Genomic DNA, 121,393 nt, shown 5'->3' on the forward strand with positions numbered 1-121,393 from the left:
GAAAAGAAAAGAAAAGAAAAGGAAAGAAAAGAAAAGAAAAGAAAAGAAAAGAAAAGAAAAGAAAAGGAAAGGAAAATAGAAAAGAAAAGAGAAGAAAAGTAAAGTAAAGGAAAATAGAAAAGAAAAGAGAAGAAGAGAAGAGAAAAGAAAAGGAAAGGAAAGGAAAGGAAAGGAAAATAGAAAAGAGAAGAAAAGGAAAGGAAAGGAAAATAGAAAAGAAAAGAGAAGAAGAGAAGAGAAAAGAAAAGAAAAGAAAAGAAAAGAAAAGAAAAGAAGTCAGAACCCCCCAACTCTTTCCTATTCACACTGTCCAGGGCAGGAACAGAACACAGAGCTACCACAGTTAAGGGCTCCATCTCCAAGTCAGTTGCAGTCTTGTCACTACTCTAACACAGGAAGACAGTGAAGTGGAGGGGTGGGTCAGCAGACCCTGTAGAAAATGACAATTTGTAAATGATTTGAAATGTTAGCCTTGAGCTAGAGAGATGACTTAGAGGTTAAGAGCACTGTCTGCTCTTCCAGAGGTCCTGAGTTCAATTCCCAGCAACCACATGGTGGCTCACAACCAACTATAATGATATCTGGTACCCTCCTCTGGTGTGTAGGCATACATGCAGACAGAACATTATATACATAATAAATAAATAAATCTTTTTTTTTTTTAAATGTTAGCCTTTTGTTGGTTTGGGTATTTTTTTTTTCATTTTTAATTCTCACAATGAATTTAAAAATTGGAAGGAAAATATACAATTGTCAGCAAGTAGCCAAAGGCTTGAATTTGACAAAAGATAAAAGCTGTTGGTCCTGAGATTCACAAGAGAAAAAAAAAAAAAAAAAAAACCCAAAACCAAAAAACCAGTCCCACCATCTGAGACAAATTTGAAGCAAACTTTATTAAATTCTGACCAAGATGGACTTTGGTCAGGACCACTCCCAGGAATTTCCAGTTCAGAGACCCCAAGACACTGTGTTACAGGGGTTTATAAATATAAACCAACAGGCCACTGAACTTTTCCCATGAAGCTTTTGTTATTTTCCAAGAACTACAACTCCCAGCATTCCAGGAAGTTAACTGGTCCCTGGGCAGTGTGGTGCTTACAGGTTAATTGTGGGTACTGCAAAGGACTTGAGTAAAGACAATAGGGTTTAAGTTCTTTCTGTCTCCTTGTTTCTTCTTTCTGTGGTACTGAGAATTGCACCCAGGGCCTCTGAAATGGATAGGCAAGTACTCTATCACTGAACTGTATTCCCAGCCACCACCACCTCTTTTTCTTTCTTTTTGAGATCAAGTTCACTAAGTTAGCTGTCTTTGAACTTGCTCTCTCTGTAGTCCAGTGACACCTTGAACTTATGATCCTCCTGCCTTGGCTTCCCAAGAGGATGGTGGGATTGTACGGATGTTAGAGAGTTCTAAGATTTGGCTGTTTAAAGTGGGGTCCCAGTCGTTGGATTTCAGAGGCAGAGTAAAGAGACACAAGACAGAAAGAAACTAGAGTCTGACCTCCAATACACTGCTTATTATTGTATACTGCAAGGAACAGCCTCTCTCCTGAATGAAATGGAGGAGTCTGCCAGGGGGATTAGCTGGCTGTAACCCTTTATAGGAGTGGGGTGATGTTGAAGGCAAAAAGGCGTTGTGCACACAGATAAGCACTGGAGAAGCAGGAAGGTTAAACACACAGCTTATCTCTTCAGTGGAATGAGGTGCATAGCAGCTCTTCCCAGAATGCCAGGAATGATGGAGGTTTACAACCTGGCCATCCTTTGCTGGCAGATGAGAAGGGCTCTGCCCATATCGCCCAGAATTGACTTATCTCAGATCCTTCCCTTCTAAATCTTGAGCGTTGCTGTTAGACCGTAAAATTCAGTTTTATGCATGAGGTCACTTGTCCTTTACAACAGCCTAAGTGAGGTCTATGTTATCTTAGGGCCAGGCCCTAATCCTGACTCCCACAGGCATTGTGTGACCTCAGACATTTCCCCTAGACCCTCTTCTTGAGCATGGTTTCTGAGTCAACAAGTATGGCTTTATCTTAGAAATAAAGCCATGGGCACTTTGTGAAGAACTTCAGTGTAGGCTTATCATGTCTTAGGCTTAGTTGCACCCTGGAGCTGAGGTAATTAAAATGATCTGGGTCAGACTCTAGAAGTCCTCGTTCATCCCTTGATGATTACAATAAAATCACTCTCAGTTTCACTCTTCCCTCTTTCTGGATTGTTTTTCCCTGCTGCAGTGAAGCCTGCAGACAATCACCATAGGGTAAGAGGCTTGGGAGCGAGGAAATCATTGCAGTTTTAGGGGGCTAAAAGGGCCCAACATCTTCAGACTTGTGGACAGGTGCCCACTGAAACATCTTGCTCGACCTTATTTTGTGTTTTAGAGACAATCTCTCATAGCCCAGGCTGGACTTGAACTCCTTGTAGCTGAGTTCCTGTCTTCTAGTCTCTATCTTACACATGCTTGGATTGTAAGTGTAAGATACATCCAAACATCTTGTAATGTTACATGGCATCATGTCCACTAATCACGAACTCTGCAGAGCCTTTTGTGGATGTGATAACTCTGTTTTATACCGTTCAAGTTCACATGTCTAGAGAATGCCAGAGACCCAGGGCCTGTATTGCCTGGAGATTGCCTGCTCTTGCCATGACACCTTCACTGAAAATAAATGCCATATCTTTGTAATGGCAACAGGGTCTATCTAACCCTAGACACTGTGGAAACGGGGATAGACTTTCAAGTGTTCATCCCACTATTTTATGTATTCAGTTGTTCCGAGTACAGAGCCTAAAACACCACACATGCTGGACTAGTACTCTGCTACTGAGCTGTATTCCAAGCCCTGTCTGTTGTGTTTTATAAAAAAAGAAAGAAAACGCTAGGATATGTTTGGGAGAGCGCGGTATGGTGAGGTGTGACGGGTTGCCTCAGCATGGGCTTGCAGAGGTAACTGTGGGGCAGAGTCTGGAAGGAATACTAACATCACCCTACTCCCCACTTTTGCTTTTTTGTTTTAGAATTATCTTCTTTCTTTTTTAAGAGCGTAGGCATTTTGCTCATGTGTGTGTGTGTGTGTGTGTGTGTGTGTGTGTGTATCTGTGTAGCACATGTCTGCCTGGCTTCATGGAGGCAGTTACAGATGACTGTGAGATGCTATGTGTGTGCTGGGCGTCAAACCCAGGTCCTCTGAAAGAGCAGACAGTGCTTTTTAACTGTGTAATCATCTACCTAGCCCCATACTTTTTATTTTGAAACAGAGTCTCACTAAGTTTCCCAGGCTTGCCAAACTTTTGATCCTAATCCCTCAGTCTTCCAAATAATTGGGATCCCAGGCCTATGTCACCAAGACAGGCTCACTCCATCACAGGTGGTGTCATGGACTCAGAAACTCTAGGGAATTGGAGACCTGAGACTCACTATCTGCTTTGAAGTTTTATTGCTGTTTGCATACCATCCTAAGCCCTTGACCTGTGGACTTGGCAGACAGAGCAAAGCCAGGTTCCACAGTGTAAGCAAATATGAGCGATAGTTGAGATCAAAGCAATTTGAACAGCTCCCATAAAGCCCATCTACACAGCTTATTACTGGGCAACCACAGAGACACTCTCCCCCAGATACCTCACAGGGCAAATCATTTGACCACGACTCATTAAGCAAAACGATGCATCCATAAGTAAAACGTGATTTTCCAGATGACGTCCCATTACTCCCCCAGGACAGAGTCCATGCCACCTATGATGATATGCATGTGAGGATTTGGACTCTGTGTCCCCCTTCCCACCAAGCCTTGTGATCCTCAGCCCTTTATTTCTCCAGACACTATCTGACTGTAATTCACTTCTGAATCTTTGCTCCTGCTACCTAGGCATGAATGTAAGTGGCACTGTCTCTTGGGTGGGGCTTAGATGGGATAAACAGGGGGAGGGAAGTGCAATCCAATTATCAGCATCCACCTCTGTTTCTTGACTACTGAAGGGCATAGCCAGCTGCTACCTGTTGTGATCATATAAAGAAAAAGAGCTGTAAGAATATGTTCTGGTGGGGTGTGGGGGGAGGGGGTGCCCCGATAGGCCCATGCAGAGGCATCCCTTCCCCCTGAGGGACCAGACACACACCAGTATAGTATAGAATAGAGTTTATTTAGGGCATGTGGAGGGGAGTTAAGAGAGTAGCAGAGGCAGAAAAAGGCAGAGAAAAGGAGAGAGTAGAGATGTAGAGGCCGGCCATGGCCACGTGGAAAGAGGGGGAAGCAAGGGGGGAAAGAGGCAAGGGAGTAAGAGAGAGAGGAGAGACCAAACACCCCCTTTTATACTGAGCCAAGCCTACCTGGTTGTTGCCAGGTGTACTGGCTAGTTTTGTGTCAACTTGACACAGCTGGAGTTATCACAGAGAAAGGAGCTTCAGTTGAGGAAGTGCCTCCATGAGATCCAACTGTAAGGCATTTTCTCAATTAGTGATCAAGGGGGAAAAGCCCCTTGTGGGTGGGACCATCTCTGGTCTGGTAGTCCTGGTTCTATAAGAAAGCAAGCTGAGCAAGCCAGGGTAAGCAAGCCAGTAAAGAACATCCCTCCATGGCCTCTGCATCAGCTCCTGCTTCCTGACCTGCTTGAGTTCCAGTCCTGACTTCCTTTGGTGATGAACAGCAGGATGGAAGTGTAAGCCGAATAAACCCTTTCCTCCCCAACTTGCTTCTTGGTCATGATGTTTGCGCAGGAATAGAAACCGTGACTAGGACAGCAGGTAACTGTGGGGAGGAGCATACTGGGATGCTGTCAGGAACTGTGGGGGTGGAGTTTAGACAGAATACCAACACTACCTGTTCCTGACAACACAGTACCACCCACTCCCAGGCCTTCCCAACCATAGTAATCTGTGTCCCTCAATATGCTTTAGTCATTGGAAAGGTTTGTTTTGTTTTGTTTGAAACAGGGTTTCACTATGTGGTCCTGGCTGTCCTGAAACTCGCTGTGTAAACCAAGCTGGGATCTTGGACTGCATAAAAAGGAGAAAGCTAATACACAAGTATGCATTACTCTCTGCTTCTTCTTTTTAAAAATTATTTATTTCACTTATTTATTTTTATTGGTATGTGTATGTATCTGCTACATGTGTGCCCAAAGAGGCCAGAAGAGGGCATCATCAGATCTAGAGCGCAAATGACTGTGAGCCACCATGTGGGTGCTGGGGATAGAACCTGAGTCCTCTGGAAGAGCTGCCAGTGCTCTTAACTGCTGAGCCATCTCCCTAGCCTCCATGGACCCAATGTGACCAGTTGCTCCCAGGTCCACGCCTTCCCTGTATTGATGGAACATAACCTCAATCTCGAGTCAAAATAAACCTTTATTTTCTTAAGCTGCTTCAGTGAGGTGCTTTGTCACACATAACTGATCCAGTCTATGTCCCCCCCCCAATTTTTATTAAAAATAAAGAAAACCCTACAATGAGTATTTTGATGGTTTCTCCTTCTGAAGTTTTGCAAGAGATGAATGCCCAGGAGTAGCTCTAACTAGGAGAAAGGGTGAGAATGTGTATGGACTCTGGAGACATAATGCTAAACTGTTGTCTCAAAGAAGCTTGTGGCAAGGCCTCAAGGTCAGCCACAAATTTGGGCGTCACAGTTTCACCATCAGTTGGAATAATGTATGACCCCAGAGTCCTAAGTCCTCCCCTAGGAATAAAGAGGTTAAAAAGTTTCCATGGGTTTCTTGCTAGGCATGCACATGAGCACAGTAAGGTTGGGTATGGTTTAAGCTTCTATCTGTGTCGTTGGCTCTGAACTGGTTGCTCAGATCCTTTGTCTGCCTGTTTGTGCTGCTGTACTTAACATCTTTCTTCTAATTTGTTAGATTTCCCCGCTAAAACTGAGATGGTAGTTGTGCCAGATAGTTTTATGTCAACTTGAAACAAGCTAGAATTATCTGAGGGGAGGGAACCTTAACTGAGAAAATGCCTCCATGAGATTGGGCTGTAGGCAAGTCTATAGGGCATTTTCTTAATTAGTGATTGATGGGGGGAGGTCCTGCCCTGTTTGAGTTCCTGCCCTGACTTCTTTTGATGATAAACAGTGATGAGGAAGTATAATTCAAATAAAAGTTTCCCCATCAAGTTGCTCCAGATCATGGAGTTTTAGCACATCAATAGCTAGAAGTCCCAACTAGGACAGGGATGCATGCTTCATGATGTTCTTATTCTTATTTTATGTGTATGGGTATTTTGTATACTGAGATTACAAACATGAGTGACCACATCAGACTTTAGTAAAGATATTTAAAGTAAACTAGGAAATTTTTGTTAAAGTGAGTTTGTATGCTTCTTCTGAAAAGGGGACCAGTGAACTTGTGCAGTGAGTAAGGTACTCACCCTGTAAGCTTAATGCTAGTTCAATGCCTAGAACCATGAGTCATGATTCAATGGACCTTGGATCCATGTCATGTACTCAGAGGCCAATGTCAAGTGCTCTCCCCAGCCATTCTTCACCTTATTTTTTGAGATGGATCACTCACGGTCTTAGTCACTGTTCTATTTCTGAGAAGAGGCACCATGACCAAGGCATAGTGTCTTTTATAAATAAAAGAAAGCATTTAGCTGAGACTCACTTATGGTTCTAGAGGGATAGTCCATCATTATCATGTTGGGGAACATGGCAACAGGCATGGTATTGGAGTTGTCCCTAAAAGCCCACCCTCAGTGACATACTTCTTCCAACAAGGCCATACCCCCTAACCCTTCTAATCCTATCAAAGAGTTCCTCTCCCTGGTGACTAAACATTGAGATATAAGAACTTATTGCAATCATGGTGCAACAAATACCTTGGTGCAGCAGTCTACGCTTGAGAAATAGTGTGGTAAGTAAGAGGTGGTCTTGGGATTGATGGTATACACAGTGGCAAAGAAGGTGGTAAATTTCTCAGGCTGGGAGTCACGTGTTTGGTGTCCTGAGTAGAAGAGACACTGGACAGATCATGGAGGCATCCCAAAGGAACCAACATCAGAGCTGAGTTTTGATAAGTGGCTGAGACTTCAGCAGTTGAGAATGGGGCAGAAGGACACAAGGGCACAGGGGACAGAAAGGCAAGAGCCTAAGTGCAGAGGGTGGCACTTGGGAGACACTTGGGGAGCAGCCAGCATGTGTACTTGGCTGGTACTTCCTGTCTTTGACCCTGGAGTGAGTGATGGAAAATAAGCTGACAAAATACACCGGTGACAGGAGAATGTAAGGGAGACTCACTCTCCAAAGGCGTTGGGAACTGCAGTAAGAGCTGAAGAGATAACTCAGTAGGTAAAGTGCTTGTCTTGTAATCATGAGGACCTGAGTTCTAGCCCAGAACCTATACAAGGAAGTAAGGAAGGAATGAAGAGATGGCTCAGCTGTAAGAGCACTAGTTGGTCTTCCAGAGTTCCTGGGTTCAGTTCTTAGCACCCACAGGGTGGATGACAACTGTGTCTTAATCAGGGTTTCTATTCCTGCACAAACATCATGACCAAGAAGCAAGTTGGGGAGGAAAGGGTTTATTCGGCTTACACTTCCATGCTGCTGTTCATCACCAAAGGAAGTCAGGACTGGAACTCAGACAGGTCAGGGAGCAGGAGCTGATACAGAGGCCATGGAGGGATGTTCTTTACTGGCTTGCCTCCCCTGGCTTGCTCAGCCTACTCTCTTATAGAACCCAAGACTACCAGCCCAGGGATGGTCCCACCCACAAGGGGCCTTTCCCCCTTGATCACTAATTGAGAAAATGCCTTACAGTTGGATCTCATGGAGGCATTTCCTCAACTGAAGCTCCTTTCTCTGTGATAACTCCAGCTGTGTCAAGTTGACACACAAAACCAGCCAGTACAATTGACCCCTTGTCAACTTGACACACAAACACATCACTAGTAAGCCTCAACCCTTACATTCTTATTCATCCCCAAGATCTAAATAACTTTAAAAGTCCCACAGTCTTTACATATTCTTAAAATTTCAATCTCTTTAAAATATCCATCTCTTTTAAAATCCAAAGTCTTTTTACAATTAAAAGTCTCTTAACTGTGGGCTCCACTAAAACAGTTTCTTCCTTCAAGAGGGAAAATATCAGGGCACAGTCACAATCAAAGCAAAAATCAATCTCCAACCGTCCAATGTCTGGGATCCAACTCACGATCTTCTGGGCTCCTCCAAGGGCTTGGGTCACTTCTCCAGCCATGCCCTTTGTAGCACACACGTCGTCCTCTGGGCTCCAGATGCCTGTACTCCACTGCTGCTGCTGCTCTTGGTGGTCATCTCGTGGTACTGGCATCTCCAAAACACTGCATGACCCCTTCAGTCCTGGGCCTTCAATTACAACTGGGGCTGCACCTTCACCAATGGCCTTCCATGGCCTCTCACAGTGCCGAGCCTGAGCTGCTGTGTGACCCCTTCATGCCTTCAAAACCAGTACCACCTGGGTGACCCTTACACATTACCAAGTCCCACTGCAGAAGGAGTACAACCTTGCCTATCTCTGGAACACAGCCTCTTTGTGCTTTCAGAAAACACTTCCCAGAAGATGTCACCTCAACGATGCTGGTCTCTTCTTAATCACCGCTAATTTCTTAGCTCCAGCTAACCAGCATCAATAGTCCCAGTAATGCAAAGTTTTTGCTTTAGTAGTTCTGGTATCTTGTTAATCACAGCTGATTCTTCAGCCCCAGCTAACCAGAACTACAAAATCTTCACAATCAAAACAGCAATGGCCCTGAAAAGAGTCTTTAATTTTCCCTCTGAAATTTCACAAACCAGACCTCCATCTTCTGCACTGTTCTCAACATTATCTTCCAAGCTCCTACACAACATCTGACAGAGCTCTTAACAACGAATGGATCTTCAAGCCCAAAGTTCCAAAGTCCTTCCACAGTCCTCCCCAAAACATGGTCAGGTTGTCACAGGAATACCCCACTCCTGGTACCAATTTGTTTTAGTCAGGGTTTCTATTCCTGCACAAACATCATGACCAAGAAGCAAGTTGGGGAGGAAAGGGTTTATTCGGCTTACACTTCCATGCTGCTGTTCATCACCAAAGGAAGTCAGGACTGGAACTCAGACAGGTCAGGGAGCAGGAGCTGATACAGAGGCCATGGAGGGATGTTCTTTACTGGCTTGCCTCCCCTGGCTTGCTCAGCCTACTCTCTTATAGAACCCAAGACTACCAGCCCAGGGATGGTCCCACCCACAAGGGGCCTTTCCCCCTTGATCACTAATTGAGAAAATGCCTTACAGTTGGATCTCATGGAGGCATTTCCTCAACTGAAGCTCCTTTCTCTGTGATAACTCCAGCTGTGTCAAGTTGACACACAAAACCAGCCAGTACAAACTGTAACTCCAATCCCAGGGAATTCAATGCCATTTTTTGGCCTTCATGGACACCAGATATGATATATATATATATATATATATATATATGAATTAATTAATACATAGAAAAAGAATAAAGAATAAACCTGGAAGAGGGGGAAGGCCAGCAACCAAAATAAAGGGGTCTTATAAGGGGCTGGAGTGATGGCTCAAGATGGATGGCTCAGTGGTTAAGAACATTGGCTGTTTTTCCAAAGGACTTGATTCAATTCCCAGCATCCACATGACAACATGGCAGCTCACAACTGTCTGTAATTCCAGTTCCACTGGATCTAAAACTCTTGCACAGACATATTTGCAAGTAGAACACCAATGTACATAAAATAAAAACAAACTATTTTTAAAATCTTGTAGTATAAATCTGATCAGCTGAGATTAACAACTCAGTGGAAGGAATTCACTGCGTTGTTCTCTGACCTTACATATAAACCCCCACGCTACACATAATAATAAATGAAGTTTTTAAAGCTGGGCATGGCGTCACATGCCTTTAATCTCAGCTCTTGGGAAGTAGAGGCAGGTGGATCTCTGTGAGTTCAAGGCCAGCTTGGTCTACATAACTAGTTCTAGGCCAGCCAGGGCAATTGAAACTGAAAAACAAAACAAAACAAAACCTGTAATTCCAGCTGACAGACAAAAGGAGACAAATATCCTTGAGGCTACAGTTGAGTCGCTGTAGCCTACTAGATGCGTTCCAGGCCTGTTGGGAAGCCTGCCTAAAAATAAATGTGGACAGTTATTGTGGTTTAAGTATAAATGGTCCCTATAGGCTCATATATTTGAGCCTATATTATGTTCCCAGTTGGTGGCCTGCCCAGGGCCTGCCTCAGCTTGGTCAGGGGTCCTGAGAGAAAGGGTGTCTGGAAGCTGTGAAACAAACAACTCAAAGTCGAATCGTGAGTCCAAGCTGATGGCCTGTGTTCTGCTAGACATGGCTCTCTATACAACTATGTAGATAGATAGCTCTTGGCTCTGTAGTCTGATCGAGACAGCTTTTACTTGAGACAGCTCTCTCTGATGAAGACAGCTAGCTTTCTGCTCCAGACATCTCTCTGTGATTGAGACAGCTCTCTCTGCTACGAAAAATTCTAAAAAACTCTCTGGATAGCTCCTGGGTTTTCTGAACAGAATCAGAAAAGCTGCTATAAAAATCTTTGGATTTTCTAGAAAAAAAAATTCTAAAAAAGCTATGTTTGCTCTCCAAGCAGTTCTCTCTGAATAGCTGCTAGAAAAAAAAAAGAATCTACAAGAGATGTTTTAGCTCTCTAAGTAATTCTTGAGATTTCCAATCAAGGTCAGAAATTCTGTTAGACAAAGTTCTAAAAGAGCCATGTTTACTCTCCATGGATTTTCTGACCAAAATCAGAAATCCTGCTAGAAAAAAAAAATTCTTGAAGAGCTGTGCTAGTTCTCCAGAGATCTCCAGACAGCTCAGCTCTCTAGAAAATATTCTAAACAACAAAAACAACAAATGCTGTTGCTGTCTGCTCACCCATTGAAAGCCCAGTTTTTTTATTTATGTATAAAGTTAGCCATTTACTCCAGGTTCCTCTTGAACATCCCACAGTCAGCATTCCATGACCTTAGTTTGACCTGTCCAGCAGGTCCAGTTATTCAAGGGTCTCGAGGGGACCTTCTCCTAATAACCAAATGGGGGGTAGAGAGAGACGAGGGCCTTGTGCGAATAATGACACGGAACCGTTCTGGATTGCATCAAAGCCCCGAATGTATTAGCCAGGCCCGAGGTTTAAATGTACAAGCAAAAGGGGAAGTGCCTTTCAGCAGGAGGAATGGGGCAGAGAAAATGCACCTCAGCAGGCGGGATGGGGCAGTGGAAATTTTTCTTTTGGCGACTACACGGGGAAGCAAGAACTTGGTGGTATCAGGGTACATCTTGAGGTCAGGACATCCGGCGCTGACTTAGGGCTGGAACGATCTGTGGTTGTTCTCTGAGCAGTGCGTCTGGTGGCCCGCTTTTGACCCTCTTTCTTCTCTGGGGGAGAAGCCCAATTCAGAGATCAGGACAATAGCGTTGCCTTAATAGCTCCCAACATTAGTTAACCCCTTGACTCTTAGGAAAAGGACAGAGAGTACATTTATTTTAAAGAATTGCAAAAGAATTCAGAGATCTGCCTGCCTTTGTAAATTTCTGTCAAGCTGGCTCATAGTGCAGTTGCCTCTACTTTTCTAGGTCCATGAAGCCCCTCATATAACTCATATTGCATCCTTATATCTTGCATAGTTGAGAAATTATATATTTTTGAACTCATGTTTTTCAAAGTTTTTCCCCACAGCCTTAAGAGCTGTTCTGCAGGTCACAGCATTCCACCATTTTGCTGAGACATTAGACATACCCTCAACTCCCAGACTCAGGCTGTCTCTGATTAACATGAAGTCATTAACCTTGGCAGAGAGGACACTCCTCAGAGGAGAAGCATGAAAATATGTACATTATTATACAAACAAGCTTTATGCCCACAGCAACCATCATCACTCCTGGAGGCCCATGCCCTGCTGGCTCTGCTCCAGGAGCAGGATCCATGATTCCATCCCTTACATGGCCAAGAAGGACTAGGCAGTGACCTATTTAGAAAGGATTAGAAGGTATGGCTCTGTTGGAGGAGGTGTGTCTTTTGGGGTAGGCTTTAGTGTTTTACAAGGTTTGAAGTTTCTCTCTGCCTCCTGTCTTTGGATTAGTATGTAAGGTCTCAGCTACTTCTCCAGCACCATGCCTATCTTGCCTGCAGCCATACTCCCTGCCATAATGATAATGGACTAACGCTCTGAAACTATAAGTAAGCATCCAATTGAATGCTTTCTTTTTAAGTTGCTATGGTCATGGTGTTTCATCATAGCAATAGAACAGTAAGTAAGACAACAGTGCTTGAGAAATGGCACCTGAGGTTATTTTTTGACCTTCACGTGTACACACACACACACATACACACACATACACTAGTGTGCACTCATGAGCACAAATAATGTTGGAAGAAAGTACTAGAAGGGAACCATCTGGCCACAAGCCAGTCAGACATGAGAGCATCGGCGAGAGAACACTTTAGGATGGATCTGCTTCGGGGAGGAGGTTGATTGCAGGGAAGGGCACAGGATGGAGGTGATGAGACCCTGGCCCCTTGACAAGGCCATAGATTTAGCTGGAGTTCAATTTATCTCAGGACAGTTGCTGTTATTTCTTCTCCACTTGGATTCATCACTCTTCCGGGGAGTGGTGGATGGCTTTTGTGGGGATAGAACCCTTTCTAGAGGGGCTTCCAGGACACCTGGTATAAATTACCCTGGCTTCCAGCTAGGAGCCCTGGAATAATGAGTGTGGGTTTTATCTCCTTGAAGAAGCCTATCTATGTTTAGTATTAGGTCTGAGTTACCTGATCTTACCAAGATCCTATTGAAATCAGGACAGACCAGGAAGAAGAAAGAAGCCAAAGAGAAGACTTAGAATCATTGTCAAGAAAAAAAAGTGAAACATTGATCAATCAGACAACCCCCAAGGGCTTAAACTATTTAAACTGTATACTATCTAGGCATGAGTCAATAATCATCAAACCGGGCTTTGTGTGGGAAGAAAAAGAAATTGTCTGCAGACACCATGTGTCACCGTCTCACTGGAATCAATCAATCTTTTCAAGTCACTATAATGGCTGGTAGGATCTAGAATTAGTTACCTAGCAGACAAGCCTCTGGCTATCCCTGTGAAGGGTTATCTAGGTCAGATTAATCGATGTGAAAAAGCCCCTAACTGCTGGACTGACTAAAAAGGAGAAAGAGCTAAGCACCAGCATCCATCACCATCTGCTTCCTGATGGACACCATGTGACAAGCTTCCTGAGCTCCAGCCATCATGACTTCCCTGACCCTGGAACCCGGATCCAAAATGAACCTTCCTTCCTTAGTTTGCTTTTGTCAGTGTATTTTATTATAGCAAAGAGGCTGGAGCCAGTATAGTAACCTTTGTTGAAACTAACCTACGTAAGCTTGTATGTCCTCCAGGTTTAAGATATACTTTATGACCACTGAGAAAATCCTGGAAAGGTGATTCCAAGAAACCAGATATCTCCCTCTTGGGGGGTCATGAAACTATCTCCTAATTCCTTATTGTACCTCCTCTCATTCTTTTTGCTCTAAGGGAGACAAGATCCTGGAAACCCTGGAGAGCTGTCTCTATGTGATCTATCTTTGAGACTGTCATAGCCTCCACTACCATGGAGAGCTATCTCTATGTGGTCTATCTCTGAGACTGTCATAGCCTTCTCTATCTGCCATACTTTTGCTTCCTGTCACTTACACCTTAATTACGTATCTGTTCCAGACTTGAATGCCTTTCCCACTAGACATATAAGCTCCAGTACTACGCACCTCTGATCACCAGTACACACACTCACCAAGATGTACCTACAAGATGAGTCCATACCTAGAAGGTGGGGCCTGACCTGCCAGGGAACTCTGGTGGAGCCAGCTTATGAGGCAGAAATGCCAAAAATCTGCTCATGAGAAATGAATTTCTAGGACTCTCCTCCTGGAAGTCTGACGAAAGTCAGCTCTCCAGTTTGGGTCAGTTTGACAGGCGTAAAGCCTGAAATCTGATCACCAGTACATACACTCACCAAGATGTACCTACAAGATGAGTCCATACCTAGAAGGTGGGGCCTGACCTTCACGTGACACTGAACTGTGTTTGTAGAAGCTAGGTCTAGTGGCTCAGGCCTATAATCCTAGCTTCTCTGAAGGCTGAAGCAAGAGGATAGAAAGTTCAAGCTGGGTAATGGTAGCATACTACTTTAATCTCAGCACTCGGGAGGCAGAGGCAGGCAGATCTCTGAGTTTGAGGCCAGCCTGGTCTACAGAGTGAGTTCCAGGACAGCCAGAGCTACACAGGAAAACCCTGTCTTAAAAAAAAAAATAGTTCAAGGTCTGCTTAGACTATAGAATGTGGTTAAGGGCAGTAGGGGTAACTTAGTGAGACTCTGTCTCAAAAAAATGAAAAAAATTAAGAGGGCCGGTATACAGCTCATTAGTAGCACTCTTGTGTAGTTTTTTGCCAGGGCCTAGTTTCCCCAGAACTAAATACATCAAATGTTTGTGGAGATGTGAAGATAAAAAGATAGATCAGGGCAGGATAGACAGATGGTTCAGTGAATTATGGTACTTGTTACCAAGCCTAATAACCTGGGTTTGATGCCCAGAACCCACATGGTGGAAAGAGAGGTTCTCTGACCACTACATGTGGGCGGTGGTACCTGTGTGATCTGCCCCACAACCTGCCATAAATAAATAAATATTGGGGGAAAGATGATCAACAGTTTCTAGGGATGGAGATCTGGAGCAGGAATTGACTGTAAATGGGCCTGAGAAAGAAATCTGTATGTTAAGAATGGATCATGGAGGCTGGAGAGATGGTTCAGCTCATTGAGAGCACTGGCTGCTCTTCCAGAGGTCCTGGGTTCAATTCCCAGCAACCACATGGGAGCTCAATATCTGGTGCCCTATTCTGGAATGCAGATATACATGCAGTGCATGCCCTTTAGTCCCAGCACTGTGAGGCAGCAGCATGTGGATCTCTGTGAATTCAAGACTAGCCTGGTCTAGCCTACTCTACAGAGTGAGTTCCAGGACAGCAAGAGCTACACAGAGAAATTCTGTCTCAAAAAACAAAACAACAACAACAACAACAACAAACTGAACAACACTGTTTTGTGGTGATGGTTTTTGTGAACTACTTAAATTCCCAGGGAAAAAAGCCACATGGACCTTAAATACTCCACAAGACCGACTGGCTGAATGTTGGGGGTCCAGACCCAAGTTATCTTGACTATCTTATCCCCTAACTAGGCACCTGTTGTCCACCCCTGTGTTTTCACCAATATCCTTGGGACTATTAAGTAAATCCTCTTAGAATGCTCTTGCTCCTAACTTTCCCTAGCCCAAAGACTGAATATATCATCGGATAACACCAGAGGCCTATAGACAGGGAGTTCCTGGCTTTGCTATAAGCTGCCTACCTGATGTTCTCAATATATTTGAAAGTGATGATTTTTCTTATTTTGCTATTGTAAAGGATTTCATGAAACCGTTGCTATGGTGGATGTTGTGTGTGTGGGGGCGGGTGTCTCTCAGCTCTTGTCTTCTTGAAGGAATGCATTCATTCAAGACACACATACAGTTTGACTAACAGTTTACTTAGCAAAGCTGCAGTTTAGTCAGTGATGCTGAGTAGAGCATTCCCTGGGGAGTGGAATGGACTGCCCCAAGTTGGGACTACAGCTCAGTAGGTAAAGCAAGCTCTCCAAAGAGAGATAGAGTACTTTCCCTGGGGCAAGGTGCTCCATAATGGGTTATGCATTGTGGATTTGAAAGAAGTTGCTATGACAAAGAATTTTAAAAAAGAAGTTACTATGAATACTGTCTTAGGGTTTTACTGCTGTGAACAGGTACCATGACCAAGGCAAGTCTTATAAAGGACAACATTTAATTGGGGCTGGCTTACAGGTTCAGAGGTTCAGTCCTTTACCATCAAGGCAGAAGTATGGCAGTGTCTAGGCAAGCACGGTGCAGGAGGAGCTAAGAGTTCTACATCTTCATCTGAAGGCTGCTAGCAGAATACTGACTTCCAGGCAGCTAGGGTGAGGGTCTTAAGCCCATGTCCACAGTGACATACCTACTCCAACAAGGCCACATGTCCTAATAGTGCCTAATAGTGCTCCCTGGGCCAAGAATGTACAAACCATCACAAATACCTTTCCATCTCAAATCATGAGCAGGATCTTCCATTTTGTATATCTCTTTCCATGATGTCAAACTCTAGCAATCTGTTCTAATCTTCTGGCTCCTTCTCATTTTCTGGCTTGTTCTATCTCTGCCTGTGTCTATCTTCTACTCTTCTCAACCTCAAACTTTCTGGGTAAAACTGTCTCCTCTCTCTCTCTCTGCACTGTCCCCCGCACCCCCATAGCTTCCCTTTCTTCTCTATTCTCGTATTCTCGTGAGAGTTGGGAAGATCCTATTCTGTCAAATCTTTCTCTGATTCAGCACTTTGCCACTCAGTAGACATCACTTTCAATCATGGGTGCTTCCTTCTGCAAACTAACTTTATCTTCATTCATTATTTGGAATTAAAGGAGGTACTAAGTCATTTCTGTATTCCAGTTTGAGGGATTAAAGGTGTGTGCTAAGGCTGAGCCACACCACAACTAGAAAATGGTGTTCCCAGTAAACAACACAGTCTTAGAGTTCACAGTGTGATCAAATATCCTGCAACAAAGTTTCTTTGTGTAGCCCTGGCTGTCCTGAAACTAGCTTTGTAGGTCAGGTTGGTCTCTAACTCAGATCCAACTGCCTCTGCCTCCTGAGAGATGGGATTAAAGGCATGGGCCACCACTGCCAGTCTGCAAACTCTGATTTGTCCTCAGCATGGTTTTTGTTTTTGTTTTGTAAACTGGGGTAATCTAAACCTGTGTTTCCTTGCCGTAGTTACTTATATTTGGTCAGACTAAACCCCCTCTTACTCTTTTTGAAGTAAGAGTTATAGTGTGTGAATGGTGAATGTGAGTGTGGTGTGTGCGTGTGTGTGTGTGTGTGTGTGTGTGTGTGTGTGTGCGCGCGCGCGCGTGCGCGAGCGCGTGGGAGAGAGGGGGGAGGGAGGGAGAGAGAGAAAGAGAGGGGGGAGGGGAGGGGGGAGGAGGGAGAGAGAGAGAGAGAGAGAGAGAGCGCACTTGAGTGCTTCATGGCTTCATGGCTTCATGGTAGATATCCTTACTTAGCTTTTGAGACAGGTCTCCCACTCACTAAACAACCTGGGGCTCATCATATCAGCTATGCTGTCTGGCAATGGCAGCGGAATTCACCTAGCTCTGGATTTTCATTGCTGGGGTTACAGATGCTCACTCTTTCCTGACTCTTTACATGGGTACTGGGTATTGAATTCAGGTCCTCATGCTTTTGAAACAAGCACCTAACCCACTGGGCCATCTCCCCAGCCCAAGAGCTGTGTTTTCTGAATTTACTTTATGAAAACACTTACATTTGCTAAAAACTTCAGATTGTACATTTACATCAAGTACTTTTTAAAAGATTTGTCTATTTTATGTATATGAGTGTTTTGTCTGCATGTAGGTGCCTGTGCCATATTGGTATCTGGTGCCCTGTGAGGCCTGAAGAGGGTACTGGATCCTCTACATCTGGAGTTACAGACAATTGTGAGCCATCATGAGGGTGCTGGGAACTGAATCCGGGTCCTCTGCAGACTAATACATGCTTTTTATTCAGTAAAGCTATTAAAAAATAAAAATTTGCCAGATGATGGTGGAACACGCCTTTAATCCCAGAACTCGGAGGCAGAGGCCAGATCTCTGTAGGTTTGAGGCCAGCCTGGTCTAGAGAGTGAGTTTCAGGATAGCCGAGGCTATGCAGAAGAACCCTGTCTCGAAAAAAAATAAAAAGTAAGAATCAAGTTAGGCGAGATGGTGCATGCCAACAGTCCCTGTACCTGGGAGATAGAGGCAAGAAAAGAGGAACCCCCGGCAGTCCGGGGTTCAAACCCAGCCTCAGCTACATAATCAGTTTGAAGCTCCATGATACTGTCTCAAGAAATGAAACAAAACAAAACAATGTTTGAAAATAAGCAAAATATTTGTCCCAGTGGGACTGCAAAGTTTTAAGGGGCGCACAATCAGCCAAATAAAGAAGGCTGATTGGTCCCCTAATAGGTCGGAAACAAAACACTCATCCAAACAGCTTTTCAATGAATGAAGCGGGAGGAAGGGGAGGAGGCTTCCGGGTCGCAGCTGGGCCCGCTCCGCGCGTCATCAAAAGATGAAGGCGGTGATTGGTCAGCTAGCGGCAGCTGTGCAGCGGGGTCGGGAGCCAGGCGGTGAGCGACCAGGAGACCCGAGCTAGGGGCGGGGCCACGCGGAGCCTCGGGGCGGGGCCGTGAGGGGCGGGCTTGGGGAGAGGGCTATGCGCATGCGCCCTGGTGTTGCCGCTGTCGCCGCGGTGAGGGAAGTGGACGCGATGGCCGGGTCCGCGTGGGTGTCCAAGGTGAGCGCTACAGGGCAGCAAGCTCGAGGGCGAGCAGGGAGAGTAGGCTGTGATCCCGCCTGATGGATGGCGGAGGCGAGCGCGCGGAGGAGGCTCATGGCCCGCGGGCAGTGTTTCGGGGAATGTGGCCGGCACGCCGTGCGTGGCTAGCCCTGAGCCGGGACAGCCGCGCCGGGCGGGGACGGCGTCAAGGTCAAGGCGGCCAGGACTGCTCCGGGTGTCCCCACCAGTCTCCTCCAGGATAGGAGCACAGGCCTCCCCCGGAGCCCTTGAGGGTCACAGACAGGCCGCCTAGGCCCCGCGGCCCTGTCACCTGCGGGTCTCCGGGCAGCAAGCCCAGGTCGCCCCTCCCTGATCCCTCAGCCTTTGACCGGGTAAACGCTGGGCGCAAGAGGGTTTTCGAGGTGAGGGAATCCCGGGCCGTCAGGTCAGCCAGATTTTTCTCCCTCTTGGAACTCTTCCTAGTCTGATGCCTGGTGCCCTGGTAGATATTCCTCCTTCAGAGGACGCAGGGCATCGTGCTCCTTGGAATTATACTCTGAACTTTCAGGGAGATCGCATCATCGTCCTTTCACCTTCAGTTGTTGGGAACCCAGCGATCTGGGACTCTCTAGTTCTCCCTGATAGTTCAGGTACTAGAGCTGGAAGGCGCTTCAGGTTACATATGCAGTCTTTTCGTTTCCTGGTGGAGCTGACCTGTCCTCGAAGACAAATTTGCTCAAGGTCATACAGGAGGTCATTGTCATCTTTGAGAGAAATCCGAGTATTTTGATTTTCTGTCTCTCCGGTGGCCAAGGTCACTTAGCTAATTATGGATATAGTACTGACCAGGCCGTAGGTCATCTGATGCCATCGTGGCATCAGGTGCCATTGCTTATAGCAGACTTCTACTCCCTAGAAGTCTGCTATAAGCAATGCAAATTTTTTAATGAAATTTATATTGCCCTCCTTCTTTAAAGAGAGGTTTGGAGATGCACTATTGTTTATTAATAATTCAATTTAGGGGGTTTTAGTTTTAAATCCTGACAAAGCCATTGGCCAGTTGTGTATCCTGTGCAAACTATTTAACATCTGCGAGCCCACCTGTAAGATACATGTGTTTGTTCACAGGTATTTCTGCATAAAAGCACCTATTCTATGTAGAAGGACACGAAAGCCTGAAGCTTTCCTAGCTATCGATGTATCTGTCTTGGCAGTGATCAAGCAGACAGTGATTCTGGGACATTAGTCACTAGGCTTTTTTGTTCAGTGACTAGAATCTACGTTGTCACTATGTTCAGACCCACTTTTGTTTGAGATGCTGTTAGGTCACATTTGGTTTTAAAGGTGTAGCAACAAGTCCTTTAATGTCTGGGCTTACACACTCTACCTGATTCATGTTGCTAGGTGTAGTTAGCCTTGGGGGACTAAATAAGGCTAAGTAGTAAAGAGCGTGCTGGGAAATTGCTTTTTCCTTTAGCCCTGTAAGAAAAATCCACAAGAGTTCAGAACTTACTGGCCATAGGGTCAGAAGATGCTCCCCTGGGACTTGATTGCCTGTGTGACCTTTGGCAGAGTGGCCCAGGCTTTGGTTCAGTCTCTCTCAAGGGATTAGGGCTTAAGAAGGGGCTCCCGAGGTTAACTGCTGAAGTACCAAATGGTATTTGGATTTTTATAGTACTGGGCTTCCTTTCAGGCAGGGCTTTGTTTTGTTTGAAGACAGTATCTCCACTAGTCTAGCTGAGGCTGTAGGTAAGGCTGACCTGATCTTCCTATTTCCACCACCTTCCAAGTTCTGGAATTAGAGTTATGAGCCACCACACCCAGTGTCCGTTAAAGTTTTATTTGTTTCTTTAAAAAAAAAAAAAAAAAAGGTCATTTGCAGATCATAGGTGCTTTCCCACTGAGAAAGTGAAGGTTTTAGAGGTTTTCCAGGCTCCAAAGACTGATGAGCCTGGCTTACTTCCTACACAGTATCTCTTGGTTTGGGTTGGAATATGAAGGTAAAAAGGAAGTGAGGAGCCACAGGGTTAAGGTGATCCAGGGCCTGAAATCAAGGTCGGGAAGCTAAGGCTAGGTCCTCTTGCCTGAAAACGCATCTCCTTGGGTTTTATAGGAGTAAAATGATTCACAAGTATATTATAAAGTGAAAGACAGTGTGTCATGTGAACTTCTCTCTGGATGGACTTTGTCAGTGCATTATTTCAGTCCAAGAACATAGAGGAGAGATGAAAATGTGGGAAATCCCAGCTGTTAGAAGACAGCCATTGCAGCCACGGAAGCTGGGATGGGAACCCTCAGCTACACGCAGGATTGAGGATGGCCTGGGTTGTACCAGGCACTGTAGACACAGTAGCAGACAAATCATAAATGGCTTGCATGTCTTGGGATGCTTAATTACTGTTGTAGTGCTGGGCCTTAAGCCCGGTGACAGGGGTACTCTACCACTGAGCTACCTCCTCAGCACCTTTCTTTCCCTCCGTTTTTAATTGTAAGATCTAATCTCAATAAATTACCCAGGTTGACCTTAAACTCACTCTGAAGACCAGTACAGCAGGCGTGAGATTTTTTTTTTTTTTTTTTTAAAGATGGTTTCGCTGTGTAGCCTTGGCTGGCCTAGAACTCAGAGAATTCCCTGCTATACTACCACACCAGGCTCTCCTCTGTTCAGATTGTACACTGGCTTCCCTGGAACTTGAGAAACCATGCATTGGTTTATAAGCTCATTTGCACTCCCCGTTTTGTTACCCCAAAACAAAAAGCATAGACTCTGTTCACAGATCTTCCATACATAAACTCAATTTCAAAAATATCAAAAGATTTCACAATCTTTATTGCTGAGATTGGGGAATTGGCTCAGTCTGTAAAGTGCTTGTCCTGCAAGTGTGATGCCCTGAATTCACACTTCCTGCACCTACAAAAAAGTGGGTGGTGGCACATGCCTGCAATTCCAGCATCAATGAGGCTGAGGCAGGAGGCTCCTTGGAGTTCCCTGGCCACATCTTCTTAAATTGGTGAGCTCCCCTGTCTCCAAAACTAAGAGATGAGGAGGACACCGGGTGTGGACTTCTGACTTTCACATGCATACACATACTAATTACCACACGTGCCCACACAAACAGCCAAAGACAGAAAACACACAGAATATCAGTCCAGGGTTTCAAGTCTGAGCAGGTCAGCCAGTTGAGCTAATAATATTTGAGACGGTATTCCTGGAACCTCTCCAAGTTAAAAACAAAACCAAAAAACCCTCCAGTTTTTCCAACTCCCCCAAGCAAAACTATCAGAAATGACTCAAGTATTGAGCTGTGAGTTCTGTGTGTAACATTTCTCTGTTGATATTAATGTAGGTCTCTCGGCTGCTGGGTGCATTCCACAACACAAAACAGGTGACAAGAGGTTTTGCTGGTGGTGTGAGTATAATTACATCTTTTATTTTTTTCCTTTTAGAAGTTTCTCAAGAAAGATGCTCAAATACGTTTATTACTTAGCATTCCATCTCTATTTACTTAAAACTAAAGGGAATTGGCCACACGTCTAATGTATACTAAAATTATTGGCAGACAAATACACAAATCTCTTATCATTTTCCTATTTAAAAGGAGTCTGTTACATCTGGCTATGTAAGCTTGTCCCATTAATATCTTCAAGGAGCCATGATTAAAAATAGAAGTTACCCGGAGCCTGTTACCTTATTTTATAATCTCATTAGTGTCTTAAGACACCTAGGGGTTTTATTTTTTCAAAAACAAGTACAAATTGAAAGAAATTGTTGAGAAGCTTCAAACCCTGCTCTGCATTTTTGTTTTCTGAGCTTCCCTAAGAACCGTAGATTGGTCACCAGCTATGAACACCTTGTGCTTCTGTGGGCCCTGCAGGCTTACACTTTCCTTGTGCAGCCTGCAGACCCCACTTTAGCAGATCACCTCGTGCTTAATAAATCTGCTGTTTTGGGAACTCCTGGCTATAGAGTCCTGTGCTTGGAAAGCTGATGCCACATTTTTGGAGCATTCCAAGACTGTGTGTCAGTGACTTCCTATTTATTTTTGTATCCCCTTTTATAGAATCTGATTTGGATTTTATAATTCCTTCATTCCTATACTCCCACATGATGTTTTATGCCATGAGGAATTGAAGAGACCATAGTATATTTCCCCCTCTGTTTGCTGTCTATTCTGGAGAAGAATAGCTTCCCAGATGAGATCACCTGTGGGAGAACAGGAAGAGGAACCCTGCTTATGCCAGAATGCAGATACGAACTCAGAGCAGTTGAATGTATGAGCAAGACCCATGCAAGCCCAAACCAGACTAAATCCCAGCATGGAAGGGGGTATTGGGCCCATGGGAATGATTGGCTAGTATTAGCTATTGGGAGAGGGAGAGTCTGGTTTCTCTAATTAGAGTGTAGGCCCTGGTCAAATGACCATGGGCCATTGGAAATCCACATGTTCAAGAATATTTGAGCATTACAAATTGGTCTTGAAAAGAGAAAAAGGACACAAAGTTAGGTGGGCGGGGAAGGAGGAGGTGAGTCTGGGGAGAGTTGGAGGGAGGTGACTGTGATCAAGACACGCTGTATGGAATTCTCAAAGAACTAATAACATTTTTTAAAAAAATACAGAATAAGGCTTGCACTTGAAGCTCAAGAGTAGCCATGCCAACATTTCAAACCCATTCTGAAGCTGGACCTGATGGTACAGCTGTGATCTCAGCTGCTCAGGAGGCTGAGGCAGGAGGTACAACAGAAGTACAGGGCCCCTGAGCTCCTTAGCCTGGTCAGTGAGGCCATTTCGAAAGAAATAATGAAGATCTATATTTTCAAAAGGGCTGATTCAGCCATATATAAAACTCGAGAAATAATTAGTCATCCTGTCCCGGTGTCATTATAAGGCAGAGGACCAGGGAAAGTTGAATTAGTGATTAAAACAAATAAGTTTATGATTTAAAAAAATATTTTATTAATTCTTTGAGAATGTCATACATGTACTCAGTATATTTTAATTATATTTATCTTACTCTTCCCCTTCAATTAATGAAGTTTTTAAAATATACTTGAAGCAACTAGAACTATATGCCAAGTAAAATGTAGTTCCCTCAAAGAGGGGTCTGAGTGAGTCTTCAAATCCTCTCATCTTTTCTTCTGACATATTTTATTTCCTCAGTGTTTGAAATGCTAGCTTACCGTTGTTCAGAGCAGTTGGAACAAGTAATTGATGTTACACCACAGACACATTGACTGTTCGCTGGCCCTTGCAGGTCTGACCACATCACTGGTTGCTGTTGACCCCATACTCACTTAGCTCTCAAGATGGAGCCAGTTTTATAGAGGAACTGGGGGGACGTGGAAGCCCTCAAAAATGAAATCTGATTTTTCTTAGAGGGTCAAAACAGATCTCCAAAATTCTGGAAACATGTTGGAGTTTTATGCACCTGGCTGTTTGCTAAGAACCCCCCCAGGCTTCCACAGACCAGGAAGCTGGGGCTTTGGTGCAGAGCTGCAGTGCTGAGCTGTTTGTTGTCTTGGGATTTACAGATGTGAATCAGCAGGTCGTTGAAGTTTGTCTGAAAAGAAATGCAAGTCAGGAAGTATACTTGGTAGTTTACTTTTGTTTTATTGAAGGGCATCGTTTGCATTACTATTTAAATTTCCAAACTCAGTTGAGAGCAGAGATGTGGAGTATCATGGAGTTGGATTCTGCCTCTGTCAAGATCAAAGTGGGAGATTTGCTGTCTTTCAAGCATTTGGGTCTTTCAGACATACACTGGGGAAGTGAGTTTCTCTGTGAGAGATACTCTCTTTATATATAAAAAAAATTAAAACCAATTCTTACTGTTTTCCTCAATGATTTCTCATATTCAGGTTCAGACAGTAACTTTAATTCCTGGAGATGGAATTGGCCCAGAAATTTCAGCCTCAGTCATGAAGATTTTTGATGCTGCCAAAGTAAGTGTTGTTAAAATTCTTTTAAGGGTATTCCATAGACACTTTATAATCTGTAGGTGCTGTTATTAATCTCCACAGATTTTCTGCTTTAAAAAAAAAAAAATCAAGGGCTGGTAAGTTGGCTCACTGAGTATAGGCCCTTGCCCAGCCTAATGATCTGAGTTTGATTGCCAGCTCCCACATGGTGCAGAGAAAACCTATTCCCCACTGTCTTCTGACCTCCACAAACACTGTGGCGCCTGCGACCGCACACGATCTGTATGCACAGAAATGAATAAATGCAATGAAATTATTAAAAAGCTGAGTGTGGTTGTCTAGACCTTAATCACACCACTTGGAAAACAGAGACAGGCAAATCTCTGTGAGTTCAAGGCCAGCTTTGGCTACATAGTAAGTTTCAGACCAGCTTGGTGATACCGCCTCCAAAAACCAGGATTGTTGTTTTGTCTACTTACTTTTTTTTTTTAACTTATTTTGTTGTGTGTGTATGTGTGTTTTGCCTGATGTATGTATGTATGTACACTACATGCATGGCTGGTGCCTTTGAAGGCCAGAAGGTGTCAAATCCCCTATAACTGAAGTTACAGATGGTTGTGAGCTTACACATGGTGCAGAAAACTAAACCGTGGATCCTCTATAAGAGCAACAAATGATCTAAATCCCCTAACCATTTCCCTGGTCCCTATTTATTTTTAAGACACAGTCTAACTCCGAAACCTGGGCTAGTCTCAGTCTAGAACTTAATGTTGCGGGAAATATTTTTTAAAAAAGAATCCGAAACTCTGCCCTGGGACCTAGTGGGCCATGCACTGGCAGGCAATGGGCCACCTGCCTTTATCTTGTGGAGACTCTAACTCAGTGCTCCAAAATCTCTCTACCCATCTTGCTTAGTTCCTACTGGCAGATTGTTACCACGCCACCCCATGCTTTAAAACCCCCATGGCCTTTTTGGTACACCTCAGGCAAACCCGTGTTTTCTCTCTTGAACCCAGACAAGCCACCGTGTGAAGGGAAACAACACAAACTTAGTTTAAAAACAACGGTAACTCAATCGCTGGGTGCAACAACTAAAATCCTAATCTTATAAGCCTTATTAAATATAAATCCTCCGGTGACAAATCCCAATGGATCTGCCATTGAAATTGCAATACACTCGTACTTACATCTTGTCCTCATGCTATCCCTGTCCAAAAGGCCTAACTCTCTCCTGCTTCCTCTCTTCCTCTGTCCAACCTGGAAGTCCCTCCTACTCACCCAGTGATTGGTTCCTTTGTTCATTAGGGGATTGGTTCACAAGAAGTCATCTGAGTACGTGTGACTCACTCCTTGTCTGAAGCCCCTCCCAGGAGAGCAGAATTAGCATCAAAATACAAACAGCACCAGGCCCAGCCACAACAACTTACTGTGCAGCTCAGGCTGGCCTTGAGTTTGTAGTGTTCTTGTGTCAGCAGTCTGAGAGCTGGATGACTGGCCCACTGCTGTCTGTCACTGCCAGTGTGGGTAGTTGGTGTGTGTTATTTATTACATAATCAAAATAGCACTGCAGTACTTGTGGTGCTTTTTAAACTCCGCATGGGATTAAGGTGTTTAAATCTTCCTACTCACTTACCTGCCTTATTGTGACTTCCTGAAAAAAATGCTTCAGCATTTATATAGGTGATTTTGAAAGAAAGAATTGCGAACAAGGTCCACATCATCTTCTCTGTCCTCCGTCCAGTTCTGCGCAGTTCTGCTGGCTATCAAATGTCAGTTCTCATCCGAATGGTGGAGTGAGAAAGGAAGGAACACTAGTCACCAGTACCTTCATAGGCGTTTCTTGTTCCTTAGACAGCTTTACTCAGATACAGTACATGCTATTCAAATCACTCCTTAAAACTGTACAGTCGAGGGCTGGGGAGAAGGCTCAGTGGATAAAGTGCTTGCTGTGCAGGTGTGAGGACCTGAGTTCAGATCCCAGCATCCTGCGGGATTGTGTCTGTAATCCCAGTGCTCCTGTTGCCAGATAGGAGGCAGAGGTAGAGAACCTCTGGGAGGCTGCAGGCCGGTTAGCCTAGCATATACAGCAGCAAACAGCAAGAGACCCTGTCTTTAACAAGGCAGAAGGTGAGAACCAACAGCAAAGTTGAAAGGTATCTGAAAATGAGCGTACATGTAGTCCAGTGATTTTTAGTATATTCAGAGTTGTGCAGCCATCCATATAGTCTTAATTCAGAGCAATTTTATCACCAAAAAAGATAGCCCATAACCCATAGCGGTCACTCCAAGTTCTTCTCCCCCTGCTCACCCACCCCCAGCCCCCCAACTCCTAGCCCAGGCAATCGTTTGCCTTCCCTTTATAGATTTGCTAACTTGTTCATAGCAGTGGTCTTTTCTGGTGGACTTTTTGCTCTTAGCACTTTCTTTTCAAGGCTCATCCCTGTATTCCTTTGAACCTTTTATCTCCACTTCTTATGCTAATCTAATTATAGCCACCATAAGAGTCCTGGTGGAGAAAATAAATGAGCAGGTGGCAGCTGGGTGTGATGACTAGCCAGGGTAATGCAGAGTCCCTTTGGGCACTAGTGAGTATCACTTACAGCATGCCAGGAACTTTTGGGACCTTAAGGGACATATCTTTACTATGTGTGGACACTAGTCGTTCTGTAGTCTCAGCATCAGTAGTTCAGTCTGTCCAGCTCACTGTGCTGCTGTGTGGCTTCTAGGCACCTATTCAGTGGGAGGAGCGCAATGTCACAGCGATTCAAGGACCAGGAGGAAAGTGGATGATCCCTCCAGAAGCCAAGGAGTCCATGGATAAGAACAAGATGGGCTTGAAAGGTACAGTGGGGAGGCTCTGGCTGAGTCTAGGCGTCATAGTTTGAATGCATGCAGCCAAATACAGCCTGGTGGTCTGTCAAAAGTGAGGACCTCCTTTTAGGAAGTATCCATTGTGTTAAGGTACTTAATTTATTTACTAAGTGTTTATGTTTTTGAAACTGAGTCTCACAGTATAGTCCAGCTGACCTAGAACTTTGTTTTAACTTGAGATTCTGAGTGCTGGAATTAGAGGCATTCTTCTCTAGATTCATTCTTTCTTTCTTTCTTTCCCTACTTATTTATTTGCTTATTGTAGAGCTATATTCTTGGCCTGAGAATGTTGTTTCTTATTTGGGAAATGTGTTTGAAAACTCTAGTAAAAACATTGAAGTATCTCTGACTAATCCCAACTTTACCATGTCTGTTATCTCCAGCTCCATTTACCTCTCATTCAATTTTTAATGTTTTTGTTATTTTAATACATGCTTAAGGCTATGATTTGACATAGGCCTTAAAACCATGTTCAGATCCAAGTTTGAATCTCATCTTTAGAAAGCCACTGGCTGGTAAACTAAGGCCAAGTTCCTACACTAGGATGAAGAGGGATGAAGCTGAAGGCAGAACACAGACTACAGGAGGCGCATAGGTTAGTAGGTTCCCTGTGAGACCGTATACCCTGTTGTCACCTGATTCTTCTTTCCTACAGGCCCACTAAAGACCCCAATAGCCGCTGGCCATCCATCCATGAATCTGTTGCTTCGTAAGACATTTGACCTTTATGCCAATGTCCGGCCATGTGTCTCAATTGAAGGTTATAAAACCCCTTACACGGATGTAAATATCGTCACCATCCGAGAGAACACGGAAGGAGAATACAGTGGAATTGAGCATGTGGTATGTTCATCTCAGAGAATTTTATTTTGGCTTGTTTGTTTCTTTCTTTGCTGGGGAGAGATTTTGTAGTTGATGATGTTTTGGGAGGTGCTTTTTTGTTTTTCGTGTTTTGAGACAGGGTCTCTAAGCCCTGGCTGTTCTGGAACTCACTATGTAGAACAGGCTGGCCCCAAATTCATAGGATCTGCCTGCTTTGCTTCCCTGGTGCTGGGATTAAAGACACGTGCCTCCTTCCTCACCTGGTCAGAGATGGTTTTTATTCCCTATGAGATCTCTTTCTGTACATTTTAGGCACTTGTTCAAATTCTCAGTTGAAAATATCTCTCAACGACAGACCAGTGTCCCGTCCCCTCTGTGAGGAGTTGGTGGGTGTTTTTTGGGGGCTGTGGGTCTCTGGCTGACCACTCAGATAAATGGGAGGAAGAACCTGGCCTATCCTTGGGGTATAGGCCTGGTATAAACCTGGGAATTTGCCCTCTACAGTTGAACTCCCACTCCACAGATGTGCCCTTGACTGGTGACTCCACAGGTGTGTCTCTGTCGGTCCCTGTATAGCAAGGCTTGTTATCACTGACTGTGCAGGCTGCCACACTAATGTGCTCTATACTCTGAGGCTGGTTGGTACCAAAGTGTTGCTGTGCCCCTTCCAGTGAGCCCAGCTTCCTCTCTTGCAGATCGTTGATGGGGTTGTGCAGAGCATCAAGCTCATCACCGAAGAAGCAAGCAAGCGCATTGCAGAGTTTGCCTTCGAGTACGCTCGGAACAACCACCGGAGCAACGTCACAGCTGTGCACAAAGCTAACATCATGTGAGTCCCAGGTGGCCGGGGCTGACCTGCTTCGCTGTGGGGAGAGAGCTCCCAGGACTTAGTCGCTAGTTGGCTCTCTGAGTCCCAGAATTTGGAAAAGAACCACGTACCAGCCAGAATGGCATTTTCTCCTTTGAGACCTCACTGGGGAGATGATAGGGACAAATGAAGGGGCCAGGAGTTCAAGTCCTGGGAGTTAAGGGGGCTGAGCTGGCAGAAGGAAGCTGGAGAAACATGGTTGGGCTGGCAGAGGCCACACAGTTCATATTTCCCAAGTGGGAGAGCAAGGGTGTTTTCTCAAGTGCCATCCATGTACTCCAGGGCTTAAAATAGAGCAGATATGGTCAGAAGTGTCTCTGACATTTCAGGTCCTCAAGCCCAGTCTATTAAAGGCTCCTCTGACTAGACAAAGACAGAGCTTCCCTAACCTAAGAAAGGACTGAACCTGCACAGTAGTAAACAATTTTCATATGAACCCGGGCACGGTCCCTATGTGCCTACACTCCCAGCACTTGGTGTTTAAGGCCAGCCTTAGCTACATAGCAAGTTCAAGGCCATCCTGGGTTGTTTGAGACTCTGTCTCAAAAGAAAAAAAATTAAGTATTTCTTAGTTCTTGATGGATAATGCTTCAAAAATCTGGTCTTCTCTGTGGTGAGCAAACTGTCTCATGCCTTTATGCTACTGTTTTCAGACAGGGTTTCTCTGCATAGCCCTAGTTCTGAAATTCTGTAGACCTGGCTGGCCTTGAACTCAGATCTGCCTTCCTCTGCCTCCTGAGTGCTGGGGTCAAAGGCATGTGCCAACCACACCCAGCATATCTTTACACTTTTGTACATCTATAATTACCTGAAAACTTTTCAACTCCCAATGTATTAGCTGTCCAAGAAGTAATTATACTATAATTGAAACCAGGTGTTTGGATTCTGGAACTTAATGGTTCATTTTGATTTGTTTTTGAGATGGGGTCTCACTCTGTAGCCCTGTCTGGCTTAGAACCCGTGAACATCACCTGCTTCTGCCTCCTAGTGCTGGGATGAAAGGCGTATGCTACTGTGCTCCCATGCTGCCACACCAGGCTTTTCTTTCTTTAAACAAACAACTGTGTGTGTTTGCGGGGGGGAGGTACAAGTATGTGTGCTTGTGTATGGTGGACAGCTATAGGTGTCATCGTTAGAAACAGTGTCTATCTTTTGTGAGGCAGGGTTTCTCAGTGGCCTGGAGTTCACTGCTTGGCTCCATGGCTGTCATCGCTCTTGTCTGCATGCCACATCCTTTCCCTGGGTGCTAGGGATCTGAACCCTGGCCTTGAAGCATTTCAGTGAGCCCCTTGGAACTTAACTTTCTTAAACTTAATTTTCTTTGATATGATTCTGTGCTTTCTTTTTAACAATCCATCTATTTGTATTAAATACAGGAGGATGTCAGATGGGCTCTTTCTGCAAAAATGCAGGGAAGTTGCGGAGAACTGTAAAGACATTAAATTTAATGAGATGTACCTTGATACTGTATGTTTAAATGTAAGTATGCGTCAGTGCTTCCTGGCTGTTTCTCACGGTGTGTCCGTAGAGCCGCGGTATGCAGACTTTGATTGCTAAATGCACGCCTATTACTCCTTGTAGATGGTACAAGACCCATCCCAGTTCGATGTTCTCGTCATGCCAAATTTATATGGAGACATCCTTAGGTAAGTCTCACTGTGCCCTTTTTAGTTTTGGCCTATAGTTTATACATAAACATCGCGGCTCAGTGTTTTCAGTAGCATAGCATAGGCTATTGTACCCGCTGTAAAAGATGAGTTACATCATCCAGTGTCACTGCAGGGCACTCTTACCTGCACAGCTAGCTGGATTGGTGCTCATTCCATAATGTCCTCTCTCTTCCTCCCACCCCTGTGTGCTGAGGTGTGTGCTGAGCTATTGTGTGCTCCACATCCCGGCCCAGTCACTGCTGATGTAATCTCAGACTGATGAAAACCTTACAGTAATGGCCCAGGGAACCCGTGTGCCCAGCCTCAGTCCTCAGATGGGGCGTTTGCCACCTTTTCCTCTACCAGTTCTTCCCTTTTTGGATCCTTCCCTCCTACCCCCATGGGATGCTGGGAAGTGCTGACTTTCTGAGCCCACCCTTCCTTCTGCCTTTTTTTGTGGTGTTCTGTTGAGAAGTGAAAGCTTTTCCTCCTCGGAGTCTATACGTAGGCTTTTACTGTGGAGCTTTACGCATTATCTGAGGGAAGTAGCTGGTTTGTTTTGTTAATTTTATTTGTTTTCATTTTTGAGGCAGAGTCTTAACTGTGTAGTCAGTTTTCTATACCAGTGTGTGTACCCCTGGTTTTCTGCTTTATCTGTTGGTGAGCTCTTCACTGGCTCAGGTTGTCTTGACTGGGCTTGGTGCCTCTGTCTATGGCTTCTTTATCCCTAGGACTTGGCCTGTCTTTTGAGCCCTGCCTAACACCCTGGCACAGTAGCTGTTCCAGGTCACCTCCACTTCTGACCCTGAAGCCTGGGACGAGCCATGTCTCCAAGGAACTCTGCTTTTCCCTGGGGTTGGAGTGAGGGGAGGGTATAATATTTAAATACTAAAATCTAAGTGCTAGGTGAATTGCTTTCTTTTTCAAAATGTCCTTTTCTGCCCTCAGTGATCTGTGTGCAGGACTGATTGGAGGTCTTGGCGTGACTCCAAGTGGCAATATTGGAGCCAACGGTGTTGCCATCTTTGAATCGGTAAGGACCCTGACACCCACACAGAATGTCCCCTTTTATACATAGCCCATGCTGGCATCAAGCTCACGATCCTTCGTCCTCTGCCTCTGGCCTGGGGATTGATTAGAGGTGTGTGCTTTTTCAGTTTTTCAGGTGTCTCCTCTCAGGCCACCCCTTCCTGTCAGTTCCCTGTCTGTAGGAAGGAGCTCTCTTCATGGAGCGCTCTGCCCATATCTGCACCTTTGCAGCTGAGAGCAGCACTCAGCCTTATCGTTGGGTTTAACTCTGCAGCTTTGCACATTGCCTGGGAAATTAGACTTTATTTTTTATTGTATTTGTTTTAATTTTTGTGACCTGGTCTCAAAATCCTAAGCCTGACATAGAAATTTGCTATGTGGACTAGACTGGCCTCAAATTCAGAGATCTACCTACCTCTGCTTCTCTCAGTGGTCGCATCAAAGCCATGCATCACCATGTCCAGCATATATACACACACACACATATATATATATATATATATATATATATATATATCTCAAACTGGACATCCTCTGACCTCATGTCTGGCCAGATATTTTTTTATGTGCTTTCCTTCACTTTAAAGTGTTTAATCAAAGTTTACTGAAAACTATCATTAACCCACAATTTTTTATGTGTATGATGAGCTTGTATGGGGTCTGTGTGTGTGTGTGTGTGTGCCGCGCGTGCGCATGTGTGTGTGTAAGAGTAAGAGACAGATACACACACACACACTGGGGGCATGTGTGTGTCCTGCTTAGCTTATTTATGTGGGGATCAGAGTGTTGCTTCTTTCTTCCCACCTTGAGATACGATCTCTGTGTTTTCTGCTGCAAACCCCAGGCCTGCTGGCCCACGTGCTCCCCGGGACTCCACCCCTGGCCTCCCTATCCGGGCATTGGATCACAGCTGCCTCTGCTGCACGTCCAGCTCTTACATGGGAGATTCAAACCTGTGCAGCCACTGTGGTGTCCTCACCCGGCCACCGCTCTAATTTGGGCCCATATTTTTGCACTTAAAATTAGCTCTTCATTTCTTCACAGCTTTATGTATTTCTAAGATCTGTGTCAATGATTGCACACAGCAGCTTTCAGTAGATTGTTTTTTATTGGCAGAGAGGATGGAGACCTCAGCTTTTCCAGAAGGCTGCTTTGCCCTTTCATTTTTGTTGGTGTAGGGGATTAAACCCAGAACTCGGTGCATGCTGGGTAAATGCTAAGACCAAGGTTGCCCGTTCCTGCCTCCCTCCTGCTCACCGTGTCTTCTGATGCCATCACAGGTTCATGGAACAGCCCCGGACATTGCAGGCAAGGACATGGCCAACCCCACGGCCCTCCTGCTTAGCGCTGTGATGATGCTTCGCCACATGGGACTTTTTGACCATGCAGCAAAAATCGAGGCTGCATGTTTTGCTACAATTAAGGATGGAAAGGTATCTGTAAATCTACACAACTTCAAGCTGGTTGAAATGTGTTTCTTCTGTGGAAAGAGAACAGAGCCCAGAAAGATCTGATGCTAAACAGGGGTTTTTGTTTTGTTTTGTTTTTAATTTGTTTTTGAGACAAGAGTTTCTTTGTGTAGGCTTAGGTTGTCCTATAACTCGCTCTGTAGACCAGGCTGGTCTCAAACTCACAGGGATCTACCTGCCTCTGCCTCCCAGATCCTGAAATAGAGATTCTTAGTGTGCACTCCTGATTGAACCAGAGGAAGGCTAATGTGCACCTGTGCATTGGGGGGGGGGGGGGGGTGACATAATCCAAATATTTCCTCTGAAAGAATGAAGAGACACTAACAGGCATCAGAACACAGCAGAAAGAGTGTGAGAGCCAGAGGCAGGCACAGGCCCACTCAGCTGGACTGGTGTTAGCTCTACAGTCTGGTCAGTTATTCTTAAAGTAGTGCCTCAAAGCCGGTCCTTTCTGAAAGTTACAGCTTTTGATTACTTCTTATGGCCAAAATACAAGAAATGAAAACATGTTTTTAGCAGCCAGACATCACTTTTGAGGGCATGAGCTCTTGTTATTATCCCAAGCCTGTGTTGGGAAGTAAGTCTAGAGCTGAGCCGGGAGATGCTTGACTTACACGGGGGTCTCCTGGTTCTGCAGGACATAGCTGCAAGAGGGAATTTAACATACTGATGTCTGTTTGTAGTAAAGAGAACACGAGTTGTTAGAAAACAGATTGGTCATCCTAGAGACTTCTCTTAAAGAGGAAAGTTAGGATTAACTGTGTAAATGTTGTCATGCTGCTTGCCTCCAAATACCAAAATAGACCCAATAGGCCTTATGATCTTTTTTCTTAGCTTTAAATTTTCCCCACAGATTTTATGCTTAGATTTGCTTTCATGTAACTATCCATAACCAATCAGTATTTTCTTGGTCAGTAGTCTGAACAGAGGGGAGAGTTTGGACTACCATCCTGCTCTCTTCTTATTCTTGAGAGGCGTTTCTTAGGTCTGTATATCCAGGCAGCAATGAGTCCAAGGAAGGATTTTTGGTGGTTAGATAAAAGCCAGCATTCATTCTTCAAGCGCTTGCAAAGTACGTGGCTCCCCACTGACTCACTCCTGTAGTTACATCTCAGAGTCCCTCAGCCCACTCACAAGTTCCTGTTCTACATCTCAAAGCCCTCACAGAGCATCCCGCCTCTTCACTTCCTGGCCTCCTTCCTCCCAGATACCATTTCCCTGTTTCCCTGCCTCTGCCTGCCACCCTTATTGCACTTCTCACTCCCCCCTTCCCCCATCTCTTACTATTTCCACTGTTCTCTCTTACTTCTCTCAAAGATAGCCCTGGCCATGACCACAACGTTTCCTTTTTCCCTCTGCTCTGAACTCTTCCAGGTGCCTCTGGAAACTTCTCTTTCTTATTTACAATAAGAGCCTTCCCCTTAAGGGAGTGGCCATTTCAGTGGTTTCTTTAACTGCCTTGTTTTAAGACAGGCAAGGTCTTGCTGTCTAGCTCTGGATGGCCTGGAATTCTATGTATAGACCAGGCTGGCTTTGAGTGTGCAAGAATCTTTGTGCCTCAGCCCCTCAGTGCTGGGGTTGTAGCAGTGCACCATCATGCCTGACTTGGGAGTGTTTCTCGGTACACACCTCATGGGATTTCCCCAGGCCTCGCAGGGTAGGTAGATGGTATGTGATCGAACCTCTGTTTGAAATCAGTAGACTGATTAGTATCTTGCTCAGTTCCTATTTCACTGAGTGTTTAAATGTCCTTGCTTTAATTTAGTGTAGTGATGAATGTTTATTTTTCTCTTTCTATTCTCAGAGCTTAACAAAAGATCTGGGAGGCAACGCGAAGTGCTCTGACTTCACAGAAGAAATCTGTCGTAGAGTAAAAGACTTAGATTAGCACTCGCGGTGGTGGATTTGCTGCAGTCAGTCAATCACTCCAAAAGGATACCCTGTAATCCTCCTTGAGGGCGCCCACCATTGGTTTGCTTGCTTCTTGACAGAGTACGTTTTTGAATCTGGCCTTTTCTTAACCAAACCCTTGCAATGGATGCACATGATGGCCCCAGGCCTTCATTCAAAGGGTTTTCCCAAGTGCTGGTTGTATTTATTGTCCGTCTGTAAACCTTATTTTGTAAACTGTAAGTGAACTGTATCATTTATCATTGTTAACCCATTTTACACTTCAGGCAAAATCATTTTTCCTCAACTGTAAATATTCTGATACAGAATTAATAAGAGAAGATATTTAACTTTTTAACAAAAGCCCTGGATTTTTGGTTTATGAAAAACAAACTGGGAATAAAACAGGGTTTTAACAATCGCACAAGATAACATTATTCTAATACTAGTGGGTACAAAAGAAATTTACTGGGAAAGTTCACAGCAAAAAATGGTATATTTCTTAAAAATATGGAAATAAAGATATTTGTCCTATACATGAATTACTATTAATAAAAATGTAAGCTCCAAGAAATCCATAATGAATGATGTAATTTTGTTACTACATCGGTAATCCTTGTCAAAGCCCCTGATGCTCTCTGTGTATTTGATTCTTTTGTTACCTTGAGATTCACTATTTTGGGGGAAGAGCTCTCAGATAAGGGAGATCACTCCTCCTCACTAGACAGATCCTCAGCATTTCGAGCTGTCAGCCATGGGAGCCAGCCACTGCAGATCCCCTCCCACGTGGCCACATTCCAGCCAGTGCTGCAGGTGACCCTGGAAAGGCCTGGCTGCCCCTTGACTTTCCCTAAAGCAACCAGTCACTGCCTTCTGCTCCAGTAGCACCCATTACAGACTTAATTGCAGAGGTGGAACTGACTCAGCCCAAGCTCATACAAATCAGGCCAAGCTGGGGCCTGTGTTACCAGCTGCTGACCATCAGGTTCTGCCCCTCATCTCTTCCCACAGCCTCTGCTCCACAGCATGAAGCTAGCCTTTGGCCCACACCAAAGCCAAGCCGTCTTCCCTTAGCCCTTGCACTAGTTTGCAAACTCGTGGCTTTGCATAATGTACCCTGGTCACAAGGGATTTCTTAACAGATGTCCCTGTCTGGGTCATTTTTTTAAAGCTTTTATTTGGACTTAAAATCTTCTGTGTATTTTACTTTAAAACTGCTGCTTTCCCTGTCTTACTGGATTGTTCTGGTTAGCAGTGGCTTTGGGTTCACAGTAATAAAGAACTTAAGAACTGACTGAGGTGTTTGCATTCTCTGCGTATTTCCTGGTCAGGTACCTTAGGGCATTTTAGCTTAGCTTGTTGAAATAGGTGGTAATAGAGTTGGCTGCTTCCACCAGACCCCATCCTTCACCCCTGTAGGCCGCTGATGATGTACTAAAGGATACTAAAGTTCTGTGAGTTAACTGTGTATGTTCTGTCCCACCTGCCCATTGACAAAAGACATCCGGTACTTGTTGCAGATCTGTTAAAAGGTTTAATACTGAAAATTACATATTAAATACAGTCACATAGGCAGCAGCAGTTTATTACGCATCAAGCCTCTTGTGTGTGAGGTGGCAGAGTGTGGTACTAGTTTCCAAGAAGCCAGAATTAAGTCAGGCGAGCTGTGACTGCTGTCTCTGCAGCACACATTAGTAATGGGATTGCCATCCCTTTCCCTCTCCAACAGCGCCCCCTGGGAGACCTGTGAACTAGAACCTTGTAGATCTGCCTGGACCTGAAGCCAAAGTGAGCGAGCGGTCCTTCTCTTTTGATAGGAGAATGGTCTCGCTTGACACCTGAACAGGAGCAGTGGTTAGAATTGAAACTACTTGCACGTGAAGGGATTGGAGATGTCAGTGCCCTGCCCTGAACTAAAGGGTGGAAGCAGCTTGTCACAGGTTCCTGTGCCCACTGGAGACACCTGGCGCTCAGGAAGATGCTTGCCAGGCTGGTCTCCAGCAGAAGCCACAAGCATGGCTCCTGACTACTGTTTCTGCTCTTGATAAAAGGAATCGATGATATCTTTGTACTTCTCCAGAACCGTGAGCCGTTTCAATTTCATGGTGGGTCCTAAAAGAAAAATTGGAAGAAATGAGTGTGGCCTGGGTTTGGTTCCATGAGAAGGTATCGTTTGGAAGAGAATGACTCCTGTAGGGTCATGTGTTTGAATAACTGGTTTCCCAGTTGGTGGAACTGTTTGGGAAGGATTAGGTTACACAGCCTTAGAGGAGGTGTATCAGTAGGGTGGGCTTGAAGTTTCAAAAGATTTCTTCCATTTTCTATCTCTGCTACTGTGGACTCAACTATCTGGAACTATAAGCCCATTGGACATTTTCTTTTATAGGTTGGCTTGGTCGTGGTGTTTTATCACAGAAATAGAAAAGTAACTTAGACAGATGTCATGTGAGATCCAGAAGTCAGGTACTAAGCCAGAGAAGCAGGATACACTGTACAGCCTCTAAGGCAAGAGTCCTTTAGCATTATCCCACATCAGCCCCTCTGTGTCACAGTGAACTAGGGTTAGTCTGCAGTCAGGTTACAGAGGACATGATGGGTGTCACTTCCAGGAGCAGAAGTGACTTGTTTCTCTCCATTACATAATGAAATACAGCCTTGACCTGTCCCCATTATGATCCTCCCTTGAATGAACATACCCTGTCTCAGAATACAGGGGGTATGGGACATCCAGAAACCTTTTCAGATACCATCTTAGAGTTTTATTGCTGTAAAGAGACACCATGACCAAGGCAACTCCTATAAAGGAAAACATGTAATTGGGGCTGGCTTACAGTTTCAGAAGTGTAACCCATTATCATCATGGTGGGGAGCATGGCAGAGTCCAGGCAGACATGGTGCTGGAGAAGGCCACACCTTCTAATAGTGCCACTCCCCATGGGCCATAAATTCAAACACGTGAATCTATGGAGGCCAAACCCATTCAAACCACAGATAACTAAGCTAAAAAATGCCCGAAGTCTTTCATAAAACTGTGTGGTATTTGCACAAAACCATGAAAATCCATATTCTTTAAGCCTTCTCTATACTACCCAGAATCTCAAATGCAGTATAAATGCTACATAAATAAACTAGCGTTTAGTAATAGTGAAAACGTTTGCATAGTCAGGTCTTCATGGCCTGTAATCCCAGCTCCTCAGGGGGCTGAGACAGGAGGATCACAAATTTGGGGCCTATCTGAGTTACACTGAGTTCAAGGCCAACCTGGGGAATTTAGTAAGATCTTTTCTCAAAATTTAAAAAGAGAACCAGGGAGATTGCTCAGTGATAGAGCTCTTGCCTGGTGTTCTGGAGGCCCCAAGAGTCAATTCCAGTACTGAGGAGAAAGGGGGAGTGGGGGGCTCTACACAGTCCCATGAATTTTCTAAGTTTTTGGTCTGATGTTGGTTAGATCCACAGGCGTGAGACCTGTGGTTGCAGAGTATCAGCTGCAAGTGATTGTAGCAATTGAACACAGTTTCTGTTGGGAGGACTCTCAGATCATTCCTTACAGGGTAGGCTAGCTGCCATGCTAGCATATGCAAGCAGCCTGTGGGGAACTGAAGCCTCTGGCCCCCGCCAAGCCAGTTCAAGTGATCAATTACATGAGTGTGCAGTCAGGTGCCTGCCACCTGGTCTGCTCTGACTAGCATTATGGGAAACTCCCAGTCTGGCCACTCAGATAAACTGCCCATGATTCTTGGCCCATCAAAATGAAGATAATGCTTATTGTCTTCTCGTTTGTTATTTAATTGGGACAAGGTCTTGTGTAGCCTAGGCTGGCCCCAAACTCACTATGTAGCAGAGGCTAGCCTTAAACTCCTGATCTTCCTACCTTCACCTCTTGAGTGCTGGGACAACAGGCACATCCTACCACACTAGACTCCACGTCTAATGTTTAAGTTTCTCCACTTGGGAGTAGCTATCTCATAACAATGGCTTATACACAAAGCTCCACGTGTTTTAGAGACAGTTCATAATGGTGGACTTGGCTTTAATGTGTTGGGATGCTTAAAGTTCCAGACAATATTATGATGTCTAAAATATTTTCCTCAAGTCACTTTTCTTAGCCTTTGTTTCTTCCTTTAATACAAGGGTGAAAGGGCTTCAACTTGAGGTCCTGGGTAACTTAAGGGTTTTTTGTACATAACTCAGCCCCTAACTAGAGACATTAAGGTTAGGGTCTTTATAAACTGCCTAAAGAAGACATCTTTGATTTGATTGCCCTTGCATTTAATTTGAACAAATCTGGTTATACATTTTTGGGTTTCAGACCCAGGACAAGCTGCTGCTGTGGTTATTTAACATATCAAAGTGAGGGCCTCCCAAGGACCCTCAGTCCCTACCTGTTATAGGGTATGGCTGGCATGCCCTCTACCCTTAACTTTCCAGCCCAGAGGCTGGACTTTCCCTCCTGCAGAGGCTCTTCTGGATTATACATAATCCAGACATTTTGCTCCTTGCTCTCTCTTGCGCACTCTCTCTCTCCCTCTCTCTCTCTCTCTCTCTCTTCCTCTTTCCCTCTTTCTTTCTCCCTTCTCCTCTCCCCCTCTCTTTCCCTCTTCCTCCCCCTCTCTAACCCCTCATGCTCCCCCTCCTGCATTTCTCTCTCCCTGCATGCTTGACACCCTCTCCCTACTGTCTCCATGGCAATTTCTCTGGCCCCATTCCTTGGAACAGGTGAACCTGCCCAAGAGCTACTCCTCCCCAAAACCTATTTTATATTTTTAATTTGGCTTGAATTGGCTTATTTCATCAGTGGAGAAAATCTATTAACACTCTCTCAGCACCTCCAATACATCAGAGCAGCGCTGCAGATAGCGTGGCTCCTTTCAGTGTGAGTGGATTTGAAAGCCTCACCAAGGAGCCATGTTCAGTGTTCTGTGCCATGAGCACCCGAGATGCCCCAGCTAGGAGACTCCTCTGGCCGGCCGGGTGAGGCTGCTGCACAACAGGCTTTTTCTGGGCTTGGACTGTGGTCCAGACAGTTCGGTCCTTTAACAGCCACAGCAGCAGCGGGGCTGTGATGTGTACCTGATGGGTGTGTGCACTGTAACTCAGCAGAGACGAGAGTCTCGTGGTCACAGCAGAGCTAAACACTCCGTGTCCATGCTGATAAGCTCTGGCACACTGGTAACACACTCATCGCTGTCGTCACAGGTTTCGGGAGCTCCCTCCCTCAGCACCAAAGCCCAGTGTTCTATGTATGTGAAATGACATGTATCTGCACATGACCAACACATGCTTTCCTGTGTGCTTCCAAGACATCTCTACATGATGTTTGAAACCAAAGACACTGTAAATACTTTGTGAGGAGTTACTCGCTATTACTTAAAGGATGGGGGCGGAGGGAGGAAACCAGCTGCATGTGTTCAGGACAGATGCACCTTTTCCTCTTAGTCATTCTAATCCAAGGTGGCCACATCCAGTGGATCTGGAGGTGCCTGCTTATATTTCAGGTTGATTAGAATCAGAGGTTTATGAACCCAGCACAGATGCTGTCCAAAACCCTATCTGACACCTTCTGCTAGCATGGCTACTTCCTAACAGACTCCTGCCTGTCACCACCACCATGGGCTTTGCCCTCCCATACAGCCCCAGGGACAGTGAAAAGGAAAACTTACCCAGTTCTCCACCTGAAATGGAGAAGTCACGTTGGAGAATGGCCCACTTCTGGATGTGGTAGGGCCGGGCTGCTGCGTTCGCGTTCACCCTCTGGATCCCTTCGTGAATGGCCTGGTACACAGCCTCGTCTCTCTGCCCCACGATCTCGGAGACGGTGCTGGCCTTGCTGCCCACCCGCTGGCAGAACTCCATAGCTTGCTCGGTCAGGCTGTCTGTAGGCTCAGACGTCTCTGGGTCCAGTGTGCACTGAAAAGAGGACGGATGAGGGTCCACCCCTCCCCCGCAGAGCCACGCTCTGGTCTGCGAGGATGTCACAGACAAGAAGATGGGAATTCTGTGGACTCGGTTTCAGAGTGATGCTTTTAAGGTGGGTGAGTCCCAGGAAGCAGAGGAAGGAACAGTGGACTGAGCCAGACTGTAGTTGATGACGTTAGCTTCTGTTCAACAAGGGACATCCCCCTGCCTGGCTGTGATGCTGGGGCCTGAGCATGTGACCAAAGGGCAGCCAGGCCTTTGCAAGCTGGGATGTACTGGTAAGTGGGAAGGATCATCCCAGGAGCCCAGTGTGGCAGAGGAATCTCCACCTTCATGGCACTGGCTGAATGGCGCCAGGATAAAGTTGTGCATACCAGACGTACCTCGGGCTACACCACAGACCACCCTCCCGCTACAGCTCCAGAGCTAGAGCCCACGACGCACCTTCAGGGTTAGCAGCATGGACAGGAACTTCCTCTGGTCCCCAATCAGCATGGCACTGCTGATGATGGGCAGCTCCATCTTCACGGCCTCCTCGATAGGCACTGGGGGCACGTTCTCCCCGCCCGCAGTGATGATTAATTCTGGGGAGGCAAGGTAGGCCCCCCGGCTGAACCATACTCCAAGACCACAGTCGGGAGAGGCCCGAGCAGTAAGTACAGAACTGGAAATGACCTCTTAGGAGCCAAGCAGCAGGGGCTGGCCCTCTGGCAGCCTTAGGGCTCAAGCTGCTCCTCCCATGGTGATCGTTAGCTTCTGCCTCTGTCCCCATCCAGCGTTTCTCCTCCTTGTTTTAACCTCCTGTTACTTTGAAGGTAGTCATCACACCCAGGTGACACAGCAGTTTAGGTTTGCAGAGAGGGAACTGAGGCCAGAGGTTTAGGGACTCACCCACTGCAACATGGTGCTAAGTAATAAACCTAAGGTTTACACCCAGTTCAGTTCTGGGCCCCAGCCCTTAACACCCTCCCTCCCCTGCTATGGGGTCCTTCCTTGTGCCTTCCATTCCCTAGGGGCAGACCTTTCCTCTCCTTTCCACATGGCCACACCCACTTGTTCTTCCAGGTAGGGCTCAGTTACCCCTTTTCTTTTTTTTTTTTTTAAGATTTATTTATTTATCTATTTATTTATTATATGTAAGTACACTGTAGCTGTCTTCAGACACTCTAGAAGAGGGCATCAGATCTTGTTACAGATAGTTGTGAGCCACCATGTGGTTTCTGGGATTTGAACTCAGGACCTCCGGAAGAGCAGTCAGTGCTCTTAACCTCTGAGCCATCTCTCCAGCCCCCCAGTGGCCTCTTTCAAGGAGCTTTTCTCAGCTCCCTAACCCGTTCCGACGGCTTCCTTCTGCGCTGTTCTCATGCATCTCTTTGCCTACCCAGAGCACATGTTCACTATTCATCCTGTCTCTGTGGGAGGCCAAGGCACACCACTCCTGGTTACAGGCTTCTGTTCTGAATGAGGATAGATTTCCAAGCTAGATAGCAATAAACTCAATAACACAAAACACAACATTTTTTCCAGTGAATTCTGTGCTGGGTGTGAGAGCAGCCGGATGTCAGGTTTCAAACTGGGGCAAGCAGCTGAGGTGCTTACTTAACCCATCCAAGTGCTTACTTAACCCATCTGTACTGGCTATTTTTGTGTCAACTTGACACAGCTGAGTTATCACAGAGAAAGGAGCTTCAGTTGAGGGAATGCCTCCATGAGATCCAATTGTAAGGCATTTTCTCAATTAGTGATCAAGGGGGAAAGGCCCCTTGTGGGTGGGACCATCCCTGGGCTGGTAGTCTTGGGTTCTATAAGAGAGTAGGCTGAGCAAGCCAGGATAGGCAAGCCAGTAAAGAACATCCCTCCATGGCCTCTGCATCAGCTCCTGCTTTCTGACCTGCTTGAGTTCCAGTCCTGACTTCCTTTGGTGATGAACAGCAGTATGGAAGTGTAAGCCGAATAAACCCTTTCCTCCCCAACTTGCTTCTTGGTCATGATGTTTGTGCAGGAATAGAAACCCTGACTAAAACAAATTGGTACCAGGAGTGGGGTATTCCTGTGACAACCTGACCATGTTTTGGGGAGGACTGTGGAAGGACTTTGGAACTTTGGGCTTGAAGATCCATTCGTTGTTAAGAGCTCTGTCAGATGTTGTGTAGGAGCTTGGAAGATAATGTTGAGAACAGTGCAGAAGATGGAGGTCTGGTTTGTGAAATTTCAGAGGGAAAATTAAAGACTCTTTTCAGGGCCATTGCTGTTTTGATTGTGAAGATTTTGTAGTTCTGGTTAGCTGGGGCTGAAGAATCAGCTGTGATTAACAAGATACCAGAACTACTAAAGCAAAAACTTTGCATTACTGGGACTATTGATGCTGGTTAGCTGGAGCTAAGAAATTAGCGGTGATTAAGAAGAGACCAGCATCGTTGAGGTGACATCTTCTGGGAAGTGTTTTCTGAAAGCACAAAGAGGCTGTGTTCCAGAGATAGGCAAGGTTGTACTCCTTCTGCAGCGGGACTTGGTAATGTGTAAGGGTCACCCAGGTGGTACTGGTTTTGAAGGCATGAAGGGGTCATGCAGAGCAGCTGAGGCTCAGCACTGTGAGAGGCCATGGAAGGCCATTGGTGAAGGTGCAGTCTCAGTTGTAATTGAAGGCCCAGGACTGAAGGGGTCATGCAGTGTTTTGGAGATGCCAGTACCATGAGATGACCACCAAGAGCAGCAGCAGCAGTGGAGTACAGGCATCTGGAGCCCAGAGGACGACGTGTGTGCTACAAAGGGCATGGCTGGAGAAGTGACCCAAGCCCTTGGAGGAGCCCAGAAGATCGTGAGTTGGATCCCAGACATTGGACAGTTGGAGATTGATTTTTGCTTTGATTGTGACTGTGCCCTGATATTTTTCCTCTTGAAGGAAGAAACTGTTTTAGTGGAGCCCACAGTTAAGAGACTTTTAACTGTAAAAAGGCTTTGGATTTTAAAAGAGATGGATATTTTAAAGAGATTGAAATTTTAAGAATATGTAAAGACTGTGGGACTTTTAAAGTTATTTAGATCTTGGGGATGAATAAGAATGTAAGGGTTGAGGCTTACTAGTGATGTGTTTGTGTGTCAAGTTGACAAGGGGTCAATTGTACTGGCTATTTTTGTGTCAACTTGACACAGCTGAGTTATCACAAAGAAAGGAGCTTCAGTTGAGGGAATGCCTCCATGAGATCCAACTGTAAGGCATTTTCTCAATTAGTGATCAAGGGGAAAGGCCCCTTGTGGGTGGGACCATCCCTGGGCTGGTAGTCTTGGGTTCTATAAGAGAGTAGGCTGAGCAAGCCAGGATAGGCAAGCCAGTAAAGAACATCCCTCCATGGCCTCTGCATCAGCTCCTGCTTTCTGACCTGCTTGAGTTCCAGTCCTGACTTCCTTTGGTGATGAACAGCAGTATGGAAGTGTAAGCCGAATAAACCCTTTCCTCCCCAACTTGTTTCTTGGTCATGATGTTTGTGCAGGAATAGAAACCCTGACTAAAACACCATCCAAGTGCTTACTTAACCCATCCAAGTGGTCCTGGACAGACCCTCCCTGCATCCCACAGTCCCTGTCCATTACAGGGCCCTCCTAGCTGGCATACACCACCCCTACCCTGTGCTTTCTGGCCAGGGGCTGGGCATGCTCTTCCCTATATAATCTGACCATTTTGGTCCCTGCTCTCTTGGTACCTCTGGGCCACCTGGCTGCTGTTCCTGGTTCATCTCTCCCCCCTCCCTCTTGCTTTCCCCCCTCTCCTCATATGGCACAGCTCAGTCTGGGTTTCTCCACTCTAGCTCTGCCCTCTCTCATATCTACAATAAACTATCTCCTGCAGGTACCCAGGAGCAAGCAGTCATCTCTCTCTCTCCATTCATTTGGTGCTGAAACCTGAGACCAGTCATGTCCTTTCATTCCTTTCATCCATCTTTCCTTCTTTCTTTCTTTCTTTCTTTCTTTCTTTCTTTCTTTCTTTCTTTCTTTCTTTCTTTCTTTCCCTTCCTCCCTCCCTCCCCCCCTCTCTCTCTTTACTTCCTTCCCTCCCTCCCTCCCTCCCTCTTTCCCTCCCTCCCTCCCTCTCTCTCTCTCTCTCTCTCTCTCTCTCTCTCTCTTTCTTTCTTTCTTTCTTTCTTTCTTTCTTTCTTTCTTTCTTTCTTTTTCTTTTTTTCCCATTCCGAGGAAGAGCCACCTCCCAGGACAAGATTCTGACAGATTTTCGTTCCTTGTAGACCCAAATACCCTGCATTTCCACAATCTGTAGCAGTGCGCTGCAAGCGAGGCACAGAGGAGCTCAAAAGTTTCACCTTCCCCCTAGCTCCAGCCAAACTGTGAACAAACCCATTACTTTTTAAGGAAAAAAAAGTAATGAGATAAAATTATATAAAATAAATTCACTAAATTTGAACTTTGACCCATTTGTGAGAGTGTCTCCTCTCTTGGTTATCTAATTCAAAAAGGTCACTGGCCACATTCTATGCCCAGGTCCAGCCTGATGTCAGGCCCAGAACAGAGCAAGGCAGTGCCTAGTTGTGACGAGTTCACAGAGCAGGAGCTGATGGGAACCGCAGGGTTACAGAGACAGGAAACTGTAGCCCCAGATGAGAAGCTTGTAGAGAGGTCTGACAGGCAGCGCCCAGGATGGGACAGAAGCACAGAGGCTTTGGTGACTGAGGGTGAATCAGAGTGGAGAAGGCTCAGGAGAGTCACACAAGGCCTCCCTTAAGTGGGAAGCCCCGGGTGCTCTACAGCAATGTTTTAGAATATTCAAGTGATGGAGGGCAAGCGAGTTATTGAGGGGATGAGCTGGGCAGAGGTGGAATGGAGTTCAAATGGTCAGGGTTTGTCTGGAACAGCAGAGGGCAGAGAAAAATTCCCAGAAATTCTGGGAACATGAAGAGGCAGCTCTAGCCTGGCTCATAATTCCTCTTACATGCCTCACTCTTGCCTTTCTCTGTCTGTCCCACCAACGCCTTCTATATGTGGACATGGTTAAAACCCTTTGGAAAACTAATGCGGAATGGAATTTCCTAAATCTAATCAAGAATGTCTGTAGCAAATCTATATAAAACATACTTAGCAATTAGGTAGGGAGGACAGGCCCTGGGATAGGCACGGCAGGGGAAAGTTCTCGCAGAGCAAGCCTGACGACCCAAGTTCAATTCCCCAGCCCGTGTGAAAAGCCCATGTGTAATCCAATGATCCCACAGTGAGATGGGCGGTAGAGGGAAGCATCGTCCAGAAGCTCATTGGTAGTTAGCCTAGAGTACTAGAGAGGTGAAGCAAAACCAAGAAGGTGGAAGGTGGAAACTGACTCCTGAGAGCTGCCCTCAGACCTCCACACATGGGGCATGGCTCTCATGCACTGGGGCATGCACATGCAAACAAATGGTTAAAAATTTAAGATGTTTTTTAAGACAGGCTATGCTTGGCACATGCCTTTAGTCCCAGCAGTCAATAATCCAGGGCAGGTGGGTCTCTCTCTCTGTGAGTTTGAGGCCAGCCTGGTCTATAAAGTGAGTCCCAGGACAGCCAGGGCTATACAGAGAAAAACAAAACAAAACAAAACAAAACAAAAAACAGTTGTTATTGTTGTTTTGTTTGTTCGTTCATTTGTTTTTAAATGTTGAAGATACTGCACTGAGATCAGAAAACAAAACAGGAATTGGCTCCACTACACACTGTTTTTCTTCTTTTTGTGGTTGGTGCTTGTGGTCAAACCTGGCCTATTACCATTTCTGTTCAACACTGTGAAAGAACAGGTTCTAACCTGAGCAAGAAGGCGTAGTCATGATAATGCCATATGCAGATGACATAATTTTGTCCATAGGACATTCAAAAGCACACACATGCTAGAACTTGCAGAGTGTTGGAGAGGCAGCTCAGCTCCTTGCACTCTGTGGGCAATGGCCTGGTTTCATTCCACAGAACTTCAAAAAAAATCAATAGCATCTATGCATGTGGCACAGAAACTGTGATCCAGGCACCCAGGAGGCTGAAGCAGGACTACTATGACTTATAGGGCAGCTTGGACTACCTACAAAACCCTGTTTAATAAGTGAGCAAGCAAAGACAACAGAACAAACACAAGACTCCAAGACAACCACTCTGTGAGCTCGTTAAGATCATTTGAAGCAGGGCCTGCTGGGTAATCCCAGCTATTTGGCAGGCCTAAGGCACGAGGATTCAAAATTCGAGACCAGCCTAGGCAACAGAGCATGACCCTGTCTCAAGCAAAAAGTACGTCTGGCCTATCCACCGGCCAGTGGTAGAAAGCTCGCCTAGCTGGCTCAAAGACCTATATTTAATCCTTAGAACAACAAACAAGTCATTTGACTCAAGACCAAGATATAAAAAACAAGTAATTACATTTTATATCTCAGGAATGAATAGTAAAAATTTAAATGCCATTATTGACCATAGCACATAAATAAAATTCTTAAAATGAATGGATGCAAAAACCCCACACTGAAAACTACAACACTAGTTCTGGAATGAAAAGTCAAAGACCTAAGTAAATGGAGGGGGGATGTTAGGGGGGGAGAAACTGTACTTAGGAATTGACAGACTTAACTTTGAAGGATGTACAACCTCACAAGACTGATCTATAGACTCAGCGAGATGAAAACCACCATGTAAGCCATCCTATTGCAGACACCAATACAGTGAGTCTAAATTCAAACGGGAATGCAAATGAAAGGAACGTCCAAGGTACCATGGAGGGGATGATCAGGCCACAGAATCCACAGAACCAGACACCAGCCCAGTCTAAAGCTACTCAAGGGGATACTGGTGCCTTGGGACAGAACAGTCTCAACGTTGACCGTATAGGACCACGAGAAAGGGTGTCTTTTTGGTGGGCAGCACTGCTGTGTTTTTTGAAGAAACGGGGTATCTGGATTCTTACCTTTCACCATACCATCTAAACAATACCTTCCTAAATGCTGTGACCCTTTAATACATGTTGTAGTGACTCCTGACCATAAATTACTTCCATTGTTACTTCGTAGATGTAATTTTGTTATATAAGGTACATAGATGTAATTATGTAATAAATCATAATTTAAATACCTCATATGCAGGATATTGGGACTCCAGTGAAAGGGTGGTCCTGACCCCCAAGTTGAGAACCCACTGACCTAAAAACAGGGCCTTTCCTCTCAGGGCTGGAACGCAGGCTTCTTCGTTTGTCATTATAAAAGTGAACACTAGGTGGTGGAAGAGAGCACAGTTCCCCTAGCAGCTGCCTTCTGCTCTAGAGCCTGAGTTTTACTGCTGGGCTTACTGACTAGTACAGCCCAATCCGTGGGACCGGGACCTTCTGCATTTCCGAAGGACCAGAACCTCCTTTGGCTGGAACTAGGTTGAGCAGTACCTCTGGCTATGTAAGTTCCAGAAAGGAAGTGGCACTGCCTCCTGGGGGCTGTTATCTCGGTGACCCTGAACTAGTTATCTAATCTCTCCGATCATCCTTGTTTATTTGTGACAGTACTTGCCCTGAGCTGATACTGATAGAGACATGTAGCACTCAGTGAAGGCTCAGGGTGCAGCACCGATGAACCGTGTTGGAATCAGGACTTACTTCTGCACCGATTGCTCCTCTAGTTCCCATGTGCCCCGGGACAGGGATGCTCACCTTTGAGGCGCCCGGTGATGTAGAGGAAGCCGTCAGCATCCAGGCGGCCCATGTCACCTGTATGCAGCCAGCCTTCCGAATCAATGGCCTCACAGGTTTTGTCCTCCATGTTCAGATAACCCATGAAGATAGTGCGGCCCCACAGGCAGATCTCACCGATGCCATCTTCATCCTGATTCACCAGCTTCACCCGGCAGCCGGGTACCACCCTGCCGGAGCTGGTGATAAAAGAGAGGAGGCCAGGTAAAGTCCTGAGTCAGCTCCTGAGTCTGCAAAGTCTTCACTGGTGGTTGGGGGTCCCCCCTCTCAGGATTGCTTTTCCCCGCCCTTCCTTTCTGAGTCCCGATCACTCTGGGCCCCACTCGCTCCAGTCCCTGCTCAATCCGGACCCCACCCATAGGTTTTTTTTTATTTGTTTCTCAATACAGATGGTTGTGAGCCACCATGTGGTTGCTGGGATTTGAACTCATGACTTCTGGAAGAGCAGTCAGTGCTCTTAATCACTGAGCCATCTCTCCAGCCCTCAGAACTGCTTTTTAAGACTTAAAAATAATTATATGTGTGCTCATGCATGCACACAGACACATGCAGCATCCAAAGGAGAACACTGGATTCCCTGGATCTAGAAATCCATGCAGTTAAAGAACAACCAAATATGGGTTCTGGGGATGGAACTAGAAACTCTGCGAGGGCAGTACATGCTCTTAACTGCTTAGCTATTTCTCCAGGCCGTCTTTTTCAGATTTTGGTACTACTACATATTATTATTTTAGTATCACTACTACTGCTACTACTACTACTATTATTGTTAGCATTATTATTTGTTTTGGTGTGTAAATATGCATGTGTATATGTTTGCTTGTATTATGCACACAAGTGTATGCAAGTGCACTCATGTGTGTGTGTTACTCCCACGTTTGGTGCTGCTCATGTGTGTGTGCATGTCGCTGTGGCAAAGACTGCCCCTCTAGATGTATCAGGACAAGCAAGGGGCCCAAGATGGCAGTTGACACTTGAGGCGAGGGATTCAGTGTGAAGGGGAGAGCGAGAGGAACACGTTCCCCAAGGCACCAAAGGGTGTCATCAAGGACATCTGAGCCCTCGGTGTGTCCCAACTTCAAGCCTTACCTGTAAAGCCGATAGTTGTAGGGGCTGGACATGAAGTGGGGGCCTGTGCTCTCACTGAGGCCATAGCCTGCATACAGGCGGATGTTGAGGCCCAGGAAGAAGCGCTGCGTCTCTGCTGTCATCGGAGCTGCTCCATAGAAGTTTTTCTGACACTTGGCAAAGCCCAGAGCCTGGCGGACCCTGGCTAACACTAGGTAATCCGCCAGTCTGCTGGTGAAGGGCTTCAGGTCACTGTGAGAGGGGCGTGGAGAAGAATGATCCACAGGAGGAAGAACAAAGACACTCTCGTGAGTATGCACCCAGCATGGCCGTCCAAGCTGTCCGTTTGGATGAATTGTTGTTCACGCTGAACCCTTTGTAAACATTTTGGATATTGGCCTTGTATGTAACATGAATTTGTGCAAATGTGAGTGCTCCTGATTGCATGTGGATATGTCATGAATCATGAAGTCAAACAAGCTGAGCCATCTCTCCAGACCCCTTTTTATTTATTTATTATGAGACAGTCTCATGAATTTACTTGGGCCTTGAACTTGCTCCATAGCATAAGCAGACAGACCTTAACTCTTGATTCTCCGGCCTCAGCCTCCTGAATGCTGGGATTACAAAGCAACACTCCCATGGTCACTTTTCATGTGTGTTAATGAAGCTATAGATGAACAGATATGTCCACCTCTCTCAGAGAGCTGGCACTACTATATTAGAACACCCTCCCCCATCCCTCCCCTCTTTGAAGTCACAGGTTCCGAGCCTAGAGCTTTGAGCTTGTAGGCAAGTGCTCTAACTCCAAGCTGAATCTTCGACTTGAAAGGCATTTTTATGTTGAAACGAGGCCAGATCACTACTGTGGATATCTGCGCAGCACCGTGTGGGAACTTGGAAAGGAGTCGTGAGCTGGATGTGACGGTCTATACCTATAATTCCAACACTTGGAAGGCCGTGGAAGGAGGAGCCAGATCCTTAAAGTAGCCCGGGCTACACATTAAGACTGTCTCAGAAAATAAAAAGTAGTGATAATAGGCACTCAGAAGGGACTGGAGAGAGGTCTGAGGAGTCCAATGGGCTGCTGGGAAAGCTGGAATGGCTGAGCCTGTGTCACTGAAGCCCCTTGTGCTGGTTTGAATAGGAATGGCCCCTGTTGGGCTGGAGAGATGGCTCAGCGGTTAAGAGCACTGACTGCCCTTCCAGAGGTCCTGAGTTCAATTCCCAGCAACCACATGGTAGCTCACAACCATCTGTAATGAGATCTGATGCCTTCTTCTGGTGTGTTTGAAGACAGCTACAGTGTACATGTATAAATAAAAATAAATACATAATACTTAAAAAAAAAAAAGAGTGACCCCTGTTGACTCATATGTGTGAATGCTTGGTGCATAGGAAGTGACAGTATTAGGAGGTGTGGCCTTGTTGGAGAAAATGTGTCACTGGAGGCTGGCTTTGAGGTTTCCAACGTTCAAGCCAGGCCTAATGTGGCAGTCTCCTTCCAGTGCCTGCAGATCCAGATGGAGACCTCTCAGCTCCTTCTCCAGCACCATGTCTGCCTGCACGCTGCCATGCTTCCCGCCATGATGATAACAGTCTAAACTTCTTTTTATACTTTTTTTTTTTTGTTTTTTGAGACAGGGTTTCTCTGTGTAGTCTTGGCTGTCCTGGAACTCACTCTGTAGACCAGGCTGGTCTCAAAATCAGAAATCTGCCTGCCTCTGCCTCTGCCTCCCAAGTGCTGGGATTAAAGGGATTAAACGCCTGGCTCAGTCTAAACTTCTTAAACTGTAAGTCAGCCCCAGTTAAATGTTTTCCTTTATAAAAGTGGCTGTGGTCACAGTGATTCTTTGCAGCAATAGAGGTCTTAACAAAGATAACCCTTCTAAAGCCACTACTGAGGGCAAGCAGCTGGCAAGAGCTATCTATCCTTAGTAAGATGAATTACACAGAAGAAGCAAATAAGTCCTCCCAGACAAAGCCCCTGAATGCCAGCTGTCCCCATTGTGTCTGCAATGGTATCACAGTACAAGCCCAGTTGTAAACAGGCTACAGTACAAGGTCTCCTCAGACTGAAGTCTTTTAGAACCAGGATACCTATCAGATTCTTGCTAGTTCTGTGTGTGAACTAGCCCTGTGCCTCCCCAGGCCTCCTGCCACCAACTTACTTGCTAGGGCAGGTAAGGTTCTGTTCCAAGGTGACTGACATGGCCCACAGCAGCATCTTGCGGCGGATGAAGCCAGACTGAGCGGCCACCTCCTGGATCCTTTCCATGATCTTCTCCCACACACGTGGCACTCCCATGTGGGATGTGGGCTCCACCTCCCGAAGTGTGTTCACCAGGGTCCCCTGCTCAAGGCCAGAGAGAAGCAGAGGTGGTACCAGGCCTGGAGACACAGCCTCTCAGTATAATTGTTAATGCTACACACAGATGCTCCTGTGGGCCTGTACATTCGTACTTGTGTCCAGTTTGTGTGCATGCCAGTGGCTGTGGTTCAACTGCTGCATCCCCACATCTGCTAACAGAACTTTGGCGTCCTTTGCCAACCACTGTAGCCTGATGCTTGAGAAACATCTTGATCCCTCAGACCTTTCTGCATTTGTCTAACTCAAACATGATAACCTCATTTTGCCAGGTATAGTGGTATATGTTTGCAATTTCAGCACTTAGGAGGCAGAAGCAGGAGGATGGTGAATTTGAGGCCCAGGCTGGGCACATATCAAGTTCAAAGCCAGCCTGAGCCATCTAATGAGAGCCCATCTCAAGATAAACAAACAAACAAATGAAAACAAGGGCCAGCAGGATAGTTCAGTGGGTAAGAGGGGACTATGGCCAAGCCTGACAACATGAGTTCATTCTCAGAAGCCACAAGGTGAAAGGACACACTTGACCCCTGACAGTTGTCCTCTGACCTCTACACTGTGCACTATAAACACATAAGACCTCTGCTGTATTCCATACGAATAAGAAAATAAACAAACAAACAAACAAACAAACAAATAAATAAATAAATAAAGGATGCAGTGCTTCACACCTTTAATCCCAGTACATGGGAGACAGAGACAGAGGCAGGTGGATATCTATGAGTTTAAGACCAGCCTGGTCTACAGAGTAAGTTCTAGGACAGCCAGCTAACCAATCTCTCTCTTCTCTCCTCTACACACACACACACACATACACACACACACACACACACACACACCCTTGCCTCAAAAACAAATAAATGTAATTTTAAAATTATTTAAAAGCAACACAAAGGGGCTCAGATAATGGCTCAGTCAAGAAAGCATGGGAACCCGAATTCAGCACCCACCCAAAGAGACAGTCACTGCACATGTGCCTGAAACGCCATGTTGGAGAGTAGAGCCCAGGGATTCAATAACTGAAAAATATGCCCCAAATAGGGAACTCTGGGCTCAATAGGGAGCCTTGCCTCATATAAACATCCTACATTCAGATAATGAGACACTATCATTCCATTGTTGAGAAAAATGAACTCATGAAGTTGGAAGGCAAAGGGATGGAACTAGAAAAGATCATACTGAGGGTGGTAACCCAGACCCAGAAAGACAAACGTCACGTGCTCTCTCCCATTGGAGGCTCGTGGCTCCAAGTCTTCAGATGTGAGCATACAGCCTGCAGTTACTACAGAAGGCAGGAGAGTAAAGCAGGATCATTGCCAGGACAGGGGGACAGAGAGCACAGAGAGAGAATAAGAGGGCACAAGTTAGCTGATAGCAGAGATGGGAAGGGGGGCTCTTCAGGGAAGTGGAAGGGAGGTACACACAGAAGATGAGTCAAATAACAGTAAGGACGCCTGAAAGGCCACAAGGAATCATACCATTAAAGGAAACCCACAACGCACAATTCCCCGTATGAATAAACATGTATAGTTATAATAAACTTTCCTCATCTGAATTGACAGTGCTCCATCTAAGAGCCAAAGACAATCTAACAAAACCCCCATCTTTTGCGCTATTAGCCAGGGCTGTCTAATAGACTCCTCAAACACAGCCTATTGCTATTGCCCTTGACTGACCTCCACCCCGAAATAGAAAGTAAATCCCCATTGCTGAAGACACCTCAACCTCAGAAAGAGGGCTCAGAAGCCCCTGAACTGGAACTAACCTGAATGCCCCCTCCCCGAGGGCCAGCTTTCGTGGTATCAAAGGCACCAATGCAAGCTTCCAAAGGAGGGAAGCAAAGCAACAGGCCCCACCCAGCCGTGCTGCCTAGGAACCATCTCTGCAGTCATCACAGCATCATAACACTGAGGTTCAGGAGAATCTTGTATCCTTTGATGGTAACCAAAAGCTCTATAACCGACTTAGAGCCATGTACAGGGGGTAAAACATGCTTGATCCTGGAAACCTAGCTAACTCCTCAGTATGAGTAGTGCTATCTATTAGAGGAGAGGCTGTGGCCCCTAAAGTACTAAAGCAGCATAATCCCTAACAGCAATCTACTAACATTCATCCTTATACCCATAGATAGGTGTATTTATTAAAAAATAAATGTAGCCAGGCGGTGGTGGTGCACACCTTTAATCCCAGCACTTGGGAGGCAGAGGCAGGTGGATTTCTGAGTCTGAGGTCAGCCTGGTCTACAAAGTGAGTTCCAGGACAGCCAGGGCTATACAGAGAAACCCTGTCTTGAAAAAAGAAAAAAATAATAAATGGAAAAAACCCTCATTTAAAAAACATTAATTGTAAGATTTAGAAAGATGGTTCTGTGGTTTACAATGCTTGTTGCTCTTACAAAGGAGCCAGGTTCAGTTCTCAGCAGCCACATGGCAGCTCACAAGTCCTAGCTATGACTCCAGTTCTAGCAGATCCAATGACCTCGTCTGTCTTCTGCTCTCTGAGGGTACCAGGCACATGGGTGTACACATATATGCATGCAGGAAAAAATTCATACACATAAAGTAAATATTTTTAAAAATATATCAGTAAAATATATCTGTAAGGTTGAATTTAAAATGATCAAAACTAATTTCACTTGATTTATTACAGAGAGTAGGGAGCCTGTCTCAAAAAAAGAAGACAGACGAGGTTGGAGAGATGACTCAGCCGTTAAGAGTACATGCTGCTCCTCCAGAGGACCAGAGTTCAGTTTTCCCACCCACCCACCAGGAGTCCCACAACTACCTGCCACTCCAGCCCCAGGGATCCTGTGTCCTCTCTGGTCTCCATTTATGTCATGCAAACATAAATTAAGTATTTATTTAATCTTTAATTTTTGTAATTTAAAGATGGAGAATTATAGAAGAAAGCAGCCTCTGTTGACTTCTAGCCTTCACATGGCTTGCACGCAGGTGAGCACATGAACACATAACACACACACACACACCACCACCACCAACAACAACAACAACAGCCAAACAAGTACATTCGGCCTCCTCCTTCCCCAGCAGAGTTTGTTTTAGAAATAAACATAAGACTGTCCAGGTACCAAGGCACTATGTTGGAGGATGACAGCTAAGTGGTTTCTGGGAACCTTTCCTCATGGTTAGAATAAAGATGCAAAGAGTAGATATATTTTATGAGATGGGGTACAGGGAGCTATGCCTACCCTCTGATCATCTCGTGGTCATACTCTGAGGAAGCAGTAGCTTTATAGTGTTTGGGACTGAAGAAGGCAGTTTATAAGACTTTCCCTAATTGTTCAGTCATCTAAGTCAGGGTGTGCAAATAGCTGCTGAAGCAGTGGTGGCACATGCCTTTAGTCCCAGCACTTGGGAGGCAGAGGCAGGGGATTTCTGAGTTCGAGGCCAGCCTGGTCTACAGAGTGAGTTCCAGGACAGCTACACAGAGAAACCCTGTCTCGAAAAACTGGAAAAATAAAAAAAAAAATAAAGTAAAAGAATTCTGAGCACTATGTGCACTGGAGTCAGCAACCAATGGATGCACACAGGGACCATAGATGCAAACACACACTTGGGTGTGCCCTCGCTCACACAGGGCAGGAAGTCAGGAAGACAGACTGACCTTTAGGGCATCCGGATCTGCAAAGCAGACCTGGGCTCCCCACTGGATGCCTGTCCACAGGTCGTAGATCTGGGCAGCGATGTGGCTGAGAGGCAAGTAGCTGACCACTACCTCCTGCTGCACTTCTGCTGGCTGGATGTCCCCAGCCTGACTGCCGTACCGTGCTGTCCATGTGATCTGAGGGGAAGGAAAATGGCCCCAGCAGGTCCACACCCAGTCCTTGAAGTATGTAGAGTGAGGTCTCCTTAGGGGCTTAAGCTACCTCTTAACAGGTTCTCAGAGTAGGTAGGTGCCCTCACGGGCATTTCCACAGGCTCTGGAGACTTCCAGGGACAGGCTTCCCATCTGTTCCCTTCCCTTTTCCCTCTATAGTGCTCTGTCTATACCACAAAGGGGTGGACGTTCCAACTCATCTAGCCCCTTAAACTTAGCAGCCAGAGAGGCTTCCCCAAGAGGCTACTGAGGCAGGACCACAATCCAGAGTCCCCCCATCCCACCCATCCATATGGGTATCTGTCTACAGGACCACAGCCCAGAGTCCACCCATCCCACCCATCCATCTGGGTGTCTGTCCTACATTGTCTTGACTCAGCATCACACCCTTGGGGTTTCCTGTGGTGCCCGATGTGTAGACGAGCACACAGCACTGGTTGGGCTGCTGGGTATCGATGATGGCGTCTAGGGCCTCCTCAGGCACTTCTTGCCCCAGTTCAATGAGTTCCTCCATCTGTGGCAGGGTAGGGCATAGAAGTCAGTCTGGGATAGCTGGGTAGCATAGACAGACCCCACTCATCACTCAGGGCCCGCTATTCATACCGTGTACACATTAGCCATCTTCTTTGGAGGGGGTTCTTGGTATATCACCACTGCCTTTAGATGTGGCAAGTCTTTCCAGATCTGCATTGATGGGAAAACAAATTTGGTTTTAGCAAGAAAATGGTCACATCTGGGAAAGAGCCTCATCCTATGTTAGTTTGTGACAAAGTTCTCCTGTTTCTGACCCTTGACTCCAGTGGGACATCTCTGTCCAGCATTCCCCATTATGGGAAGTTGGGTACAGTGACAGTGGGGCTCTAGTGCCTGGTTGAACAAGTCACACAGTAGAATATTAGGTTAGTGAGGATGACAAAGAGACAGAGGTACAAAGGGAATTCTAAAGTGCAATACAGAATGGCTCGTAGGAAGTATTGCTAAGTGAGTAAGACACTGTTCTTGTAGCACAGTATCTTCACCTGAGAAAGGAATACAATGTGAGCACATGTGAATAATGCATGCATGTGTGCATACTCTCGCACACATGATACACATACACACACACTTATGCACACATGACACACACACACTTGTGCACACATGACACACACACACTTGTGCACACATGACACACACACACTTGTGCACACATCACACACACACTTGTGCACACATCACACACACACACACACTTAAGCAAGAGGCATTTGCTTATGTTTGCCACAAGGGACTCAGGATGTTTAAAGCCAATTACACTGACTTTCTACAGGCAAAGAGAGAGAGCAAGCATAGGAACAAAGGGAAGGGAAAGTTTAAGTGTAACATATAATTTTGACATTGGGATCAAGTGAATATTGTAATTATTTAACAAATTCATTCATGTGGAAAAGAGAAACGATGATTCTTCAGTACTTGGGAGCAATCTGAAAGGAGTGAATTCCACAGTCAAGAGTGGAGCCTGTGCCTGTGATCTCAGCACTCTGGAGGCACAGGAGGACCACGATAACTGATGTGAAACTGATGATACAGGGATTGTCTGTTAGCATTTCTTCTAGGCTCCGCCCAACAGCTACCTAGCCAGGTAGGAGCCTGGCTTGCTATAAAAGGACTGTTTGGCTCCCTTACCCCTCTGGCCTTACACTCTCATCCCTGTCTTTCTCTCCCCCCACGCACCCCCATGTCTCTCCACATGTTCCCAGCCAGCCTCTTCCCTTCTTTCTCTCTCCTCTCTCTTTCTGTCCCTCTCTGTCCTCTTTCTTTCCCACATTCCTTCTCACAGCCCCTCCCCCCCACCCCCACTTCTCAGGCCCTCAAATAAACTTCATTTTATACCAGACCTGTCATATGGCTGGTACCTTGGGGTGGGGGTGGGGGATGCGTCAGCACAGGGCCACTAAGGCGCCCCTTCCCACCACATCATGCCACTGCGTTACAAAACATAGCAGTCTCTGCTTTCATTTCTTTGAGAATTTTCATAACACAAATTGTGTTTTAAACGTAAGGCAGGCATTTTACTGAGGTCCTAGAGGTCCTTCAACTTCTTCAGCTGTAAGATAGAAATGGTTTGTTTCCCTGACAGAAGCTTGTGGGCGGCTTTTTAAGCTGTCCAGCTTCCCCCCCCCCCAGATCCAGATATAAGCATGGGAGGGGTCAAGAGGCGGCATACCACTGGCCACAGGGCCTCGAGTGGTTTTCCTTCTTGTGAGGGCTCAACGAAACCACTGAACTAGGCCATTACATGGGTGGGGTGGAGGTTTGTTGTAAATATGAAACTGTCTCATGGCTGTCGGGTGGGGGAGAGAGAAACCAGAGGCATTTCGGGGAGTCCAAAGCTGCCATGGCTACCTGGGGGAGGGGGGCAGGTGTGTTTGCCAGTTTTAAAGAGAACAGTGTGACAGTGGAAGAGAGGGAGAAGAATCTGAAGTAGCCTGGAAATTTAGGTCAGAGGGAAGAGGAAGCATGCAGGCTGGAAGAGCCGAATGGATTTCACATACATCACAGGTAATGCTAATGTTAATATGGAGGAGAGAGCCTGGAGGTTAGCTTGGAGCTTTGATATGTGCTATATGTATATGTTAACAGGGAGCTAGATGTCCCAGTTGCCAGAGGCAGGGAAGGGAAGGCTCTTCCTGCCAGGCAGGTTCCTGAGGATTGCTGAGTATCGACTTCTATCTGCCTGCCAGCGATCCTTCTCAGTCTAGCCCGAGCTGAGCTGTTGGTTAGGACATTGTGAATGGCACTGCCATTTCAGGGGATGGGACTTAACCATTCTCCGCTGCCCTCTGTGCATGCGTGTGCACCCCACAAGTGTGCCATGCCACAGGTTGACAGCAGATGTCTTCCCTCAACCACTCTCTGACCTTTTTATCTGAGGCCTTTCAGTAAGCTTGGCCAATGAGCTGCAGGGATCTGTTTTCTTCCTTCTCTTGCACCCGTGGTTACAGGCACTTGCTGCTGTGTCTGGCTTTTCATGTGTGTGTTGATGATGTAAACTCAGGGTCTCATGCACACCTGGAAGATGCTTTACTCACTGACCGAGCAATCTCCCTGGCCACGCTGGATTGGGTCTTTTAAAACGCCATCCCTCTCTTGAGATTACAATTACATCATTTGCCCTATCCCCTTTCCTCTCACCAAACACTCCCAGAGACCCTAGCTCTCGTTCAAATTCATGACCTCTCTTTTCATTAATTATTGTCACACACACACACACACACACACACACACACTCCTAAATACATAAATACTCAGTCTCTATAATGTTACTTGTATATTATGTTTTCAGGGCTGACTATTTGGTACTGGAGAGTTGGTGTGCTCACCCCTGGGGAAGATTAACTCTCCAGCTCCCAGCATTCCATAGTTGCCTGTAGTTCTTTGTGCTGGAAAGATTTAAGAGCTAGAGGGTCAGGGTGTTCCTTGTGAGACTGTGTCTCCTAGGAGTATCAGAAGCCCCGCCCATGAAGTCTCATCATCATGACTACCTAAACGTGAGCTGAACAAGGACAACACCAAGAGGCCTGCTAACCTGAGTGATGAGGAAAGAGCACGAGGCCTCCGTTCTATGCTAGATTGGTTCCTGAACCATCAAGGCTTCAGGCCTAAGTGGGCCTTGGGGAGCCTAGCTCTGTTCTGAGTTAGGCCATAATGAGTGAGGCTCAGAAAATGACCTAATGACCTCAGTGCTTCTGAGGCTTCTGGATTATCTGAGTACTTCAAGGTCATAAAAAATCTCGGGGTGCTTTGGAAATGCTAGGAACAGATATATATCCCTGATGAGTATTCCAGTGGAGGCAAGGGAAGACACCTTCCATGGCCTCTCTGGAAACTCAGGTCCCATGGTTCTAGAAGGTTGACCAGTTGGCCCACAGACCAAGTTTGGACAAGAGGAGAAGGATGCCTGAAGAGAGAGCTCAGTCCTCCTTGTTTCAGAGTACTGGTTAGGGCCACACAATCTAAACCTATCCGTCCATTCCCAATCCTACACATTTATCCAGGCTGGACAAATGCAGATGCTCATAGTGATATACTGAAAGCCGGGCTCAAAAAAGGACCCCATAAAGAGACAGGACAATCCCTCACTATTCAAGGCAGCCACTGGAGAAACTCTTCACAGTAAAGCAGAAGGGAAATGGAGTTTCCAAAACCACTCTAAACTGGTATAAAAGCTTGTGGTTACAGGTCTTGGACTGACCAAACTCCCACAGAGTCTGAATCTAGTACAGGGTGGCCAAGTGCGAGATGCGAGGTTGAGGACCTTATTCAGCTTCACTGACAAGTTCAGGAGGGCTTGTGTAGTCACACCCTGCCAGGTCAACACTACTGTTTGAGAAATTGCTTCTTAAGTTGATGATTTAGGTACCCGCTTAGACCTGTTGGGGGTCTGGGTCCCCCTCAGCTCCTCTCCTACAGCTCTCCTGGCTCCCAGCTCTGCATTTCTTCCCGGCCTCTCTCAGGGAGGAGCCCATTTTGGCTTCTTTCCGCACTAGTACGACCTCAGCAGGCCTGGACGCTGGAAGCTTCCTGGAGGTCTCTCTGTGAGCTAGTGATTCTTAGTCAGCACTCACAGCCTCACCTGAGGGAGCGATGTTAAACAATGAGGGAACCCTCCCCTGTTTAGGAGCTCCCACTGGGGGTCTCACCCATGGCCTGGGCCTGCCCTACGGAGGATTTCTACAGCCAAGTGAGAACTACAAGCTCCAGCTTGCTTCTTCTTGGCTTAAGAGACTTTTCCAGCAGAGATGAGGGGAGGCATCTACCATGGTCTCTCTGGAGACCCAGGTTCTCCAGAAGAAGGCTGAGCACCTGACCCTCAGAAGCTAATGAGTGGCTGTGGTCTAGGGCACATTTCCAGCAAGTAAAGTAAGCCACAGAGAGGCCCCATGTCCACATCCCTCCCTTTAGGTAAGACCCTGTCCAGAGGAAAAGCCATGTTAGATAATGGGCTGGCCAGAAGTATGAGTGAAAAGTGCTATTACCCACTTAACTTCCACCCCTGTCCCTGTCCTGTCTGCCCCTCTCTTTCTGTATGTGAGTGTGTGTGTGTGTCCCCGCACAGGTGCATGTGCATGCATGCATGTTGTATGTTCACATGGGCTGTAGGAATAAGATTGCTGGGTGGCAGGTAGAGTATCCATCCCACTCTAGAGTAGATGTCCAGCTTCTAACCACATCTAACCACATGCTCACTCTTCTTCCCACCAAACCTTCAGGATCTTTTCCAGCTGCTTCTGTGTGTCAACCACGATGACATTGGCTCGGCAGTCATGAGAGATGTACTGGCAGGCCTCTGGGGAGCTGGTGGTGTAGATGCCAGTGACAATGCCCCTACATGTCCAAGAAAATCATATCAGAGGCAGAGGAACCACACACACACACACACACACACACACACACACACACACAGCCTCCATCCTCGGGGAGCTTCAGAGGTCTTAAGGTAGAGCCTTTAGTCATCTCAACAGGCAGGGATGGGGAAAAGCAGGCCCAGAAGGCCCTAGGGGAGATACGGGATGCTAGGGAGAGGCAGAGGGCTCACGAGGTCAGATAATAACCCTCTCTGCATTTTCTGCCCATCACCAACCCCTGCTTAGTCACTCACCCTGCGAACACTGTGCCCACTGCAGAGAAGAACCACTCTGGAGAGTTGAAGCCGAGGATCGCCACGCTGTGGGCACGCTCTAGGCCGAGCTCCAGGCCAAAGGCAGATAGGCAGGTCAGCTACACAGAAGGGTAGAAAGGGCCTCCCCCTCACCTCCCACCTTTGTCTTGCTCTCCACTAGACTGCAGAGACCCCACCAGGTCCACCTCAGATTCTACCAGCTGAAGAACCTCCTGGGGAGTCCGTTTCTGGCAGCCCCGTTGATCCTTTCTATGGTTTTCTAGGGAGCCCTAACTACTAGGTTTCCCAGCCTTGCTGGAAGGTGGCCTGTGATAAAGGCTCCATAAATGTAAACTTCTTAGCATAGGACCCAGATATAGTGTTAGCCCATCTGGTGGTGTCAGACTTTACAATGGTGGTTTCTAGGGACCTTGCCTGATGGGGAGTTGGGGAGGAGGCCTTTGAGAGCTAAAGCTAGAAAGTGAGTCGGGGGTTGGGAGTGGGGGACGGGAAGGGATGTAGCGTGATGGGCTCCTACCTTCAAGAAGCCTTTGGCTACTTTGCGTGCAATCAGGTAGTACTGGTAGTAAGAGATACGCTCCCACTTGTCCTTGCACTTGAAGCCCAGAGCACTGAGGTTCCCGTACTTATCTAGGGCCTCGTAGAACATCTGGTGCACGGTATAGGGACGCTGAGTACAGAAAGGTTCCAGGCGCAGGCGCACTCTCCCATCTGCCCGGGTTGTCCATAGTGCTTCCTCTGCAAGAAAGATGGCCACAGTCTAGTCAAACCTACCTACCTGGGTTGTCTTCAGAGAATCCAGTTCTGACCTGGGCAGAGCTTCCATGCTTGCTGCTACTGCCACTGCCTCTACAACAGAATCTTGAGAGCTAGCGGGCCAGCCAGGCCTGGGATGGGCTGGAAGGCTACTTGGCCTTGGAAGATGAGCAAGGCTCTGGGATACATCAGGAAAGGGAAGAGGAGACAGAAACAGGCCTTTTTCTGCTTCTATCCAGTTAGAGCTTGCTTGCCAAGGATGAGGACAGGCAGAAGCAAAGCTCTGATTAGCTCACAAGAATAAAACTATCTCTGGGCTCAGAGCTTCTCAGGCTCCTGCCGGCAGGTGGGGACAGATCCAGTTGGTCAGAAAGTCAAGGCTTTGGAGGGGACTGAAAAGCAACAGGCCTAAGATCCCTAATCAGCTGAGCCTGGGTTCGAAGACCCGACAGCCAAAGTCTAGATGTCCAGCCATGCCACAGCCTTCTCTTTTCCATCTTCGGGGTGTGGACTGAGACAGGCTTATGTTACAGATGAACAGCCGGGGCCCAGACCACTTCACTCACTTTCTCCATGTCACACAGCAAGGATGAGGCCAAGTCAGGACTTGAACTCATACTCACCTGATGTTTTATCCCACACTTTGGGACACTGTGTGTGGTGGGCAGAAACAGAACCAGGAGGCATCCTCCTGTTGGCTGAACTACTGAACGTGTGAGTTGAGACAAACACTACAGCCTGAATCTGCTTCCTCAGAGGGAAGGTGCAGTGTTTGTCACTGAGTATGGGGATTAGAAGAAATGTATAGATGAGGAAGACTCGGGTACTCAATAAATGCACATTCTCCTCCATTTTCCTGTTTGTACAGGAAGTTTGCTTGGGTATTGTCTTATAGACCTTTTTGGCCTGTTTGCTTGTTTGTTTTCAGAGTCTTTAAAGGCTAACCTCAAATTTACAATCTTCCTGCCTCTACCTTTCAAGTACTGGGATGATAGGTATAAGCCACCATTCTGGCTGGGATACTCCCCGGGACCAGGATGATCATTCTAAAAGAGTGAGCACAAGTTGGTAGAGAGTGAGCTGTCCAGGACCCCTGAGGCTTCACTGCTGCCTGCTTGCCAGACACATTCCATCACACCTCCCAGAAGTCAATTTCCTCATACTGCTAGCTAACCTCAGGCTGGCATCAACAGGGTATCTTGCCTCTGATCCTATATGAGTTAAACAAACAGACCAGGTGCCCTTCTTAGATACGTTCTTAGACTGCAAATAGATTTTGAAGGTGGTAGAAAGAGGGAAAGTTCCTGACTCTGAGGCAGAAGAACAGGCCCAGGCCCAGTCAGAAGGAAATGTGAGGAGGCCAGGGACATGGCAGCCTGAGAGAAATACAAGCTAGGCCAGGGGAGGGCACCAGAGAGAAGGCTTTCCTGTGAATCTGTATCGAGTCCTACCCTGCAGCCCCAGGTCAGCAGCCCCAGTCTCCAACCCTCCCTTTTACAGATTCCATCCACTAACCAGAAAGCTGGAGGAGGGATTAGAGAGTCAGGGTAACTTGAGTTCCAAACCTTGACCCTGTCACTCTCTAATGTGACCCTAAGAAGTTATCTTTTTCTTGGATGTACTGTAATCATGGAAGGTAGGGGGGGTCAGTCAGGACAGAGAAGCTGGATGCTCAGGCAGTGCTGGTGGGAACGAAGGCAGTGGTATAGCCCTATTGGGAGATGGGAGACAGCTTATCTCTTATCTCTGAGACAGTTTCTCAGAGAGTCACTACAGGACCTGGCATTGGGGCATCTAGGTATCCATACAAGACAAACAAAAACATGTATCCCCACAAATGTCTGTATGTGGATGTTTATAGCAATATTATCTCTCAGCCCAAGAGGGGAAAGGACTCCAACATCCACAGACAGGTGACTAAAGGCTTGCTGTCTTGATGTAAGTGATCTATACAATGGGATCCATTTCTACCATAAGAAGGAGCAAAGTACTGATTCTGATTTGAACATGGAGACAGCTCAAACCATGTTCAGTGAAAGAAGCCAGATGAAAAAGACCATGCATCTTGTGAATTCAGTTATGAGAAGTATCCAGGAAAAGATTGGTTGGTTGCCTATAACAGGAATGGGAACATCCATAAGAAGAAATCTTTTGGGGTTGATGAAATATTCTAAAAGTGAATTATAGCGATGATTACATAGCTCTGAAATTTTCTAAAAAATCATTAGATTGGACCTGGCAAGATGCTCAGTAGATAAAGGTACTTGCCTAGTCATCTGAGTTCCATTCCTACCACCAACACAGTAAGGCAAAGAATTGACTCCTGCAAGTTGCCCTTCACCTGTATAGCATGGTACCTTTACGTGTCCAACCCACAAACACATAATAAATAAGCAAACTTAGGGGCTGGAGAAATGGCTCAGTGGTTAAGAGCACTGACTGCTCTTCCAGAGATCCTGAGTTCAAAGGGGGTAGCGTGCTGATCTAGCAACCACATGGTGGCTCATAACCATCTATAGTGAGATTTGGTGCCCTCTTCTGGCAGGTAGTTATTGGGGTTTTTTTGTTGTTGTTGTTTTTCGAGACAGGGTTTCTCTGTATAGCCCTGGTTGTCCTGGAACTCACTTTGTAGACCAGGCTTGCCTCGAACTCAGAAATCCACCTGCCTCTGTCTCCCAAGTGCTGGGATTAAAGGCGTGCGCCACCACCGCCCGGCCTGGCAGGTAGTTATACATGCAGGCAGAACACTGTAAATTTTTAAAAATGGTAAAATAAATAAGTAAAGTAAAAAAATTTGGGGGGGGTTGCATACTTAGAATAGGTGAATTAAATTGTCTATAAACTATACCTTAGTGAAGTATTATTTTGCCTCTAAAATAATGAGAAAAATGAATGAGAGGAGGGCTGGGGATGTAGCAAGGGGGGTAGAGTGCTTATCTAGCCTGCACAAAGCCCTGGATTCAGTCTCCAGCACTAGATAAACTAAGTGTGGCCGTACATGCCTATAGAACCAGCACTTAAGACGTGGAGTCAGCAGGATCAGGAGTTCAAGCTCGTCCTGAGACACATAGCGAGTTTGAAGGCAACTTGGGCTACATGAGAATCTGTCTCAAAAAAAAGGGGGGGAGGAGGAGGAGGAGGAGGAGGAGGGGAGGGAAGGAGGAGGAGGAGGAGGGGAGGGAAGGAGGAAGAGGGGAGGGGAGGAGGAGGAGGAGGAGGAGGAGGAGGGAGATTGACCTTCCAAACTGAGCAAGAACCAAGAAGCCAGTGTGCTTAGTGTGTGTAGAGCTGAACACCTAGTTGCTGTCCTAAGGGACAGAATCTTTTGATGGCTTAGCCTAGAGAAAGTGGTTTCCTCTTCCTATGGTCTCTTGCAGAAGCTCACGGCCCACTGCACCTGTTCTGCTAGCTGCCAAGACGGGCAGAGGTAAATTTCAGTCCTGTGATCCATCACTAAAGCCTCCCTCAAGCCAAGACTTCCTTCTGCTTTTTCTCCATGGACTGGAGATTGAAACCAGGTGCTTGTGCATGCTAGGGCAAGGGCTCTGCTGCTATGCTGCATCTCCAGCCCAGACCAAGAGGCTTACTGCTAAACAGTGATACTTCTTGTTTTGATAACAAAAATGGAATACTTCCCGTAAGAAATATGAAATGGGTCAGAAGCCTGGGCTGTGAACGTGGGTGGCCTTCTTACCCAAACATAGCAGAAAGGACTTGTTTTTTATTTGGCTGTTGTCACAGTCGCATTGTTTTTTGGTCTTGTGTACTGCTGGGGATGCACCCTGCACAGCAGTCTACACTGAGCCACAAACACAGCTCATCAGTGCTGTTGGTGTGTATTCAAAAAGAAACACGGCGGGAGAGGGGAAGACCACGCCATCTGAGAGATAACCAAGGAGGGAAGAGTCAAAATGCCCATGAAACTTCTGTGGCTCATGTGTCAGCATCATAATCAATAATGCACAACAATAAATAATAAATGAATGAGGGCCCAGGGACTTGCTGTGGAACCTACAACACAACCACCATTTCCACAAAGAAATGATGGATTTCTCTTGCTCCCTTAGACATGGGGTTTCCACGTGGACCCTCAGTTTCTTTGCCTTTGATGGAGACCCTGAACAGTGTGATATGTCCCTAGTCTGAGAAAAGCTACAACTTTGAGAAAGGACAGTCACTAACAACATGTCTGTTTGAAAATGGCTGAGCTGGCTCTGTGCTCTCAGCACAAAAAATTTAGTCTGTGATGTAGTGTGTATGTTAACAGTCCCAATTTAGCCATTTCACACTATAATACTCCATCATAAGTGCATGGTTTTTAATTTGTCAATTAAAAATATTTAAGGGCGAAATCTATAATGCAAGGACAATACCTGTGCCCCCAAGCCTCTGTTAGACAGCTAAGAGAAGTCAGGGGCTGCTGTTGAGGAAATGGAAGCATGAGCTGGACAGAAAAGGCCATTGCTACTCAGCGGTGGCACCTGCTGCCCAGTAGGTGTGTTGTGGATCAAATGAGAATGTCCCCTCAGGCCCAAGAGCTTGAATACTTGGTCCCCAGTTGGTGGAACTGTGTGGGAAGGATTAAGGGCTGTGGCTTTGTTGGAGGAGGTGTGTCACTGGAGTTGTTTGGAGGTTTCAAAAAGGCCTCAACCATCTCCAGTCAGCTCTCTTTCTTCCTCATGCTTGCAGATTGAGACATGAGCTCTCAGCTGCTGCTTCAGCACCATGCCTTCCTGCCTGCCTGCCTGCCTGCCTGAATGCCTGCCTGCCTGCCTCCTGTCATGCTTCATGCTGTCACGATGCTCATGGATTCTAACCCTATGGAACCATGAGCCCAAAATTAAATACTGTCTTTTATAAGTTACTTTGGTCATGGTGTCTTATCTTAGAAATAAAAGCAACTAAGACAAATGGAGACCAAGAGTTATCAGAAGTCTGAATATATGTGTATAGTCAGACTTATTATATATAATATAATATATAATATATAATATATAATGTATAATATGTAATGTGTAATATATAATATATTATAATATGTAATAAATATAATAAAATAATATAATATAAATTTATATTTATATAATAACATATATATAAAACTTGTGGTTTTTGAACATTTAAATATTTTAAAAATGATGTGGGTCAGATCAAACATAGCCGTTAACAAGCCATCCATCTCAGGCTCTCTACAGGACAGACCTCTAGAGGTAGGATTACTGGATCAGATTAAAAACTTTAAAATTTTTGTTTGGTGCTAAGGAATTTGAAGCTTTGGATTGAACTCAAGCACATTCTAAGAATGTGTTCCTGCCCCTGGGCTCCAGCGCCAGCCATGTTTACATTTTTGATGCATGTTTTTGGATAGAGTTCATCTATTTTTTTTTCTGCCTCGTCCCTGCTTTAGCTCCTAGAGCCTATGTTTTTGCTTTTGTGTGCTCAGCTTACCCGCTGCTTGAAAAAAAGTAAAACAAAATGGGAAGAGAGGAGGTTGGTTAGACTGCAACTCAGCTCCCTCTTAGTCCAGCTGTCTCATGAAACAGGCCAGAGACCCTCTCCTCCTGAGACCCAGTCATCCTTCTCCAGGAGAGGCCACCATTGTCACGTGAGTTGGCTGCCGTCTTGTATGCCCACAATCGTCTGCCACCCAGCTAAAGCTGTGGGTCGCAGGGAGGCTGAGTGGTCGCGGGGCTGGTTGACAGAACTGGGGCTCCGACCCACACTCCCTGACACTCACACTGTCCATATCTGGTGTGCTGTCCCTCAGGGTGGACTTCGCTATAAACCTGGTTCCCATATCGCCTCTGGGGAGAGATAGTGACTCTTGCCCAAATCTTATCTTTGTAACCTTGAACCTTCTAGCTGATTATCTGCCCTACATTCCTCAGGCTTCCAAAGTACAAAGTATCCCTTCTAAATCTAAATCAGATCTGCTCCAAAATTTTTCTCCGGGCGCTTTGGACACCGAGTTCTGGCTGCTCCCTTGTTCTCCGCCACACTCTCTCTCTCTCTCTCTCTCTCTCTCTCTCTCTCTCTCTCTCTCTCTCTCACACACACACACACACACACACACACACACTCATAACCCTTAGCTATTCCAGCTTCAGCCACTCCTTATCTCCTGAGACATTCCCAGCCCCACTTGCCTCCTTTCTCTGTACCTTTGTACACATTGTGACTCTAGCCGGAAGACCTCTCGCCCCGTGACAAGGACATATTCTATGTCACTTTAAGATCCATATGCTGCCCTCTGGCTGAAGATCCCCACACCCAAGCTAACTGGGTGGTAAGCCATAGCAGCAACTGCCTGTAGTGGTGAACTGTTAATTTGCACTGAAGAGATCTTGGCAGGTCACACTTTTAGCCACCCGTTAAAGCTCTCTGCATTCATGAATGAAAGGCACGCACATGTCAGCTTAATTTATAATATGCCTAACTAGCTCAATGGCTGGGCACTTCTAAACTTCACTGAGGCTCGCACACACTCCCCCCCCCCCAGTATTCCTGAGTTAACATTTCATATATATATATATATATATATATATTTTTTTTTTTTTTTTTTTTTTTTTTTTTTTTTTGGTCTTTGGTTCCCTAGACCCAAGCAAGGGAATGTCCCCTGGGGCCTCTTTCCCGGAATCTTACATGGTGGCGGACCTTTAACTCTGATCTCTCTGCTCCCCTTCATGGCGATCCTGTCTGTTCTTCACCCCCCATCAGTCCCTTGCTCGTGCCATCTAAAAGTCTCTGTTTCCCTCCAGTTCAATAAAGAATTGCCTTACAGGATGACTGGGTGGGACCCTCAGTGTCTGGAAGTGCAACTTTTGGGAACCAAATTAAGACAAAGCATTAGAATTAATTGCCCAGCAACTGTCTCTTCTGCTTTCAAATACAGGTGGCCTCTCCTCTGGGTCCTGGGAATCAGCAGCCTGATTGATACAGAGTAGAGGCCTTTAGGTATTTATAGAAGGACACGTTGGCCTTCTTCTCATTCTAGTAGAGGGCTGGGTGGAGTGACTGTGTGGCAAAGAGATTTAAGACTTTTGTCTTAAATCACCAGGCCCTGAGGAAGATGGCAGGGCAGGGCATGGTGCTATCCAAATGCAGGCAGGAGGAAAGTACCAAAGACTCACAGGTAGGGCATAACAAAACAAGCCCCTATAGTTTGGGGCCTGGTGTGATTTACATTGGCCTGTGTCCCCCTGGCTTGAGTCCACTGCATGTCTCTGGCCCCTGGGCTTCTGGCACCAGCCGAAAAGCCTGCCCTTGGACTTTGGAACTGAAGGAATGGAAAACAGAGGTCTGGGGGTATTTCCCGCTCCCAAACCTGTGTTGACACTGTGCCCTCCGCCAACGTCCAACCCTACGGCCAAGGGGATGTGTCTAGACAACAAGTTAAGAGGTCTGAGCTTGGATTTTAGCTATTGGTGTGGTATGCTAAAGACAAGCCAGAGAAGTCAGAAGGATCCATCCCTGCCCACAGGTGCAGGGCCTTGGCCACAGGAGTGAGAAGAGAGCCTCACACCGGGCCACACGCCCATGTATCACTGTGCAGGCAAGCAGTTGGGCTGTGCTCTTCCATGTAGGTGATGAGTAACACAATCGGAGCTCTTCAGCTCTTTCCCCCCTCAGGATAGACAGACTGACATAGACAAGTAAGATGAGATCAGGCACACATGCTGAGATGCTGAGGTATTTGAAGCCACTCCATAGAGTGAAATGAAACAAGGAGCAGGTGGAAGCAGCAGAGCAGGGGAGAGCTGGACCCTCTGCCGGAACTGGAGAGAACAGAAGCCCGGTCCTCCTCGTTTCCTCCTCGTCTCTTTTTATACCCCTTTTTCTTTCCTTGTCCTAAGGATAACTAGCATAACTTCTCCCACAGCCATCTTGCCCGCCTGCTACCCTTCACTCTTGATTCCTCTAGAAGAAAAGACCCCCAAAGCAGCAAGAGCATAGCCAAGCAAAGACCACCGGCCAGGCGCCATTGTTCAGAAGGATACATGTAAGACACCAGCTGATAATTTTACCAAAGGTGGCTGCCAGCACTGTCTCACAGAAGGAGTGAGGAGTTCTGGAGTCAGCCATGATGCTGTTAAGAGGCTGCACGCATGAAACAATGAGACAAATACAGTAAGCCTGTGGAGATGGGCTTCTTCCTGTGCTGCTGGAAACAGCCCCATGGTCCAACAGGGACGAGTGAAATGCATTATGGGAACCAGGGATTCCCACACAGTCATTAAGATATCAGAATACTTAATGATACAAGAAAATACGTATTAGTTACACAGCATTAAGGAAAAAAAAAAAGAAAAGCAAAACGGGGAATGGGGAGATGCAGTCCAAGCATAAGGACCTGAGTTCAAATGCCCAGCACCCAGACAAAGAACTAGACATGGTGGAAGGTATTTATAACCTTGACACTGAGTGGGAGGTGGGGTGGGGTGGGGCGGGAGTGGGGAGTCAAGTGGCTTTCCTAAGCTTAGTGACAAACAAGCACTCTATCCAATCTGTGTACAGTGCATTCAGGAGAGTTTGTCTCTAAAAAGTAGTACAGACCAACAGAGGAAGACACCCGATATTGAATCTGTACACACATGTACCCACATGCACACCTGTACAAACACCATACACACACACACACACACACACACACACACACACACACTTACATATGCACTTTTTAAATTCACAGGGAGGCAGGGAGGGGCAGGGGAGAAGATGTCTCTGAGGAGGAGATTGAATCCCACAGGAGGTATAGATGAGCCAGTCATAGGAAATAAAAGGAAAGGAAACCCATCCCGTTAGTCCCGTATTTGTCTTGTGTCCCATAGCTAGGAAGACTAGCCAGTGAATAGAGAGAGGGTGGGTAGGTCTGAGTCCATGGGCTGTTGTAGGCTGCTCAGGGACACTCCCTGTTTGCGGTGGTCTGCTAGAGACTGGAAAAACGTAGGGAATCAGGTGGGACTGCCAAAACCCTTCAAAATTCAACCGGAGCTCAACCATTGGCTCTTTGCTATGCTTAAGGTTAGTGCTGGAATACTAGCCACGATTTATAGCTAGTTGAAATTTTATCACCGAGCCAGGCAACCAGGATCCCCATTAGAGAAGACTCTGAACAGCAACTAATATGGCTCAATCTGCCATGCAAATGGAACCAAGCTAGCAAAAAGGCCCGTGCTAGAAGCCACAGAGCAGTACTGGCTGGGTAACTGCCTATCCCAGAGCCAGGCTGCTGGGCATGTGGGGAGGGCTTGTCCTGTTCCCCACACACTGTCTGGTCTTCCCCTTTTATCTATTACTTTCATGTTGCTTCTCATCTTGGCATGACCCTGGCATGGCATTTATCAATCCACCCATTGTGCTAAAGGGTGCTGGGCAGGCAGGGAGGTGTGTGCTCTGGATTTTTGGAACAAAGCTTTCTAAACTGCAGACTAGGGAGGAGAAAAACGCCAGCACAGGGGTGGAAGGTGAGGGGTGGAGGACAGGGGTGAGGAATAGGGTTGTTTCCTAAAGTCTGTGGGAATAGTCAACCTCAGAAGCCAAGCATATTGGGGGGGGGGGAAGGATGACTCACACTGGGCCTGAGGACACCAGGCTCTCAGACCAGTGACAGAGCTCTCTCCTTTAAGACCACATGAAGGATCTCAGACCTGCCTCACAGCATGCCATACCCCTTCCCTCAATGACCCGTGGAGAAGCAGCCCCGGGAGGTCTTCTCACACAGGGATCCCATGGTGAGGGCCTCTGGGTGACCTATGGAATCCATGGGGGGGGGTGTGTGTGACAGTTTTAGAGATATAGAAGGTGCAGAGGGCACACTGGCCTTGGGATATGAAGAATAAGGACAGGCACGTAGGTCAGAGTGGTCTGTCCAGACCTCGGTGGTGTGGCATAGACTATTCTGCTAAAAGTTCAACGATTCTGTTTCTCTGTGTTTGGTAGGAGAGGCCCTGAAGCTGGCTGTCCCCTGCTAGGTGTCCCAGTGATGGGTCAAGGGCAGAGTGACCCTAGACAGATATCTGTCATTCCTAAGCCTTCCTTGGTTTCCCTGTCTGAATGATAACAAAGAAGAACAGGTAACAGCTATGAGCTCCTTCCAGCTCTTGGGCTCTAGGGTTTTTAGCCAGCTTGGAAAAACATAAGAGACCCAAGGCCAAGACCACCTGCTACAGAGGAATGAAGTCTGGAATTCTCCTACCTGCTTAGAAAAGAAAGTCCCTGGGAGAGGGCAGAGGGTCAGGACATGAAGCACTGTCTGAATAATGTCTAGGAGAAGCCAAGTCCTTGATCCCTGGAAAAGTCTCTCCATGAACCCTTCAGACGTATCTTTGGTTGACAGAAATGGATAATCTCCTGGCTCCGTTTCATAGATACACCATTTCTCCAGACCCTGGGAAATCCCTTCCCACTGTCCCCTAGTCCTGTTCCCCAAAACAGGTTAAAGCGACAGCTGGGCCCCTTCAGACTCCCTAGCTTCCGGCTATGAGCTTCTTGAGATAAGGATAGAAACCTGTTTGTTCCCTTCTGTCTCTCCAGTTTGGTTCTCCAGTCTGGATCCTGACATGTGCCCCTGGGATAAGAGTAAGGGACTAGAAAATGGTTTAAAACCCTTGGGCCTCAGAGGTCCTCCCTGGCCTAGGGACCAAGCTAGGCCAAGTGCCTCCAGTTCCCAATCCCCAGCTTGTAACTTCCAGGTAGGACTGACAACCTCCTGGGGGGAGGGGTGGGGGTGGAAAGCTACTCCAGGCAGCACCTCTATCTGCTGTGACCCTGGCAGCTGCTCTCCCTGAGTCTCCCCCCCTCCCCGCCCCCATTCCTTCTTCAGCTGGGGTTCATGTTCAACTTAGAAAGGGCTAGGAAAAAAATGTGTCTCAGGCCCTGGCACAAGGCTGCCTTTGTGTGGAGGTCAGATTCCAGCCTCTGGCTTGGCACCACTGCTCCCTGGGAGTCTAGCCTAGGGACTGGAATGTAGGACCCTCAAATCTCTTGGGAACTAGAGGAGACCAAGAAGCCTCTGAGGGCGCTTCGCTGAACCCTGACTCCAGCAGGCAAGAATCCAGGAGCTCTGTAGCAGCAGCTTGGTGGTGAGGAGGCTTGGGGCTAGCCTGACTCCTGATGTGCATCAGGGTCTATCTAGAACCTAAAGAGGGAGAAGGGACCCTGAGCAGCTCTGCCTCTAGTAAGGTGTTTGGCTCAGAGAAAATCACTTCTGGTTGTGAAGACCAACATCTTTCATCCCAGCACTCAGGAGGCTGCAGCAGGAAGACGGCAAGTTCAAGGACTGCTGCGCTACAGAGTGAGATGCAAGACAGACACAAAGACAGACAGACACACAGAGAGAAACAGACAAAGAGAAACAGAGAGAAGAACATTGGAAAAATCACTAAACCTGCCTGTGAGGTTCCTTTTCTCAATGGAAGCAATTAGCCCACCTTCCCCTCTGTTGCTCAGAAGAAAATGGGAAAGTGCTTCAACAGAGACCCAGTCACATGGGCTGCTGGACAGGATTTTCTCTCCTGTCTGGATCCCACACATGCCCCTCCCAGGCCTTTGGAATGTCCTGCTGCCTACCTGCTTTTAATCTTCTGAAAGCGCTATGCCACCAGGCAGCTTCACAACCCACCCACCCAACCTGTGATCCCTCCCCTTTCTTTCCTTCAATGGCCACCATAGCCTAGTCTGTCCCCTCTAGCCCTCATGAGCTTCCTCACCTAGGGAGACAAAGGATGCCAGGTCTAAACAAGGTTTAGCGTGCTGATGGGAGACACTGAATCCAGGTACATCTGGAGCTCTGGGCTGTTCCATCGACATCCTCCCCTCCCCAGGGACATGGCTTGCATGAGTGGGGCCTATAGGAGGAGCCCATTTATCCTCTGTTCTGGGTACCTGCTGACAGCCATGAGGATAAGAGGTCTATTACCTCTGTGTGTGTGTGTGTGTGCGCACACACACACACACACTCACCTGCCAACAGTCTAATGGAGCCAGAGGTCTGAGGATAGCCAAAGGTCCTCCACATCTAGGATGCCCACAAACCCCAGCCTTCCTCTATCCATGTTGACTCTCAGAATCTATCTGTAGAGAGGCTGGGAGTCCATAGAGGGCGGGAATGAACCTCATCTAGTTCAGCATCCCTAAAGCCCAGAACATAAGGTAGAGAGAATAGACAGGGCCAGCTAGACAGGGCTGGCCTGTCTGTGACAGATTCCCACAATCTTGCTAGACTAGTCATGGTAGCTTTGTCCCTTCCTGTAACACCCTCCTACACTAACTCCAGTGTCCTCTCCTTATCCTGCCTGTCTCCAGATGCTCAAATGGTGCTGTAGACGGGTCCTTCACTGCGATCCCATACTCAGTCTGTTCAGACCTGCTTTTTTCCTGTGCCTGCAGCTACAGGGCTAAGGATGGTTGTGATTATAATTGAGCAACTGAGGTCCCCAGGCTAGCATCACTTGTACCTCCCAGGGGAGCCAGATGCCCTTCTGAGCTCTTCCATATCATCTCTCTTCCTTCTCTCTCAACTGCAAGAATGCCAATGCTACCACCCACTTCCAGGACCTCGGAGCCCTAGGGCTTCCCTGGCCTAAGCCAATGGTATTGGCACCTGTCCTTCAAGTGCCTCAGGATGCACTTGAACTTATGCACAAGCAAGCTGGGTTCATGCAGGGAGGGGGCACTGGAGGGAAGACAATGGGTCAGTGAGTTGCCTGGGCTCCCGGGAGCAAGGCAGTGATAGCTGCCTGAGACCCACAAGGCTCTCTCCCTTTTGCCTCCTCTGGAACCTAGCAAACCAATTCCCTGAAACCAAGGGACAGTCTGGCTCCTTCTCCTTTACCCCTGACGGGGGGAGGGGGTGTTAAAGGAAGCAGCATCCCCATAAGACCCTCTCAGCCCTCAAGCCAGGCTCTTGTCAAGGCCACCAGAGGCAGCTTGTCAATGACAGCAGTAAGCCCACTCAGTGAAGGAACCTGAGAATGAAGTCCAGGGCCTCTCTGCATTATACTTCTTTGATTGCTTTATCATCATCATCATCATCGCCATCATCATCATCTTTTATATTTATTTAGAGACAGAGCTAGCTGGCAACTTGCTATCTGTCCCTGGCTGGCATTAGATTTGCAGCAATTACCCTGCCTCAGCCTCCTAAGTGTTGAGACTACAGGAAAGAGCTGTTATGCCTCAGTTCCCCTACTGAAAGTGAGCACAGTGACTTCCCTCTAGCCTGTGAAAATACCTGTGACACAGCAGAGAAACCTGGGCCCTGTTGTTGTCTTTGAGCCACTCTGACTCAGCAGAAATACAAGGGAGGAGGACTTGAGACAGAGGCATGGGCCTCCTCATCTTTCTCTGGTCCCTGGATCTAACATGACTCTGTAGTTCAGAGATTTAGAAATGGCTCCTTCTTCCCTGCCTTGTTCCATTTCACACATTGCTACCCACACTCCCAAACTTGTAGACACTTTAATCACGAGAAGAATATAGGCATGCTCAAATAGAAGGCCGTACAACAAAATATATCACCACTTCAAACATGGCCACTTGATAGCAACTTGTCTTCAACCCCAATCAGCTCTCACTTAGAGGCCCTCAGGGTGGGATATTTTTGTTTGTTTGTTTGTTTTGTTTTTTTTTTTTTTTTGGTTTTTTTTTGGGGTTTTTTTTTGGGTTTTTTTCTTTTCTTTTTTTGGGTTTTTTTTTTTTTTAATTTTGAAATGCTGCTTTTGTAACAATATTGCTGTGCATTTGATAAAAGTGAACAAATGCTGTTGTGTTATCATTATCATCCAGATAAATTTCAGGGTGAATGATAACTGCCTTCCTTGAGGCACACTTATCTGAGGGGAAGGTCACTTGAGAGAGCATGTGGTGATCCAAAACAAACTGTGCTAGCTTGCATCTATCTGCCTGCCCTATGCCCCAGTTAACCAGGTCCAAACTCCCAAGGTGTTAGTCATCTGGCTAGGCCCCTTAAGGTCCTTCCAAAGCCTAAGCATTCAGGGCCTGCCTGCTAGGGCCATCCCATAGTTGGCCCCCCTTGCCGACCTTTCTGAGGAAAGAATCAACCTTAATCTTCCATCACGCCTGGCCCTAACGGCAGCTGTGGCAGCCCTGAGAGGAGCGTTAGATGGAGTCCCTAGAAAGTGGACATAGCAAGATTTCATGTACTCTTCCCCAGAATTCTGCTTGGCGGCTCCCAGCAGCCCCCACAACTCCCTCCAGAAATACTCCATTCATGAAAACTCACCTGCACCATCCAAAGAGGCAGCCCTTGCCTTTTCTGGAGCTGAGAGCTGGAGGCCATGACTTGGAGACTCTTTGGAGAGTGTCTGCCCATCAATTAAGGAGCTGGGGGGGGGGGGGGGCGGAGATGAGTAACATTGGTTAGAACATCCTGTGTGTCTATCTCGCTTCCTCTAGTGCCCCGCCCCTGACCCTCATAGGAGAAGAACTCAAGTTCCCCTGGTCTCTTATTTGCAGTGTGTCTCTGTGTAAGTTCATGACTCCCTCTGAGTCAGTGTCCAAACAAGAAAAGGGTTGGACTCTGGCTTTGAGAGACTCTGAGCCTCCACTCTAAGACAGCATAGACTTTAAGAGTAGGAGAAGCAGCCCCCCCTCCCACCACCACCACATCATCATTCTTCACACCTATTAGTCCCAGAACTTGCCTAGAGGCTCAGAGTAGAGCAGAGGCCATTTCTAGAACTCTTGGAATCTTAAGAGGCTCCTTCCATGCAGTCTGCCTTCAATGCTGACTGACTGGCCATGGAGAGGACACAGGTCAGGGAGGCCTGGGGCTCTGCCTGTCCTAGCTCCTTCTGGCCTCCTAGGCTGGGTAGCACGGAGTAAGGACCAGCTCTTGGATTTCTGTCATCATATCAGTCTCCCCATCCCTCAGTCCCTCAGTGTGAGCCCTCCCCAGAGTTTACCTGGCTACGCCCACCTGCCTGGGTAGATAAGCAGAGGGATTTCAATACACACCCTCAGAACTACACAGCGCTGCAAGACTGTACAACACCAGGGACACATCATCGTCATAGCTATGTAAACAGAGCCTACTGGAAGTGTGTAGTGGGTAACCTGTAGAGCTAGTCATAGACGCCCCCAGGGTATGATCCTGGCTCCAAGGAGTCCCATTTGTTTGTCAGGGTGGGGTTAGCCCCATCCCTACCCACTTCCCAGGAAGCCAGGCCAGTTACCTGCTTCGTACACTCGGCCTTATTCCTTGCTGGTACTTCAGGTTCAAACTAAGTTTTCGAACACACCCAGGCCCACCTGGCAGCAGTCTGCTTACGAACCTGAGATATGTGTTAAAGCAAAGGGGGTTATGAAGGTAGAGGGGCAGGAAGGGGAAGAAGGAGAGGACAAAGTTGGTCCTTTCTATGTGCACATTGTGAGTAAGGCCTGGACCATAGGGCTGGAGCATCCCTCCTGCTGCTATGATGCCCTGGTGCAGAAGTGGAGGACTGAATTGGCTCCTTCTCGGGCACACCTGCTCCAGGGAGGATAGAAAGGATGAGAAAGCCGAGATTTCTGAGCCTTCTGGGTTTATTGACTTGGGAGAATCAGTCACAACACAGTGGTTCTCTGAGACTGCTGGGTAGAAGCTGCCCCACTTGAGGACAAAGACTGTAATGTTGTCAAACAAGCCCATGAGCTCCCATGGAGAGCTGTATCCTCCAAAGATGGGACCTGGCCAAACCCTGTGCACAGAGATGATCCATCTTCCAAAGCACAGACTGGAGAGCCACCACAGAATTACTTATAATCTCTCAGCATCTTAACAACCTCTTCTCAACAGGTCTGTTTTTAAGTTGCCACCATTAAAGGTACAGGTGCAGTTCCCCTCCTAATTAAATTTAGGCAAACTGGTTCTGGCTTTCACAAAGGTAAACAGAGGAAATGAAAAGACAGCCACCTGGGGGAAGCCCGAGGGCTAAGCTACTTATCCTGATTACAGAGTGAGGGGAAGCCCAGTCTTCCCAGAACAGGCCTTTCCTGAGGTCTGGCACCCAGTGCAGAAGAACTCTTCAGCAAATCCATAGGTCTATTCTCCCTCCCTTTAGGTGGATCCTGTTCTTCCTCCAGGACTTGGTGGAAGGGGACACCTCACTTACCCTTGCAGCTGGCCCATATGGTTGAATGGACCCATGAGGGTCATATTCAACCCTCATGTCCTGGGCTTAAAGAATTTGGGGTACCTGGGTTAAGAGAAAAAGTCAAAAAGGGAATTTTCCAGACAAATTCCCGGCTAAATTGCTGATCTCCCTTTGCAAAGATCTTGAAAGCCAAAGCCCTTCAAGGGACAATCACCTGAGTTAGAATATATTTATTGTCCTTCCTGCTCACTCAGGGTTCTAGCTAGTGGCAGAAGTGGACTTAGCTGCATTATACCAAGTGCCTTCTCCATGAATCCCCAACCTCACACAGCTTGGCTTCTTTGTCATTGCTGGAGGAAGCTAAGATTTTGTTGTTTGTCTATGTATGCTGATGTCTAGCAAGGCATCATTTTTATAACAGTGAGGAAACAAGAGAGCCAAGTGTGCTCGAACTATAGGTGAAACCAGACGAGAGATCCCCAAATGGAATGGCTCATAGTTTTATCAAAACTCTATTCTCCAAAGAACATTTTGGAGACCTGGGGTGCCAGAGCACGCACCTAGCATGTGTGAGGGAGGCCTCATGTTCAATCCCCAGTACTAAGGGGAAAAAAATGGAGGCTTTCCGTTTGACTGTCTGCTCTTTCCAGAAGGACAGGTGACCTGCGGTGAGCCCTGCAGGTGAGATGACACTACAGACAGTAATGAGGAAAGGAGCTGGTCATTTACACATGATACTCTGGAAGGTTAGAGTCCTCTGGAATCAGTGTTGGTTTCCAGGAGGAGGAAGTCTCCTCAAGTAATAAAATGACAGTGGCCAGTGGGAGAAGCACCTGAGCTGACTCACTTCTGTCTGTGTTTTGAATTCCAAGGAGGAAGAATTCCAAGATGGCAGGAAACTGGCTGCTTTCACCCACCCAGCACTCTTCTCATACAAGCACAGTGTTGTGCGTTTCACAAAAATAAATAAATAAATAAATAAATAAATAAATAAATAAATAAAAACTTGGGGTTCTTTGCTGCCTCGCCAGGTGTGCAGGGAATGAGAATGCCAAGGTATGTTTGAGCAACTTGCTATGGTGCATATAGAGCAGAGGGGTGTGGCAGGGCCTGCTCACCGCCTTTGTCTTAACCGTCATTCCACCTCAGGTAGGCACCCAGGCTTGCCTCGCAGGAGACTAGTGGGAGCCATCTGGACGTAGAACCTCTCTAACCTTCTCAACTTTTTCTCCAGGAAGCGCTCCTCTCTCTCCCCCAACACCTTCTAGATTGGTTTTTGAAGCACACAGGAAGTTCCTGGAAAGTAGGGTCATTCCCAACTTACGTCTGTTCTCTGGCCATGAGTCATCACTGTGGTAGCCCAGTACATGTTGGTTGGCTCACCACATCCTCACTGTATGTGATACATAGGTAAAGGAGAACCCTTGCTTTCTGTACGAATCCCTCGCAAGTGAAGATCCATTTCTTACATATTCTTATTCTTCCCAGTTAGCCCTCAGCATCGATGCAACGGGCGCTCAATAAATGTTTTCTTGAAACAGCCTAGCATGGCGTCTGTGCATCTGCTAGGGTTCAACTAACTTTTCAAGTGTATGCTATGGTCAAATCACCCTGTGTCTCTGAGCTGTTTTATAATCTATGCCCTGTGCTACCATGAGAGGATGAGGCAGGAAAAGTTCCCAGTACAGAGTCATCTGTCATCATATTCTTGGAGGATTGTCATGGATCTCTTGAGAAGTGAGAAGCCTGGACAGTAAGGTGGAGAGGGTGAGTGAGTAGGAGAAAAAGACTTAAATCCAGGTCTGGGACTCAGGTGCTGTGCTAAGTACTCCCCCACAGGAGATGGCGATGGGGATGGAGGCAGGAGGATGGTAGGACCCTGGTTCCTTACACGGTCCTCAGGATGGAGCTGGCAGACCTGAGAAGAAGCACTTCTGGCATGGTCCCTGTGGGGTGGCTGTACCCCTCGAGCTCCACAGGGAGAAAGGGAGAACCTCAGAGGGCGTGTCACAGCGTCCCCTGGGGAAAGCCACCGCAGCCCCAGAGAGGCCCAACTCGACCAGACCGCCCTGCAACAGAGACACATGATGAGTCACTGCCAGGTCTAGCAGGGCAATGGGTAGCTGCCCTCCTTTGAGGCATGCCTTGCTGCTCCTGGGGCTGGTCACCTGTAATTTACTGCCTCCTAAACCCACATGCTCCTTCAATCTGGGAACAACACAAGCTCACTGGAGGTGGCTGCCTTGAGGCTCTGGGCTCAATATTCCCTAGAGCCAGTTGCTCACCTGCAAGAGCAAATCAACCAGGACTCCTGCTTTGCAAAGACTTCTGACCACTATTCTTCAAGGTCAGGTTCAAGTACCCCTCTGGTACTTGAAGTGTTTCTCTTTCTCTGCTCAGAGGCAAAGGGAATGGGAGCTTCTAGAAATCCTGAGGATGCTGCTAATGGAGGTGTTACCTCAGTGCCACCCTGCATCTTAAAAATCCCAAAGAGAAGAATGGTTTCTCCAGACCCTAGTGGTGCCAAATGCTGCCCCCCCCCCCCAAAAAAAAAGAAGGCTGAGGCCACACTTTGCAATACTATTTCCTTTCTTGTACATGGGACCTCATATCCCAGCTTCACCTTGGTCTATATGGACTGCCTTAATGAGACTTCTGAGAACTCTCTCCAGTGCTCACTTCCATCCCACAGACCTCACCCCCAACCCCAGAAGACTCACAGTAAAGGACTTGCCTAGCAGGCTCTGCCCAAACTCCCCGCTCACCTTTCTCTTCCTCGTTGCAGCAGGCTCAGGGCTGCGTACCCCCTGCTCCTGCAGCTAAGGCATGGTGAATCTGAGAACTGGCTGTCGCGCGGTGGCCCAGGTTCTGGGTGATGAGCCACAAGGGTTGGGCGTGAATGGGGACCCGCCCCAGCCTGCCTTGGGGCTCCTGGCAAGGTGTGGCTCCAGATACCTCTGACCTACATGGCATAGGACCCAGCTGCCCACCTATGTGTCTCTTACATAAGTGGGGCGAAAAGCAAGACAGGGACCTGTTAGTGCAGTACCAGTGACAGCTTGTTGGATCCCTGTCAGAGCTTTGGAGAAGTTACTTCTACTACTGGGCCAAATACCTGAGAGGCTGTCCTGGGGCCTCTTGGGCTGGCCCAGAATACTGACTTGTTCATTCAATTTTTTTTTTTTCTTTTGGAGAAGTGTTCCATTTTCATGGCTCCTAAGTACACATACCTTGTCACATGGGTTGGGCTGGTTTCCTGTATCCTCCGCCTCAACCTTGTAATGTCAGTGTTATTAATAGCCCCATTTTCCAGATGAGTGAATGGAGGCCCAGAGAGCTCCAGACCTTGCTCTGTTGTTGACACAGCTGGCAAGAGGCGGAGCTAGCATGTTTAATCTGGCTCTGACAAGAGAGCCAGGACACAGGTTTATCTGGCACTTGCATCACAGATTCATCCATTCTACCCACACTACCTCTGAGAGCCCTCATCCAGGGATCTCACCCTCAGCTTCCTAATGCCCCTCACGGCCCCTAACACTGGCAGGGTTGCAGCTGCAGTGACTCCTTTAGTGCCTTTTAAAACCAGGGTCCTGCTGCCAGGAGAGCCCCTGCCCACCTCCCCTTTCAGTTTCTCCTTAAATGGTTCTGTTCCTTGTCCCCCTTGAGAAATTCAACCATATCTTCATTTTCAGTTATCCCCTGGGAGCTAAACTCCAAACCCCAAATACTCCTGGGCGAGATGAGAGCCTGTAGGTGCCCTAGCCAGCACAGGGAGACTTTAAACCCTAATTTTACCCACAAAAGCAGGGCACGGAGACAGTAATGGAAGTAGGAGATTGTGGGAAGGTCCTCTGCCAACTTGGGTGGCAGAAAACTACCAGCACCCCATTTTCAAAATCATGCTGCCTTCATCCAGTTTTAACCCCCTAAAAGCTTCTTTCCCAAGTGTCTCCCCCCTGCTCTCCATCTTGGGACACCCATAGATTTCATTCTTTACCTAGAAACCTGGTGATGACTCATTTTGAGACCCTCCTAGAAGTCCCCACTTCTCATTCCACCCACAGACTTCTGCTCTCAGAAACTCTCTTCCTATTTCTGGAATCTGTGGGACCTTAGGAGTCCAGGCCCTGTTGACAACCTAATCACCACTAAAAGCCTTCAGACTTTCTTCCCACCTGGAGAGCTACCAATGGAGTCTGTGTCCTGTGTCATGTCCCCATCTCCCACCACCTCTGATGTCCCAGTGCTGGCTTAGAAATGGCATAATGGTTGAGATCAACACTGTTTCTCGCTGTGGGTTACTAGTGACAATGTCTGTACTTGAAGGCAAAGGTAGCCTCAGCCTTCAGCCCAATGGATGGCTGGATATGGTTTCCAGGTTGATGAGGTTTGGGGCACTTGGGGAGTATGTAGCCTCCTCCAACAGATTCCTTCTTCTCCAAGTCCTACCTGCATCAAGAAGCACCCTGAGAGGGTCCTCTCTTGTTACAGCTCTTCCTAGAACTGGGTGGCTAATCCAAGGCAGTTAGCATTTAGGCACTAGGAATTGCCAGGAGAGCAAATTTTAACTCAGTCCTTACCCCCAGAGTTAGAAATAACCCCTCTCCCTGTCCTAGTAATTGACAGCTTCTAGGGGGTCCTCCTTCCAACCCTGAGTATTGAGTTAATGCCTTCTATGATCCAGATGGCCTATGGACTTATTTGGACAGAGGTGAGCAAACTGGATGTGGCATAGAGATAATTAATGGCTGCTGAGCATGTATGTGTCCAAGGCTATGGGGAGGGAGGTACTGTGGAGACAGCCCTGGAGAGGGCACAGGAAGAATGTTGAGTCGGGTTGAAGCTATGATTATTATTACTTCATGTGAGGCACGAGGGGTGGGGCAGGGGAAGCTAGCATGGGTAACAGACCAGGCTGTGGACCATCCAGTCCACCTCACCTCATGGATAGGGCCTTGGGCCAAAGTGAAGATAGTCTCTGGGAAAGGGTTACGGTAAGGCATACATGATCTAACATATGCCCAGAGCCACCAGAAGGAACGTATTGGGGATTCTGGGGCCCTTGATTGACTGGATCCTAGCAGGATTATGTTGTTTACTGAGAGGCCTCACCCTCTAACATTCATCCTCCCTGAGACTTGGCTCCCATCTCCAAGGGTGGGGCAGCCATCTAGCCAGTTCACTTATAACCCAGCTGGCAGTACGTAGACCAAGTGTTCAACATTGTTAAGCTAAATCCCATTGTCTGTGTTAGGAAATAAGTATACCAATCATCAAGTTCTACTACAAACTCCCAAAGGAGTCAGATAGCAAATTAATCATACCCAGGGCGGAGTTCTCTGGACATTAATCTTTGGATTCTGGCCCAGACTTTGCCTTGACCATGTGACCTCAGAACCATGTGACTGATCCTCCTCTGGTACTCCATATTCTGAGATGTCACAGATAAAGGGCCTCCCAGTTTTCCTGGCTGTGACTGACAATTTAGGGCCTGGGCTAAAATAAGAGATTAAAGCTTAATCTCTTTAAGTTTGCCTTAAACTTAAACTCTTTTGCAAGTTTGCCAGTTGCCAGGATGGCAAGCCTGAGAGGGCAGGGGAAGTGTGAGGGGAGAAGATCAGTATGTGCCGGTCACTTTCCTGTACCAAGCACTCATTGGGTATTGTGCAAATCTTCCCATGTTTACATCTGATACGTCCATCTTCACAACGGCCCGATGAAATCTTACTGCAGTCCGAGTTTTGTAGATGAAGAAGCACACTCAATACAGACTCAGGAAGGTGGGCTCTAGAGCTCAGATACCCAGCCAGATACCCTGGACATGTTGGGCCACTCTGGTGATTGGAGTGGCACAGGGCAGGGACAAAAGGGCCAGTAGAGAATGGGCACTCTCATGATCTGCAATGATTCCTGACTTCATATCAGATATCCAGTGTTGTGACAGATGCTATGAATAATAAGAAAGGCCATAACTCCAGTTCTAAAATCCTAATGAAGCTGCCTCTTTTTTTAAAAAAGATTTATCTATCTTCTTCTTTTTTTGTTTTTTGTTTTTTTGATTTTTGGTTTTTGGGTTTTTTTTTTTTTTTTGGTTTTGGGTTTTGGGTTTTTGAGACAGGGTTTCTCTGTATAGCCCTGACTATCCTGGAACTCATTTTGTAGACCAGGCTGGCCTCGAACTCAGAAATCCGCCTGCCTCTGCCTCCCGAGTGCTGGGATTAAAGGCGTGCACCACCACGCCCAGCTTTATCTATCTTCTTATGTATGTGAGTACACTGTAGCTGTACAGATGGTTGTGAGCCTTCATGTGGTTGTTGGGAATTGAATTTTAGGACCTCTGCTTGCTCTAGTTTGCCTCGCTCGCTCTGGTCAGCCCTGCTTGCTCTGGTCAACCCTGCTCACTCTGGCCTAAAGATTTGTTATTATACAGCTGACTGCAGGCACATCAGAAAAGGGCATCAGATCTCATTATGGCTGGTTGTGAGACACCATGTGGTTGCTGGGATTTGAACTCGGGATCTTTGGAAGAGCAGACAGTGCTCTTACCTGCTGAGCCATTTTGTCTGTCTTTTTTCTTCTTTCTCCCTTCCTTCCTTCCTTCCTTCCTTCCTTCCTTCCTTCCTTCCTTCCTTCCTTCCTTTCTTTCTTTCTTTCTTTCTTTCTTTCTTTCTTTCTTTCTTTCTTCTTTTTCTTCCTTCCTTTACCCCCCCCTTCTCTGCATGCCCATATATGGGCATGTGTCCACACATGTGGAAATCAAAGAACAACTTGAAGGAGTTGTTGATTCTATCAGATGGGCTCAAGACATCACAGGTAGGGTTTCAGGCTTAGCTGCATGTGGCATCCACGATAGATACAATTTGTGGGCCTGATGACCTCAGGGGAGGCTCAACATTGACATAATTCTAGCCCAAAGATAACATGAGCATCACCCACTCTCCACTGAGGCCATTTTTATTTGAAGTGCTGAATTCGTGACTCTGACTGTGCTCCCTTTCTTCTTGGGGCCTCAGTCGCCTCATCTAGAGAGAGGTACATGGGTGGGCTAGCATCCCAGCTCTGATGAAAGATGATTCTCTGCTTGTCTCCCAGGAGGACGAGGGGAGGAATGTGCTGCCTGTTCCTCCAGGTCTAGATAAATCTCTCTGCTGAGGGAAGCCTTCCGTCAGTGCACCAGCTGTGTGCTGATGCTGGGTCTCAGGGTTCATCCCTGCCCTGGGGTACACACCAGTCAAAGAAGAGAGAAAAGAAGTGACCTACAACCACAGCCTGTACTTCTCAGACCTTGGCGGGCAAGGGGTGGTTGGAGTGCCTTTGGGCCGCAGAGGGGACTCCAACTCTAGCATTTCCAAGGTACTGGTATATACCAGATAATGTTCCGGTTTCATTATAGGACTGGTTCATTTAGCTGTCTTAACTGACCATAACCCCCATTTTATGAGGTAATGGAAGTGTATTGTGATAAATTGTGGAAGGCCACATAGCTAGTGACAGGGACACTTGGCACCCAGGTGAGCAGACTCCAGAGTTCATGGTGGGTTATTTGGTTTTTATTTTTATTTTGTTTTCTGGTGTTGGGACTTGAATAAAGTTGAGTAATTCACTTGTGCATACTGGGTCATCCCTGTCCCTGCACCCAGCTCTGTGAAGACCCCAACTCCACTCCCTCCGTATGTCTCAGCAATGTGGAATTTCCTAGAAACAACTGACTGGGAAAAGCATACATGGTGGCTAAGACACTAGTCTAGTGTGTTTGTAAATCCTTCAAACTAACAGTCACATAGTCCTTTCAGCCATCCACACAAGAATAACTATATATCAGAAAATATACACAATCAAGGGGGGAAGGCAGTAACAGAAATAGAAACAAAGGCTGTTTGTTTTGGAGCCAGGGTCTCACAATGTAGCTCAGGTTGGCCTCTCCATTCTGCCAAAGCCCAAGTGCTGGACTACAGGTCTATGCCATAATGAAGGCTGCACCAACACTTTCTCACTTCTAAGGCATCTATTTAGTTCTTCAACTTCTCTCAGTAATGTTTTGTACTACTGAATTTAAAGTTCCTTTCCACTCTTCCAGACATGGTGTGAAGATACCACCAGAACTTTATAGCACTTATTAAAACTAGAGAATTAAAGGAAGGGAGATGTGTGTGTGTGTGTGTGTGTGTGTGTGTGTGTCTGGGTATATGTGTACTTGAGTGTGTGTTGGTGGATACCTGTGTGGGTGCCTGTGGAGGTCAGAGATTGACACTGGGTGTCTTCTCCCATCACACTCTATCTTAGTCACTGAGCCAGGGTCTCTCACTCGAACCCATGGCTTATCAATTGGGTGAGTCTAGCTAGGTAGCTTGTCCCAGGATTCCCTCTTTCTACCTCCTGAATGCTAGGATGTCAAGAGGACTGCCATGCCCACCCAGACTTTCGTGGGTACCAGGAGAGTTCGTGGTAGGTTCTCTCTGAGCACAGCAAAGCTTCTCACTGACTGAGCCTTCTCCCCATCCCCCAGGGAGGAAGTCTCCACCAAACAACAAAATGTAAGACAAGTACAATCTCTGAAATGAAGGGTTCACCAGATGGTCTCAGATCCAAATTGAAAACAAGTGTTAGTGAACTTGAAGACAAATAATAGAAAGTATAGAAATATCCAAGAAATAGAGAGGAAAGAAACTTTAAATTCAGTAGTACAAAACATTATTGAGAGAAGCTGAAGAACTAAATAGATGCCTTAGGAGTGAGAAAGCGTTGGTGCAGCCTTCATTATGGCATAGACCTGTAGTCCAGCACTTGGGCTTTGGCAGGATGGAGAGCCAGCCTGGGATACATTGTGAGACCCTGACTCCAAAATTAATAAAAGGAGATAGAGACAAAGAGAGAGACAAACCAAGACAGAGAGACAGAGATATTGATTGATTTAATATTGGCCAAAAGTCAATATAATCTCTATAAAAATCCTGGGAGGTATCTTTGCAAAAACTGAAAAGAGCCAGGAATGGGAGAGATGATTCAGCAATTTAGAGAACTGGCAGCTCTGCCAAAGGACCAGAGTTCAACTCCCAGCACTCACATGGGAGCTCACAATGGTAACTCCAGTTCCAAGAAATCCAGTGCTGTCTTCTGACCTCCATGGGCACCAGACATACACTTGCATACATACTTGCAGTCAAGATATCCACACACATAAAATAATTAATAATAATGATAATAATGATGATGTTTTTAAAAAAGAAAAGTCAAGACCCAGAATAGAACAAAGTTGAAGGATTTATATCTCCTGATTCCAGAACATTTTAAATACCCTCTGTAATCAAAACTATGGCACACAGGTATCACAGAGTATTCACAGGGGCAAGTGCAGTTGAGCAAAACTCAGAAATTAATTTAAGATTATTGTGAGTTTACAGTGAACTGTTTTTCACTAAGATGAGAAGACAACCTAACAGAGAAATAAGAATCTTTCCAGTAAGGCTGAGGCATCTGAGAAAGAAAGAAGCCAAAGCTCTTCTCCAGCCAACCACACACACACACACACACACACACACACACACACACACACACAAACATACACATTCAAGATGGGACAAACTAATATAAATTATGTGATCTAATTATTCAATGTGAACTTAATTATTTAATGAAAAAGCTAAAGCTATAAAAACATTGAAAGAAGTAAATTTTATAGCCGTGAATTAAGCAATGATTTCTTATACTTGCCACCAAAAATATAAGCAACAAAAGAAAAGCAGATAAATTAGGCGTAATCAGAATTAAAACTATCTGAGCTTCAAAGGACACTAACAAGAACCTGAAAAAGTTAACCCAGAGAAATATAAGAGAAAATATTCTCCAGATCAGATATGTGGCCAAGAGTCTTGTCTTTAGAATATGTAAAGAACCCTTGCCAAGGCTGATGGTAGCACACGCTTTTAATCCCAGCACTGGGGAGGCAGAGACAGGCAGATCCATGTGAGTTCAAAGCCAGCCTGGTCTACATAGTGAATTTCAGGACAGCCAGGGCTACAGACAGAAACCAAACCAAAACAAACCAAACCAATACCAACAAAAACTAACCTTTGCCACTCAATAATAAACAGAATCAATGATAAACAAAGGAGAATTGAAAACACTTCTCCCTGAAGAAGTATAAACATTGACAAAAATCTTTAAAGGTTACTTAACATCATCAGCCATTGGGACACACAATTCAAAGCCACGCGAAATAACAGCTTACACCTGCCAGGCTTGCTGTAGCAAAAAGGGAGGTGTGTTGGCAAAGATGTGAAAGTCCTGGAGCCCTTGCGGCTGTAACTGCTCAGACGCCAGCTTCTCTCTTCCTGCTTCTCAAGAGCATGTGTTGAGCTGGGTATGGGATGAACTCTTTAACCCCAAAACTTGGGAGGCAGGCAGGTCTCTGATTTTGAGGACAGCCTGGTCTATACAGAAATGTCTAGCTAAGTCTATGGACTCTTAGGCTAGCTAAGAGTCCATAGTGACACCCTGTCTCAAAAAGGGAAATAAGAAATTTAAAGGTTATGTATTGAATTTCATCTGACTTAGTAACTCCCTCATAAAAGTATATCCAGGAGAACCAAAAATAGATATTGACACCCAAACTGAGACATGAATATTCATAGTAGTCTGATAAATTATTACACCCAAGTGTCCATCGGTGGATGGAGGGGGGTAAACAAGCTGTAACATAAAAAGGAATATTATTTAGCCATAGAAGGAATGAAAAACTGCTGCACCTTTAATCCTGGCACTTGGGAGGCTGTGGCAAGAGAACTGCTTTGAGTTCAAGGCCCGCCTGGGTGGCATAGAGAGAGCCTGTCTCAAAACCATCCCACCCACGCAAAGGGAAAGAGATGATAATAAATGTTATATCACCAGTAAATTGTGAAAGCATTAACACTAAGTGAGAGGGAAAATGGAAATAGGTCAGATATCAGCTCATCTCAGTAGACCGTCTCGGCAGAGACACATTAGTGGCTTCCTCAGATTAAAGGCATCAAAGAGCTTATGGGTCCAGGTGAAAACAGTATTCCAAAATCCGTGGTAATTATGGTTACACATCCTTGAGAATATACCACCAAACAAACGATACACTTTAACGGAGTAAATTTCACATATGTGACTGTATTTCAGTGAAGCCATAATATTTTTCAAAATAAAGGGATTTATAGTGACCTATTAAATACTTTAACATACATTTATAATACATACATATTTAATGCTCCAATATACATTACATACATACAAATTCCTGAGAAGAAAGGGTGAATGGGGTATAGAGACATATTTGAAGAAACCATGTCTATATTTTTTAAGTTTGGTTAAAAAATTAACCTACAAATTACACAGGAAAATCTAGTATTTTCGTGTCACTGAACCTCAGTTGGGCTTTAACAATAGGGAAAGAAAAATCCCACTCCAACCTGTCACGGTCAAACCCCTTGAAACAAAAACAAAAACAAACACAAACAAACAAAAAGCCAAGAGGACAGTATTTTAAAGGAAATGGAGGACAGAGAGAAAGGACACATTACATAAAAGGAACAAGGGCAGAAGTGACTGGCCACTGGCCACAGGAAACCATAGAGACCAGGGATGTCAGTGTGGCTAGAGCGAACATTTGGATTAAAGTCAGAATCCCCTTCACCTTTAAAAGGATGGTAAAAAAATGGCTGTTTTCCTACAAATCAAAGATAGGAGGACTTGTCACTAAACTGCTACCATAGATTGAAAGCATGTTGGAGACTTCTTTTCTGAGACAGGATCTCCCTCACTAGCCCATCCTGGCTTGAGCTTCCAACCCTCATGCCTCAGCCTCCTGAGGGCTGGCATCATTACAAGCATGTGCCACCATGCCTGGCCATCTTGTAAATTCTAAACACTGATTCCATCAGTAGGTGAAGTCTAATGAATCCCACCAGCACCCCTTAATAAGGGGAAGCCCAATGCCTAGTTTCCAACAAGCACGTCAGGGAAATGCCTAGCTTCCAAGGCTGGGTCTGAAAAAGAAATAGTTTCTATCTGACTCTCTCCACACATGTGACTTGGGATCCCTGACCCACTGTGTCAGATCTACCTAGCTGGAAGGCATGATGGTGACATCATGCAGAGAAGGCCCATAGAAAAACATGTATCCTGAGGAGTTCCAGAGGGTCACTTCCCAGCATGGCCTCCAGACATGTGGATGATTCTCAAGTAGCCCTGGTGACCAGCCACCGTGCTCTGAGGACACTTGAGTAACTCACAAAATAGACCATTGGCAAAGAACTAAGGCCTCCAGCCAAGACCAGGAAAGTAATCAAAATGTCTCTCGGATTACCCACATCCTAATCACAGGCAACTTTTAAATATGACATTTTTGGGAGGATGGGGTTTTATGGATGTGATTAAGGACCCCAGGACAGGAAGATGACCTTGTATTACCAAGCAGACCCTGAGTACAAGCACACTCATTCTGAAGAAGGTGGCAGCAGTTCAGGATGGTGGTAGTGGCGATGTGACAAACACCAAATAAACCAGGAAACTCAAATGATCCGTGACAGAATAAAGAAGAAATTCTCATGGCACACACAAAGAATAAAGAATGTACTGTTGAAACACTTGATGACACAAATGACATCTCAAGCGTAAGGTGCAACGAGAGCCAGGCACAGAAGGGTACGTTCTGAGCAGGTTGGCTTACACACATGATGTTTAAAAGCAGGCAGAGAAGTGGGTAGGCATGAAGGACTTTTCTGGAATGATGGGTATGTTCTATATTCGACTTGGGTTGCCAATCACATGCTGTGCACCTTGAAGTCAGTTTGTTTCACCATATGAAACATTTACCTCCATTAATAAAAACCCACCCACCCACTCAGCGCTTCAGATGGACATTCTGTGAGAAGAAGTTTAGGGAGCAAGTCCAGATGGCTCTCCTGTGGTCATAACCTTTATAGTTCTCAGCACCCTGCTCCTAAGTGTGGTCTACACATGTTTCTGTCAGGAGCCATAGTCAGCAATCCAGGCGACTATTTTTTTCTTTTAATTAATTAATTAAATTATTAATTAATTTTTAAATTAATGTATCCCGGGGCAATCACAATCTTATATGTATTTACATTGTGTACACACACACACACACACACACACACACATTGTGTATACACACACACACACTCTTATACATTCTGGTCATACCCACCACCTTCCCTAGCTTATCCCCATTCCTTGCCCCAAGTCTCTCTTCTCAACAGGTGCCCTCCTACTATCACTTAAAAAAGATTTTTATTATTATTAATTATGTGTGTGTTGTGGTGGCCAGAAGTGTAAGATCCCCCTGAAGGTGGAGTTATACAGGGTGAGGGGAACTGAACTTGGGACCTCTGCAAGAGCAGTATGTGCTCTTACACTGAGCCATCTCTTCAGCTCCACATTATCATGATTGTGTGTGTGTGTGTGTGTGTGAGAGAGAGAGAGAGAGAGAGAGAGAGAGAGAGAGAGAGAGAGACCCACTGTAGCATCCATTGCAGCATGCAGTGGCTGTACCACTAAAGACAATGACTTCTGATCCTACAGCAGCCATCAGCTGCCAATCGCACCTGGAGGAGGGACCGGGCCCCATGAGCCCCTCCCTCACCAATGACTGAATGTTGATGGGTCCTGTTTTGTGCAGGTAATCCCAGCTGCTTTGAGTTCATAAGTGTGACAGTCACCTGGTGCCTAAAAGAGCATCACACAATCCCCCCCCCCCCCCCCCCGCGCGCCCCTCTCATTGTCTGACCCTTCCATTCTTTCTGCACCACAGCAGTGTCTTAAAGGACTCAGTGTGAAACAGAACTTTCTCCTACCACCACTGTCCTTACAGAGATAACACATTAGTTAGCAAATTCGCCTTCCCTGGAGGTTTTTAGGTTAGAATAGATTGATTCTCTGTGGGTGTTATAACGGAATGGGTAAGAACCCATCGACCTGGGAGGGTATCTGTTGTTCAGAAGGGCTTGCCCAAGGGCACAGTGATTAACTATGATCCCAGCACCTACAAGCACCCACAAGCAGAGAACCTACAAGGACCCAGAGTTGGCCTGGATTACTCTGAAGACATTGAAATTACTTTCATGTGTCTGGGACCAGGCCTAGTTTGCCTCAGGGACTCTGACTTCCCTGACAGATACTATCCTTTGGAATCTCTTGATACCAATGCCTTGACTTCCTATGGCTGTTAGAGTTCCAGCTCTGCCTCATTCCACTGACCTCGAACACCAAGGTCCTTCCCCTCTTCCATAGCACACTTCGCCTAGTGAGATTCTGTTTATTTTTCAGGTCTCAGATTTTCAAGTCTTCTTTCATCCCCAAGACTAAATTGGATCTCTATTACATTACTTCTATCTTTTTGATTGCCAACATTAAAAACCATTTTTATTGTGGTAAAATAAACACAGCATAGCAGTTGACATCTTTACCATTTAAGGTGTATAATGCCCTGGTCCTGAGTATTTTTTCCTTTATTTTCTTTACTACATTAAAAAATTTACTTGCATGTAGAGGTAAGAGGACAACCTGCAGTGGCTGGTTCTCTACTTCTACCATTTATGTTCTGGGATTGAACTTAAATTGTTAAGCTTGGTGGTAAGCAACTTTTCTGACTGAACACTCTCATCAGTGCCCCTCCCAAGCCCTTTGGTACTGGGTACAGAACCCATGTCCTCATGAAAGCCAAACTAATACCTACCACACACACACATACACACACACACTCACACTTACACTCACACCACACACTACACACATGCATATCAGCATTTTTTTCTTCACATTTTAAAATTACTTTTTGGTATCATTAAACTATAAGTTTAATGACAGATTGCATAATTGTTTATTAATGTCTTTCTTCATGTAAACTCCTTAAGGCAGAGGCTTGCTTTGTAGTCTCTGATATACTCTCGTGTTTAGTGCAATTCCTAAGTAATCAACAACAAATGATTTTGAGTATACGAGTATGTTATAAAACAGGAAAACAATAGAGATGGCAAAGCACAAAGAAAAAAAAAAGGCAGGCCACACTTCTGCACTAGGCAAATAGACAGTGGCGTGGAGAGGAACTAGAAGGCCCTGAGTGTTCCCAGTGCCGAGGACACTTGTACCGTGTGATAACATTCCATGCTGATGGTTCCTCTAAGGTTAGCACGTCCCTGAGATGGAATGATATCTCCCCGTTATCCTTGGTGAGCTTTGTCTGAGAGAAGAGCCTTTCTTGCCTAGCTTGCTGCAGCCTCCTGGACTGTCTTCCATGATGGCCTCTCGGGGGGTGGGGGGTGGGGGCTGCGGGGTCCTCTCCACACTGGCTTTTTTTTTCAGGCAGAGCTAAGAGTATAGCAGGTTTTTCTCGTGTGTGAGGTTGGGGGCAGTTTGGAGGCAGCAATTCTACAGACCAATCTTCTGCCTCACCTCTCCCAGCTACCTCATGTCCAGTCCCCTTGTGGCCACCACCATATCTGTTCCTTACTTCCCACTATGAGTGGCTTGGGAACCTTCCAAGGATGAAGGGATGCCCCTATTAGCTTCCTCTACCTCTCTGGCTGGCTGCCTTGGCCCTGTCTATCACAAGTAGGGCACATCAGATTCTCTAGACCAGGCTCTGAATGAGCCTGGCCTCAGCCTGCTGGTCTGATGGCCACTCCTGCATTCCCCTGTACCGGTTACCTCCCTGGGATCCATAACCTTTCAAAACTGTCTCCTTCTTGGGTTCCTCTGAGGACTTTCTTCCATTGGAGTGTTTCTCCCAAGCCTGGGACTTGACATGGCCAAGATCTAATCACCCAGGGCATGCTCAGTAAAGTTTCTGGTGAATGAATGGCATGGCCTACAGCCCGAGTCTCAAGAGGCATACCAGTTCTAGGCACCCCTCAGCTGCCCAATGCCGCCTGTTCCTCCACCTCCAGCCAACCCCTCTGCAGCTGAGGGAGGGAAGAAGAAGCTAGGATCTCTCAGCTTATAGGAGGTTTCTGGCACTTCCAACCCTACCCAGAAGCAGCTGTGCCTGGCTCCAGATGTGGCAACTTCAGTGACTCCAATAAGAGATCAATGGTCTCTTCTTGCAGTTACACTGCAAGGTTACCAGGGTATATTCACTTCCCCTGTTGGATAGATGGGGAAAGTGAGGCTCAGAGAGAGTATGTCTTGCTTTGAGTCACAGAATAAGTCAGGAGCAGAGCCCGACCAGAGCTCAAGTCTGCTTTGCAGTCTGCTGCCAAGATGCCCTGGGATTGGTTCTGGGGTTACTGTGCCTGTGGTGTGTGCGCCCCTGGATCTCTGAAACCATCTTCATATATGTTCAAGGTCAAGGAAGAAGTCAAGGTCATCTTCAGTTGCACAGAGAGACACATTGAAAATCGGAGAGGGTCAACAACTTACTCAATGTTGCTCAGAAAGCAGGCGATAGAGCTGACACTCTAACCCTGGCTTCCAGTCCCTGTCTGTCCTGCAGGGACCCCCTGAACCTGTGCTCCTTCCCATGACAGAGTCCTTTGCTGCCCAAGCTGAAGATGGCTCCCAGGTTTGACCACCTCTATCCGTGTTATCAGTGAGGCAGACCTAGGGCCTGTAAGCTCAGATGTTCAAAATTCCTCCCTAGTGACTAAGTTCCTGTCAACATAGACCTGATACATGGACTTCAGCAAACACTGGAGCTACTGACCCTATGCAGAAAGAGATGGGACAAATGGGAAGACTTAACATGCGTGCCCTATTAGGTTCTCTGGACAAATTCACCAGCCCTCACTAAGTGGAACAAGGGACTTTGAAAAACAGCAGACGGTATTCTTCATTTTCGGGATGGCCCCCGCTCACTGACCTCATGACATCATGAGTGATGCTACCCAGAATAGACCCAGAGCCTCCAGGGCCCAGGTCTTCCTATGCCAAGAGCATAGAATTGTTCAGGGCCACAGTTGCTCCCCTACACTTGCCATACAAGGGGAAGGGATACTGTTTCTGGGTAAACAGCAGCCCACTCTCCTGATGAGTTTGTCCAGGGGACCTAATGGGGCACATTAACATGTCTTCTCATCTGGCACACCTCTTCCCACATAGTCCTTATAAGGACAGTGGTCATGTTCTTGAGCGTTTTCAAACCTTGCAGATTCTGTACGTTATCAGACCTTGGCCCTTGTCCTTGAACTACCCTGTAGACAGCCCAGCTGCTTAGCACACTGCTCTCCCCGAGCCCTATCTTCCACTCTTCTGTTCTTGCTCTCTTATGGGACACAAATGAAGTTCCTCCACATCAGAGGCTTTAGATAACCTCAATCTTTGCTCAGGTACGGACAGAGAGGGTCAGAGACTTTCCAAGGTCATAGCAGGCTAGAACAGAAACCATGGGTGCTCCCTCGAACTTATCAGTCATTGCCCACCCCCGCCCCCCATACCATATACCAGGTCACCTCCAACCTTGGAAAGACAAAGGAACGTGCTTGCTGACTGAAAAAAAAATGTCTTTCTTAATACCAATGTGACTTGTACCTCAGTTGAATCTCTAATGGCCAACAGAGGAACAGACACACTGAATCACACTCCGAAGGGTAAATGTCCCTGCCCTGCTCTTTTTCCTTCACAGAGATCTGGTGAAGAAACCAGACTCAGAAAGAAGGGCAGCTTGCTTCAGGTCCTCCAGCATCACATCGTGATGTGGAGCCCCAAGCTCCACGTGCTGACCCTGGAGCACTGGACCCACCTGGTTTGTGAGTTGTCTTGGGAGGTCCCCAAGCTGGCCCCCTGCTGCTGATCGTCTCTGCTGTCAGGCATGTTGGAGTCCCTGGACAGACAGCAGTATCCTGCTTCAGAACCGCGTGGCATCTGCGGTGCGGTGCGGTCTCCCACAGTGAGAGGCTGGCCTTGAGGGGGCAGCGGGGGGGCGGGCATGGGGCTGAGGTGGGCGGTGCCTGAAGTGACCCGGAGGGCCCCATTTCCTCTCTATTTTCAGAAGCTCAGAATGTTCCTAGGCAGTAAGTTGCTCAGGACTAAAACTTTCCTTTTCTTCCTGGTTTTTCGCTGCATTCAAGACGAGGAGAATTTCAATGAAGCCAGCCTTCATTTTTATGCAAATTGGCCCCCTGTTCTCCCAGAAGGTCTGGCCAATGGGCTTAGGACTTCTAGGCCCTCAGAAAACCTCTTTACTGTCTTTAAAGGGACACTTTGGAGCAAAGGGGGTTCCCAGCACAAATCCAGACTGAGCCTGAGATGGCTACTGGTCCCAATGTCCAGCTTCAGCGTGTGTAGCCTCAACATGAACAGATGAATGCAACCCAGGAAGGTTTGCCCAGTCCCTTGCTCTAGATCCTGTACTGGACACAACAGGAGAGCCACAGCCCCTGCCCACAAAGAGCCCAGTATTGTGAGGACAAGAAAGCAGAATTTCCAATAAAGAGGACTACTGTATAGCTAGCTCATAGAAGCATCTACACTAAACAGGCATGAGAGAGAACCCCAAAATGGGGCCATTTGGGGACACCTAGACACAAGCAAGGGTTTGCCCCTTTAGTTTAAGGAGGAAAGCCTAGTTGGCAGGCAGCCATGAACAGAGAGGCAGGAAATGCACAGGGCAGGCGCTTTTCTCTGAATACCAGAGAGATTCTCTAAGGTGAACTATATATTCATTCCTGTGACTTCCATAATTAAAACAAAGTAAAATAACTATAATCCAGATGGCTTAGAGGAACAAAAGTGCATTCTCTCATCCTTCTGGAGGCCAGAGGCCTGAAATCCAGGTGTGAAAGGATCATGGAAGACTGCTGGCCTCTGCCCTAGTTTCTGTAGGTCAGTGCCCCTGCTTGTCCAACTTGGCTTTGACATGCAGTGTCCGTGTCCCCCCTACTCTCCCATGGCTGGCTTCCCCTCTGTCTACATCTCTGTTTCCTTAGAAGGCCATCAAGCATCAGACTAAGGTCCATCGCAATCCTGTATGAATTTATCTTAGCTGATTAAGCCTGCATAAACCCCATTTCCAAATAAGGCTACTCTTTGATGCTCTGGGAGGAGCATCATTTGGGGGAGACAAAACTTAGTGCAAATTTTGGCAGAGATTCTTATTGTTATTGGGAGAAATCAAGGTTCCCTTTTTGGGTCAATGGTTAATAAAGAATTTAGAAATAGACACAAAAGGAAGCCTGAGAACAATTTTATTATAATTTGGGAGAAAAACAACATGGCAGGTAAGGTTAAAATAATATATATATATATATATATATATATATATATATATAATATTACATACATATATGTATACATATATATGTATATGTGTGTATATATATACATGTGTGTGTGTGTGTGTGTGTGTGTGTATCCTGACATCTGCCAGAGGAGGGAGATGGAAAGTCAAGTTTAAGTTAAGTATGGGAGTCAGAGAAACAGTGAGTGGTGAAGCAAGCATATTTAGGCTTTTGCCTGGCATCTGAAAAACAGACCAGGAGAAGGAAAAATAAAACCGGCTGTGGATCTGAATTCATAAGGTTCTATGGGGTTCCTGCAAGCTCTACTGCCAGCAGTGGAATGAACCACAAGCAGTAAGAAGAAAACCTACCTCAACATGGCTTAGTTAGCTGGGCTGGTTCAACCTCCTAGAGTCCGACCCTAAGCAGTTTATTTTTGGTCTATTTAAACACAGTAGAACTTTGGGGAAAGTTTCCTCATGACAGCTATCACAACAAAGCTTAAGGCATAACTACATCTAAAGGCCTTTGTAAAGCTCATGTCTTTTACAAAGTAGCTGTGACCTCTTCCACAAGAGTACATTCAATTGCCTGAGAAACAACAGGCGGAGGAGAAGAGTCTGCGGAGGAAGGTTTGCAATAAGCATAATAGCAAACCTTTTACAAAGTACATGGGGCCTCTTTCATAAGAGTGAGTTATTTGGGTGAGGCCTCACTCTACAGATAACAAATGTTACAATGTTCTTAACACATCTATTCCCAGCATTCTGGATGGAAAAAAAACCATGCGCACCCCTTCTGTTGATGAGGAAAGCCTGCATGTTTAACAGTTCTGGATTCTCTATTGCCGTCTGTAAGCATAGGGATCTTTTGCCCTCTACAGGGCACCAGATCCAAGATCTCGTGTCCCAAGACAGAAGGTTGCACCAGGGACATGTGACTAGAAACAGACATAAAGACCAATTTATGTAAAAAGGGCAAACTGGTCCAGAAATACAAGTGGGCTAGTAAGCCCCAACAGCATTGGACCAGAAGGAATTAGTCGTCCTAAGACATTTCCATAGCATCCCCTTTCATGTTTGTACCTCAGAGACTCAACATGTAGGAGTACATGTTCTGTCTGTTAGATGAAGCCAGGTGGGGAAGGGCTCCAGACTTCCCTGCCCACTAGCTTTTTGTCCTATGTTAACCTGGTGCAGCTTTCTGTGATCTTTAAACTGCTGTCACAGTAAGAAGAAACTGCTGTCACTCCCAAGAAGATCAATGAGTCTGCTGGTCACAGGTGATGCTCTTAACTGAGGAAGGCAAGTGACTAGGAAACACTGGCCTGTCCCCAAGTAATTCAGGGCATGAGCCACAGGAGGCCCGAGTCTTCTTCAAGATTCCCTTTAACTTTGTACTGATCCCGGAGTCTCCCTGCGCCTCAGTTTGAACTCTTTAGATCATGAAGTGATAGCCTGGAGGCTGTCCAAAGTCTCAGCCAGCTCCAGCTGCGCATGCGCGAGGAAGCCATGGGGAGAGCTTTGCCAGGGGGCTGATTGGCTGTGCTGAGGGGCCGGGTAATGTCACTGTAAGTGACGCCAGTGTGTCCCCACCATGGGGGAACTGAATCAGAAGTGTGGGGTGGGGAGACAAGGAATTATGGGCTTTTAAGTTCAGAAGCCTTGTTCAAGACAAAAGCTGGGGGAGAGGTTGGAGAAATGAGTGGCCTGGGACTGGGTGGGCAGTGCCAAGAAAACTGGCTGGATCTGCTTAGGTCAGTGAGATGGAAGGGTGATGCTACCCAGGGAAGTGATAAAGCTTTAGGATGCCCAGCAAAGGCGACAGAGGAACACCAGAGGGAACAAGGTCCAGGTAGCCTTACATCATAGAGCAGGAGGTGGCCTGTATGTCAGTCCCTGTGAGGAGAGGTTTGGTGGGCTGGCACCAGAGGCTGATGAGAACCGACTCTTAGTCACCTGGGGACAAAGGATACATTGTCTCAACAGAAAGTCAGTGCTGGAACACCATGACCAAAACACCAGGGAGTGGGAAAGGCTGCTCTAGCTGAGTTTGAAAATTGCAATATAGTTTCCCCTTGCCAAACAAATACAGCTACCATGGTTGTTATTCTATCTACTACAGTCCCCCTGTCCACTTTCTTGGCTGATGCCCAAAAGGAAAAGGGCTAACCATGAGAGCCTCCACCCTTGGGTTTCCTGGCCTCTGTTCTGTGGATAAGTTAGGCCAATTCAGAGTGGTGGGATAGCAGAAGGTGGTTAGAGTGGTGTGTGTGTGTGTGTGTGTGTGTGTGTGTGTTGTGAGTGGTGTATGTATCTGTGCTTGTGGGTCCGTGCAGGAGTGTAGGAGTTTGAGAGAACCAGGGGGTGTCAGGTATCTTCTATGTTTTTCTTCTGTGCTCCCCTGAGACCTCACGCTCACGGATTCAGCTAGACTGACTGCCCAGCAAGTCCCAGCCCTCTTCTGATGAGCCTTTTCATGAGTCCTGGGCATCTGAGCTCAGGTCCTTATACCTGTCCAGCAAGCACTCTTGCCCACTTGGTCGCTTCTTCAGCTCTGACTTTGGCATTTTGATGTCTCTCCCTCCCTCCCTGTAGCCAGGCACAAGGAAGCAGTGAAGTCCCTGTCCTTGTAGCTAGCTACAAGCCATCTCTTACTGAGCAGTTCCTCCCTGGTCCTGGATAGGGAAGAAGTCCCCAACCACAGGTCTTCATCTGACAGTGAGGGGCCATGGGAACTGTGAAGACCTGACTGCAGCTGCTGTTTCTTCCATCGAGGAGGTGAATGACCTTGACCAAGATGTTCCATCTCTCAGGACATTGTAGATAAGGCATGAATTGGATGGCTGGGAAGGCATCAGTGGGAAAGGTGCTCTGAGGCTCCAAGACACATAAAATAAAAATAAATATTAAATAAAAAAAAAAACAACCTTGAAAAAGATTTTTACTGAGTTCTTATTTTAGCTTTAAAATCTTCAGCTGTCCTTTTAAAGGGGACAGTGGGTAGAGAACAGCCTCTCTCCTTTAGCCCTTGTGTCTGACTTTAGATCTCTAGCTCTCTTTTAAAATATTATTTTTATTTTATGTGTGTGAGTGTTTGCTGCATGCTAAGTAATGTGACTGTCCTGAATGCAGTGTCTGCAGAGTCCAGAAGAGGGCATCAGATCTCTTGGAACTGGAGTTACAGATGGTTGTGAGCTGCCATGTGGGTACTGGGAACTGAACTGGGATCTCTGCAAGAGCAACCAGTGCTCTGGACAGATGAGCCATCTCTCCAGCCCAGCCCAGTCCCTTTTAAAGAAATGTCTTCTGCAAGTGACAGGTACGGTCGGGCTAGAGTTCAGGGAGTATGTGTGTTAGCTCCAAAGTCATCATAGTAAAGAGCAAAGCAAAAGCTTCCTTCTAAAATCCAGTTTCTGTAAATGAATTCTCTGTGATTCACACTGCCTGCTTTTTGTTTTTCTTTTCTTTTCTTTTCTTTTCTTTTCTTTTCTTTTCTTTTCTTTTCTTTTCTTTTCTGTTTTTCACTCTACACTGGATCACATGCTGGATCTATATATGGATTGTTTAGCTGCAAAGAATTTTCTAAATATTGTCATTTGCTAGGCTATATGAAGATGATCACCTAATGCCATCACCTGGCTATTGCTATCGAAGAAAATACTTTAAAAAACAAAAACCATTTTTTTTTGTCTTCGTAAACATCTTTAAATGCTTGCAGGTTAAAATTGAGTATAACTCATCCTTTCAAAAATTTAGAATGTAAATAATAGATGCCCAGAATACATTTTTAATTTGTGTGTGTGTGTGGTGTGTGTGTGGTGTGGTATGTATGTGTGTATGGTGTGTGTTTGTGTGTGTGTGTGGTGTGTGTGTGGTGTGTGTGGGGTGTGTGTGTGTGTGTGGTGTATGATATGTGTGTGTGTATGGTGTGTGTTTGTGTGGGTGTGTGTGTTGTGTGTATGGTATGTGTGGTGTGTGTGTGTGTGTGGTGTGTGGTGTGTGGGGTGTGTGTATGGTGTGTGTTTGTGTGGGTGTGGGTGTGTGTGGTGTGTGTATGGTATGTGTGTGTGTATGATGTGTGTTTGTGTGTGGTGTGTGTGGTATGTGTGGTGTGTGTGGTGTGTGGGTGTGTGTGTGTGGTGTGTGATATGTGTGTGTGTGTATGGTGTGTGTTTGTGTGGGTGTGGGTGTGTGTGGTGTGTGTATGGTATGTGTGGTGTGTGTATGTGTGTGTGTGTAGTGTAGTGATTTGAATGAGAATGGCCTCATAGGCTCATGTCTTTGAATGTTTGGTTCCTAGTTGATGGATTATTTTGAAATGGCGTGGCCTTGTTGGAGAAGGTGTGTCTCTGGGGTGGGCTTTACATTTCAAAAGCCCAAGCCAGAAATATTAAATGAAATCATCACATAAAGGGAAAGACAAAACCCTAACAGGACACCTTTCACCACTAAATGAAAGCTCCAGAGCTAGAAATGGGTTACATTTAACTGAGTTGTGGACTGAAGGGGCCCCATGGAAACCATTAAACAACCTAAGGCTATTGATTACCCTCTATAAACTGACGGTAAGGTCCTATTGTTAAAGACACTGAACACAAAGAAACAGAGCTGATGCCTGTCCAAAGCATCACCTCTGACTGATTTCTGCTTTGCACACTACCAGGTAAACACCAACCCAGCTACAAACCCTGTGAACCACAGGTAGATACACTGCAAGATTCTGGGGCAAGGGCTGGAGAGATGGCTCAGCGGTTAAGAGCACTGACCGCTCTTCCTAAGGTCCTGAGTTCAAATCCCAGCAACCACATGGTGGCTTACAACCATCTGTCATGAGATCTGATGCCCTCTTCTGGTGCATCTGAAGACAGCTACAGTGTACTTACACATAATAAATAAATAAATGGGTTTAAAAAAAAGATTCTGGGGCAAGAGCGGCATGAAAGCCGTGGAGTAACCAACCACTGTATGATTGACATGAAAGCCCACTCCATGAGACGGAGCCTGTGCTTGACGCTGCCCTGGTGGCCATGAACCTGAGACTAAATAGGCCTGGAACCTAGGGGAAAAGAAACACTGGTGTTCTGCTAAAGGGACAGGGTAGGCATAAAATGAGTTCTAATGATTTTCTGCTCTACTCAAATATCTGTGTCTTGCTCAGCCATCATCATGGAAGCTTTGTCCTGCAGGAGATGGGAGTTTATACAGAAATCCACAAATGGACAGTGTGCAGGGAGTGGGAGGCCTTGGAACTCTCAGTTCTAGATGGGAGGTCTCTGTCAAATTCCTCCCCTTGGGTCTCGGAGAACTCTGGAAAGATTGTAAGAGCCAGGGAACAGAGACTGTGGTGCAGATTCAGTGGAGAACTCTGGAAAGATTGTAAGAGCCAGGGAACAGAGACTGTGGTGCAGACTCAGTGGAGAACTCTGGAAAGGTTGTAAGAGCCAGGGAACAGAGACTGTGGTGCAGACTCAGTGGAGAACTCTGGAAAGGCTGTAAGAGCCAGGGAACAGAGACTGTGGTGGCAGTCTCAGTGGTATTTTGGAGGGCTATGTTTCTCACAGAGCTTTGTTGGGGCATTTTTTTTTAAAAAAACTTTACAGATCGTTTGCTTATATATTATGGTTTCCAGTTTTGTTTTTATGAGTTTTCTCTGTGTGTCTCAGAGCCTGTGTTTCTTGAGCTTTTTCTTTGTACTCTCTCTCTCTCTCTCTCTCTGTTTTGCCCTATTCTGCTGTTTATTTTTATTTTTGACTTCTTTTATTTTAATTTTTCCTTAAAAATTTTTTAGACTCCTGTTTATTTGCTAATGAGAAAGAGAAAGAGAGGGTGTGGATTTGGGTGGGCAGAGAAGCAGAGAGGCTCTGGGAGGAGTTGGGGGGAGGGGAAACCATAATCAAAATATATCATATGAGAAAAATATTTTTTCAATTGGAAAAAGCCTATTCTAGGCTTGCTCCATCTTGCAGATAAAATGAGATAAGATGTAAGCTCTCCAACACCATCTGTGCCTGCCTGCTGCCTGGAGTCACACTCCAAGGCCAAGATGTTTATGGACTAACCATTGAAACATTAAGCAAGCCCTCCCCTGAACTAAACGCTTTTTTCTTTCTTTTTTTTTTTTTTTTTTGACAAGTTGTCTTGATCAGGGCAACGGAACAGTAAGGAGAGCACATGATGTGATTGGAGGTCAGAGGACAGCTTTCAGGAATTGGCATGTGACAAATCCCTGGGATCTGACTCAGACCGTCTGACCCGGCAGCAAGCACGTTTACCTGCTGAGCCACCTTGTCAGCCCATAGAATGAACTTAAAAATTGGATTTTCTTTCTCAATCACCCATTATCTATTTCATAAGTAGACAATATGGAGGATTATTTGCTGGCAGAGAAAGGTGACTCTGCAGGTGGTTAGCTTTTGAAACTGGTTGTGGTTGGCTGTTTAAGAAATAGTTGTGTACCTCATATCCCTGCTGGAGGCCTGGGAACGATGCAGGGCAGCCTGTATCTGTGACTAGCTGCCTGTAGGGTTCCAATGTTTGGGAACAAATATCTTGGCCACAAATTTAGATTAAAGCAGAGACACATAGAGAAATTAATATCCTCCCCTACCACCCACAAAACTGTAAAACTCTGTAGTGTGACATACTTGAAGAAATATCTGTGTCCAACACAAAGGTATCAATGTTCAACTAGAACCCAATTCTTGTGTCTAAGACAGTGGTTCCCCAACTTCATAATGCTGCGACCCTTTAATACAGTACCTCATGTTGTGGTGAAAATATTTATTTTTCACCATAATATTATTTTTGTTGCTACTTCATAACTGTAATATTGGTACTGCTATGAATCCTAATGTAAATGCCTGACATGCAGGACTTCTGACATGCAACTCCCAAAGCAGCCACAACCCACAGGTTGAAAACCAATGGTCTAACGAAAGAAAGCTGTCTTAAAGGAAGCTTTTTGATTTTTAAGAAATTTTTTGTTATTATGGGCGGGGGGGGGTCGTGCGTGTGAGGTCAGAGGACAACTTTGTGGAGTTGCTTCTTCCAATCCACCGTGATGTGAGTTCTGGAGACCCAACTCAGACTCCAGGTCTGTGTGGCAACCGCCTTCAATCAACTTGAAAGATGAGAGCTTTTGCTTTTTTTTTTTTTTTTTTTTTTTTTTTTTTTTTAAGGTTTGTGTTTTCTGGTGATCTTGTCAGGCTTTTGAGTATTGAAAAAAAATCATCTTGGTGCTAGAAGGAAGGCTTAGCTGTTACCAACTGGTGCTCTTCTTGCAGAGGACCTGAGTTAAATTCCCAGAACTCCGACTGAAGAGTTGATAACAACCGCCTGTAACTCTAGCTCCAGGGATCCTATGCCCTCTTCTAGCCTCCTTGAGCACCATATGCTTGTGCACAGACACACACACACACAGACATACACACACACACACACACACACACACACACACACATAAAAGTAAGGTAAATCAGAAAAGCACCAGGGCAGCTGGGGCACAGGGTCGACTGACACTCGCCAGCTACCCACAACACCCGCCACAGATCTTAAGACTTCTGGTGAGTGGAGCACAGCTTCTGCTCCAATCCAATTGCGCGGGACCTGAGACTGCATTAGTTAGGGAAGCAGAAACCGGCCTGAGTAGGGCCACAGGCCTCATCCGGCCGGATCAGCGCCGGGGTAGCGGGAGCGCAGGGTTGCCTGACACCCGCCAGCTACCCACGACCCCCGCCGCAGGATTTTGGGACTGCTGGTGAGTGGAACACAGCTTCTGCTCCAGTCCAATCAACGGGACCTGAGACTGCTCTGGTTGGGGAGAGAGAAATCCGGCCTACATAGGGCCACAACCCTCTTCCGGTCAGAAAAGCACCGGGGCAGCTGGGTCGCAGGATCAGCTGACACTCGCCAGCTACCCACAACACCCGCCACAGGATCTTAAGACTTCGGGTAGTGGAGCACAGCTTCTGCTCCAATCCAATTGCGCGGGACCTGAGACTGCATTAGTTAGGGAAGCAGAAACCGGCCTGAGTAGGGCCACAGGCCTCATCCGGCCGGATCAGCGCCGGGGTAGCGGGAGAGCAGGGTTGCCTGACACCCGCCAGCTACCCACGACCCCCGCCGCAGGATTTTGGGACTGCTGGTGAGTGGAACACAGCTTCTGCTCCAATCTTTAAACAGTGACAACGATAACAACTAACCCCAGAGATTACCAGATGGCGAAAGGTAAACGTAATAATCTTACTAACAGAAACCAAGACCACTCACCATCATCAGAACCCAGCACCCCCACTTCGCCCAGTCCAGGGCACCCCAACACACTGGAAAAGCTAGACACGGATTTAAAAGCATATCTCCTGATGATGATAGAGGACTTCAAGAAGGACTTTAATAACACACTTAAAGAAATGCAGGAGAACACTGATAAACAGGCAGAAGACAATAAAGAGGAAGCACAAAAATCCCTTAAAGAATTGCAGGAGAACACTGCTAAAGAGTTACAAATCCTTAAAGAAAAACAGGATAACATAATCAAACAGGTAGAAGTCCTTACAGAAAAACAGGAAAACACATCCAAACAGATGATGGAAATGAACAAAACCATACTAGACCTAAAAAGGGAAGTAGACACAATAAAGAAAACCCAAAATGAGGCAACACTGGAGATAGAAACCCTAGGAAAGAAATCTGGAACCATAGATACGAGCATCAGCAACAGAATACAAGAGATGGAAGAGAGAATCTCAGGTGCAGAAGATTCCATAGAGAACATCAGCACAACAATCAAGGAAAATGTAAAATGCAAAAAGATCCTAACTCAAAACATCCAAGAAATACAGGACACAATGAGAAGACCAAACCTACGGATAATAGGAGTGGATGAGAATGAAGATTTTCAACTCAAAGGACCAGCAAACATCTTCAACAAAATTATAGAAGAAAACTTCCCAAATCTAAAGAAAGAGATGCCCATGAACATACAAGAAGCCTACAGAACTCCAAATAGACTGGACCAGAAAAGAAATACCTCCCGACACATAATAATCAGAACAACAAATGCTCTAAATAAAGATAGAATACTAAAAGCAGTAAGAGAAAAAGGCCAAGTAACATATAAAGGCAAGCCTATCAGAATTACACCAGATTTTTCACCAGAGACTATGAAAGCCAGAAGATCCTGGACGGATGTTATACAGACACTAAAAGAACACAAATTCCAGCCCAGGCTACTATACCCAGCCAAACTCTCAATTAACATAGATGGAGAAACCAAAGTATTCCACGACAAAACCAAATTCACACATTATCTCTCCATGAATCCAGCCCTTCAAAGGATAATAACAGAAAAAAACCAATACAAGGACAGGAACCACGCCCTAGAAACAACAAGAAGGTAATCCCTCAACAAACCTAAAAGAAGACAGCCACAAGAACAAAATGCCAACTTTAACAACAAAAATAACAGGAAACAACAATTACTTTTCCTTAATATCTCTTAATATCAATGGACTCAACTCCCCGATAAAAAGACATAGACTAACAAACTGGCTACACAAACAAGACCCAACATTTTGCTGCTTACAGGAAACTCATCTCAGAGAAAAGGATAGACACTACCTCAGAATGAAAGGCTGGAAAACAATTTTCCAAGCAAATGGCATGAAGAAACAAGCTGGAGTAGCCATTCTAATATCTGATAAGATTGACTTCCAACCCAAAGTCATTAAAAAAGACAGGGAGGGACACTTCATACTCATCAAAGGTAAAATCCTCCAAGAGGAACTATCAATCCTGAATATCTATGCTCCAAATACAAAGGCAGCCACATTCATTAAAGAAACTTTAGTAAATCTCAAAGCACACATTGCACCTCATACAATAATAGTGGGAGACTTCAACACACCACTTTCACCAATGGACAGATCATGGAAACAGAAACTAAACAGGGACACAGTGAAACTAAGAGAAATTATGAATCAAATGGATCTGGCAGATATCTACAGAACATTCTATCCTAAAACAAAAGGATATACCTTCTTCTCAGCACCTCATGGTACCTTCTCCAAAATTGACCACATAATTGGTCACAAAGCAGGCCTCAACAGATACAAAAATATTGAAATTGTCCCATGCATCCTATCAGATCACCATGGACTAAGGCTGATCTTCAATAACAAAATAAATAATAGAAAGCCAACCTTCACGTGGAAACTGAACAACACTCTTCTCAATGATACCTTGGTCAAGGAAGGAATAAAGAAAGAAATTAAGGACTTTTTAGAGTTCAATGAAAATGAAGCCACAACATACCCAAACTTATGGGACGCAATGAAAGCATTTCTAAGAGGAAAACTCATAGCTCTGAGTGCCTCCAAAAGGAAACTAGAGAGAGCACACATTAGCAGCTTGACAACACACCTAAAAGCACTAGAACAAAAGGAAGCAAATTCACCCAAGAGGAGTAGACGGCAGGAAATAATCAAACTCAGGGGTGAAATCAACCAAGTGGAAACAAGAAAAACTATTCAAAGAATCAACCAATCAAGGAGCTGGTTCTTTGAGAAAATCAACAAGATAGATAAACCCTTAGCCAGACTCACTAGAGGGCACAGGGAAAGCATCCTAATTAACAAAATCAGAAATGAAAAAGGAGACATAACAACAGATCCTGAAGACATCCAAAACACCATCAGATCCTTCTACCAAAGGCTATACTCAACAAAACTGGAGAACCTGGATGAAATGGAGAAGTTCCTAGACAGATACCAGGTACCAAAGTTGAATCAAGATCAGGTTAATGATCTAAACAGCCCTATATCCCCCAAAGAAATAGAAGCAGTCATTAATAGTCTCCCAACTAAAAAAAGCCCAGGACCAGATGGGTTTAGTGCAGAGTTCTATCAGACCTTCAAAGAAGATCTAATCCCAGTTCTTCACAAACTATTCCACAAAATAGAAACAGAAGGTACTCTACCCAACTCATTCTATGAAGCCACAATTACTCTGATACCTAAACCACAAAAAGACCCAACAAAGATAGAAAACTTCAGACCAATATCCCTTATGAATATTGATGCAAAAATCCTCAATAAAGTTCTTGCTAACCGAATCCAAGAACACATCAAAACAATCATCCATCCTGACCAAGTAGGCTTCATCCCAGGAATGCAGGGATGGTTCAATATACGGAAATCCATCAACGTAATCCAGTATATAAACAAACTCAAAGACAAAAACCACATGGTCATCTCGTTAGATGCGGAAAAAGCATTTGACAAGATCCAACACCCATTCATGATAAAAGTCTTGGAAAGATCAGGAATTCAAGGCCCATACCTAAACATGATAAAAGCAATCTACAGCAAACCAGTAGCCAACATCAAAGTAAATGGTCAGAAGCTTGAAGCAATCCCTCTAAAATCAGGGACTAGACAAGGCTGTCCACTTTCTCCATACCTATTCAACATTGTACTTGAAGTCCTAGCCAGAGCAATTCGACAACAAAAGGAGATCAAAGGGATACAAATTGGAAAAGATGAAGTCAAAATATCACTTTTTGCAGATGATATGATAGTATATATAAGTGACCCTAAAAATTCCACCAGAGAACTTCTAAGCCTGATAAACAGCTTCGGTGAAGTAGCTGGATATAAAATTAACTCAAACAAATCAATGGCCTTTCTCTACACAAAGAATAAACAGGCTGAGAAAGAAATTAGGGAAACAACACCCTACTCAATAGTCACAAATAATATAAAATATCTTGGCGTGACTCTAACTAAGGAAGTGAAAGATCTGTATAATAAAAACTTCAAGTCTCTGAAGAAAGAAATTATAGAAGATCTCAGAAGATGGAAAGATCTCCCATGCTCATGGATTGGTAGGATCAACATTGTAAAAATGGCTATCTTGCCAAAAGCAATCTACAGATTCAATGCAATCCCCATCAAAATTCCAAATCAATTCTTCAACGAATTAGAAAGTGCAATCTGCAAATTCATCTGGAATAACAAAAAACCTAGGATAGCAAAAACTCTTCTCAAGGATAAAAGAACCTCTGGTGGAATCACCATGCCGGACCTAAAGCTCTACTACAGAGCAATTGTGATAAAAACTGCATGGTACTGGTATAGTGACAGTCAAATAGACCAATGGAATAGAATTGAAGACCCAGAAATGTACCCACACACCTATGGTCACTTGATCTTCGACAAGGGAGCTAAAAACATCCAGTGGAAGAAAGACAGCATTTTCAACAAATGGTGCTGGCACAACTGGTTGTTAACATGTAGAAGAATGCGAATTGATCCATTCCTATCTCCTTGTACTAAGGTCAAGTCTAAGTGGATCAAGGAACTTCACATAAAACCAGAGACACTGAAACTTATAGAGGAGAAAGTGGGGAAAAGCCTTGAAGATATGGGCACAGGGGAAAAATTCCTGAATAGAACAGTAATGGCTTGTGCTGTAAGATCGAGAATTGACAAGTGGGACCTCATGAAACTACAAAGCTTCTGCAAGGCTAAAGACACCATCAATAAGACAAAAAAACCACCAACAGATTGGGAAAGGATCTTCACCTATCCTAAATCAGATAAGGGACTAATATCCAATATATATAAAGAACTCAAGAAGGTGGACTCCAGAAAGTCAAATAACCCCATTAAAAAATGGGGCTCAGAACTGAACAAAGAATTCTCACCTGAGGAATACCGAATGGCAGAAAAACACCTGAAAAAATGTTCAACATCCTTAATCATCAGGGAAATGCAAATCAAAACAACCCTGAGATTCCACCTCACACCAGTCAGAATGGCTAAGATCAAAAATTCAGGTGACAGCAGATGCTGGCGAGGATGTGGAGAAAGAGGAACACTCCTCCATTGTTGGTGGGATTGCAAGCTTATACAACCACTCTGGAAATCAGTCTGGCGGTTCCTCAGAAAATTGGACATAGTACTACCGGAGGATCCAGCAATACCTCTCCTGGGCATATATCCAGAAGATGTCCCAACCGGTAAAAAGGACACATGCTCCACTATGTTCATAGCAGCCCTATTTATAATAGCCAGAAGCTGGAAAGAACCCAGATGTCCCTCAACAGAGGAATGGATACAGAAATTATGGTACATTTACACAATGGAGTACTACTCAGCTATTAAAAAGAATGAATTTATGAAATTCCTAGCCAAATGGATGGACCTGGAGGGCATCATCTTGAGTGAGGTAACACAATCACAAAGGAACTCACACAATATGTATTCACTGATAAGTGGATATTAGCCCAAAACTTAGGATACCCAAGATATAAGATACAATTTGCTAAACGAATGAAACTCAAGACGAATGAAGACCAAAGTGTGGACACTGTGCCCCTTCTTAGAATTGGGAACAAAACACCCATGGAAGGAGTTACAGAGACAAAGTTTGGAGCTGTGATGAAAGGATGGACCATCTAGAGACTGCCGTATCCAGGGATCCATCCCATAATCAGCTTCTAAACGCTGACACCATTGCATACACTAGCAAGATTTTGCTGAAAGGACCCAAATATAGCTGTCTCTTGTGAGAAGATGCCGGGGCCTAGCAAACACAGGAGTGGATGTTCACAGTCAGCTATTGGATGTATCACAGGGCTCCCAATGGAGAAGCTAGAGAAAGTACCCAAGGAGCTAAAGGGATCTGCAACATGATGTACTAACCAGAACCCCGGAGCTCTTGTCTCTAGCTGCATATGTTTCGAAAGATGGCCTAGTCGGCCATCAATGGAAAGAGAGGCCCATTGGACTTGCAAACTTTATATGCCCCAATATAGGGGAATGCCAGGGCCAAAAGAATGGGAATGGGTGGGTAGGGAAGTGGGGGGCGCTATGGGGGCTTTTGGGATAGCATTGGAAATGTAATTGAGGAAAATATGTAATAAAAATATTAAAAATCAAAAAAAAGTAAGGTAAATCTTTTTAAATTATCGTATAGTTGCTATTTGTTTGTTTGTTTGTTTGTTCATTACAGGGTCTCACTACACATCTCTGGCTGCTGCCCCGGCTGGTACTCACTATGTACACTAGACTGGTCTTGAACTCACAGGCAACAGAGTGCTGGGACTCAAGGAATGTGCCACTATACCTATCGTTGTAGTATCTATCTTAAAGTGGTATTAGTGCACCTAGTACAACATATCTGTGATTATAAATATATATAACTATATTCTGAACTTTATATACATATGCAATATATATATATATTGCAAGTTTAATGTATACAAAATGACCAGAAAATACTTTTTAAATATAGTATGCACTACATGTAAAATAGCTAGTAAAACTTTTTTTTTTGGCACTTCTACTCATTTTAATTAGTGCCATTCAGATTTTTTTTTTTAAAAAAAAAGCTGCCATTTGAGGCAATCTTGTTATTTAAAAGCCTGGTGTGTGTCTATTCGCCCCAAGTAAGTATTTTGTTATTGTATTAGATGCAGTTTCAAGTCAGAGAGTGGGTGTGTTTCTGGTCTCTCACACTGTTCCTTACATTTGTCAGATCTAAACTGCTTATTTTTGTCAATGCTGTAGCCCATTTACCCTACTGAGGCACACATCCTACATTTTGTTTAGTGGGAGAAACTGAGTTGATAATCAAAGCATCTCTGTGTAGCTCTGCATAGTGCTGACTGATGACTGTGTACTGTGGGTGGCATCTAAGATGCTGAACCGAGAAGAACACTTCCGCAGGTGTCCTATAAACTTTAATGATGCTAACCTTTTCCCGGTTTGTGTTCATTGCCTCTAATTGTATCATGGTTATTTTCTTTCAGCAATGATAATTAAACACACCCTAATACTGTGCACTCCTAGTAATTAAAAGGGGCATTTGTCACCAAAGTGGCACATCTGGAAACAAGCATTTAATCTTCAAACTAGTTTTTAAAAATATTTTCTTTTTGTTGGTTGTATTTTGTACAACTTTACAATGTTGTCTTTTGCTATTCTATAGGCGTATTTGCTCTTGATGGTTGTAGTTGTGTGTGGATGTATGTGGATGTGTGTATGTATGTATGTATTTGTACAGGTGTGTGTGGAGGTTAAAGCTAACCTTTGGTATCTTTCTCTGTCCTTGCTCTCTACCTTATTTTTCAAGACAGGGTCTCTTACTAAACCTGGAGCTCACCAATTTAGCTAGATTGGCTGATCAATGAACTCCAGGAGTCTGCCTACCTCTGCTCTACCCAGTGCTAGGATTGCAGACATGCACCTGGCTTCTTGTGGGTGGCAGGGATCTGAACTCTGGTCTTTATGCTTGGGTGGTAAGAACTTTACTGATTAAGCCATCTCCCTAGCCAGGTGAGTACTGCTTTTATGCATTAAAAAAGTGTGTGTGTGTGTGTGTGTGTGTGTGTGAGTTGGTTCTTTCCTTCCACTAGGGATAGAACTTAGGTTATCTTGACAGAACTTGCCTTTACGCACTGAGCCATCTTCCTGGCCTCTAATTTGTCTCTTGAGTTGCCCTATTGTGGGCATCTGGCTGTGCCTACCCTGTGAGGGCTGCCAGGGTCCACACTTGGACCTTAACAACTTCTGTAACACTTCAAACTGAGGCAGAAACCATGATGTCCAGAAAGTACTGACTAATGCACTAAATACCCCTTGGTGAAGATGAGCAAGTATCTTGTTCCTCTCTCAGGGAAGGCAGCTTGGGAGATGAGGGAGGAAGTAGAAGGGAGGGAGAATGAGCCACACAGATTTTAAGGAGCACTGGAGACGGCAGAGGACTGGTGCGTGTGTTGAGAGTGAAGCCCCTGCTTTCCCCCAGCCATCAGGGCTGGGCTTGACCATCCTGAGTTTCCCACAGGCCAGAGTCATGACTTCCGTGTGACAGGAAGGCCAGAAGGACCTCTTAGAACTCAGATCTGACAGTGCCCTTTTCCTTTGCCAGAAACTTCTAGAAGCTTCCCGAAGCTTCCAGCCTCACAATAAAAGCTGAAGTTCTTACTTGGGCCACAGCCTTCTGTTCTCTGACCTTGGCCTCTACAGCTCAGCTCTCTGGCAACAGTCACACTGGCCCCTTGCTGCTGTGCAAAAAGCTACAGGCACACTCTTTCCTCTGGGCCTGTCTACCCTCACCCACTCACCCACTCACTTCCTCTAATCCCTCTGTCAGTGTCAATTCCAAGTGAAGCCTTCCCTGAGCATCCATCTGTTGCTGTGCCGCCAGCAGCTCCTTTTCTGTTTATCTTCCTCCTTCACCCTGGCCAACAGCATCAGGACATACCGTGTCTTTTGTCATGTGTTCATTAGCCCCTTGGATGCAAGGGTTTCTGTGGTTCTTACTCTAGCTTCAGTAAGTTTGCCTGACCCTAGATCTCCCTTCCCACGGTTTCAGTTACAGCCCACACCCAGCTCAAATAGATGAAATGGAAAATTCTAGAGTAAAAAATCACTCATACGTTGATTTGTGTTCTGTTCTGAGAGCGACTTGAACACAAGCACAGCAGGGTGTGATGCTCGACTTGATACTGAGATGGCTAAACTAAGCTGGCAATTGAGCTGGATGTAGGGATAACTCATATCTGCAGCAAGAGAGACAGGGGTGTCAATGGGATCCCATCACACTGCTCAGAACAGCTTCTCCGGGATTGATGGAGGAAGGCAGTAGAGATGGAGCGGAACACATCAGTCTGTGTAACTCACCTCAGTCCATGACATGGGCACTGTATCACCCCGGAAACTCTGCAGAACTGTGAGACAGTTTGAGAGAGTTAGACTGTATTTGTATAACATTATGATATCCTGCTATAGGTGTTCTACCTTTGTTACTAATCTTTTTCTGTGACTAATTCATGAGTTAGAATTAATCATGGGTGCTGATGCATAAGGTATCTATCTATAAGGTTGGTCTAAGACATCTACTTGGGGCCTGCCCTGGCTAGTTTCATATCAACTTGATACAAGCTACAAATTTTTGGAAAAAAGGACTCCCAGTTGAGAAAAATACCCCTACTAGATTGGCCTATGGACAAGGCCATGTTACACTTTCTTGTTGGTGACTGATATGGGAGGGTCCAGTCACTGTAGGGAATCCACCCCTGGGGTGGTTGTCCTGGATCCTGTATGGTGCTTCTGGGTTCTATAAGAAAACAGGCTGAGCAAGCCATGGGGAGAAAGCCAGTAAGCAGAACTCTTCCATGGCCTCTGCATCAGCTCCTGGCTCCAGGTTCCAGTTTGAACTCCTGCCTTGGCTTTCTCTAATGGACTGTGATTCACGGTATGTAAACCTCCCCTTTTGGCCATAGTGCTTTATCACAGCAACGGAAATCCTAAAACAGGGCCTAGGTTCAACCTCAGTGGATAAGGGAGGTAGGTTACAGCACTTTGAAAGAGTGCCTGGTATACAACAGGCACTGCTGTAACATTTGTCAAATGAAGGACCCATGTCCTTTGAGTGGCAAAGTGATGTGGACCAGTGCCTATTGTGCATCACAAGCTAGTCCATTTAGAAGTGCTGGGAGGTGAGGCATGGCGGTGCACGCCTTTAATTTCAGGACTTGGGAGGAAGAGGCAGGAGGATCTCTGTGAGTTTGAGGCCAGCCTGGTCTACAGAGTGACAGTCAGAGAACCCTGGAGAGAGAGAGAGAGAGAGAGAGAGAGAGAGAGAGAGAGAGAGAGAGAGAGAGAGAGAGAGAGAGAGAAAATGAACCACTCAGTGTCTCCTGATAAAACTAGAAATGTAAGGATTCCGCCCTCCACCCCCACCCCACAAATCCCTACATCAAAAGTGGGATGACTGAAATGAAGCCTCAGTCTGAGGTATAATCACAAACAAGGAAAACAAAACTATTGGAAATATCAAGAAAAACAATTTGTAAATCTGAACCATGACAACTGTAAGGCGATGGAGCCCAGCTGCCTTCAGAGTCAGACACAGACACACTGTTGCTTGTGCAACCCAGGGCGTCCAGCCCTGGGCTCGGCTACCTTCCTGATTTTTCCTCTGCCATTGTACATCACTACAAGTGTGTGTGTGTGTGTGTGTGTGTGTGTGTGTGTGTGTGTGTGCGTGCTCCCATGTGTGGGCACACTTGTGTGCTATTGAATGTGGATGCATGCGGAAGCCGAGGTTAAATGTGGGTGTCTTCACTGATTGGTCTCTACCCCAGAACTGTAGCAGGATCTCTCACAGGATCCAGAACTCACTGATCTGGCTAGTCTTGCTAGTCAGCTGACTCCGGGATTCCTCATCTTCTGTTCTAAAGGGCGGGGTTTCACAGGCCTATGCTCCTGAACACCCAGCATCTATGTAGGTGCAAGCCATCTGTAGTCCAATCCATCTCCCCATAATTTAATATCTTTATTCACCTCAACTCACTTTTAAAACTTAAAAATGGATTTTAGCTTTATCCTAAGAAAGTTTACCTGTAAAATCACAAACCAAAGGACTTATATCTATACGCACGTACGCACATACATATATTTTCTAATATATTGGAATTAATGTAAAACAAATTTTCTTTTCTTTTTTTTAAAGATTTATTTATTTATTATTATACAAGTACACTGCAGTATTATTATCTAGGTACACTGCAGCTGTCTTCAGACACACCAGAAGAGAGTGTCAGATCTCATTATGGGTGGTTGTGAGCCACCATGTGGTTGCTGGGATTTGAACTCAGGACCTTCGGAAGAGCAGTCAGTGCTCTTAACCACTGAGCCATCTCTCCAGCCTGAAACAAACTTTCAAATGCTTGTCTACCTCTCCTATAGTTTATTAGAGTGCTTTTGAAATCTATCAGAAAAGTTGGGGGAATGATTTTTTAAAGAATATTTTTCTATTTATTCTTTCACAATTTCATACATGTGTGCATCTCTACACAATACACACTCACTCATACTCTCTCATACACACTCACTAACACACACGCATACACACACTCACACACTGTTGTGTCTTATTAAACAAGAAGAAGGATCCAGGGCTGTGTTTGGTGGAGGTACGGTATGGTGTGGGAAAGTGGGTGCTTTTGCTGGCCCATGCTGAGGCATCCCTGGATGGTATAGTATAGAATAGAGTTTATTTAGGGCATGGGGAGTAGAGTTGAGGGGGTAGTAGAAAGGTGGAGGTGGGGAGGGGAGGGGAGAGGAGGGGTGGGGAGGGAAGGGGAGGAGAGGCCAGCCAGGGACAGAAAGAGTAAGAGAGTAAGAAGAGCAGGAGAGTGAGGAGGGGTCAAGCAGCCCCTTTTATAGTGAGTCAGGCATACCTGGCTGTTGCCAGGTAACTATGGGGCGGAGCCTACAAGGAATGCTAACACACACGTACATGCATACACACACACACACACACATTTTTAAATGACCCAGGGAGTTCCAGTTAGTGTTGTCCACATGCAGATGGTGTGGGGACATCAACTGAGCATGGACAACCTATACTCAGTGACAAACTCCCAAAGAAAAGTGACTCCCACCCTGGCAGTCATCAACCACCAATAGTGCCTCAGCTCGAATGGTGCCTTAGCTAGGGCTTGGGCTCATGAGTCCCTCCCTCCCCACACGTATTAGGCTTGATCTTGTGCAGGTGACCACAGCTGCTGTGAGTTCCTCTGACTCGTCCCTTCTTTCTACTCCCTTTTCCTTGCTGTGGGAAAACTTTTAAAACAAACAAACAAACAAACAAACAAACAAACAAACGAGTGTGTTACAAATTTCAACAATGACAAAATAAAGGAATGGTTGAGGGGAGGAGGAGGTGGAGATGCTCAAGTATGTTCTCATTATGCAGGAACGTTGTTCAGAGGTGGCGTTAGATGCCAGGAAGGTGGGCTGGGAGTGTTAAGTTAGTAAGTACTAGAGGAAAGTGGGGCGGGAGCTTAGTATAGTGACATAAGTCTTTGGGACAAGTGTCTAGCTTGTCTAAGTGACTAGCTCTTTAGATTTTTTAGCAAATAAGCCCAGGCTCTGTAGCTAAGGATGACCTTGAAGGCTATAAATCCTCTTGCTTCTGTCGTGTATTAGGATGATAAACGTGTGCCACTCCCCACCCACTCGCATTTATGCGGTGCGGGGAAACCATACCCTGGGAACTGAGCCAAGGGCCTGAAGCATCCTACCAACTGAACTGTCTTTAGTCTTTTTCCTTGCTTTTTAAAAAGGCGCCTCTAGGTCTTGGGTAGGAAGGCCATTGCTTTGCACCAGCTTACAAGGAGATACACACACAGACACTCTGTGTGGCCCAAATTCCGTTTTTCCCTTCTCCGTTTTTATTGTTCTTCTTCTTCCTCCTTCTCCTCCTCTTCTTTTCCTCCTTCTCTTCCTCCTCCCGCTTCTTCTTTTCTTTTTTCAATCTTAAATACTTCACTTGAGGGCCATTGGCCTGATGCCCCCGTTTTACTTCACCACACAGAAGCATGGCTATTTTGGGTCTCTACTGACCTCTGCTGGCCACAGCCCTTTTGTGCACCAGCCACCTCACCAGCAATGCCCGCCTGCATCTGCCTGGGTGGACTCCTCCGTCCGAAGTACGCAGGGTCTCAACTGTACTCCAGAGCCTCGTCCATGGGCTGCTTTCGTGTTCTCTCGGCCCAGTCGACATGAAATGAGTGGAGTGGATCCCAGATCAGAAGACCAGTGTCCTCCAGCTCTGGATGAACCTGGAGTTTGCAGAGCCAAAGGTTCTAGGAGGAGTAGGCGAGAACACCGCCATCTGGACAGAGCTGTGTCCAGAGCAGAAGGCAAAATAGGGATTCTAGCTGCTAAGGTGGAGCTGGACCACTGCGGTCCACGTTGGAGAAAGAAATCAGAGTGAAAGAGGAAGGAAGCAAAAACAGCTACCCACCTGACTTCAGCGGGGGCGACACCTGCTTTCCCACCAGGAAGGGCCTGGATGGAAGGCCATGCATGCTGTACTCCAGAGAATGGATGACTGGCTTTGCCACAAGGGCCAAGTCGCTTTGTCTCATGGTTCCGAGGTGCAGAAATCCTATTGGAAACCAGTTAGGGCAGAAAGGACAACATGGTCCACAGATTCCAGACAGTGGTGGGTGAGAGTTTCTCTATCCTCTGCCAGATGCCTGCCCCTTCATTTGTTCTGCGTTTCTCCCCATAACCTGCTATGCACTTCAGCACAGGGAATGGGGAGGAGACCCAGTACATTCATATTTGTTCATATTCTCTGCCCCACCCTTTTTCTCAAGAGAATGGACCAAGGTGCAGAGCCAGGACCTGTCCAGATGTCTTATATGCCAAAGAGCTATCTATGTTTTCTTGGGCAGTGCTGGGGAGCTTTAAATGTGGGTCACTGCCACCAGCCTGCTGTCTCCTCCTGCCCCTTTCTGCATCACTGGGCCCTGTACCTGCTCCCCCAGGCTTCAGTCAGGAGCTTTGCCTTGGTACTATTTAATAGGAAACCTAAGCCAGCTGTGTAAGTCGGAGGAGGCAGAACTCACGGGGTCACACACACGTTAAGTACACAGGAAACACTGAGAGCGGCCTGCTATTTTTCCATAAAAGTGAGTGTAATATAACCTAGCCTCTCCTGAGGGCAAGGTGGGAGGGCAGCTCGAGCCCAGGAGGTCCAGGTCAGCCTGGGCAACCTAGAGAGAACTTTTTTCAAAATATCAATCAATCAATCAATCAATCAATCAATCAATCAGTGTTGGAAAGATGGCTGCTCTTGCAGAGAACCTGAGTCCAGTTGGTTCCCATGGTGGTTCACAACTGTCTACAATTCCAGTTTCAGAGGACCTAGTCTTTTCTGCACCAGGGCTGCAAGTTATATGCAGACATACAGACAGATAGAGCACACACACACATACATGGTTTTTAATGATTTTTTTTAATGTGCATTGGTATTTTGACTGCATGTCTGTCTGTGTTAGATCCCCTGGAACTGGAGTCACATAGCTGTGAGCTGCCATGTGGATTCTGGGAATTGAACCAGGGTCCACTGGAAAAGCCAGTGAGCCATCTCTCCAGCGTATGTATGTGTGTATGTATGTATGTATGTATGTATGCATGTATGTATGTAATATATACATATATAATTTTAAAAAGTGTTTACTACTCTTGCTAAAGACCTGGGTGAAGCTCCCAGTACCCACATGGCAGCTTAAAACCACCTGTAACTCCAGTTCAAGGGGATCTGGCCCCTCTTCTAGATTTCACAGGCTCATGTACACATGTGGTATATTATATGTATACTTCTGCAGGATCATACACACAGGCACGTATTTAAAAATAAAAGGTAGAGTTAGTATTTGTTCATACACTCTGTGGCTTGAGATAGCTTTAGATATCTGGGATTGCAGTAAGTCATTGAGATAAACATGGAGGACAGGAGGACCTTCTCTAGAGACAGGCAGTCATAGTCCTGAGGCTCCCTGTATGCCTATAACCTGTACCTCACTTGGCTAGTTGTGTCTGAAATTGGGGGACTTTCCTGAGCCCGAGGAAAGCATTCCAACAGAGGCAGGGGACTGGGAGAAACCACATCTCAGAACCTGTTTCCTTTTTGTGGAGTGGCTACAATAACTGAACAGAGGCCCAGTGGGCACTTCTGTAGGCTCTGAGTGAGAAAGCCAGACCTGGATTCAGAAAAGAGTTCTTCCAGGCCTATGCATTCAATTTATAGGCAAGAAAACAGAAGGAGGGATGGAGGGATGGAAGAAGGGGAGAAACAAGGGGAAATGGGAAAGAGAAAGCTACTTCTGCCCCAGGCTCCCCAAATCTTGGACAGGCATGCCCACCAGAAGTCTGGCATCTCTCTAGTCTCTGCCAAGGCTGGTGTGTATGAATAAGAACTAGAGAAGGGGTACATAGCAAGAATTAAGAGTCCTGGCAAGTGGTCTGAAAGCCAGGGACCAGAAAGAAGACTGGCACAGCAGTGTTGCTCACTGAGGGTCTAGACACCCAAGCACGGAGAATATACTTCCTCACTCAAATCTCCTGTCTCACTTAATGACAAACTTCTATTAGGAGGAAGAAGAGGCGGGGGGTGGGGGGTCAGGACCCCAGGGTGCTACCTCACATTGGGGAGAAAATGATCAGTCAACACCCACACACCTGCTGCCCCACAGGACTGCCTGCTGCTTCTTGGTATTCCCAAAGGGGACAGAGGAGGGAAGAAATCACATTGGGGTCGACATGCTCAGATCCACAGTAGACACTCATAGCCAAGGCACCATGCGTGCTTTTGCTTATACTGCCAGGAAACCTTACAGGGTCATCACACCAGTGGAAATGCCCTGAGGGAATTGGCTCCTGCTGGAGGTCCATCCAAGCCAGAGATAGATCTAAAATCAGAATGCAGGAAGCCTGACCTGTGATCCAGGCCTCGATTCCCCCAGATCAACGTCTCTGTGTTGGGTGGAGGGGTGGTGTACGGCTCTACAGTCAGCTATGGATAAGCATTTGTAGCTGTGACAGTGACCAGACATGGACCCTCAAGAAGCCCAGTAGTGAAGGGTCATGGATGAATTAATTGTTCTTTTCTCTAATGTTACCCAGGAGTCTAAGTCAGTCTCACTTTCTTCCATGTAGAATATGATCTTTATGCAGATGCTTTCTTTACTGGGACTCGCCAAGGCGAAATCCAGACAGACTCTGCCCCTTCTCTAAGAGTTCAGTGTACTTGCCTTGGCTGGGCAGGAGTGGAACTAGCCTTGATCAGCCTATTCTGAGGTCTTCTGGAACACAGAGAAGCCACCTCATCTGAAGGGACCTTGCCATCTAGGGGTGACATTAGCATCATTTATAGAGAAAGCTCACATTTGAGGTCGTGGAAGGAGCTGGTGTGAAGAAGAAAGGTGGGGAGAGCCTGAGAGCTGCTATCTTTGAGGAATGGGCCCCAGTAGACAGGGCAGGTGCCCCGCTGTCTCCTCTCCCATAGCTTCTCATGTTTATTTCCTC

At 46.0% G+C, this 121,393-nt stretch overlaps 2 protein-coding genes across 3 annotated transcripts; one reads left to right on the forward strand and one right to left on the reverse strand.

Annotated features, from left to right (window-relative positions):
- Positions 1 to 18,335: 18,335 nt before the first annotated feature.
- Idh3a (isocitrate dehydrogenase (NAD(+)) 3 catalytic subunit alpha) lies at positions 18,336 to 36,216 on the forward strand. Of its 2 annotated transcripts, none has more exons than XM_021171421.2 (11): positions 18,336 to 18,425; positions 21,755 to 21,817; positions 24,265 to 24,348; positions 27,051 to 27,165; positions 27,851 to 28,038; positions 28,713 to 28,846; positions 30,262 to 30,364; positions 30,467 to 30,531; positions 31,483 to 31,567; positions 32,844 to 32,996; positions 34,837 to 36,216. In XM_021171421.2, exons 1-11 carry the CDS (start codon positions 18,345 to 18,347, stop codon positions 34,918 to 34,920), a joined length of 1,155 nt encoding a protein of 384 aa, XP_021027080.1. In that variant the 5' UTR covers positions 18,336 to 18,344; the 3' UTR covers positions 34,921 to 36,216. The 2 variants fall into 2 exon arrangements, with proteins under 2 accessions (XP_021027080.1, XP_085700773.1); XM_085844647.1 differs by having other exon boundaries at positions 18,346 to 18,425; positions 21,755 to 21,793.
- A 203-nt stretch (positions 36,217 to 36,419) lies between these two features.
- Acsbg1 (acyl-CoA synthetase bubblegum family member 1) lies at positions 36,420 to 96,177 on the reverse strand. The gene is made up of 14 exons (XM_021171826.2): positions 96,024 to 96,177; positions 76,453 to 76,553; positions 61,972 to 62,192; positions 61,434 to 61,522; positions 61,039 to 61,159; positions 56,396 to 56,476; positions 56,157 to 56,306; positions 55,580 to 55,756; positions 51,759 to 51,940; positions 49,609 to 49,839; positions 48,481 to 48,698; positions 41,283 to 41,422; positions 40,583 to 40,829; positions 36,420 to 37,034 (listed from the first exon to the last, which is right to left on the reverse strand). The coding sequence occupies exons 1-14, from the start codon at positions 96,143 to 96,145 to the stop codon at positions 36,949 to 36,951; spliced, it is 2,166 nt and encodes a 721-aa protein (XP_021027485.2). The 5' UTR covers positions 96,146 to 96,177; the 3' UTR covers positions 36,420 to 36,948.
- Positions 96,178 to 121,393: the final 25,216 nt, after the last annotated feature.

Source organism: Mus caroli, unplaced genomic scaffold (genome assembly GCF_978045245.1).
Source record: "Mus caroli unplaced genomic scaffold, Mus_caroli_1 scaffold_11, whole genome shotgun sequence".
NCBI classification, from domain to species: Eukaryota; Metazoa; Chordata; class Mammalia; order Rodentia; family Muridae; genus Mus; species Mus caroli.

Coding starts and splice junctions, on each gene's coding strand:
- Idh3a (XM_021171421.2), top strand. CDS start 18,345: ATGCGCATGCGCCCTGGTGTTGCCGCTGTCGCCGCGGTGAGGGAAGTG. Junction 28,039..28,712: donor ACAGTGGAATTGAGCATGTG/GTATGTTCATCT, acceptor CCTCTCTTGCAG/ATCGTTGATGGGGTTGTGCA. Junction 32,997..34,836: donor CTACAATTAAGGATGGAAAG/GTATCTGTAAAT, acceptor TTCTATTCTCAG/AGCTTAACAAAAGATCTGGG.
- Acsbg1 (XM_021171826.2), bottom strand. CDS start 96,145: ATGCCACGCGGTTCTGAAGCAGGATACTGCTGTCTGTCCAGGGACTCC. Junction 56,307..56,395: donor AGATGGCTAATGTGTACACG/GTATGAATAGCG, acceptor ACCCTGCCACAG/ATGGAGGAACTCATTGAACT. Junction 37,035..40,582: donor CATTTCAGGTGGAGAACTGG/GTAAGTTTTCCT, acceptor TTTTTCTTTTAG/GACCCACCATGAAATTGAAA.